This window comes from Hibiscus syriacus, unplaced genomic scaffold, assembly GCF_006381635.1.
Source record: "Hibiscus syriacus cultivar Baekdansim isolate YM2019G1 unplaced genomic scaffold, ASM638163v2 tig00010533_pilon, whole genome shotgun sequence".
Lineage (NCBI taxonomy): Eukaryota > Viridiplantae > Streptophyta > Magnoliopsida > Malvales > Malvaceae > Hibiscus > Hibiscus syriacus.
The window spans coordinates 1,518,954-1,662,789 of NW_024062223.1; the positions used below are offsets into that span (position 1 = coordinate 1,518,954).

A 143,836-nucleotide genomic window follows, 5' to 3' on the forward strand; every position below is an offset into this window, starting at 1 on the left:
AGACATTAATTAATTAATTTTTTAAGGTTTAAATTAACATTAAGCTCAAACTTATGCCACTAAATTATTAATCAAAGTGTTGTTTTGACACTTTCAAAACCTTTGTATAATAATCATCAAGCCCCACTAAAAGCAAACTGCAAATCAACGGTGGAAGTAAGGATGAGAATGATTCGGGTTGGGTCGGATTTTTGGTCCACCCGACCCGACTCGAGAGTAATGAGTCCTCCACCCGAGACTCGATCCGACTCGACTCGAACCCAACTCGATATATAACTTAAAGATCCGACCCGAAATAATAAAAAATATTATTTTTATTCAATAAAAACAGTGACTTAATTGGAAAAAAAACATATAGAAATGTATTATTGTAATTATTCATAAATATATAATGTAAAATTATATATTTTTTCGGGTCGAGTCGGGTATTTTTCACCCTAAACCCGAACATCACATTAAAAAAACCGACCCTATCTAACCCGAATCCAAACTTTAAAAAAATCGATCCGATTAGACCGAATCGAATCGAAACCTGTCGAGTTCAGATCCCATGCCAATCCCTGAAAGACATAAATTATGTCTCCTTTTAAACACGAACTTACCATATCGTCATGTCTTTAATCTTCGTTATAAAATTAATTAAAAATAAAATAAAATAAAATTTTCTCTTTTGCACGGTTCTCTTCCTTTTCTTTTCTGTTCTTTTTTCTTTCATTTCTCAGATCTTTTACTATAGACTTTATATTATCTTGTTTTGTTTGATTAATATGTTATTTTATGTATGAAAATGATAGATGATTTTATATGCTCGATATATTCTTTTTTAATTCTTGTTACGCACATTTTGTTTTTGTTATTTTCTTAAATTTACATCTAATGTTAATCTAAGGTCGTGTTTGTTAAGTTATATTATTGATTTATCTACATTTTAAACAGATATATTGATATTAATAAAATTCACAATCATCAAATATAGGTTGAGATTGAATTATAATAAGACTGACTTATCAACAAATCATCATCATCATCATTATTATTGTTATTATTATTATTATTATGTGTTTTTATATTCATATTGATGAAATTTATAGGTTAAGATTTAGGAATTTACGTTTGTAAGATCAAGTTCGAATCTTACTACCGTCACTCTTAGTAGACAATCTGTAAATTATCATGTAAATCTCAATTGGGTCTTAAATATGTTCTGACCCTAGACTGGAAAGTCACCCCTAACCTAATTTTTTTGTAACCAAAAAAATATATTTGTTTATCTTTCATTCTCTAAGATTATGTGTTTTTAGATTCATAAGAGACATCCGATTAGAAAATATTTGGAATCTAATTTAAAAATTAATTACAAGTCAGATATTTCAACCTAAAAGAAATTCAAATTTTTTTAATCCAAAATAACCTGCTTTACCCATTTTATGCTCATATCAGTATCAATCATATTTTTATGCCAAACTAACTATTAGACTAAAGCATGAAATAAAAATTTAAATGTAAAGCATAGATCAAATTCGGAACACGTGACTCTAACCAAAAGTTAATTTGAAAATTTTGAAAAATGAATAAAAGAATCCATTGTCTCAATAAATATTAGAGGAATTAAAACAATAGTTGTTGGTTGAAGTTTTGGAATGTTAGGGGATTTAATCATCCCAAAAAAACAAAAAAAGTATAATGATTTGTGTAGAGAAGTTGCATGTTGAGGTCCTTTGTCTGTTTGAAACTAGAGTTAGAGAACATAAGGCCCAGAATATTGTTACTCAATTTGTGAATGAATGGAATTATGTTGGAATTATAGTTGTATGGAAAATGACAGGAATTGGATTTTGTGGAAGAAGGAATTGCAGTTTTCTGTGATGTAATTGGTTGATCATTCTATTACTGTTCAGGGCAATTGAGGTGGTAGAAATGTTATTATTTATGTTGTGCATGGTAGCAATAGTGGTTTTATAAGAAGGGAGCTTTGGAATCAGCTTTCTGATGTTAGTTCTTTGGTTGACAGTAGTGCTTGGCTTGTTGGGGGGACTTTAATATTACTATTGATGTTGTTGAAAGCTCTAACTCTGAGGATGGGCATATTACTTATGAGATGGAAGATTTGCAGAGCTGTATGAGAAATATGAGATTAGTGGACCATCCATTTTTTGGACATGTTTATACTTGGTCAAATAATCATGAGGAGGGATTCCTAGCAAGGAAATTGGATAGAGTGATAGTGAATGATCATTGGTGTGAGGTACTTTCAAATTCTCATGTGTAGTTTCAAGCTCCTGGTGTATCTGACCACTGCATAGCAGTTTCTTGGTATTCTCACGAGTGTCTTGTCTCAAGGTTGAAACTTTTAAGTACTTCAACTTTTGGGCTTTGCATCCTGATTTTAAGGAGGTATGTGCAGGGAAACCCTATGCAGGCTTTGTTTTGTAAATTGAAAAGGTTAAAACCCGTGTTGAAAGCTTTAAATAGAAGATGTTATTCTAATATTTATGAGAAAGTTGCTGAAAAGAGAGAACAACTAGAAAGGCAACAAGTTGTGACTCTGACTGGAGATGATTTAAGGGATGTGGTTGTTGAAAAGAAGTTGCAGCTAGAGCTCATTGAGTTAGAAAAGGCAGAGAGGATGTTTTATCAGCAAAAAGAAAAAGTGGATTGGCTGCAAGATGGTGATCAATGTACTAATTTTTTTTTATTCTCAAGTTTTAGTTAAAGGGAAGAAAAATACTATTAGAATATTGATTGATGAGAGGGGAAATAAATTGGAAACCTTTGATTCTATGTCTGAGGAGTTGGTGAGCTTTTTCACAAAGCAGATTGGAACTGTTAATGAGAATGTGCAGGGATGTACTGAGGAGTTCTTGAGGAATTTGCTGGGATATTCTTTTCCTGAAGGTGTTAATGCTAATTTGATTAGAGCTATTACAAATGATGAAATTAAACCTGCCATTTGGAATCAAGGCAGAGATAAAAGCCCCTGGCCCTGATGGTTATACATCTGGTTTCTTTCAATCTACATGGGATATTGTTGGAGCAGATTTTTTAGCTGCTGTTAAATACTTCTTTGATTCTTCTGAAATGTTGTCTGTTTTTAATTCTACTGCAGTTGCTTTAGTTCCTAAGCAGCCTAATTCTTGCAAGGCTATGGATTTCAAGCCTATATCATGTTGCTTTGTCTTTTACAAGACAATTACTAAGATTTTAGCGGGTAAACTGGTAAAGTACTTCCTAAGATGATATCCCCAAATCAATAAGCTTTTGTAAAGGGAAAAAACATTGAATGTGATACTCTCTTGGCACAAGAAATTATTAGAGGGTATGGTAGGGGTTCTATATCTCCTAGATGTGCTATTAAAGTTGATCTATAGAAAACCTTTGATTCTTTAAACTGAATTTTTTTGCTTGTTGTTTTGAATGGACTAGGATTGCCTGAGCAATTAAGGAATTGGATAAAGGCTTGTGTTATGAATTCTAGATTTTCCATTGTGTTAAATGGTAACCTAGTTGGCTTTTTCAGAGGTAGAAGAGGGGTCAGGCAGGGGGATCCTCTCTCCCCTTACATGTTTGTAATTGCTATGAATGTCCTCTCCAAAATGTTAGATATTGCTTCTTCTGGAAAGATTTTCCAGGTTCACCCTAAGTGTAAAAAAGTGAAGTTAACCCACTTGTGTTTTGCAGATGATCTATTGATTTTTTACAAGGGTTCTCTGGATTCTATTATAGGTGTGAAATGTATCTTGGAAAAGTTTTATGAGCTGTCTTAATTAAGGCTTAATGTTTCAAAGACTGAAATTTTTATTGCTGGTATGGTAGATAGTAAGAGGTCTTTGGTGCATGAGGCCACTGGTTTCAAAAATAGGTAATCTTCCTGTGAGATATTTAGGGATGCCTCTTGTCCCTAGGAAATTAACAGAAAAGGATTGTGCAAGTCTGGTGGAGAAAATTAAGATTAAGTTGGGACTTTGGTCGAATAGGTGGTTAAGTTATGCAGACAGGTTGCAATTGGTTAAAGTTGTTTTATTCAACATTGCAAACTTCCGGTGCAGACAACAAATATTGCCTACGGCTATGATTAAAAGGGTGGACCAGCTTTGTGCTAGATTTTTCTAGAAAGGTGGAGATGTGCCAACTGCCAGCTAAGGGAGCTCGAGTGAGTTGGAAGAGTATTTGTACTCCTAAATCTGAAGGGGGACTGGGTCTAAAAAACTTAAAATGCGGGAACAAATCTTGTGTGTTGTTGCTGGTGAAGGAATTACTCGTTGTAGAGGGTTCACTTTGGGTTGCTTGGGTAAGAACATATGTTTTTAAAGGTATTGATTTCTAGTCAATTGAATGCAAATCCTCTTTTAGCTGGAGTATGCGAAAAATTATGAAAATGAATGAGGAAGTTCAACCTTTGTTCTCTGGGATCACGGATTGGGATAAAGTAAATACTTGTTGGCTGTGGCAGGAGATCAGGGGGAGAAAAGAGAAGATTTTATGGAAAAAGCTTGTCTGGTATCCTATGCACATTCCAAATCATTCTCTTATTGCTTAGAGGGCTATTCTTGATAGGTTGCCAACTGCTGATAGATTGATTCGAATGAGAATTGAGGTTGATGATAAGTGTAGATTGTGTGGAGATGTGGCTGAGACTCGCAACCATATTTTCTTTGAATGCTCTTTCTTGAAAGTTATTTGGGAGGTGGTCACTCGGTTATGCAACGTTTGTAGGAATGCAGGAAGTTGGGGTGAGGAGTTGGATTGGGCGATTTCTCGGTTCAAAGGTAAATCATTTCTTGTGTTTATACTTAGGAGAGCTTGGTGTGCATACGTATATTGTATATAGGAGGAAAGAAATCACAGGCAGTTTAGGACTTTGGTCGAATAGGTGGTTAAGTTATGCAGACAGGTTGCAATTGGTTAAAGTTGTTTTATTCAACATTGCAAACTTCTGGTGCTAGATTTTTCTGGAAGGGTGGAGATGTGCCAACTGCCAACTAAGGGAGCTCGAGTGAGTTGGAAGAGTATTTGCACTCCTAAATCTGAAGGGGGACTGGATCTAAAAAACTTAAAATGCTGGAACAAAGCTTGTGTGTTGTTGCTGGTGAAGGAATTACTCGTTGTAGAGGGTTCACTTTGGGTTGCTTGGGTAAGAACATATGTTTTTAAAGGTATTGATTTCTAGTTAATTGAATGCAAATCCTCTTTTAGCTGGAGTATGTGAAAAATTATGAAAATGAATGAGGAAGTTCAACCTTTGTTCTCTGGGATCACAGATTGGGATAAAGTAAATACTTGTTGGTTGTGGCAGGAGATCAGGGGGAGAAAAGAGAAGATTTTATGGCAAAAGCTTGTCTGGTATCCTATGCACATTCCAAATCATTCTCTTATTGCTTAGAGGACTATTCTTGATAGGTTGCCAACTGCTGATAGATTGATTCGAATGAGAATTGAGGTTGATGATAAGTGTAGATTGTGTGGAGATGTGGTTGAGACTCGCAACTATATTTTCTTTGAATGCTCTTTCCTGAAAGCTGTTTGGGAGGTGGTCACTCGGTTATGCAAGGTTGGTAGGAATGCAGGAAGTTGGGATGAGGAGTTGGATTGGGCGATTTCTAGGTTCAAAGGTAAATCCTTTGTTGTGTTTATACTTAGGGTAGCTTGGTGTGCATACGTATATTCTATATAGGAAGAAAGAAATCACAGGCAGTTTAGGGGCATTAGTAGAGATATTGAGAGTATGGTGAATTATATTAATGGAATTAGGGTGAAGGTGCTTAGGATGGTCATTAAGAATAGTGATATTAACAAGAACCTTTGTATAGCTTGGGGATTAATACCTCTTAGGGAGGTTGTTTTGTTCTTCTTTGACTGTATTGGTTGTAGCAGTGAGTTTTCTACTTATTGGATAATAATATGAGAAATTTATCCAAAAAAATTGTCTCAATAAATAATCTCAGGAAATTATTCTATTTCCACCCGTCCCTCATAACATTGTATTATCCTCAGCCCCTTGCCCAAAATCTCAGCGCCGTCCATCCTCCGAAGTTTATGTTGGAATCAGAATTCAGCCGAAACATTGCAAACTACATAAGATCAACCAAGATTCTAAGGAAAGAGATCACAAATGAAGAACCCTTTCGTTTATTTTCTTTTTCCTTTTAACAAATCACACGCCCTTCCGAAAGGACGACAAATCACTATATGATGAAGTCAATTTGTGTTAGTTATTCAAACAGGAGAAAAATAAGAGGAAAAGAGAGAGATTGCAATAGACTAGAGTTCACTATGGGCAATCTTTAAGCTCAAGGGCGGCGATTTCTTTGACGACCTGAGCCTTATCTGCCTCAAACTGTTCATCCTCTGCATGACATCAAACAGGGAACTATGAATGATGTGCTAAACCTACACATTTTCAAGGAAAAATAATGTCACCATGTGTTTTTTCTTCTCTTTTCGCACCTTTATTAGTCTTCAAATCCTCAAACAATCGTATAAGCTTGCTTTTATTTGCAACAAGTATGCTAACGATGTCAGGAGGCTTATTCTGTTTTGCAGCAAACAACTGTCGAAACATAGGCCAAAAAATGCAAGTAAGAAGAGGATATTGTGTGCAATTTAGCGAATCAAATTATCGAGTTCGAACATCAGAGGAGAATAATTTTAACATGGCACCTTGAAAACATGAAAAGCTTCTATTTGAATGCTCTTGCTTGTGTGAACACCATTTTCTTTCCACCAGCACCAGCACATGCTCCACTTACCAGCACCAGCACATGTGGCTGCACACCACCAAATGCCAGCCCATACCTCACTCATGTTGCTGCCTATGCTTCACCCATCACTCCACCATCAGGAAATTATTATTATATGATTTTGTAATGGGTATAAAACCCAATCGAATTCTATGTAAAAAGGACAGATTTTTTTAGCGATAAAACACAGTAAATAGAACTGAAATCTTCAAAGGAAATTAAAGAGGTATTCTCATTTTTTTTCTTCTTTCTTATTTTTGGTTTATCTTGTTAAATTCTTGAGATGTAATTAGAAAACCTAATGTAGTTTATAGTTTGATTCTGCTTGTTTACATAAATTTCATGGCTTTCTAAAAAATAAAAAAAAGAATAAGAAAAAGGTTGAAGAGGGAGTCTGCGAGAGAGGTAGAGAGGAAGAAAAAAGATGGTTAGGTTTTTACCAATCATTAGCTAAAAGTAATATATATATAGGAGAAAATATGGACAAATCACGTGGAGACCCTTTAAATTTCTGCCATGTTTCTAAATTTGTGCGTAAAATCACGCTTAGGCTCCTGTACTTTTAAGCGTTTTTATAAACTGGTAACTAAAGTACTTGTGTAAAATTACGTTAAATCCTTAATACATTGCCGTGTCTCACATTTTAGTCCCCGGATCTCTTTATTTTATTTATTTAATTTTTGGCACTTTAGTTTTGTTATTTTTAATTTGATCACTAAATATGCTATATTTTCTTTTTTTATTTATTTCTGATTTTGGGTATTTTACTTTCTTTTCTTTTTATTTTTGTCACTAACTTATTAACACTCTAACATTTAAATATAATGCGATTTATTTCCTTTATTTATTTTTCATCATTCGTAAATTTTTAAGTACTTTATTTTTTTTAATATTTTATTTCAGTCATTTTCCAATTTTTTTTAAATTTTTCTGTATTTACTTTTAAATATATTAACTTATATTTTATTTTTAAAAAATTATGAAATAAGATCTTTTGTGAGGGGAATCTATGAAAAAGTATCCTAACTATAAAGGAAGCACATTTTCAAGGATTGTTCGTACAAAATGACACATTTTCTCTTATGAAAATAATTATGATATTTTTATTCTATAAAATATATTCTGAGCTATTTAATCTTTTGATCAACCGTATTTCTTATTTAATTCATTTTTGAAATTGACATTTATTTAAATAAATTAGAATAAATAAAATGATCATGATTTAAATATATTTTCGAAGTTTGTAATTCCCAATATTTAAACAACATATAATCATTTAGGTACCAAAATTTGGGCGTTGTGGAGGTGTTCACCCTTCCCCATACGTAACCGACTCCCGAACTTTTAAAAATGAATATTTGGTAAAACGCGGACCATTTTTGTCATTTAAGGTTTCCAATCTACCTAACTTAAAGGTTGGTGGCGACTCCAAAATCAAATTATTTTCAAAATCGAATTTCATCGTTTTTCCCCAAAACTAAATTTTTTTAAAGTCTAACGGATCCACACAGAAAACGTTATGACAGCTTGGCGACTCCGCTGGGGACAGTTAGAGAGTCAAGCCATAAACGATTATACGTTGATTTTATTTTTGGGAATTACAAACTTAAATTGTATTTGATTTATGATCCTTTTTATTTATTTTGAATTTCAACATTACATGCATTATTTTTATCTTTAACTAATTGATTTTTGATTTTAAGTGATCTTCAGATTTGAACAGTTTTTTTTGGGACTTGTGAAAGAATTGTTTTTGGTCATATTTTAAAGGTTTGTGAGTTTCTCTTCACACACGACACGTGCATTTACATACCATAAGCTCACTTACGAGCTTTGTCCCTTTTAAGTTGAGGTGAAAGCTTAGCCTACGTGAGATAATTTGTTTCTCCGCACGGGTTTTAGCAAGTATCCTTTGGGGTTCATATATCTTATGTTTACGTGAGATAAAATGTTTCTCCGCATGGACATAAGGGAATGTATCCTCTCGAATTGAACTCGATCCGCTTGAGCCTGTAATGGGTCAGGATTGAGGGTTTGGCAGCCTAAGGAGGCACCAACAAGAACAATTCGAGTACTTTTTTCTCATAGTGCCGAAACCATGCATATAGTGAGCCCTACGAACTCATCCCGATAAAATTCATTCAGAACCTCTGTCTATCAGTAGGTACCCAAAATAAGTATACGCAAAGGACAAACGACGCTAAACCTTCTTTTTTACTTTACTTTTAATATTTTATTTTCTGAATAAAGCATGTGAACTAGAAGAGCATGTGGGTAGGTGTTGCAATTACCTTTCAATAATATTTGTTTGATATTTGAATTCTTTTATACTGACACATTTTTGTGTTTAATGGTTTATTATTTGGCATTTTTGTTTTTTGCATGATCATCATAAATAAAAGAAAGGTGTTGATTAACCAAGTAATCATCATAGTAGAAGAGCGACCATTAAAATGGAAAAGAGTTTTCATAACAAGGAAGAACTCAATTCGGTTGTCCGAGTTTGGTATGAAGAAACACAAAGGGCGAAAGGAGACAGTTTGCCTGGAGATTATGTATCACATATGTCCACAGATGTAAATGTCACTCTCAAGCAGAATGATCTACAAGAACTGATAGAGATTTGGGAGAGTTGGAAAGTAGCTACCAAAGAGAAGTTCCACAAGAAATATGGTGACATAGCCTATCTACTCTATGTAAAGATAAATGAACCGTTACTTAAAGCTCTGGTCCGATTCTGGAACCTTGCATGCAGCTGCTTCACTTTCAACAGACAAGATTTGACGCTGACAATAGAAGAGTATACAACTCTATTTAACTTCGAGAGCCTCCAGGTGGATAGGATTTATTCTAGACCTCCAAAAGTCCAATCCTTTAAAAGTAAACTTGTAAAGATTACTGGTAGATGCGAAAATTGGATAGTAGAGCACATCCAACAGAAAGTAGAAAGTGAATGTTTTCCGTGGCATTGTCTCAAGAAGGTGATACTCGAGCACATGGATGAAGATAAGAGATTAGACACGTTTGCTCTAGCTGTATATGGTCTAGTGATATTCCCGAAGACCTTGTTCCACGTGGAGGCTGCTGTTACATATTTCTTTGACAGATTGGAGAAAGGTATAAATCCGGCACCAGCTATTTTGGCAGAGACCTTCCGATCTTTAAACAATTATCGTAGACTGGAGGGGGGTCGATTTATAGGATGTGCCCAGCTACTCACTGTCTGGATTCGTAGCCACTTCTGGAAGGAAGAGAAAATATCTTATCACCGTTTCTCCACCATGTATTCGCCTTTGAAAGAATTTCTTAGCAAGGAGTGGCCAGAGGGGTTACCAAGGAGAAGATGGATATCAGCTTTCAGTAATCTACAAGATCGAGACATCGCTTGGTGTGTTCCTTGGCTAGGATATACTAGCATTTTATTCAGATGTGGAGATCTTGACCACGTTCCGTTGCTAGGATTATGGGGAGGAGTCAACTATGCCCCGTTGATGGTTCTCAGACAGTATAGGGTACGCCAATTTGTCCCAGTTACGAGTGGTTTAAATAAGTCTGAGATCACATACCATGGAGACCACTACAAGAAGAGAGCACGTGATTTATCGCTTGCCTGGAAAAGAACCTTTCGAACAAAAGTTGTGGCCGGGGATGTTATGTACACTCCAGACTATGAGGCTTGGAGGTTTGCAAGAAGAAACGAAAATGTCCCTTTTTTCAGATCAAGGAGAAGTTGTTCCTTGGGAAGAACATATCAAGGTGGTACCCTCACAATCAGAGATTCTCACTGCTGAATTTGAAGCTAAAAAGAAGAATTGGGTCAGGGCAATGGAAGAGTTCAAACAAGAGAATTTCATGTTAGATCTTGATAGAGGTCTTCATGCCAAACAATGTGAGTTGTTGAAGAAAGATAAAGAGAAAGTTAATCTTAAACTGGCTGACCTGAAAAGAGATTATCGCAACTTACAAAAGGAAAAGAAAATATCTGGATCTAGCAAGACATCACAACAGTGGGCTAAAGAGTTGGCAATTGAGAAGCGACGTGTTCAAAGTCTAGAGGCCGAGAACAAACGCCAACTTAGGATAATTGAAGCCGAAAAGAAATTACGGGACAAATACAAAACTGAAAAAAGAGAAGCGACTAAGCAACTTAAGATTGAAAGTTGTAGAGCTTAGAAAGAAACTAGCTTGAAGGAGTGGGAAGCAGAAAAACATCGAGTTCGTGGTTTGGAAACTGAAATGAATAGTATGCTGGAAGAACTCGAGGCTAGAGATCAGAGGATCCAAGAATTAAAGAAAGCAAGAGAGCAAAAAAAAAGAGGAAGTATGGACTGAAAGACAGGGGTGGAACCAAATTCTCGAAAGAAAGCAGGCCAAAATTGGGTCATGGTTGCAAAGATTCCAAACAAAGAACAGGCGAGTGGAACAATTAACCAAGGAAATGGAAGATCTACAAACCAGTTTTGAAGGAGAATTGAATCGGTCTCGGGATATGAATAGTGAACTTAAAGATCATATTACGCACCTCGAGGAGTCCTTACTTCAAGTTCAAGTATCACCCGGGTCGATGGACTTAAGGCTTTCTCGTGAGGAGAATAAACTTTTACGAGAACAAGTCAGAAGACTAGAGAGTGAGCTTCAGCGCTGTCGAGTATACATCACCAACCTGGAAAGAGAAATCACTCGTATCAATGATGGGTGGAAGGATACGTATGAGCACCACCGGATGTTGGTTGAGGAACGGGAGCGCATGATGGGTGAAGCAATAGCACAAATGAGCGAGGTGGCTCACTACACACAAGAGCTCGCCAACAGAGCTGAAGTCATCCTACTTCGCACCAGTTTATCTTCCGAATATGGAGAGAAAATTGCTGAGATCATGACTGAGGTCATGGAACTAAGTGAAAGAGCCAAACCGTATTTGTAGATTGATCTCTTTTGTAATGATGAAAACTCTTTTGGAAGAATGAAACTTTTTCTAAGAATTGTTACTTTTGGAAATCGATACCTTTTGCATTTGCATTTTGCATTTTTCATTTTTACATTCGCATATTAATTTTCTAAACATCTCATGTGCATAAAAAAACAACCATAAAGATATTAATTTATGAATATTTATTTTGAAGAAAAATACCCTGGAAACCGATAAAAACCAGTCCGAAGCTACACATCCGCATAATACCAGAAGCAAGACTAAGAAAATGGATGCTAAACTCGAGCAAATACAAAAGGAACTTCAAGAAAAGCTCTTGAAGATGCAACAAGACTGGAGGCTAAGATGGAGCAGTCACAAAAATTTGCCATTGACCGTATAATACAAAGCCAATCTAACATGGTGAATGACATCGTGGCCAAATTATCTGGGCTAAGCGGCATGGAAGGGAAAGAACAAAATACTGCAGTAGCCGAGACTTCTGAATATGCACCAGTACAGTCTGGTCCTAGATTGATTATTCCATCTGAAAAGCTCACTGGGCATCCAACAGGTTCCTCTGCTGCTAAAATTCAAATGGCTGTCACAAACCCTCAGAACAACCCGAACGAGTACAATGTACCAGATCTTGATGAGATCGAGAAAATGAAGAATCAAGTGCCTGAGCATCTAAAAGATTGGTGCAAGGATTTCTTTAAGGAGATGGGTGGGCAAGGCTCCCAGGAAGGGATAGACGCGGTAGAGCTAAGTTTGGTACCCGACTTGGTTTTATCACTTAAGTTTAAAATGCCTGAGTTCGAGAAGTATGAAGGAAAGACATTTCCTAGTGCACATCTAACAATGTTCTGTAGAAGGATGACCGGCTTTGTTAGAGACGATAGTCTCCTGATACATTGCTTCCAAGCAAGTCTGACAGGATCTGCCGCAAGATGGTACAACCAACTGACCCGGGCTAAAATAAGGTCTTAGAAAGATCTAGCCAATGTCTTCAAAGAGCAATATCAACATGTTACCGACATGATGCTAGATAGAGTTACTCTCCAAAATATGGAGATGAAAAACAACGAGAGCTTCCGCCAATATGCGCAACGTTGGAGGGATATTGCTGCCCAGGTCCACCCCCATTGGTTGAAAGAGAGTTCATAACCATGTTCATTGATACACTAAAATCCCCTTATATTGATCATATGCTGGGGGTAGCCACGAAAAGTTTCTCGGACATAGTTATGTGTGGGGAAATGATCGAGAGGGCATTGAAGAAAGGTCAAATTATTGGTGGCCAAAACTCATTAAAGAAACCCTTTGTAAAGAAGAAGGAATGAGAGGTAAACAATGTGAACTTCTCAATAAATAAACTGAAAGCTGGAAATTCTGCAACCAAGCGTGAAAACAATAATGAAAGAATAACTTTCACACTTATCCCGATGACATACAGTGAACTTTTCCAAGGGCTAGTCAAGTCACATGTGGTGTCACCAAGATATGTGGATCCGCTGGAACCGCCTTTCCCTAAGTGGTATAACGAGAATGAAACATGTGAATATCACGCCAATACCCAGGGACACACAATCGAGAAATGCATTGCTTTCAAAAGGTTGGTCAAAGATTTGATCAAGAGAACGATCGTGTCCTTTCATGACTCAGAGGCACCATGCGTTGCCGTAAACCCACTCCCAAATCACCAAAATCAGGGAGTTAATGCTATCAATGAAGGTCGTAGGGTCAAAGAAAACATTGAATAAGTAAAGACACCGTTAAAATGGGTGTATGAATAGATGATCATGAGAGGATTATTGAGTCCAAAGAAAGGATCAGTGGGGCAGAAATCAAAATTTCACTGTGAATACCATTGTGATGATGGCCATCAGATCCAAGATTGCCATGAATTCAAAAATATAATACAGAAGCTGATGAATGGGAAGGAAATGCAATTCTTTGAAGAAGAACCGACAAAGAATGAAGGAGACGTTCATGCTTCTGAGGACAATTCAGAAAAGATTGACACAAAGATGAAAAAGCCGGTTTTGGTTATATCTAAGCCAAGCTACGAGGTGAACAAAGGGAAGTCGGTACCGAAAGTAGTGATAAAAACACCAGTGCCATTTGCCTACAAAGACAACAGAAGTGTTCCATGGAGTTACACATGTCAAATTACCACTCCCAAGCACAAGGAATGCGAAGTTGATGAGGTTGGAGGTTTCACTAAAAGTGGCAGATGTTATGCTCGCCGAACAGAAAAGGCTAGAGCTGTTGTAATCAATGAGAATGAAGAAAAGATGAATGAACCTGTTAAAATTGATGAGGCCCAAGAGTTTCTAAAATTTTTGAAGCATAGTGAATATAACATTGTGGAACAACTCCATAAGACTCCTGCACGTATCTCAATATTGTCTCTTCTTCTGCACTCAGAGGTACACCGAAATACGTTATTAAAGGTATTGAATGAGACCTTCGTAGCCAAGGACATACTAGTGGAATGCTTAGATAGGTTGGTGGGCAATATCAATGCCGACAATTTTATCTATTTTAATGAGGATGAAATACCCGAGGATGGTAAGGGTAGATGTAAGGCACTGCATATAACCGTTCACTGTAAAGGGGTTATCATATCTGAAGTCTTAATAGACAATGGATCAACATTGAATGTCATGCCCTGGGCAACTTTGAATCGACTTCCAGTAGATACCTCACGCATGAAAGTTTGTGGCAATATTGTTCGAGCATTTGATGGCACAGAAAGGAGCATCATGGGAAATATCACAATCCCTTTGAGGGTAGGTCCTGCAACATTCGAGGTAGAATTCGTGGTCATGGACATTCACCCGAATTATAATTGCCTACTTGGAAGACCATGGATACATATGGCTGGAGCGGTTCCCTCTTCACTGCACCAGAAACTCAGATTTATCATGGAAAGGACTTTGATAACCATCAAAGCTGAAGAGGAAATTATAGCCTCTATCACCACTGATATGCCATATGTAGAGGTAAACGAAAATGCACTCGAGTCGTCCTTCCAATCCTTGGAGTTCGTCAACGCCACCTTTGTCCCTGAAGGAAAGAAATTTCCATATCCCCAACTCTCAAAGAATGCTAAGATGCAGTTGAAGGAAACTTTAGCCCGAGGAGCTATAGTTGGGAAAGGATTGGGCAAGGAGCTGCAAGGAATAACCAAGGGATTGAGCCCCATGCCTAAGAGAAATTATTTTGGGATAGGATACAAACCTACTTATCAAGACAGGGTTAAAGATGCCCAGAAGCTCAGGGACAGAAAGAAGGCCAGAGCATATGGCCAAGATGCCTTCGGGGAACCTATCATCATACCACTCATCACTCAGACATTCACATCTGGGGGATTTGTGATAAAGGCACTGGAAGTTCCATGGATTGAGGAAGGAGCTACTGAAGTTGAAACCCTGATGGAAGATCTCAGCATCAACGCTATAACAAATGACACTAGTGGGGAGTGCTCTCTGGCATTGATTCATCCATGCCCTCCTGGATATGTTCTGAACAATTATACTGTTGAGGAGCTCCCTGTATTTTTCAAACAAATCTCAGAGTAATACATGATAACAACCTTGTTACTTTAGCTCGAAAGTAATAGGGATCCTTTGTTAGGGAATACTATCATTAATCCTTATTTTAATAAAATGATGTATTTTCTTTCATTCTTTCCATGGCAAACATTTATTTTGTCTTTATGATAGCCATTAGTCATTGAAAAAAATAAAAATAAATAAATAAATATTCATGTCTCTAGCCCAAACGTATTCATCTCCCTTTGCAGGTCTCCAGATATCAATTGCACAAATAATGACGTTTCGGAACCAATAGTTGATTTTGAAAATGATATGTGTTTAGAGGAATCCGAGGTTTATAAGGATGATGAGGAATGCGAGTTAAATCCTGAACTTGTCAGGTTGATTGGGCAAGAAAGTAAGCAGATTTTACCCCATCAAGAAAAGACTGAGACAATAAATTTGGGGACTGAGGATGATAAGAAGGAGGTCAAGATTGGTACTTCATTCTCAGCAGAAACAAGATCGGATCTTATACATCTCTTGCATGAATTCAAAGATGTGTTTGCATGGTCTTATCAAGACATGTCAAGTTTGGATAATGACATTATGATACACAGGCTTCCAATAAAACCAGAATGCAAGCCAGTTCAACAAAAGCTTCGGAGAATGAGACCAAATATGTTGCTAAAAATAAAAGATGAGGTGAAGAAACAATTTGATGCTGGATTCTTACAAGTGTCCAAATACTCTGAGTGGGTAGCAAATATTGTACCGATTCCAAAGAAGGATGGAAAGGTCCGAATGTGTGTTGACTACCGAGATCTTAATCGTGCAAGTCCCAAAGATAATTTCCCGTTCCCTCACATCGACACATTGATCGATAATACCGCAGGTCACGTTTTCTTCTCATTTATGGATGGCTTCTCAGGATATAACCAAATCAAAATGAATCAGGACGATATGGAAAAAACCACGTTTGTGACCATATGGGGCTAAAGAACGCAGGGGCAACCTATCAACGAGCTATGGTTACTTTGTTCCACGATATGATGCACAAAGAGATAGAAGTCTATGTGGATGATATGATTACCAAATCACAAACTAAAGAAGAACATGTTCAAGTCCTCAAGAAGTTGTTCCTGAGATTAAGGAAATATTAGTTAAAACTTAATCCATCCAAGTGCACCTTTGGGTCCACTTCAGGGAAGTTGCTCGGGTTCGTGGTCAGTGAGAAAGGGATAAAAATAGATCCCGATAAAGTCAAGGCAATCCTAGAATTACCGCCCCCTAAAACACCAAAGGAGGTACGGGGATTCTTAGGGAGGTTAAATTATATCGCCAGGTTCATATCTCAGTTAACGGAGAAATGTGATCCAATATTTCGTTTGTTGAAAAAAAAGAATCCAGGAACCTGGGACGATAAATTCCAGGAAGGTTTTGACAAAATCAAACATTATTTATCCAATGCTCCGGTCCTAGTTCCGCCCATTCCTGATAGACCATTATTTATGTACTTGACCATTTTTGGAAATTCAATGGGGTGTGTTCTAGCACAGCATGATGAACAAGGAAAGAAAGAACGAGCCATTTACTATTTAAGTAAAAAGTTCACTGACTGCGAGACCCGATATTCTCACATCGAGAAGCTGTGTTGTGCCCTGGTTTGGACTACGAAAAGACTAAGGCAATATTTATTGTACCACACCACGCGGTTAATATCAAGATTGGATCCTTTGAAGTACATGATGAAATCAACAATCTTGAATGGGAGGATGGCGAGATGGCAAATGTTATTAGCAGAATTCGACCTGGTATATGTGAGCCAGAAAGCTGTGAAAGGTAGTGTCATTACAGATTTTTTGGCAAATAGGTCACTAGAAGACTATGAACCAGTAAAATTTGAATTCCCAAACGAGGACTTAATGACCATATATACAATAGAAGAAGAGGAAGCTCCAAAAGATGAAATATGGAAGATGAATTTCGATGGTGCATCAAATGCTGTTGGGTATGGAATTGGGGCAGTATTGGTGTCACCCGAAGGAAATCACTATCCTTTCACCAATCGTCTCACTTTTGAATGTAAAAACAACATGGTTGAGTATGAAGCTTGTATCATGGGGATCCGAGCTGCAATTGAACGTAAAATCAAAATCCTAGAAGTATTCAGAGATTCAGCCTTAGTTATCTATCAACTTCGTGGAGAATAGATGACTAGAGATTCCAAATTGGTAGAGTACAAGAATCTAGTCATGGATCTGATAAAAAGATTTGAGGAGATTACTTTTAGTTATCTCCCGAGATAAGAAAACCAGATGGCGGATGCTTTAGCCACACTAGCGTCAATGTTCAAAGTCAATGACCAAGCTCGCATGATGCCCATTCGAATGAGTATAAGAGAAATACCGGCTCACTGTTGTAATATTGAAGAAGAGGATGAGGAGGATGGTTTCCTTTGGTACTATGATATTCTTCAATATGTGAAATATCGAACTTATCCTGCTGAAGCTACTGAAAACGACAAACGAACCCTAAGAAGATTGACTATGGGGTATGTCCTTGATGGAGATGTTTTGTATAAAAAAGGAAAAGATCAGATACTGCTAAGATGTGTAGACAAAGTTGAAGCCAATAAGATACTTGAAGAAGTCCACGAAGGAATTTGTGGGACACATGCAAATGGTTTCACAATGGCCAAACAAATTATGAGGTTTGGTTATTACTGGTCAACAATGGAGGGGGATTGCATCAGCTTTGCACGCAAATGCCATAAATGTCAAATTCATGGTGATAAAATACACGTTCCTCCTTCACAACTTCATGTAATGACCGCACCGTGGCCATTTTCAATGTGGGGCGTAGATGTTATTGGGGCAATCTCACCAAAGGCTTCAAACGGGCATCGTTTCATCCTAGTAGCTATTGACTATTTCACCAAGTGGGTTGAAGCTGTCTCATATGCCAGTATCACGAAAGGAGTAGTGTGCAGATTCCTAAGAAAGGAAATTATTTGTAGATATGGAACCCCAGAAAGAATCATCACAGATAATGCTCTGAATCTGAACAACGACCTGATGAAGGAAATATGTGTGAAATTTAAGATCAAACATCATAATTCAGCTCCTTATCGCCCAAAAATGAATGGTGCAGTAGAAGCAGCAAACAAAAACATCAAAAAGATTATCACCTGAACGACCGAAACATATAGGGACTGGCATGAAAAACTACCTTTCGCCTTACTCGCTTACCGTACATCAGTCCGAACATCAACGGGGGCAATACCATTCTCACTTGTCTATGGGATGGAGGCAGTTTTGCCAGTGGAAGTAGAAATCCCTTCTCTGAGAGTAATGATGGAGCTCAAGTTAGGAGAGGCTGAGTGGGTTCAGAACAGATTTGATCAGTTGAATTTAATCGAGGAGAAAAGATTGAGAGCTATTTGTCATGGCCAAATGTATCAGAAGAGGATGATACGAGCTCATGACAAGAAAGTTCGACCTCGAGAATTTTATGAAGGAGATTTGGTCCTGAAAAAAATCTTACCCATGCAAAAAGACTTTCGAGGGAAAGTGGATGCCAAATTGGGAAGGCCCCTATATCGTAAATAAGACATTTTCGGGAGGAGCTTTGATTTTGACTGAAATGGATGGAGATGAGTTGTCTAATCCCGTAAATTCTGATTCAGTCAAGAGATACTACACCTGAAACAAAGAAAAGGGAACATGGAATCAAGACAAAAACCCAAGATGTATGTCTTAAAGCCAAATGAGGGATTCGAGTTAAAAATCTATAAGAGATGGCTCGAATATTTAGGGTTAGGCTCATAATATTGACAGTTAGGGGAGACGTTCTCATACTCAGACATCTTTTAGTACGATCTGAATCCTCTAAACACATGTCAACTCTCAGGAGAGACTTGAGACAAAATGATAGAAAGACTCGCGCACTTGATATCGGGTGTACCTAATCTCTGTTCCTTTTGAAATGTTTGCCTTTCTTTCGTTAAAAAAAATCGTCCAAAAATTGTACCTTTTTTTTGCCACTCTTTAATCAATTGGATGATTTTTGTTGTTTTCTTTGTGTAAGCATCATACATATAAAATTTTGATTAATAATGGTATTGTATAAAAAAGAAGGATTATTATGCATTACTCAGAGTAAAGTGCGAGGGAACGGGAATTTCAAAACATGTGTCCAACGGGAAGCCTACGTAAGCAGGATAACTTTAATCAGCAGTTTACGCAAGTAAAAGAGAGCATCGCATTTGGGTTCCACTATTCCAAGAAAAATCAAAAGAGATCATAAATCAGAGCTTGTACCAGATGTAACCTTACCCATTCAATTTGACCTTTCGTCAATTAAGGGGGTTAGTAATGCAGTCGCATTTGGAATCCCAGACAATGGCAGTAGAAAAACCCTGACGGTTTTAATCAAGTGTAGACCACTAAAAGCCGATAAAATTCCACACTTCGAAATTTGATGCATCAAATAATTGAACATTCATGCATTACATTCACATTAGATCATCTTTAGGACACACCGCATATGACATGCATGTCACATGATATTTTTTGAATGAAATCATCTCCAGATTGACCCGATTTCCTCAACGCGAAGGAAAAGTGTCATAATTTATCGAAAATGACCCGATCTCTTCAACACGGATGAGCAGTGACGTCTTCAACATCAAATTGATCCGATCTCCTCAACACGAAGGAGCAGTGTCATCCTCAGATAATCAGACTTCCTCATCACGAAGGAACCGTATTATCCCCAAATTGATCCGATTTCCTCAACGCGAAGGAACAATGTCACAATTTATCGAAAATGACCTGATCTCTTCAACACGGATGAGCAGTGTCGTCTTCAATATCAAATTGAACTGATCTCCTCAACACGAAGGAACAGTGTCATCCTCAGACAATCAGACTTCCTCATCACGAAGGAACCGTATTATCCCCAAATTGACCTGATTTCCTCAACACGAAGGAACAATGTCATAATTTATCGAAAACGACCCGATCTCTTCAACACGGATGAGCAGTGTCGTCTTCAACATCAAATTGACATGATCTCCTCAACACGAAGGAGCAGTGTCATCCTCAGACAATCAGACTTCCTCATCACGAAGGAACCGTATTGTCCCCCAAATTGACCCTTAGATAGCCAGACTTCCTCATCACGAAGGAATCATGTTACCTCCAAATTTACCTAAAAACGATCAGAACTCTTCATCGCGGATGAGCATTGTCGTCTTCAGCAACAAATTACCTCCAAAAGAACTTCATCAACAAACAACGATTATTCGAAGAAAATAGGGCTGGTCAAAGAGAGAGAAGAACTTGTCCGAAGAAAAACAAGAATTTCAAAAAAGAAAAGAACGGAGGGCTAGAGAATTTAAGTGGTTCAGGCAAAAAATGGTGCTTCAAATCTTTGCTTCATTCCTGTTTCACATCAACGAGCAAAGAGGGGTAGCTGTGAACACCATTTTCTGTCCACCAGCACCAGCACATGCTCCAGCAGCAGCACATGCTCCACTTACCAGCACCAGCACATGTGACTGCACACCACCAAATGCCAGCCCATACCTCACTCATGTTGCTGCCCATGCTTCACCCATCACTCCACCATCAGGAAATTATTATTATATGATTTTGTAATGGGTATAAAACCCAATCGAATTTTATGTAAAAGGGACGGATTTTTTTAGCGATAAAACACAGTAAATAGAACTGAAATCTTCAAAGGAAATTAAAGAGGTATTTTCGTTTTTTTTTCTTTCTTATTTTTGGTTTATCTTGTTAAATTCTTGAGATGTAATTAGAAAATCTAATGTAGTTTATGGTTTGATTCTGCTTGTTTACATAAATTTCATGGCTTTCTAAAAAATAAAAAAAAAGAATAAGAAAAAGGTTGAAGAGGGAGTCTGCGAGAGAGGTAGAGAGGAAGAAGAGAGGAAGAAAAAAGATGGTTAGGTTTTTACCAATCATTAGATAAAAGTAATATATATATAGGAGAAAATATGGACAAATCACGTAGAGACCCTTTAAATGTATGCCATGTTTTCAAATTTGTGCGTAAAATCACGCTTAGGCTCCTGTACTTTTAAGCGTTTTTATAAACTGGTAACTAAAGTACTTGTGTAAAATTACGTTAAATCCTTAATACATTGCCGTGTCTCACATTTTAGTCCCCGTATCTCTTTATTTTATTTATTTAATTTTTGGCACTTTAGTTTTGTTATTTTTAGTTTGATCACTAAATATGCTATATTTTCTTTTTTTATTTATTTCTGATTTTGGGCATTTTACTTTCTTTTTTATTTTATTTTTGTCACTAACTTATTAACACTCTAACATTTAAATATAATGCGATTTATTTCCTTTATTTATTTTTCATCATTCGTAAATTTTTAAGTACTTTATTTTTTTTAATATTTTATTTCAGTCATTTTCCAATTTTTTTAAATTTTTCTGTATTTACTTTTAAATATCTTAACTTATATTTTATTTTTAAAAAATTATGAAATAAGGTCTTTTGTGAGGGGAATCTATGAAAAAGTATCCTAACTATAAAGGACGCGCATTTTCAAGGATTGTTCGTACAAAATGACACATTTTCTCTTATGAAAATAATTATGATATTTTTATTCTATAAAATATATTCTGAGCTATTTAATCTTTTGATCAACCGTATTTCTTATTTAAGTCGTTTTTGAAATTGACATTTATTTAAATAAATTAGAATAAATAAAATGATCATGATTTAAATATATTTTCGAAGTTTGTAATTCCCAATATTTAAACAACATATAATCATTTAGGTACTAAAATTTGGGCGTTGTGGAGGTGTTCACCCTTCCCCATACGTAACCGACTCCCGAACTTTTAAAAATGAATATTTGGTAAAACGCAGACCATTTTTGTCGTTTAAGGTTTCCAATCTACCTAACTTAAAGGTTGGTGGCGACTCCAAAATCAAATTATTTTCAAAATCGAATTTCATCATTTTTTCCCAAAACTAAATTTTTTTAAAGTCTAACGGATCCACACGGAAAACGTTATGACAGCTTGATTCCTGCAATTAAAGGGATCTATCAGTTAGTGCTTGAAGTTTGCTCCATATGATAACACCAAATTTAGAAACGTAATAGTTGGTCTTTAACGTTTGAGTATAGAAAATCTCAAGTAATTGCATCTACAGAGATTATCATATTCATATCTACATTTAAGATGGAGTTTATTACCAGCATAAAATAACATTAAACCATGATAAACACGATGTCGGATAGACAAAACATGAAAGCAAGAAATTGGAGGAAATGAAGTACCCTTAGAAGATTCATAAGAATCCTTAAGTTATCCCTTGAGCTCACATATTTCGTCATGACAGCTGAATTTGAGCGGTCCAACAGAATATCTCCCAGCAACTATAACATTAAGAAGAGAAAACATTAAAAATAATAGAAAAGGTCTCCCTAGCAACGTAAAGTGAAACTGCAATTGCTACCGACACAAAAATAACATGATCTCCATACTACTAAGATTCTGACAGTTTAAAAGCAGAAATTCAATTGCATTAAAATGACTGTCCCTTGTTCCCATATGCAATGGGGGTAATGGGGGTAAGGGGAGGTAAGATAGTAGGCTGCTCCCAACATTAGGTTAGGAGCAATTTCCGTAGAAGACCTCCAAATTATGAAATGCCATCCATAAGACTCGATCCCACGACCTCAAGGTTAAGAATCTTGTGCTCTACCAACTGAGCTGGATGGTTATTTCAGAAATTCAATTGCATTGAGTTGTCAAATAGTAAGCAACAGATTTTGACACCCATCAATTGACTAACTATAGATGTTTCAGACCCCAGGCAGGTAAGAGAATCTTTCCACTCCTCAAACATCCTATTTTCAGTTTAAAATTAGAAAATGAACCCATAACAAATACTGACGTGAATTCAAGCAAGCTTTTGTTTTGATTGAAAAAGAAATGCTAAAATAGTTGCCTTTTCTTTGTAAGGGTCGTACCTTGATAGCTTGTCGTCTCGTAATGTAGTTGCTAGATTCCAGCAACTTTGAGTTATATTCTGCAAAAAACTAAAATAAGAAAAGCATTTAATTTCATTGAGCTCTAAGTCTCTAACCAGTAAAAATTTTCAACACCACCACCACCAGCATGGAGAAGAAAAAGCACTGTGAAGAATAACTCAACAGAATCTTAACGTAGTTAATTCTAGCATCATTAAAATGTATAACCATGTGAAGAAAATATCTAGTCAAATATGAAAGAGCAAATAAAGTGATTCTAATGGAAGCACTTTTGAAGCTGGAAATAATGGAGAGCGAAAAATGTATTATGAACAGATGAGATTTTCTAAGTACCCTGCTCATATTTAACATCAAAAGACCACAGTTTAATAGATGAAAGTAATTGAGGAGCAATACTTACCCAGTCATAGTTCTTGGAAAGAAATTCAGCTACAGTGGATTTATGCATTGTCAAGAGCTCCTATAAGAAAACATGATATGGCATGGCATCAAAAGTCAGATGCACAATACAAAACCCTTAAAGAAAAAAAGGAAGGATGATGAGGAAGTTCATAGAGGATGACTCAACATCAAACAAAAACCTTGATTGATGTATTGAAATCAAAAAGCATCTTCGTTTCATCAAAAATAAAATAGAAAGGCAAACAAGCTCTACTTAAAAAATTACAACAAACAAAACAACAGGTGTTTCTTAAATTAGATTTCAATAACAAATGCAGGGTCAAAAGTGCAATAGTAAGAGCCAGGCAGAAAATGGGAAAAAAACAAAATCATTGGAGTTAGACTAGCAATACATGACCTTAAAAGTTGCAGCAGAATCAGCAGCAATGTCAAAATTTGGAAGTTGTATATAGTCAAAAAACTTCTTCATGTGCTCTGACTCCAAAACATACCTGTACCAAACAAAACATGTTAACATATCTGAAAATCTTCAATTAATTTGAAACTTTTTATTGCAAATTTTAGGAGATAAGGTTCTCTTTCTATTATAAAAGAAAATATCTTAAAGGTAAATATTGGAGAAGATTGTCTTGAGTGCAACAGTGATGGGAAAATAGCTGATTAGAAAGAAGAATTAGAAAAAGAATCGGATATTCATTTAAATTCACTTAAAGGAAGAGAAACCAAGTTATAAAGGAATAAATTAACTAGGTTGAATATGCTCACCTTGCAACAATTTGATGCCTTATGCATTCTCTCAACATTGCACCATAATGTAAAGCCATGTCTGTGTTCTCATAACTGAATAAACAACATTTAAGAATCAGAACCTGGTGATGAAATTATGGATACGACATAAACCACAATTTGACAATCTAACCAAAGAGTTGCATAAACCAGATATCATCCATAAATTAGGATTATAGCTCCATTGTAAACAAGGCAAATGCTTAGCACACGTGTGAGTCGATCAATAAGAAGAAACCAGTAAAAGAAGTGCTTCCACAATCTCTAGAAAGAATAAAACAAAAAACTGAAAACTAACAGTAACTTATCATCTTAGATCTAGCATTAAGTCATCCAAACTCCAAACTAGATAACACAGATACAAAAATCCAAGAAACAAATAAATTCAAATTGAAGACCAACCTATTCATAAGAAAGTGATAAACCTTTTACCACTTACCCTGCTAAAAAAATATCCAAAAGATCTAAGTTCGCCTCCAAGTAATCAGAAGCAATCAACTGCGAATGCACTTGTTGCCTTTGCAAATTGGCAACAACTTGAGTGGCATCTTTCCTCGCCTGCAAAGGAACCCACTTGTCAAATTATTATACAAGCAACAACAGGATACACTTATAGGTGCTGCAACAACAACTTTTGCAAAGGAAAATTCCACATCTAAACATTCTCTAGTAAGTCAAGCCATTTACCTCCAAGTTCAACTTAGGAAGACAAGTGATCAAGAGCCGCAGCGTGTTCTCACTGAAGAACTCTTCAGTCAGTTGTGCACAAGCTTCAGAGACTGGCTCAGATTCACTATTTCCATAGAGAATGGATTTCAACTCCCTTAAATTTTTAAATAATTCTGCCATCTGCATAAAAAGAACAAAGATCAAAACGCGCGGATTTCGTTTAAATCAAACAACTCCTCAGGCACAACAAAATTCAAACATATTTTAATTCCAATTGCAACTAAATCACATGCCGACGAATCCAGATCAAAGGTTAAGGTATATTTCAGTGACGAACCTTCTCTTCCCGCTTGGAATCACGGCCATCGGTGGAGCGGGATGCGTAGCCGAGGAGACCACGCGTTTGCCGCACGATATCGGCTGGAGTTCGCGGCTTGGATTTGAAAAGTCCCTTCATCCTGATAGACGGTGAATTGTCGGAGTGGTTCGATGTAGAAGTAGAAGTGGTACCACGATCACGTTGTGCTGCCGGTTGCCTGAGCCTCTGTGCGACGGAGGCACTGCTCGTCGCACCTCTCGGCTTACTCACACAAATTCCTATCGTTTCACACCAAAAAAAATTCCACAAAATTTCACTAATCTTTGTCTTCCAGTTGTTTTGAAATATCTTTTAACAATTGGTGTGAGTATAGGTCGATTTGGCTTATTTTCATAAATTTCCTGCGATTTGATTGTTTCAATTGCTTTCTATTTATCCCGCGGCGTCGGATTTCCCTTTAACATGGATTACTGAACTGTTCGGTCGTTTCCTTACTATTTTATCCAGCTCAGTTATACTCTCCTGCAAACTGAAGGCAAAATTAGTGAAAAAATGGTAAAAATAAAGAAAAAGATTCGGGAAACATGGATCCTAAATAAATGGAATACTCTTTTTGTTTACAAGGGAAAGGCAAACAGTGCCTAGGTTACTTCTTTCTTACACACGATTAATCTCACAACTTCAGGTGGTTCTAAAAGTTTATGCATTCTTTGAGGAAGTGACTGAGCATACTTTTCAAGCTCGTCTACTACAGAATTGTTGTACCTCTTTACGTTTTTGATCTCCATAGTCCAATCTCTATCAATGTATTCATCAATGTGTTGTATGATTACCTTCTTCCTTGTACGGGTTTTTATCATATATCAACTTTCTAGCTTTTGTGCTGTCAACTTCTACTTGAACCATCCTCGTGCTTATGTTTCATGCTAACTGGAGCCCTTCATAGACTCCCCACAATTCAGCTTCAAGAGTTGAGCAACATCCTATCTTTTTGGCAAAGCCTCTTAGCCATTTTCCCATATGATATAACTCCCCCACACGTTGATTCGCCCGTGCCTTTATTCCTTGCTCTGTCCGTGTTCACTTTAACCCAGAGTACCTCAGCTGATTGTCATTTTTCCTCATTATTCTGTAGATTCTAATTTTCTTTGCACTTCATAGGGTTTTTGCAATTGTTGATTTCATTTGCTATTTTTTAGCTCTTTCCAGGATGGCCTCGTGTTCTATAAATTCTGGGTCGAATATTCTTGTGTTCCTCCTCTCCCACAAGGTCCAAAGCAGCACGCTAAAGAGAGTAGGCCAATCATTCTCTTCACTTTCAACTTTGTACTTGTTGCTCAGATTATCTTTGATCCACAGTTGCACTTCGTTACTCAAAAACTCCTCCAGATTGTTAGTTTTGATCAACCGTCCCCAAATGATAATGGTTAATGGACATCCACGAAATATTCAGTCTATGTCTTCCACGAGTTGCCACATGTTAAGCAGCTACTGTCGTTGGTCATGTCTTCTAGCTCGTTCGGTGTTGGTGAGAAGTATACCATTGCAAACTATCCATGGGAATACTTTTATCCTCGGTAAACTTTGGTGCTTATTGAGAATCCCTCATATCTCCTGGTTTTGATCAGAAGAGTTATCAGTTATTGCTTGGTAGGTCGTTCTCACCGTGAATAATATGTTATCCGTTCTTTCTCATCCTAAGGTATCTCTATGTTGAGTCAATCGAACTAATGAAATAACTAAGAAGGGATGAATTGGAAATTAAAAAAATGATTGAAACTTATTGCATGAAATTGAAAATTTTAACACAAACAATTTTAGAGAATTTCAAACAAATTAAAATTATGTTATTAAATTAAAATTCAATTGATTTTAATTAAATTGAATAAATCAATATCTTATTTAACTATCTTTCTATTCTATTATAAAATTATTTTAAAATTGGGTTAAATTATATTAGATTATAGTTAAATTATATTAGATTATAGTCAAATTTCAGAATTTCACTTTATTTGTACGGTGTCGGATGGAAAAACTCGCCCAATTGTCACTAGGGATGACAAACGGCGGGTCGGATGCGGATATCTCCTCCTATATTCTTATACCCACCTAATATTTTCAAATTCACCATCCGTCCACCACTCATGATAGGTAAAATTTTTCAAATTTATACCCGCCCACGCGGGTACATTCTCAAATACATCCCCACACTTACTACCCAACTAGAGACGTACCCAGTTAGACCCGCCTGAGAGTAACCTTAAATTATATATAAACAATAAACATAAAACAAACACGTCCATTAAGAAACATAATAAAATAAACTAATGATAATAAGTTATATCTTATACAATATTAAGATTTATAAATTGGTCTTCATAATGGTCCAAAATTTAATAGGTATTTAGTGGGCGGATAGATGCGAGGCGGGTAAGGTTTCAAATCTATCACTCGCCCACTACCCGTAATGGGTACCACTTTCTAAATCCACATCCATCTGCTCCCCACTAAAATTATACCCATCTCCACTTCAATTAGAGCGGGTACTGTACAGAATTCACAAAATTATAACCGTTTAACATCCTAATTGTCACCCCAAATTAGAAAATGAAAAGAAAAACAGCAAAATCAAATGCTTAATCTGAAATCTGGGAACCAGAAACATCGCAAAACACATAAACATAGATTACTTAAAATTTTATTCCCCACTTAGTTAAGTAAACGTCGGGGTTGGACATAAACCAACATAATGACATACATAAACACATATCATATATATTATACGTCAACTCTAACCCTTGACAAGATCAAAGGAGGTAAGATTCTTGTAATTCTGCCATGGTTTCTCCCACACGACGGCCTCGTACGTCTTCTCCGCCGCTCCATCCTTGGCCTTCAGAACCAGGCGGTAGTTCGTCCCGGAAACGACCTGAGTCTCTCCTTTGAGCACCTTCTCCAACTTCAAACTCGCCTTTGATTCATTGTTATACTGGCCGACGGCGAACTCCGCGATCTCAGACACGTGCGGATCCGTGATGTTCTGGATCGGCGACCATCCTCCGGTGAAGTTCGCCTTTCTGGCGTCGGAGAATATGAGAGGGAAGAAGACGAGGGAAAGGAAGAAAATCAAGGAACGTGAATTTTGCTGCATTGCGTTGATTTTGGGGGTTTCGGATATGAAATTGGAGTGGTGTATTTATAGAGAGGTTAATGAATCTCGTGAATGGGAAACGTAGCACGCGGGTTTTCATTTTGCGAGGTGTAACGCCTTGAAGTGGATTGAAATTACGGTGGTGCCACGTGTTCGGGTTATTTTGAAACGCGGCGAAGCTGAACAAAAGTGGAACCGGCCGGCATGAATTAAGCGCATCCGTTGGATTAGGATCGGAGGGTGAAGTCCGTAGACCAGCGCTGAGCTGTGTTAGAGGATTTTAGGGACTGCAATTTGTATGTATAAAAAAACATTAATTTCTTTAAATAATCAAAATTCCTAAATTTCTTAATTTTAACTCGCAGTGGTCGCCCTTATCAATCATGATCATTGATGTCGATATAGTTATCGTCAACCTCTTAATGTTATCGTAATTACCATCGATTGAACATCAAAATTGTATGAAATCGCAATTTTTATTCTTAGGTTTGCGGTGTATAAAAGATTGATCGATCAATCACGATTTTATAGGAATTTTAATCGCCGGGGTCATTAGGTCAGGTAGAATTTATCAACGGCAAAAGACGACGACTGACATGAGTTTAAAGGTTGAAATAAATGATTTCAAAGTTTTGACATTATTTAAAAAATTTATTTTTTAAAATATATAATTTTTATTTTTTAAAATTTTAAATAAAATTTTGAAAATTATCAGATTATGACACTTGTCGTTTAATGGAAAAATTAAAACCGCTGACGGCTCGGACACTTAAAATGGTAATGTTTGTAACTTTTTTTTGGATAAATTTAATTTTTATTACCTAAGATGCAGAGTTCTGCTACAAAAAATATCTCATAAATGGGATAAATTACAACCTACTTACAACAAAATCGATGGTTAAACTCCCCAACGATTATAAAGGTAAATGTTCATACTGTCTAATCTATTTATATTCTTGCTTCTTAATTGAATACCTACAATCTCCTTAATAGAGTTCACAATTTCTTTCACACTTTTTGTGCTTCATCAATATAATCTTCTATTTCTTTCCTCCCACATGGAATAAATAAAAGCACACCAAGCAAGTTTCAAGATACTAGTTAGAAGGGACTTACCTTTCCAAGTACTGTAGGCCCAGTCTAACATGCTCGCCCATGGTAAATGAGGAGTGCCTAAACCAGAGAGATTAAGAATATTATTCCATATGGAAATTGCAGAGTATAGTCACTGAACAGGTGATCCCTAGTCTCCGTAGCCTCCTTGCATATTATACATGATCCATCAGTAACAATTCCCATTCTAAGGAGCCTCTCTTTAGTTGGGAGTCTATCTAGAAGCATCATCCATGTAATCATGATGTGTTTGAGAATGTATAGAGGAAACCATATCAATTTGTGCCATGAGACTTGATCTCCTTTTACCCGTAGCTCTCTCCATAAATCTTTTGTCTTAGAAGATCTTGTAGATAAAGCAGGAGCAGCGACTGCCATAAGTTTCAATAAGCGCCTGAAACACCAGCTAGAATTTGTTTTAAGCACTAGGATGAGTTTAAAAAAATACTTTAAGCACCTATTTTTTAAAAAGCAATAGAGTTTGGACACTTATTTTGTATTTAAGCCTAATTTTAAATCAATACAAATTTTTAAATTTTCAGGATAAATTACATGCTTACTCACTGAATTTTACTCACTCTCCTATTTTACTCATTGTACTTTATTTTTTTCAATTTATTCACTAAACTTTAGACATTGATTTTTTTGTTTCTCAGTCGTTAATTTTCTAACGAGGTTATGACATGACAGTTAACATCAAAGCGACATAGTTTTTGATCTTATAAAAAATTAAATTTATACCAAAACAACATAGTTTTGGTATAAATAAAAATTAATTTTAATTTTTTCTTTTCATTTTTTGTTTTTCCTTCTTTCTTCTTCCTCTCATTTTCCGGCCACCATACCGATCGTCGTCCTAACCATTGCCGACCATCGTCTCCAGAGATCAATGATTCTAAAAAAAATTACCGAACATATCTCACTATTTTAAATGCGTATTTAATGTTTCTTTAACCAAAAACATTCCAAACCCCAATAGATACTAACCCTAAATAAATTATTAACCCCAAAAATAGCAAGCCGCAATGGATTCTCCTCATAAATAAGAAACTAAATCAAGAATCCAACAATTTTGCAAACCCACTCAAAAAATAGCAACACCTATTGGTTGCACACCTGCGAAAAAAAGAAAAAAGCAATCAATCCATAGAGGAGAGGGAGAGACGGTGATGTTTTGAAAGAGGGGGAGTGTCAGATTCGCCATCGCATGGAGGGTTTCATGGTTTTATTAGAATCAATGGGTGGTATTTTGGTTAAGAAACGAAGGCAAAAGTTATAATTCCGTATTATGCAAATGGTAAAGCAAACTGTCGTTATGAAGGTCGAAATGGTGGTTCGCGTAGTGGTCGAATTCTAGGTTCATTGAAGCTGAAGAGATATGAAAAGAGGATGGGAGGAAGAAGAAAGAAAGAGAAAATGAAGAAGAAAATATATTTTATTTAGATTAAAACTACGTCGTTTTGGTATAAATTTGATTTTCTATAAGATCCAAAACTACGTCGTTTTGATGTTAATTGTCATGACATAACGCTGTTACAAGATTAACGATAGAGTGATTAAAAAATTTAATGTCTAAAATTCAGTGAATAAATTAAAAAAATTTAAAATATGATAAATGAAATAAGAGAAAATAAAATTTAGTGAGTATGTATGTAATTTATTATTATTTTTTAATCATGTGTTATCCAAGCACGTGAAATCGGGTGATGATAGTGAATGTAGATTGCTGGCTGTTGTTGCCCACTAATAATCCGTTACGACAAAAAAGTGAGAGCGGTCGGTAGTGGGCCGAAATGAAAATTAGGTGAGCCGATGATGCTTTATTTAATACTTTTATTATTATATTTATTTACATTAAATTAAAATTTATCATTTAATTTCGTAGTTATTTCATAAGCTATAGTTAATTACTGATCCATTTTTTACACGAATAAAATTGCATTTAAATGGAATTAGAGAGTAACGAACAAATTATATTGAAAAGGTAAATTTATAAAATTTTAAAAAATGAAATATATTATATTAGTTAAAAATATTTAAATAAAATAAGAATTTAAAGATTTTGAAGAAGTGATTATCTCGTACTGGTCCATCATTGAAATTATAGTAATTTTAAATGAGATATTTTAAACATTAGGTCATGTTAACATCACGTCGGGTCAATTTTCAAGTTATATCAAATATTAGATCAATTATTTTCGGTTAAAATCAATATCAGAACGATAAATTTTCATATAGATTGTTTTCTAAAACAATCGATTTACTACTCATTTTTTTAGTTTTTGATGTTTGTCCTATTAGGGTTTTTTTTCTTGCTTTTTCTTTCATGGTTGATTTATAATTTTCATCTATAGTTGTTTCGATATCGAGTTATTTTGAGTCTAAACTATTTTAATTCATGTTAAATCATATCTGATTTAAATTTAATTCGATCTATGACAAAATACAATGGATATTATGTCAGATTAATATTAGGTCGAATCAATTTTTATACCGTGTCAAATATCAAATAATTTATTTTTTTCAGTTCAAATCAATTATTTTTTGGTTACAAATTAATAAGGAAAGACTGCTCAAGTAGTTGATGGGATCATGTGCTCCTTGGCCATCACGTCAAGGAGAATGCTTTGAATTCCGAGCGGTGCCTGAGGCAGAACGAAAGACTCTGTAGGACTCGACCGACCATAGCGAGCGATAGCATCAGCCAATTGGTTCCGGTCGCGGTTCACATGATTAACTTAACAGACCAGTCGCGTTCAAGGAGATCTCGGACTCAACGGACAATGGCGGATTCGTGGGAGAGACTTGGGTTGTTAAGGATATCAACAACAACCTTGTTGTCCATGTCGACTTCAATTCGGTTGAAACCACGACTCCATACAAGACCAAGTCCATCGAACAGTGTCCAAAGTTCGACATGGAGAGGTGAGTAACGACCTATGGATCGACAGTAGCCAACAACCCACTCTCATCTGTTATCCCGAAAGAAACCTTCACCTGTGGCCTCTGAGGTAGCATGGTTGACCGTCACATCTGTGTTGAGTTTGAGAAAATCGGCCTTGGGCGGGCACCACCTTGGTTCGTGAACACGAGCGAAGCTTGTTGATGGGCATTGGCTTGAGACGTGTGAATCGTTTTTCCCACGACCAGGCCGAGTGAATTATAGTCGTGGACAACCAAATTTGGCCCTTGAAAACAAAATTATTCATTTGCTTCCAGAAACGCCAAATAATAATCCCGAACAAATGTCTCAAATGGAAGTCTTTGTCAGAGAAACCTAAAACGGGAGAAAGATTAGAGCTTAACCAATCTAGAAGGGAAAAGGATATGAAACTCCATGAATGATGTTGCGGTATAAGCTGAGGGCGATTTGACATAACTAACACCGTTTGAGTCTAATTTGCCTGAACTAACTTCGTTTGAGCCTAATATGTATGAACTAACACCGTTTGACCAATATTTCCCGAAGTAACACTCTTTCGGCTGAGGTGGCACAAAGGTGCATCCCTGGGGACGCGCTTTACCTGGTTTTTAGCTAATTGGGATGCCATGCGGGTAAGGCGCATCCATGGGGACGCGCTTTCACGGTGTTTCAGGTGAGTCGGATGCTACACTGGTTTTTTTAATAAAGATTTAATGTTTATTGTTATTATAAATTAGTAATTTATTATGTAAAGTGTTTCGGTTATGATTTAAGAATTATCAAATATATTTTTAAATATGTATTAAAGGTGGAGTGAATTTAGGTTAAAGTGTTATACGTTTCAGGGACTTTGGCATTCACCCCGTTCTACGCGGCATTAATCGGATGGAACTATACGATGTCCGACTCTCGGACAATGGAACAATAAATGAAAACCAGCTCTGATCGTATTGTAGTTCTAGGAAAAATGTATGAAATTATAATATTACACGTATGGTTATTTATCTATTATTTTTTTTCTATTTTGATTATCGATCTTTTAATTTTATCAATTAAATTACTTAATTATTTAAATGTTATCAATCAAGTCATTTGTTGTCAATATTTAACGAAAAATATTGATGCATTAGTTAATAAAATTAGTATAATTACACATTTAATATTCAATACTTACATATTTTATCAATTTAGTATTAATTTTAATTTAATTTAATAAATTTAATCCTTCAATCAGAACATGATATTTGTCATTATATACATAAATTTTTTTTTCTTACTTTTAATTTGTTTAATTTAATTTTTTTTTCTCTAATTAGAAGGTGAAATTATTATAATATTTTAAAATTAATAATAAATTTTTTATAATAAATAATATTAATTATATTCAATAATTATAATTAATCATTTTAAAAAATTACCAATAAAAAATAATTTATATAATATTAACCAAATATTATAAAATAATTTTTAAATACTAATTTTAAAAAAATATAATTTATTTAGGTGTACATGCATTGAGAAATTATAGAAACTGTAATTACATTTAAATATTAGAAACAAAAAAAATCATTGAAATAGAAAATCCAATTACATAAGGGTTAATGGTTATGTGATGATAACAGAGCTGAACATTTTTTTCTATTATGCCCGATGTTTCTGCAATGCCTACATCTTTTTTGTTCTGTTGACATCTCCCGAATATTCATATCACAATGTATTCTAGTGGATTTTGGACGACCTGAGTCCCTCAATAGCAACGGATCTGGTACAATTGTAAGCCAAGTTTGAATCCCATATGGGTCTCTTTCGTTACCTATGGGCGGAAACTCAAATTCATATACCTTGAATACTTGTGAAAGTTGATATACGAGATCAACATAATTTTTGTAGTCCAAATGCGAATGTGAGCAAGCTGCAATGACATGAGAGCATGGATATTTGAGTGCTTAAAAGAAACCACAATCACACCACCTCTCTTGTAGATTAACTCTGAAAGAGTTAGCTTCAATCCCTTGAAGAGGACGTGGCATTTCAATTACACGAAATAATTCACGGGTGCGAGAAAAATTTGTAACCAACATCCCATTTGATGCAACCACTTTTTTCTGTAAATCAGCTGCTAGTCTTGAGTGGTAAATATGGTCGTTCTGCATCCAAGTAAGAGCTTGTCCACCGAGCTTTGCAAACAGTTGACCCAAATGAAAATAAGTCGTTTTGACCAACGCTGTGACTGGTAAATGACGCTTCCCTTTAAGGTTGAATTGATTGCTTCAGCCAAGTTGGTTGTCATATGACCATAGCGATACCCCCCGTCATACGCATTTGTCCACATTTCTTTGTTGATGTCCATAATGTACTCGCACCCCTTCTTATTTTTGCCAAACAATTCTTGTAGCATAGACTCAAACCTTTGAGGTAAGAGTTCGTAACCTAAGCCATTAGGAATATGTAATAGTTAATATGAAGTACAAATAAGTAATACAAAAATGATTGAAAAATTGGAAAAAAGTAACAAACCCATGCGCACGACTAACTGACGTTCATCATTCTTCTTGTATTTTCCATAATAGTTCGTAGCAATATGACGGACACAATAACGATGTTGAATATGTGGAGGTTTCCACATTGAATCCAAAGAGTCAATTGATGCTTTTATCCCGGCTCTTCGATATGAAATAATGCATACGCGTTCCCTTGTGACAACATGTAAACGTAAATTTTTAAGGAAAAAATCCCAAGACTCAGTGTCTTCTCCTTGAACGAGGGCAAACGCAACAGGAAGAATATTGCGGTTAACATCTTGGACCACAACCAATAATAAAACTTACTTATATTTCTCATAAAAGAAAGTACCATCAATTTGGACAACTGGTTTACAGTACTTCACTGCATTAATACACTAAGGGTAAGTCCAAATGACACGATAGAATTGGCAGCGATCGCGAACCACTCGATCATTCACGTAATGATGTTAAGTTTCGAACTCAATAATTATCCCGGGATTAAGTCTTTGCATAACATGAAACCAACATGACAACTCGTTGTAAGAGGAATCTCATTCGCCATAAAGTTTGACAATGCCATTCTGTTTTGCCAACCAAACTTTTTTATAGGAGACAGTGTATCCATATTGTGACTGTATAGTAGAAATCAACACTGCAACAACTATATGAGAGCTTTGCTTCACAATGGGAATGATTTATTGGCAAATATTGTTGGAGTCCAAGTTGGGATGATCCTGATTTATACCTCTTGCACAACACATATGATAACCGTTGTATTTGGTTAGTTCCCATAAGTTGTTCTTCCTCTTCTTCTTTGATACACGGACTATCCACTTACATCCGTTTCACGTTGGACACAGTAGCAGACATATTTCTCCGTGGTAGATCGATCAACTCGGGAGTGAATTGAGTTACGAATATTGTAACTCTTTATTGCCATCATTACTTTCTCTTTCGATGCGAACTCCATTCTAATATGTAAATCACCGTCATTGATTGATGACTGAAGTCCATAGTTTCCAACATTATGGAGATTCATAAATTCAGGCTCGTATATTTGCATCATAATCAACCCCATACATATGTGTAGGAAGTTCGCCTGATGTTGTATTTATGGGAACGTCATCCTTATCATCATCAGACTGTACGTTAAACTGTAGTGAGTCAGGTTCAACGAATAATTTCGTTTCAGCACCATCTGCACTTGGCTCCCAAAGAGGTTTTTCTGCTGGATATGAGGGTTCCTCAGATAATCCAATGTTGAGGTCAAAGAAGTTTTCACTTGTGTGTCCTCCCCTTGAACTTGAGGTTATTGTATCATATAGGTTGTGAACAGATTGCCGTCTCGATGGCATTTCCATGTGTAAGTCGAAAACAGTGGCAGATGAATGTCTACCCCTTGAAGTAGAAGAAATGTTGCCATATGGATTATTGGTGAAGCCACATGGGTTGAGATCATAAGCAGTTGCTAATGAATGTCTTCCTATTGAATTTGATGGCATGACATCTGGCATTGGATTTACCATTAATGATGTGAAATCATTACAGATCAGTTGCGTCGGGCTATCGACTTGATCAGCTTGATATGTAATGCCAAAGTGAGAGGAATATGAGAGACCATGAGAAGCACGAACCTCAATAAAAGTGGCATACATTTCAATAAGAGATTGTGAACTTCCCATATGAGCATCAACCATCATAGAAACATCATCATCATTGGAAAGCTGAAATGATGTGTATGTGAGTGGAAAAATTCAGTAGGAAATCTATACTAAAGTGAAGATAGTCTTCTTCGGCCTGCTACACGAATCTTTAACGAAATTTTTGTGATTAACTCCTCAAGAGTGATGTTTCTCTTCAAGGTTAAGGGGATATAATGATCTTATTCAAAAACAACCCCTCTTCAGCTTCCTTAATTTCTCCATCATATAAAAACAATAGCAGAAAGACGACTCATTTTTAGAGAATAGAGGATTGAGATTTTTGAGAAATTTAGAGTTTGAGATTTTGAAAGCTTGGGAGTTGAAGTGTGTTTTGAAAGTTTATAATACATTGCATATAATAATGTCTATAACTGGGGTACTATTCACGTGAAAACGCGTTTCAGAGGGTGCGTCTTCCATTATTTTTTCAGAGAATATGTTATCATTGCCCTATTATGTCACTCATGTCCCCCGGGGGAATTATTTATGTCAGTACCTATCATGTTTGAATGAACACATCAAAGTGATGAAAGTGCATTTTAGGGGGGGCGCCTTCCATTATTTTGTCAGAGAATATGTTATAATTGCCCTATTATGTGAGTCATGTCCCTCGTGGCACTATTCCTGTCAGTACATATCATGTTTGAGATGACGCAACAAAGTGATGAAAGCGTGTTTCAGGGGGCGCGCCTTCCATTATTTTGTCAGAGAATATATTATCATTGCACTATTATGTCACTCATGTCTCCCGGGGGCACTATTCATGTCAGTACCTATCATGTTTGAGGGGACGCAACAAAGTGATGAAAGTGTGTTTCAGGGGGCGCGCCTTCCATTATTTTGTCAGAGAATATGTTATCATTGCTCTATTTTGTCACTTATGTCCCTCGGGGAAACTATTCATGTCAGTACATATCATGTTTGAGGGGACACATCAAAGTGGTGAAAGCGCGTTTCAGGGGGCACACATTCCATTATTTTGTCAGAGAATATGTTATCATTGCCCTATTATGTGAGTCATGTCCCCCGGGGCACTATTCATATAAGTACCTATCATGTTTGAGGGGACGCAACAAAGTGGTGAAAGCACGTTTCAGGGGCGCGCCTTTCATTATTTTGTCAGAGAATATGTTATAATTGCCTTATTATGTGACTCATGTCCCTGGAGACACAACAAAGTGGTGAAATTGAGTAAATTATAACCTAAATTTAAGTTCTTTTTGGAAGTTGAGCAAGTTAAGGATAAAATCATACATATGAATAAATTTAAGTTCATAACTTAAATTAAAATGTTATGTGAAGTTTGAATAAATTGGATAAAATTTTATGAATAAATTGAATAAATGTGAAGTGATAAAGTCAACATTTTTGTTGTGAGAGTGAAATTGTATGGAATAAGCATCGAAATGTTTTTACGAATTATTTTTCATTGTGAGCCTTTATTAATGGGATTATAACACGTAGATTTTAATGTATATGTTTTATAATGATGCTCATTAAGTACTGTGGAATTATTTTTTAAATAATTTTTACAAGACATTGTAATTTAATTTCATTTTAAATACTGTGAACTATAATTGAAATATAACTTTGAATTTCGAATACAATTTTAAATTTCAATTGGAATATTAAGTTGAATTTGGATTTGTATTTTAAAAACATTTAACAAACATTTAATGTTAAATTTGAATAAAAAATAATATTTAAAATATTGTTGTAACAACCATTAAACATTTAAATAACATTACAAAATTACATAAATTTATGAAATATAACTATTTAAATAACATTAAAATACAACTGGATCACCGATGTCGTCTTCTCGAATGAATTTCACATGGTGGTGGTTGTCTATTTCGCTGAGGATTTCTTCATATAACTTGTTTTTCAATCTCCTTATCTTCACTATCATCATCATCATCGGCATTTTCTTCATTTGACATAGATAACACTGAAGGGCCTGTTAAAATAACGACCTTGGAGGAGTGTTACTAACAATCCCACCGCTCATAGAGAATTGAGAAAACTGTGAAAACATTGGCATCGATGTCTGTGATCCAGATGGAGATTGAGGTGTCTGTGGAGAAGCACCACCAACCAAATAAGATGCATGTGAATCATATGTTGGATCATTAAACATAGCCATATATGCACCTCCATAGGGTGTCATAAAACCCTGCGGACTAGGCATGTAACCTGGCGGGCTAGGAATGTAACCCTGTGGGCTAGGAATGTAACCCTGTGGGCTAGGAATATAACCCTGCGGAGATTGCATGTGAACATGTAGGCTTGGCATATACCTTTGCAGAGATGACATCTGAACTGGAGGGCTGGACATATACCCTGTGGCATCATCATCGGTGGATATGGATGTTGTGGTGGGACTGATGCCAAACCGGTAGCGTATTCTCTCTGTCCACGAGTCGGGGGACGATGATATTGAGACGGTGGACGTCTATCTCGGCGCCTATGAATGCTAACCCCTCGTTCTTCCGCCGAAAGTAGAAACAACTTTCCGTTTGCATTAAACCACTCCATATAGTTATCTGTAACTATATGACCAGTTTCAGCGTAAAATTGTCGAGGGGGCAACTGTGCATACCGGTTCTCCCAAATCACAATCCAATCTCTGTGTCTCACCAGCCAGTTGACCTTTTTCTTTCCTTGTCTGTCTATGTTATGCATGTCGACTAAATTCCTAGGTGCTCCAAGAATATATTGCGTACAACAAAACTGACGGAACAGACGGTCAACCGGATGCCACTCAACAATAGCATAACATATAAGAGGTACAACTGACATCCAAACATCTAATGACCCACTCAGGTAGGGTGAGATGCAAGCCTTTACTTCATCGCTCGCATAAGGTATCCACTGAAACTGAAATATAAATATACAATTCAAATAAATATAATATTCTAATTATATCTAACATTTTAAATTAAATTATTCATATTTAAACAGATTTAAAAATATACCTCAGACCTAGCTTTTTTATCAATAAGTAAATGAATTTCCTCTAGTTCAGTAGGGATATCTCTATGATTTTTTCTTTTCATCGATCACCTATAAAATATAATATAAACTAAATAACACCTTATTTAATTAAAAATATTTAAATCAAAATTTAGTTCAGAAATTTCCTCAATAATAAGGGGAATGTGCATGACTCATTAACAATCGGACATAAGAGATGCATACGAAACCACACCCATGATTGGAGAAGCAGGAGACATCCACTGATAGCAGTTTTTTTATAATTCGTTGCACGACACATTTCTCTAAAGAGAAATGCCAAAACTGCAGCGCCCCAACTATATCTTCCAGCTTCATCAAAATCAATCAGATGACGCAACCACATATAATGCACCTAGTTGCGAGATTTGTCGGGCATCAATATTCATCCAATGATTCATAGAATATAAGTCCGAGCACATGCCTTTGCTTCATCCTCAGAAGCATTTTCATTCAAAACTTCAAAATTAACTTTCAGCCATGATAAAGCTATTCTACCTCCATTAAACTCTGGCGGAGCAGCTCCAAGATACTTCATGCACATTGACTGTCAATTACCATCGGCCACACCACACATAATATTTTCGTCGACGGGAAGCCCCATATGCATAGAGACATCCTCCAATATAATTGTAGACTCTCCACATGGAAAATGAAATGTGTGTCTTGGGCCTCCACCTCTCAATCAATGCAGAAATTAGGACATGTTCGAGTTTGCAACCGCCAATAATTATTGCAATATACCCGAACCAGGCAGAAGATAGATACGGCAAAATACGTGTTGGTGTCGGTATACGTGGGTTTTTAATAAATGTCTATAAAATATGATCATTTCCTAATTAATAAGCATTCCAAAAATTTAAAATTAATATAAATTCATGATAAATTTAAATTAAAAATAATAATAAATATTAACATAAATTTTAAAAAAATATTATCATATCACTAAAATGTCTAGAGATATGGTTTGCATCTAATCGCAACAATATTTCACTTTTCATTATAACTGTAGACAAAAAATATAATTAGTACAAATAATGATTAATTAATAAATTTAAATAAATAATAATTATATAAATATTATTTTAATAAAAAAATAATATTTATATAATTATATTAATAAAAATATAACAACTATTTAAAAAAATACTAACTTAAAAATAAATTTCTTACTATTAATAAGAAATTTAAAATTCAAATGAAAGGAGAATTTGAGTTATATAAGAGATGAATAAATGTTTTAGTGTGAAGAATGAGGGGGTTGAAGGGGTTTACATAGGGGAGGAGGAGGGTGGTAGGTGAGAAAAAAACGGGTGGGCATTAATAATATTTAATGGAAGACGCGTCCCTGAGGATGCGTCTTACCCATGTGGCATCCCAGTTAACTAAACCCCGAGAAAGCGCGTCTCTATAGATGCACCTTACTCGCGTGGCATCCCAGTCAGCTAAAACACAGGTAAAACGTATCCCCAAAGATGTGTCTTTGTGCCACCTCAGCCGAAAGGGTGTTACTTCGAAAAATATTAATCACACGTTGTTAATTCGAGCATATTAAGTTCAAACAGTGTTAGTTAGATCAAATCGCCTAAGCTGAGACCAAACCATTCGAGCAGAGGGGCAGTCTCTAAGCACATGTAGAAACGTCTAGTCTCCAATACCACAGACTGGACAGGATGGGATTGTTCTGATGTGGCGTGTAGTGCGCTCAGTATTGGTCATTAACCTGTTCCGAATAATTAGCCATCTGAATTGTCTAATTCGCTGGGGTCTATCAAAATGCCAAGCCATGTTTCAAACCTTATCCTCCGTGTTCCAAGGCAACGATCGTCGTTGAAATTATGGTTGGTTGTTTTGATCGAGCACTGCCTAGTGGGCTCCCAACGCCAAATTGGGCGGTCACTACCAGCAAGAGAGTAATGCGTAGGAATAGCGAGGACCCGGCGAGAAAGATCCTCCCCAAGTTATTGGAGAAGACAGTCGACATCCCAATTACTGTCAGAAGAGGTGAAGGCATTGACAGGGCTATTAATGTCATGGATTTGGCTATGGTCAATTTGGTCAGCGAGAGGAAGATAATCAGGAATCCATACATCAGTATTTGGGATGTCGACCGTCTTTGTCAATTACTGATCATCTTCCTCTCGCTGATCATATTTCAAATCTGGATTTTGCTGACCAAATTAATCACATTTTTTTCAAATCTGGATTTGGTCAGCGAGAGAAAGATGATTTAAAAAAAAATGGTCAATTTTAATTTATTTAAAATTATCTTAAATCAATCACATTTGAAATATGATAATATCAATCATCAACCTATTAAATTTTATGGATTTGGTTGTGGTCAATTTGGTCAATTTTTAGGTACGATTTTGAAAAAAATTAAAAGTTTATATATTAAAATAGACAAACTTATGATTTAAAGTATTAAATGTGTAATTTTCCCATAAAAATGTCACTGGTTTTTTTTATATACCTAATGGAAATGGTCGGATTGTTTTTGAAAAAATATTTAAACTTTAATATAATAAAATTTTAAATTTAACAAAATCAGATTTGAATTTATAAAGAAATTCTTTTGTTTATATCCGAGATAATTACACATATATATAACAGTAATATATCTATATATTATTAATTCAATTTGATAAAAATACATGTAAAAAATTGACATATAATCAAACAAAGTGTTTGAATTATGAGATTAAATTAAAATTTATATTGTTTTATGTTATTAATTTGAATAAATTATAACTTTATTCAACGGCTTTTAATTTTTAAACATGTTTAAAATATTAAAAATTATATTAATTCAGGTTGAATTAAATTTTTAATTACATTTATTGATAAATTTAGATCAATAAATGTAAAGATCCAATATGGAACGATCATCTCAACTCAATTTATTCTATTAAATGTAGGGTTTAAACTTTTGACTGATTAAAAAAATCTAGGATCACATTTCACCATACTAATTAATTATTAATAATTAAATTAAATTTTAATCAAATTTAAGGTTAATTCAAATCCGTAAAAATACCCACTCTATTACCATTGCAAACAACATGAGGATCATGGACTCTTAATATTTAGAGTTCTTATTAGACCCTTAAATAAAGAGTAAAACTTTTGATCCAAAAAACATTAGTGCCCTTAGTTTAAAGGTAAAGAAGAGATGTATCTTATTATCTATCTAAATTATGTATTATACCTCGTAAGACTATTAGTTTTGGTCTGTTTTAATATTTAGATTTTTAATTATTTTAAAATTATATTTAAAGTTTAATTTTTGTTTTATTCTAGTACTCATTAAAAATTTAACATGTTTGATGCCCAAACTATCAATTTTAGTCTATTTTAGTATTTAAACTTTCATTTTTTTTAAAATTAACGTTAAAGTTTGAACGAAGTACTAAAATGAAATAAAACTAAATTGTATGTATGATTTTAAAAATGAAAGTTTATGTGTTAAAATATATCAAAATTGATAGTTTAAGTACTAAAAGCGTAATTTGCCCTAATTATTATTATTATTATAAAGTAAAGTATACAAATGACCTTTCGATTATTGGATATTGTTTTATTGAGTCTCCCGACTATAAAATATTATTTTGTAAAATCCTCAACTATGAAAAGATATAAAATAGTCAGCCGACTATTTATATTATTTCAATTATTTTCACGTTAAAAAATTGAAAATCGTCTAAATTAACATATTGATTAAATTGTAATAATCGTTTAAAATTTTAAAATTAAACTTTATCACATTACAATCAATATTTTAATTTTTAACTCAAAATATTATTACTTTAAAAAAAATTTAAAACATATAAATAATTTTATAATTATTATATAATTTTTAATAATCGAAATACTCAATAAAATAACGTATTATTTAACGGGAACATTTATAAGGTAAGGGATAACAATGAGACACGTGTTCGCATATAAAGCAGATTGCCCATTGTTGTCATTTCCTTCTCTAACCACTTGTCCAACCACCGTCGCCCCACTATATTCGCTCTCGACGTTAATCGATTCTTTCTTTTTCCCTCGAACAAACCCCAAAAATCTCAAAGAAAACACCTCTAAACCCTAAACCCAGAAATTGACTAAGCTTCCCATGGATGTAATCACTGATATCTTCAATCGTCTCCCGGTGAAGTCCCTGGTGCGTTTCAAGGCCTTGTCGAAGGCATGCAGCTCTTTAATCGACGACCCTGATTTCATCAAGGACCATCTGAGCCGTTCCATCAAGACCAGATCGAATCTCAACATCATCCTCAAAGGTTTGCATCTCTATTCCGTGGAATTCGATTACCTGGATAACGCCGTTCCGCTGGATTACCCTTTGAGTAGCGGAGCTAGGACTGAAGTGTTTGGTTCGTGTAACGGAATCCTCACATTCAGTCTCAGCGATAAAAATCTCGCCTACTATAATCCGTCCACGCGGCAGTTTCGTCGACTGCCCGTTTCGGAAATCGATCCTCCGTCAGGTGAATCGTGTAAATCTGGGTATATTTTTTATGGGTTCGGGCTAGATGTTAAAACTAACGATTACAAGGTCCTGAGAATGGCGACGTTCAATAAAACTGACGATGAAGAGAACGAAAGTTATTATTTCGATTACGAGGTTAAGGTTTATAGTTTAAAGAATAACTCTTGGAGTAAAATCACTAAGCTTCCTTTTTATCTTCGGTTTATGTTCCAATTTTTCTACCATCTCTTGCATAGACGAGGCTATGGTGTGCTGGCCGGTGGGGTTTTACATTGGGTGATGCCTCCAAGGATCGAATTCGGAATGAGGAATACGATTGTTGGTTTCGATCTCGGAACAGAAGAGTTCATCGAAGTGCCTCAACCTAATTGCGCTGATAAGAGCTATCTGTTGGATGTGGGTGTCTTGGAGGGACGCCTATGTGCCGTTTGTAATTATGACCAAGAGAAGATTGATGTTTGGCTTATGAAAGAATATGGGGTGAAAGAATCTTGGACTCTGCTGCTTTCTGTTCAAAGAAGTAGAACCATTAACACCCTAGCGTTTCTTAAACCGTTAGCTTATTCCAAGGATCTTGATAAGGTTCTGTTCGAGATTAATAGCCAAAAGCTTGTCTGGTATGATCTACAAAAGAAGAAGATGCGAAGTGTGAAGATCGGTGGTAGTCCGGGTTCATTTGGTGCTGAGGTTTATATAGGAAGCCTCATTCAAATCGATGACCCAAAAAGGATGCAAATTGAGAAGCAAAACGAACTAGAGAAACGGAAGAACGAAAGTTGTAAGAAGAGGTAAAAAAATGGTGGAACTCCAACTTGTTTGAAGCACTTCTTAAGATTGTCTTTTGCAACCGAGCCTTAGCTCAATTGACACTTTTGCTGTTTGAGTAACTTGGAAAATATGGATTCGAGTGCATTGAACCGCTCAATGCCCTATGAGGTAATGTCTAATAAAGGTCCTGTGTTTTGTTTTTTCAGGGATGATTTCCTTTCAAAAGGATTCAAATTGGTCTTATAATCAAAATGAGGAAAATATGCAGTATGAGCAAAGTTCGGACGAAGTTAAATGGCGTCTTATCTATGAAGGTAACCAATTCAGTTTGCTTTATTTAATGTTTTCATTGAGGTTGAGTTTTATATTTTTGTGTTATTTTCTGAGCTTAGTCTTTTGTCGGTTGACTTTTTTTTTTTGGATTAGAAATTGACTTAAATTTGTTATAATCATGTTCTTAGTTTAAAAAAGCGCCGCTTAAGCGCGATTAAAGCGCTAAGCGACGCGAGCGAGGCCCCTGGCGCTTCAGCATAGCAAAAGCACTACGAATTCATTAAGCGGTAGTAATCGGCGCTTTTGCAGCGCTTTTAGCAAAGCGCTAATCGGCGCTTAATCGCGAGTTTAGAAGATACGATTCTGGGCTTTAGCAGATACGATTTTTGGGCTTATTTAGGGTTTAGCAGGCTATTAAATTATCAATTTTGGTTTTTTTTTCTTGTAGCTTCACACTAAGAAACGAAATAGATTGGCACAATCTAGATTGAATGACATGGTGTTTGTGAAATTCAATCATGCCTTGGAGCGCCGAGCTAAAAGTAAGGAGACCGATCCCATTCTTTTGCAAGATATTGATGAGAGCAATGAGTGGTTGATGGGAAGAATGGAAGAAGATGAAGATGATGATGAGGCGGTGTTTGTTGGTGAGGATTTGACATAGAGTGATGTTGCTAACGCTTCCGGTGCATATGAGCCTAGTTATCTAACTAGAGCATCAAAAGTAGTGAATGATGGAGCCGGACCATCGAGAAAGGTAAATCTCCTTCTCATAATCCTATCTCTAGTAGACCATCTCGTAGATGCTTAGTTGATGAAGATGAGATGGAAGAAGATATTGGAGTGTATAGTGATGAAGGAGATGGTGTTGTCCGAGTTGATGACGATGACGATTTAGAGGATTTTTAGTTATAAGGAATTGAGGGTTTAGAAAAATACTTTTGTTCATCTCACTTTAGACTACTTTTAGTGTAGACCATCTTTTGAGATTAGTATGCTCGTATAGTCGTATGGTTAATCGTATATAAGTATTTAAGTGTTTATAACTTATAAGTTATAAGTAAATTGAGAATTATATTTTGGTGTTTAAGTACTTATAAGTTTTGAATATATGTATTGACACTTTGATATTTAAGTATTTATAAGATAATTTATAAATATTTTGTATTTTTTTGTGAATTTCGGCCTTTCTGGCGCTTCTTGTGCATAAAGCGAGCTCTTTCGCTTAACGCTTAGAGCTTCGGCGTCTAGGACCCTAGGCGCTTTAGGGCGCTTTACGCTTTTTAAAACCAAGACCATGTTTTAGACAACCCTTGAAGCTTTGTATCTTATCCTTTTCTCACTGCGGATCTCCCTAAAGTTGACTTGGGAAGTCAAATACAATTGACATATGAACTGGGCTTTGCTATTTGGCAGAAAAAAGTTGGACAATTCTCAAACTTTTGAATGATAATATGTTTACAAGTTTTTTTTTTTTAGTTTATAGAATGCTCAACTTGGGTCCATGTATTAATCTTGGTAGCTTTTATTGTGTGATACGTTTAGAAGTCTCAACGATGTCTTGATTTGCTATTTTGATTCCTGCATCTGGACTTGATGGGGTTTATATTTAGAGCCGAAGCAGATCAAAAAGTGTACCAATCAGATCCATTTTTCAAACAGCTGAGAAAGAGACCATTCCTTCGGCACAATCAGAAGTCTTCTTCACTCTTGACAACCCCAGATTGTCAATGAACCAGTTTAAACCCATATATTTCCATCACGATATTGTTTTATGTTCTGTAGATATTAAAGCATGTTTTGTTGTACAGAATACTTGCAATCAATACCTTCGTTTGAGTTTTGAAGAGTTTGTTTTTTTCCCAATTGGGTTTAGGCATTTTGGTAAAGTATTTGGTAATGAATAGGGTTTGAATGCGACACGTGTGCTTGTAAACCATTCAAGTTTGACTTGGAAAGTATTCGAATTTGATTAGGTGATTCTCTGAGCTAAGGTTGAGCTCGAGAGATCGAACATACTGAATATCAAGCCACTTGTTATATTGTAAATGTATTCATTTTACTAAAGAAGTTGTGGAACAAGGTTGAGTTCGAATTTGAGTTCAATTGCTTGTATTTTGAGCAAGTTTGAGCTTAAATAACGAATTTGGCTTCAAATCGAGCTTAAGTTGATTGATTAAAACTATTTGTCTTGCTCTTGAATGCCGATGGCTAGAAACCAGACTTATGCATCATCTCAACTTCCTCAATTTGCAGCCCTTTGGTTTCAGGAACAAACCAGTAAATGAAAATGAGTCCGATGATACAATAGCCAGCAAAGAGAAGGAATGTGCCGGAGGAACCAGAGTCTTTGTTAGTGTTAAAAATGTGAGGCTAACAATGAGATTACTGGTCCAATTACACACTGCAGCAATGCCTTCACCCAGTCCTCTGTATTTCAATGGATAAATCTCAGAGTTGACGATCCACGGGACAGCTCCCATACCAGGGGAGAATGAAATGATGTACAGTCCTAGGAAGACGACGGCTAAAACCCCGAATTTGCTCGGGCAACCTTCTTTGAACCAAGTACGATTTTGTCTGTGGCATGAGTTTTCCAAGTCTCTCGTTTTTGCTAAGCATGCTCCTGGAGAATACTGAACAGAAAGAAGAACAAATCGATCTGATTAAATCTTAGAAGATTATTATCACTACGGTTGGATTCATCATTCATGTAGTTAGCGAAGAACTTAATTTGCTCGATTGGAACAAAACCCACAGTCGGCTTTCAAGCAAGACATGCAATTCCATGATGTTGGGGGCGGAAATGTAACTCGGACATACCGTTTGCAGCGAAGTGAGTCGACTTGAATTGGCTAATTTTGGGAGCATGGCTGGCAGCTTGGAAGAACACAACTGATAAAATCACAAGGCAAGTAATTATACCAAACATGGAGATAATCATCATTCTCGTCCTACCATATCTGTCGACAAAAGTCATGCTAACAATTGAACTGAGCGCGTTGAGACCGGATGTGATCAAAGAAAGCGCCAATGCTGTCTTGTTCAAAGCGAATCCAGCTAACTGAACTATTGTTGGACTGTAGTACATAACCGTGTTTGATGCCTGAAAACTGTTGGGCAACTTGAACTGTTACCCCGGCATATAGGCCCCTTCGGACTACAACGTTGCCTAATGCACCTTTCAACTTTGCTATCAAGTTGTCTCCGATGGCTTGCTCGTCAGCTTTTTCGGCTTCGATGGAGTTTTTCAAGGCAGTTAGTTCAGCTTCGACTTCATTTGCTGGATAAATCTTCTCAAGGATGGACCTTGCCTCTTCTACTCTATTCTGCAGAACATTTTAGTGTAATAATCAAGTCGTTGATACAATAAATGTTATTGAACTTTGTCACTTATTTGAATAAGACACTAATCCGTCTGTATAGCCACCTAGGAGACTCGGGAAGCGACAACATCAAGAAGAACTGAACCACAGCGGGCAGTCCGGCAACTCCGAGCATCCAATGCCAAGTTACAGGAGGCTGAAACACAACGATGAAAAAATTGATTGTAGTTACAAATATTTGCCCTTAAAAGTCTCAAGCAGTGATTATCATTACTTACATGTGTAAAAGCCAAATTGATTAGGTAAGAAAGGAATTGTCCCCCTGTAATAAGCAAACTATTGGTGCTAACAGTGCACCACGGATTCTAGCTGGTGAAGCTTCAGATATATAAAGAGGTGCAGTCATTGAGGCCATTCCAACTCCAAAACCAACAAAAATTCTTCCAACAATGATCATTCATGGAGCTGGGGCCAAAGCCATGACTACGGCACCTACGAAGAAGAGAACATCGGCGACCAAAATCGATAGCTTTCGCCCGATCGTTCATCCATCCTCCTATTGCAGCATCGAAAATGGAACCTGCTACAGCCATACTCACTATGACTTCCTGGAGGAAAAAACATCACTTCGTCATATTAATGAAACAAAGAAACCGTAATCAAAGCAATGCATCACACAGAAAAAAGGGTAAAAAATTCAAAACTTGTAGCCTTGTTTTCTTTTCAACTTCTTGGAAATCCTCACGGATATAAAGCAGTGTACCAGAGAGAACCCCTGCAGTAAACCCAATAAATACAATGGTTTTTAATTCCATATTCGATATTCTTAAGAAATGACAGGAAGGCGACGACTCATGCAATGGCGGTGGAGGGACTTGGAAGTGGCGAGGACCAGATTTGGGATTCGCCACTGAGGATTCTTAATCTCGCTACGTCAAATCGTCATTTCCTTGAACCATCGCGATTGCTCTCCCTCCGATTTTGTACACCGAGTTGGGGCTTACGCATAATTTCAGTCGGGAAACCCCAATTTCCTCCTTTGAATTTGCCCTTCGTTGCTGAATGATGTTTTCACTGAAGGGATTGCAGGCCGATTGGATTTCGTATGGATGAGAGACGTTTAAGCTTTTGTTGCTCTTCGTTTTCTTTTATTTTGAGATACACAAATCTGATGGATGTAAAAGTTTTACATGAATGAATGCATAATTATGCCATTAAGTAAAAAATAAATTAGCTGATCCTATTCTCATATGTAATGAGGTGAGGTAGTAGGTTGTCCCCAACGTCAGGTTGAGAGTAGTTTCCGTGGAAGACCTCCGACAGTCAGAATTATGAATTGCCCACCGTGAGATACGATCCCACGACAACAAGATTAAGAGCCTTAAGTGTGTTATTGAAACTATTTTAATGTAATATTATTAATAGAAACAAATAGATTACTTCACGATTTATAAGTTAATATATGTTTATAATTTTATATATATTTTACGAATATAATTATTTAAATTTAAAATTTTAGAAGAATATAATATTTACTTTAAATCGCTCAAATATGTAAGTATTTTTATTTCAACGTTACATATGATTTTTTTTACTTAAGCATAAAGATTTACGATGTTTTAAACCAAAGAAAATTACGATGTTGAACTGTATTTATGTGTTAAGAGTATTTCGAGAAGTACAAGATCATTTTCATTTTTAATAAAATAAATAATACAAGAGGACTAATTGTGTATAAAACGAAAAAAGACAGGGACTATATGCAATTAGACCATGAAAAGCTAAAATGGACCTTAAAAATGTGTTTGGTTGGGGGTATATTAGTAATAGTAGATTTATTGGAGTATATTACTGGGAATGTCATTACCTCAATTTCTTTAGGTATTGTTGGATTATCGGCGTTTTGAACTAAAATGCCCTTAATTTTTTTTTAAATATCATTATTCTGTCATTGAATAATAAAAATTCTACTAAGGTTAAATTATAAATTTATCCTAAACTATTTTAGATTTAAAAAATATATATATAATTAAAATTTTATATAAAATTCGGGGGTTAAAATAAAAGTTTATCCTTTCATTAAAACTTTTTATATTTTTAATTTTGTAAAAAATTATATAAATTTTATGAATTTAAATTTTTTAAAGAAAATATATAAATATTTTTCATCTTGTTAAAAAACAAATATATAGTAAAGACAATTTGATCAAATATATATTCTAATAATCTTTTATTCCTTTAACCAAACACGATAATCTTACATTCCTACTAAACCAACCAAACATAAAATACAATATTCTCATTAATTTTATTCCCTGATAATCTTTTATTCTATTGATAATCTTACATTGTGAACTAAACACACGTAAGTGTAAATTGGGGCAGAAAAAAGAACCATTGCCACTTTCCTTTCATTTCTACCAGTCTCTTGACTCTTTGGAATCGGAGCCGAAATAAAAAAAGTAAACGATGGTTTCACACGACTTAATCGCCGACATCCTCAGCCGATTACCCGTTAAGCATCTTCTACGCTTACGATCTGTCTCGAAGCTATGGCGATTTTTGATTGACGATCCCGATTTCATCAACCTCCACCTCAGCCGCTCCCTCCGGACCCGCACTAACCACACACTGATCCTCAAAAACACCGATCTCCACGCCGCCGATCTCTCTTCCCTCGGCCCTTTCGCCAAGCTCGAACACCCTCTGATGAGCTACAACCACGGCGTCGAGATCTTGGGTTCTTGCAACGGTTTGCTTTGCATACGCAACATAGTCGAAGACATGGCGATTTGGAACCCTTGCACTAGAAAGTACCAAGTCTTACCTTACCTCCGATCTTGCAAGGGCTACGTTTGCGGGTTCGGGCACGACCCGATTAAAGATGATTACAAAGTGGTGAAAATCATTCAGCTCGAGAGGGCTGATGGTGATAAGCCTTTAGAAACAGAGGTTAAAGTTTGCAGCTTGAAGAGAAACAGGTGGAGAAAAATTCAGGGCATCCCTTGTGTTTCTTCGTTTCCAACTACTAATGGGATCTTTGCTGGTGGTGCTTTGCACTGGGTTTTGACTCGAAAGGTTGATCTTTTGGTGACAAATATGATCATTGCTTTGAATTTAGCTGCTGAAAGTTACAGTGAAGTGCCTCAACCTGAGTATGATGATGACATATTTCAATTGAATGTTGGGGTTTTGGGGGGATGTTTATGTGTGGTAGCTAATCATGGTGATGCTCGAGTTGATGTTTGGGTGATGAAGGAATATGGGGTTAAGAAGTCTTGGACTATACTGTTTTCTATTTCTAGAGAAGATGTGATTGGTCCTCTGAGTTTTTTGAAGCCTCTGGCTTACTCTAGGAGCGGTAATCAAGTTTTGTTGGAACATGATAACATAAATCTGTTTTGGTATGATTTGGTGAAGCTGAAAGCTGATGATGTTTGGGTCCCTGGTATGCCCCTTTCTTATGAAACTGAGGTTTGCTTGCAAAGCCTTGTTTCGCTTAACGTCGACAAAAGGCAGCAGAACGGAGAGGACGATGGGGATATCAAGAAGATGTAAGCAACTCTAATGTATCTTACTGTTTTACTAGATGCTGTTTTGTGAAAACTATGAACCTTGTTGGTTTGAATCTAAAACAAATGCCATTGGCACTAGCATGCTAAAGTATAGACAAATAGTGCCTCATTATGCAAGTAGTTGTACATAATGACATTATGGTTTCTACGAGGCCTTAAGAAGGCGGCAAGACTTTATCTTTGGCATGGACATGCTAAAGTATGGAAAAATTGAGCCTCATTATGCTAGTTGTTGTATGTTAATGAATAATGACATTATAATTATTTTGGTGCAACTTAGTCTGATGGATCTTTTCTGGGGTTCTCAGGGAGGATTTCCTATCTGAAGGGTTCAAATTAGTGTTATAGTGAAGTGAAAAAAAGAAGGTAAAAGGTAAGCTGTAGGAGAAAAGGTACAATGATTTGACACTGTCGTTTGAAGTTAATTCTTGACTGTTGTATGTTTGCTTTATATTTGTCAAGATTGTTTATTAAAGATAAGTTACGAGCATGAGTTCCTGCAGGATTTTGTCTCAGCTTCCCGGTTGAAGTTGTCATAAGAATGCATTTGAGTAAGTTATACTTATGCATCAACTTGAAACATAGATGTCCCATACAAACCAGTTAGTTTATAATTTTTAATTTTCTTCAATCGAGCTGATTTTATCTTGTGCATTTTTTTTTCAACAAAATCTTTGAAGACTAGCTGATGTAAAGGGTTTTTGTGATTCAATATTTTATCCCTACTTTCGTTCTGACTGTTGATGTGCTTGCAAGCAAGCATGAAACGCTCCTCTTGTGTAACTATCAACAATACGAGTATGGTATCAGGATAACGTCCTGAACCTAGTTGACTTGTTAAATTTGATTTGTTTATAATTTTGTATCTGTGCTGAACCCTATCATGAGTTCAAGGGTTCTTTTGTTCTGCGTGATGTGTCTCATAGTTGCGTAGAGTTCCTGGATGTTTTCGTAGCTGAATTAATATGATAATGGTTTAAGCATTCTCTTTGAACCTCATCCACTCTAACTAGCTCTAAATATCAATCAGGATGTTGCGCAGGTCTTTCGGAGTGGAATGTACTGAAGTGTCCGTTGGTCTTGTACTGTCTCCCAAGATGATTAAAAAAACACTGATGAATGTGCACTTGGTCGCGTCTCAGCATGCCTCCTTGTAGATTCAAATGCTTTTGGAAGAGAAGAGATTCGAATTCCAATGCTCTTAGCCTCTCTTCGTCTCCCAGGTTTCTGCAACATAGTTGTGTTGCTGGTTCTTTTCGGTGAAGTACTGTTGTTTAAAACAGAAGAATTGATGTTTGAGAAACTATAGACCTTGATTAATATATATATATATATGCATACACATGTATATGTATAAAGATGGTTGTTTGATATATATTTTTTATTAGTCTGTGTTGATTATAAGGTCGTATCTTTTTGAAAGATTCTCAGTTATTTGATAATAAACGATCCAAAACGAAATTTCCAAAACTCTTGCGGGTCTAGTTTTAAAATCCGAGATCTCTTTAGACAAAATTTGACAGACAGTTTGAGTAATCTTCATAAAAAAAAAACAGTCAGTTTGAGTAATTGAGGAATGGGATCGGGCAAAGTAGGCAGTAACCGAGTTCGTCCCATCTTCCGAGAATGATAATATAAAGTACGATAAATTATGCATTTAATATCTAAATTATTAGTTTTGATCTGTTTTAGCATTTAGTTTTTTAATTTTTTCAAAATCATACGTAATGTTTAATTTTTGCTTCATTTTATTATTCTTCCGTTGAAAACTTAACACGTTTAGTATGTAAATTATCAGTTTTGATTCATTTTAGTACTTAAATTTTCATTTTTTTTTCTTAAAGTCTAACGTTAAATTTTGAATAGGATACTAGAATAAAATAAAAATTTAAATTTTAAATATAATTTTGAAAAAAATTAAAAGTTCAGGTATTAAAATTAATAATATAGGTACTAAAAACATAATTTGCCCTAAAAAGTAATTCCTATATTCAATTCACGCGGTTTTGGGTATATAGGAAACTGCAACGAAGCCAGTAAGTAATTACTTGCATACATAAAAGGACAAACCATCTATTTGATCACTTATATTTCTCGTATTTTATATTTTAAACTTTTGAGTAACTTTGAATTACGATAATCAAATTATAAACACATGTATATGATGCGTTAAAAAATGATATTATTAACAAAGAGGTTTGTCCAATAGGTACACGTGACATGCTTCATATTAGACTCAATATGACATTTCATGCAAAATTAATTAGAGATTTGATTGATTTCATGTAAATTAATAAGAGATTTGATTGATATGATAATAATATTTTGAAGATTTAATTCTAATGTTATAAAATTTTAAGGTTATTTAAAATTTTAAATAATAATCTAAGGATTTATAATGAAATTAACCCAAACATATACGCTTGTATATATATGAAACACTATTATGTAAACTCATAAACTTACTAAAATTAACACAATCAATAAAATGAACAATTAATAAAAAAAAATTAAATTTCAAGAAAAAAAATTGTTATTTCAAAAAATTATAAGGTGAGCCTCGCCCTAGAGGCCATGTACATCCAACGGTGGTCGGAGTGATCTGATGATTTTTGGAGTATCACTAGTTATTGTGCATACAAAAAAGTTTGGGGAAGACGCCTCACGGTTAACACAATTTCTTAAAGTCGTAAGATGATCTAAAGGTGCGTTTAGTTCACGGAATGAAAGATTACCGGTTATAGAATATGATTATCGGCGGGAATAAGTTACTGGGAATGTTGTATTTTGTGTTTGGTTCGTTTAGCAGCAATGTAAGATTACAATGTTTGGTAAAAGGAATAAAATATTATTTAAATGTATATTTTACCAAATTGTCCTTATTATATATTTGTTTTTTAACAAGTTGAATTATACTATAATTTTACTATAATTAATTTATACATTTTATTTAAAAATTTTAAATTCATAAAATTTATATATTTATTTTTACAAAATAGAAAAGATAAATAGGTTTAATGAAATGGTAAAATTTAATTTTAACCCCTGAACTACACATACAATTCTAATTATAGGTTTTTTTGTAAATCTAAAATAGTTTAAGGATAAATTTATAATATAACATCGTAGGCTTTTTTTATTCAACGACAGAAAAATGATATTTTTGAAAAAAAAAATTAAGGGTATTTTAGTCCAAAACGCTGGTAATCCAACAATACCTAAGGGAATGGGTAATCACGTTTCCGATAATATACCCCAAAAATATCACTGTTGGAAATAAAGAATTACCGGGAGTTGAGAATGTTTGCCAACCAAACGGTAACAAACACTATAATTAAAGAAGTAATTTTCTTTACCCTATAAATGACCAATTTTTCAGTACATTATTAAAAAGAAATTTGCCCTCCTAAATAATAAAAAATGGTAATAACCTCTGTATATTATGAATTATCTACAAGTTATAAATAGATTAATAATATATCAATTTTGTAAAAGAAAAATTATTTTAAAAGTTATTATTTGTTCGTTAATCCTTCGGTTCAATTAAAAAATAACACTTGATATTTTCTGAAATAAATATCATTTACTTAAGGTATAATAATATGATCAGTTTTTAAATATTCATTATTTTCAAGGGTAAATTACGCATTTAGTACCTAAACTATTAGTTTAGGTCTATCTTAGTACTTAAACTTTAATTTTTTCAAAATCAAACTTAACATTTAGTTTTTATTTCACTTTAGTACTGCACCGTTAAAAACTTAATATGTTTAGTACTTAAACTATTAGTTTTGTCCCGCTTTAGTACCTAATTTTTTTTTAAATTACGTTAAATTTTGAACGGGTACTAAAAATAAAAACTAAAATTTAGGTATGATTATGAAAAAATTGAAAGTTTATGTACTAAAATAGATCAAAACTAATACTTTAGGTACTAAACATGTAATTTACCCTATTTTTAATTTTCCTTAATTTTAAATAATTGTTTTTTGAAAAACTTTAGTATAAATTGTCGATTTGATATCTCATATATCCTATATTTTTATTTTGGTTATTTGACTATTCTTTTTCTAAAAAAACATACCTAATATTATAATTTTAAATTTATCCATATTGAAAAATTAATTCGACTTATGTTTTTTATCACATCATTCTTCTCATAATTAACCGTACACATGCTATTTTTAATAATTTTATTTCAATTTTTTTAATAAAAAGTAAATTTATCAACTTCTAAAAATTATTAATAATTAATAAATATTTCATATACGGAATTATTTATGCAAATCATTATCTATTCGAGATTAATAAAAAATAAAAATGAGTATATGTTTAGGGGAAAATATCGGAATTAATTTTATTCATTCTCATTGGACCATACACTCACACTACTTAGCAACCAGGTCCACAACCGTACCATGAACGTGGTGCGACCGCAGGCATCGGATAACTCCCAGTAATACCATTTTGGTAATTTCCTATAAAATAAAACAAAGAGTAAATTACAACCTTTCTCGTTTAATTATATTGTCTCTCTCCTATTTCATTCACTATACTTTTAATTTTTTTAATTTTTTTTATTGAATTTTCAAATTATTCTTGTTTTTATGACTTTGATTTATTTTATTATTATTATTATATGACATGATATTTATTATTATTATTTAATATAAAATAAAAATAGAAGGTGTTCGAATGCCACAGTCGTAGATGGTGGTCGGTTCCAAATTTCATGGGTCGTTTCGTCTCGACATATTAAGTCCAAATCCAATCTCTATTTTGTGGAAACTTGCTCTGAAGTCCACGAATTAGAGATTGAAAATGAGAAAGTCAAAACATTTTGATCGATATTTATGGGTTTTGAGACATTTTTCACTGAAACAATCATCAGATTCGGACTCAGGGGTCAAGATAAATCAACCCATAAAATTTGAGACAGAACAACCATTATCTATGACGGTTGGCGGTAGTCAACAGTAAAATCTAACTACGTTATATTTTTATTTTATATTTTTAATTATTTTATATTAAATAATAAAAAAATGTCATATATACAAAAATAATAACAGAAGCAATTCAAAAGTTTAGTGAGTAAATTAAAAAAGTTGTAAGTATATTGAGTTAAATAGGAGAGAGAAAATAATTTAAGGAGGAAGGTTATAGTTTATCCTGAAACAAAAAATTGAATTTAAATTAAAAATAATAACGATAGCGTAAAGTTACAGCTCTGCAGCTTAGGCGATGACGGCTGGATGTAAGCAAAGTGTTATAGGCGAGACGAGGGAGACGACCATCGGCATTCAATTCCTTTCCCTTTTAATCTCCTCCTTTCACTCTCTTCACAAAGCCATTAGGGGTTTTTCAATTTTTCATTTTTCTATCACTTTTGGTTAGAACTGTTTTTATTTAATTTTAATTTTAATTTTAATTTTCTACTTTATGTGTTATCCCCCACCGTAGCCGGCTGGGGGCTTCCACCGTCCAATGTCTATATTCCAATCCACCGCTGTTGATGAACTCCCATGGCTACGATCACCACCGCCTTTCTTCTAAACGTAAGTTCGACGACTACGCCTTTGCTTTCGATGACGACCAGGAAGACGATGGCGAGGTTACTTTAGTCCCCGTCAGGATGCGAAAAAACGATCTTACCCATCAAGGCGCACACCCAATCACGGCCGTTCATCACTCGTCTAAATCGCCGGCTCCTTCCTCTTCCTCCGCCTCCGTCGTTGATTCCCTACCTTCTTCCTCCTCCGATGTTGCCTCCTCGTCTTCCGCCGCTTGCTCCTCCTCTCGCCTCCAATTCTTCGTCCGGATGATCTCAGAGGGTAAAACCATCGTTGTCCAGGCTAATCCGGAGGACACGGTGAAATCCCTTCACCAGAGGATTCAGGTTATGACAGGAATTCCTGTAATCGAGCAGCGGTTAATTTATGGCGGGAAACAGCTCCAGTGGGAACAATCCCTAGCTGATTGCGCCATCCAAAACGACGCCGGACTACAACTGGTCGGTCGTATGCGGTCGACTGATCACCCGCAAACCTGGCAGGTCATGGACGATATGATCTCACTGATTTGCCGCCTTTGCCGAGGAGAAGTAGTCCCTTCCTCGACGAAACGTATCAAAGACTGCTTGATCAACTTCTTTACTATCACTCCAGAGGACAATAACGACTCGGCTCCTGCTCACTTGCAGATATTTATGGCTTCTTCGGCTCCTGCTGCATTGGTAATGCTTTATGTCTCCAATTAATAGTAATAAGCAGTGTGCTGATGCTTCAATAAGACATTTCTTAACTTCATGTAGGAGTGCATTGTCAAAGCATTTGCATTCTTATTGTGCACCCATAGTGTTAGAGTTCTGCAAGTTACTAAGGAAGTTCGTTGATGAGGATAATTTGTATGAGTCGTGCCGGGGTGCACTTGGGGTGTTGTTGGAAAGTGTTGGTACTTCCAGGGGTTTAATGCTGCCTGAAATTAAAGGGTTGATTGCCTTGGAGGACATAATCCCCTTTGTTAATGAGTTGGCTGGTAAGCTATCTAGGGACTTGGAATCTAGTGTGCATTCTAGTGGGGGACCAATGTCGAGTGACGTGAGGGATTTCACAGTGTTCTTGAACTCTTTGCGGTCAACCATTCTTGAGCGAGTGGGGTACCGGATTCCCATATCAGTTGAGTGGCAAAAGGAGGATCTCAGTAATCCTCCCTATGGGGAGGCAATGGAATTTCTTCATGCTGTATATAGTGATTTGTTGGCTAAAATGGAAAGATGTCTTATCAGAGTGGGGGAAAGCCTTGCTGCAAGTGGAAGCAGTGAAGGTGAATTTCTTCATACAGAGTGGTGGTCTCAGTATCTTGCCATTTTAAAGGAACTGAATGGCATCTCAAAACTTTATCCAGGTGCTGAAGAGCAGTTTTGGATGATTTTGAGGAATAGTAAATCTTTGTTGTGTGCCTTAATTATTAGGTTTGCTAAGCGAAATGATGATAACCTGTGGCTACTTGAGCACAAGGATGTCACCGATTTTGAATCCAGGAGGCATTTGGCCATGATGATGTTTCCTGAAGTAAAAGAAGATTATGAGGAATTGCATGAGATGCTCATTGACAGGTCTCAGTTATTATCAGAATCATTTGAGTACATTGCTCGTGCTGACCCTGAATCACTGCATGCTGGTCTATTCATGGAATTTAAAAATGAAGAAGCTACTGGCCCTGGTGTACTGAGGGAGTGGTTTTTCTTGGTATGCCAGGCTATATTTAATCCAGAGAATGCCCTTTTTGTTCCTTGCCCAAATGATTATAGAAGATTTTTTCCTAATCCTGGTAAGATTCCCCTAAATTTTTTTTACTTGCGATTCTGCCTCAAGTTAATTTATTTCTTTGTCCTTGTTGTGCAAGAGAGATGTGGTTTAAGTGGGGAAACAATGGTGAAAGATGAAATAATCTTCCAAAGCTTATTGTGAAAGATGAAATAATTACAAGTAAGAATTAATATGTCAAAAATGCAGTTGTTAGATTTGTTTAAAATTTGTGTTTTTTTAGCCGTTTGATGTAAACAGTGTTGTCAAGGGCGTAAGGTGCACTCTAGGCTCTAGAACCCTTTTATCGCCTTAGGTGCAAGGTGCAAAAATAGCACTAGCCTAAGTGAAGTTGATGTGGTTTAAGGGGGGAAACAATGGGGAATCAATAGAATTAGGTCTGAGCAAACGAGTAAGAAAGAAGACGGAACTTTAGAAAACATAGGTTTATAATAACTCCTAGTTTCTTTCTATAAATTCTGGAAAATATTTTACAGCTTATTTGTACCAAGGTTACCAATAAAGTTATAGTCCTAGCCTTAGATTGAAACTCTAAGCTATCTTATAATCTTAACCATCCACAACTTCTTATAAATTATAAGTTATACATGTTCCATGAGACTTTATCTCAATATGCTCTTTGCCTCTAAATTTCCACTTAAGTCCTTCACTTACAATGCCCTTTTATTATGAACGATAAAACATAGCTTCCCATCCTTGAGCTTGCATTGTTTAATTTCTTGTTTATGATTACTTGAACGACTTCATAAGAAAATATTGTGATATTCGTAATCTAAGACTACTGATGTTAAGGTTTAAATTTCAATTTTTTAATGACACTAAATTGGTTTTAGAAATCAACCAGAGAAATCCTGATCTGATCTGGAGATATTTTTGTTAAACTAATCATCAAATCAGTTATTGTTTATTGATTCAAAATCCCAAACACAAAGATTCAGTTCTATGGATTTCATTTATTTAGCAAGCTGTTATTGAGTGGCAATATTTTTTTTCCTTTCCCTTTTTTTTCTTTTTAAGTATAATCAAATCAATGTTTCCATGGCCATTGCAGCAATCCAATTTGCTTGTATTTCAAGTATATATCAAATCAATGGGGGATTTTCAAGCTGTGTCTGGGTTTTTTGAACCTTTGCAGAAAGGTTATCTGATCCTTCTTTTCTGCCATCATTTTGTTTTTTTATAACTTCACAGAAATGTTGCTGCCATTTTTTAACCTTACAGGTTTTGCTTTGTTTATTTTAACTTTTCATCTCAACTAATATAAAAGTGTCGGCCACTTTTAGTTTTCCCTTAAATTCTTTTTTTTTTAATTTTTTGAGTATTTAAATAATACACATCAACAATGACGTGGCACAATGGCTTTATTAATGGAGGGACCTGATTGATTTACTTTGGGAGCTTGGAATTAAATTGAAACTTTTAAAGTTTGGGAATCAATTTAGAATGAAGGCCATGGTTTGAGAATATTTTGTGCAATTAACTCTTATAAACATGAATTCAGGTAGTAGAATTGGAATCTCTCAAGGACTGCCTTTTTATCTAGTACTGGTTGTACTTGGAGTGCAGGCTTCAATGTGATTGAAAGCATCTTACATGTTACACCATCTCAGTTTGAAACCTAGTTCTGCTTGTTGCCTCTTTCTTGTTTGAGAATATTTATATAACAAGATTCCGTTTGAAATGTTCATGTATAATCAGCATCATTATTATTATAAAAGCCTTGTGATACGGATCCACCACCCTTGCAGACCTATGCAATGAGAAAGTGGAAAGCACATTATAAGGAGCAGAAATTGTATTATACCTTACGAGTTATGTGGATTTCCTTCTTTTTGTACTCATGCTGGGGTATATGTTGCTTATGTGTTTTCTTCTTTATGCAGCATCGAGGGTGGATCCTTTGCACCTCGAGTATTTCAGATTTGCTGGCCGTGTGATTGCATTAGCATTGATGCATAAAGTGCAAGTAGGTGTTGTCTTTGATCGTGTATTTTTCCGACAACTGGCTGGAATGCAAATATCAGTGGAAGATATACGAGAGGCAGATCCATGCTTGTATAGCAGCTGCAAGCAGATTCTAGAGATGGATGCTGATTTTATCGATTTGGATGCTTTAGGACTGACATTTGTCAGAGAAGTTGAGGAGTTGGGATCCAGGAGAGTTGTTGAGCTCTGTGATGGTGGGAAAAACCTTGTTGTAAATAGCAAGAATAGGCAGGAATATGTTAATCTTCTTATTCAGGACTGCTTTGTAACATCTATTTCTAAACAGGTAGACAAATTTTCCCAAGGCTTTGGCCATATTCTTTCTAACTCAAGTCTCCAGAAGTTCTTTTTCCAAAGTTTAGAGCTCGAGGACCTTGATTGGATGCTATATGGAAGCGAAAGTCCCATCTGTATTGAAGACTGGAAGGCACATACCGAGTACAACGGCTACACAGAAAATGATCCTCAAATAACCTGGTTTTGGGAGGTATGGGACACAGGATATTATTTAAATCATGCTAAGGTCTTGATATTCTTTTTTTTAATAAAAAATAAATGAGAAGAGAATCCATTTCTTTCTATTTGTTTTTCATGCTCCTTACCACATATTCATAGTCTGGTTTAATATATCTTAGATCATACAGGATTGTATTTAAATCATGTCTTTGATATATATATATATATATATATATATATATATATATATATATATATATATATATATATATATATATATATATATATATATGCTCCTTATCACATATTTGTAGTCTTGTTTTAAAAACAGGGATTCTGTGGAACAAGGGTGAATATATTTTAAATTAAAGACACTTTGTCGGTACTATTACTAGTTACAAAATTGCATCCCCACCCATCACTTCTGCAGTGCCTTTTTGATGGCTTGATTTGTAGCAAATCACAATCTGGGTTTGCTTACTGCCAGTAGATTCTTATATCTTGTATATAAAACTCTGAACTGATTTAGAATTGTGATTGCAAAACTGCAATGTTCTTAATGTTTATGAGCCAAACCTCAAGAAGTAGACGGCGTATGATTCATGTGCCATGAAAAGTGTTCCCGACGATGATGAAATTATTGTTTGGTTGTTGTTTTAGTATTTGCTTTTGTCTGCTTGGAGAATGCATAATTAGTTGTATCAGATTATTTGGGCTATAGTCCACCTATATGCCTTTAGGATTTCCACCTGATAATTCACTTTCTCGTTTTTCAACAATATGGCAGATTATTAGCGAAATGTCAGCAGAGCAAAGAAAGGTACTTCTTTTCTTCTGGACCTCATTGAAGCATCTTCCGGTCGAAGGATTCCGTGGTTTAGCCTCTCAGCTCTATGTTTATAAGTCCTCGGAGCTCCACGAGCGTCTCCCTTCTTCTCATACCTGCTTTTACCGGTTGTGTTTCCCGCCGTATCCCTCCAGGGCTGAATTGCAAAAGCGACTTCATGTTATTACTCAGGAACATGTCGGCTGCAGCTTCGGTAACTGGTAGTAAAAACATGAACTGCATTGGCATTTGGGGGTGTAAAAAAGGGGTTTTGACATGCAGAAAATTTGGTTCTAAGCTTTGTACAGGTTCATAGGATAATTGTCATCTGCTTTGTCATTAGACTATGTAAGAAGGTGTAGTAGTTAAATTGTCATTCCTTCATGAGATGTCATTGCTTCTCGTCTGTCTTTGGAACGACTGTTTTGTGTAGGTTTATAGAATTGCATGAATAAGGCAGGGGGCAAAGATTGGAAGGATCGCTTGCTTCCATGGACTTTTTTGGTATCAGCTTTCATGTAATTACACTGTTATGCAATGACATCTAGACTCTGTAGAAATCCTCTAGTTAGTGTTCTTTGCATGTGTCAACACTTCGTCTCTAATTGCAAAAATTTATAATGTTATTTTGGATAAATAAATTTGTATTATCCGAGAAAAGTAGATAAACTGCTACGGTCAATAGACACCCCAAGACATCTTACATCACAATACCCCATCTATCACAGAGTATCCTATTTACAATATGCCTCCCGTCCACATTCCTATGGCCAATCTTAATTCTAAGAATTTCACAAATAACATCGAAACAGCCTGCTGGCCCCTGGCTATCCTTGAACACCCTCTCGCATTTCTTTCCTCCTATATATAGTAAATCAAAGCATTACGAGCGACCTTAAGAATACAAGAAATCAAAAATTTACCCTTGAGATAAGTCGAAGCCCAGACGAGTTCAACCACCCAACTCATCAACGTTGCTCTACGAAGATTGCACAGCTCCAACGTAACCTCCCATATATTCCTTAAGAAACAACACTAAACAAATGATTTCTGGTTTCAGGACGCTCACAAAGTACACACTTTCCATCAATCTCAATTCCCATTTGCAGCAGCCTATCTTTGATGGGAAGTCTCTCAAGAATGGCCATCCACCTAATGATGGTACGCTTAGGAATACGGAGAGGAAACCAAAGCGTTTTATGCCATGCCACCTGATGGACAACCAAATCCGCTAATAATCATGTAAAGTTGGAAGATTCAGTTCGAACTTAAAAATCATTCCATTAATTATTTTTAAAAATGAGTTATTTAAATCATGTTTTATAACTCAAATTTTATTAAAATTTTCAAGTTGAGTTAGTTATGAAATTACAAATCGAGTCTAAGTTGAATCCAATAAAAAATGATTTTTAAGTTGAATTGAGTTGTTTCATCCCTACTTGTTGATTCAAATAGACAATAATTAAATTATAGTATATCCTTATTATGCAAATATAGATAACAAATATGTTTTTAAATTGACATATTCAAAGAGTAATTATCCTATTAATATTCAAATTAAAATTATCTTTTAATTTACAATAGTAAAAATGAACATGAATTTAATTCCATCAATTAAATTCACTTTTTTTTTCAATAATCTTCCACAGGAATGAAATTGATGATTTTATCAAAAACATTTTAACTTTGTGTGATGATAACTTTTACGTTTGATAGTTGCATAAGATATGTATGTGTCATCTTTTGAACCTTCCATTGTGACAATATATTTACTTTACTAATTAAAAGTAGATATCCTTGAACTATTCTGTCATTTGTGTAAACGATGACATACTTCACACAACTACTCTTCTGACAATACTTTAGTTCTCATGAGTATATCCTTAAAGCCATGGACATCTGCTTGGTTCTGCAAGAGTTTGAAAAAACTATGCCCAATAGTCTCTTTGAAACGGTTCCACTTCACTCTCACATAGGTAACGTTGTTCGGCTCATCGCAACACACAACAATCATTAAAAGCCTTGCTTAGTCTATACCATTTTATTGAAATGTTCATCGTTTTCTATTCATGAAACTCATTCCTTTGTTAGGGTCATAGCACCATCATATATAGTGCACAGATTACATCACTAGACAGCAAATAACAAACTATGACTCAGCACAACGACTTTAACATTCCTTCAAAAGACTAACAAACCAATGACACCTCATACGTTTCATCATCCATGCATGCATGCAATACATGCATTGCATACTTCAACATTCTGGTTGCTTCTCTTTTCCTTTACGATCTTCAGGCCAATATTCTGGTAATCCCTTTGAACCTTCTTCAGCTTCAGCAACAAGGATTCTTTGTCGAAATAACTCATGATAGGACCTCGACAATGGTTTGGTAAGACCATCGGCCGTTTGATGCGATGTTGGAACATAGTTCACTTGTAACTCCTTATTAGCTACCTTTTCGCGAACAAAAGACATGTCTAGCTCTACATGTTTAGAGCGAGCATGAAAAACAGGATTGACGCCCATGGCCACTGCGCTATTGTTATCGCTCCAAACCACTGGTATCGTGTCAACAGACTCTTCAAGATTAGTGAGCAGAGATTTAATCCACGCAATTTCAGACACTGCATCCGCAACATTTCTATACTCGGCTTCAGTAGTTGAGCGAGCCACCGTTCTTTGTTTCTTTGAACTCCATGAAACTAGGTTGCATCCTAAGAACACACAACATCCTGATACAGACCGACGATAGTCTGCATTGCTGGCCCAATCTACATCAGCAAAGGCAGCAATGCAATGAAAATCGACAGATCCGGCTCCAAACACAAATCCAAAATTAACAGTCCCATGTAGATGCCGAAGAATTCGCTTAACAGCTGACCAATGCCCTTCACAAGGTAGATGCATATATTGCGCCACGGTTGACACTGAAAGCAATGTCAGGACAAGTGTGGCTGAGATATAACAACGCCCCTACAACACTCCGATACAGCTGAGTGTCCTCAAGAACTTTGCCAGAGTCACGGGTAAGCTTTGGCGATACAACCATTGGAGTTGGCATCACTCATCCGAACTTTTTCCAAAAGCTCTTGGATAAATCTTCGCTGTCATATGACAAGCATCTCAGGGCTGCATTGAATTTCATTGCTGAGAAAATAGCTGAGTTCACCCAGATCTTTCAATGAGAATTTACAGCTCAAGAATTGAACAACCTCTTCTATGGCCGAACTAGAGTCACCTGTGATTACTATATCGTCTACGTACATAAGGGCTATTGTCCGTATACCATCAGCCTGTTGAACAAATAGCGAAGCATTTACTGAAGTTCCTCGAAATCCCAACTCAATAAGGAATTGCCATAGCTTCGAATACCACATGCGAGAGGCTTGCCTTAGGCCATACAATGTCTTGTTTAGTTTACAGACTAGAGTTGAGCCATCACTGGCAACCTTTTCAAAGCCAGGAGGTTGTAACATAAGCACCTCTTCGCTCATATCACCGTTAAGAAATGTGTTGTTTATGTCCACTTAACGTAATTGCCAACCATTTGACATTGTGACAAAATAACGTTGACTGTAGTAGCCTTGATCACGGGGCTGAAGGTATCGACGAAGTCACATCCTGGAACCTGTTAAAACCCCTTCGCAACTAAGCGCGCTTTATGTCAAGCAACAGAACCATCAGCATTACGCTTTACTTTGAAGATCCATTTACACCCGATAGCCATTCTTCCCACAGGCAACGACTCTAGTGACCAAGTATTATTTTGAATTTGAGCATCATACTCTGTTAGTACAGCCGCCTTCCACTTAGGGTGAGATAACGCTTGAGTAATTGACACATGTTCATCACAAACAGTTTCAGTAGCAACGCAAGCTGCAAACGATTTTGGTTTGAATATCCCATGCTTACTGCGAGTAACCATGGGATGTCGATTTAAATGAGTAGATTCAGGAGCAAGCACAGCTTCACTAGCACCATTTGCCAAGTCACCTTCACTAGAGCCAGCTAACGTTTGAGACATACAGAGCTGATCAGTGTCAATTGCCCTCAAACTACTGGACTTAGTATCACCCATATTCGAACCTGAAGCATGACTACTAACTTTATTATTGAAATATTGAGGTGAACCAGGAGAAGCTTGCAAGGGAATGAAAGGAGTATGTGGAGCTGCACTCTCCCCACGCTGAATACATCACATACGATCAGCACCAGGAACAAAAAAATGGATCCAGGAGCTTGTTGAACCGATACAGATTCAACTGTCAGAGGAACCCAAATTCTCATTGAAGATTACATGACAAGAAACATACACTGTCCCATCCGAAGCTAAGCAAGAATACACTCGATGTTGAAGGTTGTATCCGAGAAATACGCACGGTTGTGAGCGAAACGCCAACTTATGTGACTGAAATGGTCGAAGGTGAGGGTAGCAACGACACCCAAAAATTATGAGATGGTTATAATCTGGTTGACGCCCAAACAAATGTTCGAATGGCGTTAAGCCACTAAAGACCTTAGTAGGTAATCGATTGATCAGGTACACCGTTCTCACCGCAGCATAGGACTAATATTTTAGCGGTAAAGATACCCGAGCAAGCAATATCAATGTCGTTTCGATAACATGATAATGCTTCCTCTCAACGACCCCGTTTTGCCGTAAGGTATGGGGACACATCACTCGATGTTGAATACCACATCGAAGAAGAACAACTGACAGTGAGAAATTCTCCGCCCCAATCACTTTACCTCAATCTCAGCGACGAACTACATGTGAACCATTTGTTGAAATAACCGAAAAATGTTCACTATCTGGCCTTTAGATTTCAGCAAGTATAGTCATGTGTGTCGTATGAGCATCAACAAATGAGGTAAAGGCATTTAAATCGACATGAGCTGAACCTCACAAGTCATTGTATATAAGATCAAATGGTTTGTGATATTCAATATGACATCAACATGTTTAATAATAGTAAAAGAAACTCTGGAAAGGCATAATCATAAATTATAATATGCAATAAGCTTCACAAGCTATGCAAACTGGCCGCGGCAACAACAAGGTATAACATAAATTGAATATGTTCGTCATTTTAAATCAAAATTTTTCTTAAAATTATTAGAAAAATAGCGTTAATTCGAGAATAATATAGAAAAATAATTATAAAATATTATTATAAAATAAAAGGGATATAATAAGCTTACTCTGTCTTGAGACTGTTATTCGAAATAACAATATGAGACGAAATCAAACATGAGAAAATCAAACAAAGAAGTTAAATTTCTTGAAATAAATCAAAATTAAATAGAAAGAAAAATACTCTTTTTATTTTGATTAGTTGATCGGAAACAATTGATGTATGTCGCTACACAGATTTTTTAATATAGATTTTCTTGATATATGGTTTCTCTTTTACTTTTCTGGGAATTCTTTTGACCCCCCAAAATAACATCTTTCAATCCTATTTTGTCATCTTTTCTTATTGCCTTTGGTGTTTGTTGATGATTTAGGTTCCTGGAAAATGGGTTTTAACGAGGAAGAGAGAGATATTAGGGAAGTTTCCGAGTCGAAAACGGCTTCGAATGAAGGTAATTACCTCGAAGAACATCACCCTAAAATCTATACAATTGCAACCGAGATTTCTCTTTGTCTAACTGAAGTTGATGATGATGGTGAAGGGAGGAAGCTCGAGTTAGGCCCTCGGCGCACCCTTAAAGAACAACTCGAAAAGGATAAGGTTTGTTTACTGTCTCTTTGTTCATATTTCAGTTTCCTTTCTTTGAAACATTGTTAATGTCTGATGTTGTCTGGTTTCTGGCGTAATTTGAGGATTTTCAGGAAGATGAGAGCTTGATGAGGTGGAAAGAACAACTTCTTAGCACTCTGGATTTCATGTCCATTGGAGGTTTGAGTTCTCTTATACAGCTTCTGTCTTGTCTTTCATTTCTTTCCTTGATCCGACATGGATCCCGACGCCACATACGAGCGAGTAGCGCACTGAGGATCTAGGTATTCATCGGTGAGCGTCGGGTCTTTTCCGTGTTTGTCGCGTGACGAGATCCTCTGGTTTTAGTCTGCCTTGGTTCTAGGCACAACACAGCTAAGAACAGAATGCAGGATCAATTTGTGTACCCTGACATTATCTTCTATTGTCTTGTGATGGTACAGAAAATCTGGAACCTGAGGTTAAGATCCTGAGCCTTGCGATCAAATCGCCCGGTCAACCGCATATACTACTATCGATACCGGAGAAGGAAAGCCCCAAAGGTTCATGGTTCACCTTAAAAGAAGGTAACAAGTACAGCCTGCAATTCACATTCCTAGTGAGCAACAATCTCGTATCCGGTCTCAAGTACACTAACACCGTATGGAAAACCGGTGTTAAAGGTTTGTCTGAAACACTCTCTCTCTTGCTCATTTGAATGATTAAGTTCTTCACAAACAACGAATTCTCGTAACAGTCGATAGCTCGAAAGAGATGATGGGTACCTTCAGCCCCAAGGCAGAGCCTTACACACATGACATATGTGAAGAAACAACTCCCAGTGGCATGTTTGCCAGAGGAAACTACTCTGCCAGGAGTAAGGTAGTAATTAAACCAACGCTAAGTTAAATATAACAATTAGGTCTAATTATGCATCCAGTCCCTATACTCTTATGATTCTTTAAATTTAATCCCCATGTTTGCAGTTCACCGATGATGACAACAAGTGCTACTTGGAGATCAACTACAGTTTCGACATACGTAAAGAATGGCAGTGAGTACGAGTTGCAGTTAGAAATTGACTCAGTAGGAATGAAGCATGTCTCGACCTTCGTTCTGAGTTGACTCACTACAGTGCTAATGTTTGTATTATGTTGGTTAAAGCTTTATATAACTGTAATTGGAGTTGAACCAGACATTGAAAAGTTGAAACTTTAATGGTGGGTTCGTTCCGTAATTGCATTCTTTTTTGCTTTGTTTCTCTTCTTTTTCTTTTCAAAATGGTTTCATTTGGATGAAATTAGAACATATTATGGTAAAATATATATAATTTAAAATGAAATTATTTGAATTTATTTTTAAAAAATTATAATTATTTGTCTCTGATAATTATAATTATTTAGTATCTAAACTATCAGTTTGGTATATTTTAGAACGTAAATTTTTAATTTTTTAAAATACACTTAAAGTTTAATTTTTATTTCATTTTAGTATCTATTCAAATTTAAGTGAAGTTTTGAAAAAATTTAAAAGTCCAGGTATTAAAACGGGCTAAATTGATAGTTTAGATGCTAAATACGTTAACTTTTTAATAGCAGGAACTAAAATGAAATAAAAACTAAACATTAAATATAAGTTTGAAAAAAATAAAAGTTTAGATACTAAAACGAACAAACAAAATAATAATTTAAGTATTTCCCCATATAAAATTATACGCTATTAGTAAATCAAATGTAATTTTTTAACGAAAAGATTTGTATTTTAAAAGATTTATATTAAAGTGATGACTATGTCCAAAAATTTAATTCTACATGACCTGAATTTGATCCAAACTGGATTACTTTTTATGAATATAATTTTATAGAATAATAAATATAATTATAATAATATTGTTATTACCTTTTTATATTTTTACATAACCTTTAAATGAAATAAAAAAATTATTTCGGAATAAACACAAAATTAAATGATTTGTTTACTCTATGTATGTTCATTTATTAACTAAATTTTACAAAATAAATTTACACAGTTTTTGTTCGCTCCGAAAAAGACTAATAAATGATTAAATTCTAATTAGTGTTAAAAGTTCATAAAAGAAACACAAATTAAGTGTTAATCGTCGTTAAATCCACTTATTTTATTTGGGTTGGGATTTTAGAGGTGCCCAAATCCAATCCCTAAACGAACAGATGAAGCCCAATTTAGAACAGATCTAAGCTTCAAACACCTTCCGCCTAATATGTATTTTAGGGTTATGGACAGGATAATCTAAGGTTCGCTGATCGCCGGATCTCACCACCTTTGAAGTTCCTTACCCGAAACTCGGTTACTCTTTCCTCCAGTCGTTGTGTCCTTGACTTGTCGCCGACCTGAAACAATTCGCAACGAATGATTTAAGTCGAGCGTTTTTGGCCTTTGAGTAGAAAATCTCTTTCAGGTTCGTCGTTAAACTCATTTATTATTATTTTGTATGGTATATTATTTCTGTGATGTTGATATTATATTTGTTTGAGAAACATTGATATCCATCTTCCCTTTAACGTGTTTATTGTTTGGACGGTTGAGAATTGCACTCGTTTCAATAAATTACGAATTAGAGAAGAAAAAAAGTTAAGGAACTTTTGAATTTCTTTGTTATGCTGCTATGTTTTTTTTGTTTGGTACTCAATAAAAACCCTAGATAGTTGGCTGTGAATATTCCTTTTTTTCTTCCTCGGTATCCAAATGAATAGTTTTGTTTTAGCATTTATTTTATGTAAACAATTGCTGTAGAAGATTGTATGAGAATTTATTTTAATTCATGTAAGCTACTCTGTTTTAAGAGCAGAAATAGAGAGTGAAGGAGGAGGAAAGATGAAAGCAAAAAGGGAATACAGTGATAGTGTAGACGGGGAACGGGACTTGAAACGACAGAGGGTCGTGGATTCACCATCTTCACCTGCTGAAGGGCCACTTGTTCCTTATAATGATGATGATGATGAAAGGAGGGCATTGAATCCCACTGGTGACGGAGAAGAAGATGGTGAAAGAGTTGAAAGTGAAGAAGAAGATGATGATGATCCGTATGGGCAAGGATCAATTCTTGGGGGGCCAAATCGCCAGGTTGAAGTGCGTAGAGACTGCCCTTACCTTGATACTGTTAATCGCCAGGTAAAAACTTAATTGTAATTGCTAAAATTTGAATGACTGTAATTTTCCAATTACTTATTGTATTCTGTTTTACAGGTGCTGGATTTTGATTTTGAGAAGTTTTGTTCGGTCTCTTTGTCGAATTTGAATGTGTATGCATGCCTGGTCTGTGGGAAGTATTTCCAAGGAAGAGGGAAGAAATCCCATGCTTATACTCATAGTCTTGAAGCTGGACATCATGTCTACATCAATCTTCGAACAGAGAAGGTGTACTGTCTCCCTGATGGGTATGAAATTAATGACCCGTCATTGGACGATATACGCTATGTTCTAAACCCAAGGTATGTTCATATTTCACTTGATTGCATTGGGCATTATATAACTTTTGGATATCTAGCTTGTATGCAGAATGTGCCTGTACTTTTCTTTGGATTATCCATCTTGCAAAAAGTTTCTTTTACCCCCTTTAGAGCTTTTAGCTCAAAAGTTAAAAGGATTTTTCATATTTACATGTACTTTTTACTAGTTGGTATTTGCAAATTGTTTGTTTTCTGTTTTTCGTTTTCCTTTGGTAAAAAAAAGTCTAGACTTTCAAGCGCTTACACTTTTTTCCTTCTTTTGGTTGGCTCCATATTTGCAGGTTTTCGAGAGAACAACTTCAGCAACTTGACAAGAACAAGCAATGGTCTAGGGCACTTGATGGTTCTGATTACCTCCCAGGGATGGTAATAACCTCTCTTCTCAAATTGAAGGGCGCACATTCAAGGTAAGTTTTAAAAAAATCCCATTTGTGCTAATATGATCTCTTTTTTGTGCTGATCTTCAGGTGGGGCTGAATAATATTCAAAAGACAGATTTTGTCAATGTCACCATTCAATCTTTAATGAGAGTTACTCCCTTACGAAACTTCTTCCTTATCCCTGAGAATTACCAGCACTCCAGATCTCAACTTGTTCATCGATTTGGAGAACTCACTAGAAAGATTTGGCACGCTCGAAACTTTAAAGGACAGGTTAGATCATACTTTTATTATTGCAAAATTATTGTTCTGGAACACATTGGATTTATGTTTTTTCCAAATCACTTGTTTCAACAGGTGAGCCCTCATGAGTTTCTACAGGCAGTTATGAAAGCCAGTAAAAAACGGTTTCGAATAGGTGTGCAGAGTGAACCAGTTGAATTCATGTCCTGGCTTCTTAACACACTGCATGCAGATCTTAGAACTTCAAAGAAAAGTAGCAGCATCATCCATAAGTGCTTTCAGGTTCTAATTAAAACCTGGCACTTGTTATTTCATGTTTTAGCAGAAGTTTTTTGTGCTTATTTTACACGTTGATATTAATAGGGGGAACTGGAGGTTGTGAAAGAAACTCAGAGCAAATCTATCAGTGAGAAAAAAGAAAGTGGCGAGGACCAGAATGGAGCTTTAAAGATTACGGATGGTGCAATTGAGAATAATAATAATGTTGCGACTGAAACTTACAGAATGCCCTTTCTGATGCTCGGATTGGATTTGCCAGAACCACCTCTTTTCAAAGATGTGATGGAGAAAAATATAATACCTCAGGTATTTTTCGTGCTTTGTGGGTATTTCCCCCCTTCCATTCTGGCATCCGACTGGGAAAGTAATTTGTGATGCTTTTAGTGCATCTAAAATTCTAAATTAATTTCTTTTATGAATATTGTTTTAGGTTCCTTTGTTTAACATACTGAAGAAGTTTGATGGTGAGATGGTAACGACTACTGTTCGGCCTCCAGCAAGGATGAGATACCGAGTCACCAAATTGCCACAATACTTGATACTTCACATGCGCCGATTTACTAAGAATAATTTCTTCAGAGAAAAGAACCCAACATTGGGTGAGTTTTTCGTTCTTAGGACTTGGATGTGTGAAAGAGTTAGATTAACCAATCTCTGGTTTGGACCGGACCAGTTTTTTGTTACTTTGTACCACCTTAATGTTTCTATTTTGCAGTGAACTTTCCCGTGAAAAACCTAGAGTTGAAGGACTACATTCCTCTACCTGCACCAACCAAAGAGAATGAAAAGATACGTACCAAGTATGATTTAACTGCTAACATCGTTCATGACGGTAAGCCTGATGAAGGGTTCTACAGGGTCTTTGTACAGCGGAAATCAGAAGAACTATGGTAACTTCCTATCTTCTGTTTTTCATTTTTGTGACTGAAATGCTACAAACACTGAATGATGCATTCCGAAATCTACATTTCACAGGTATGAGATGCAAGATTTGCATGTTTCTGAAACACTCCCTCAGATGGTCGCATTATCTGAAGCCTATATGCAGATATTCGAACAGCAACAGTAGGATGGGATATTCGATCAGCTGATGGTGATGATGTACAAGGTTACAAATCCCTTTCTATTTTTGTATTTTGGTGAAAACTAAGAAATTGCTGAATGCTGATCCCAGTTTTCAATCTAGCTTTAATAATGATTAAACCCAAGCGTGCAAGGAATTCCATTTTGCCTAATCTGTGGCAATGCTAACTTTAACACGATAAAAATTAAATGTTTAAAGGGTAGGTACTCAGCAAGATCATTATAAATGTTCTCTTAATCCCCTATTAAATGGGATTATTAACCATTTTAGTTTGATAATCAAGTTTAATATCAGAGAAAGAGATGAACAACTTCATCAATCTCTGGCTCTACATCTTTACTCTATGTTACTGTTACTCCATAGGTAAAACCAAGATCATGCCTAAAGGAACTCCGAGGCTTCTTTGTTTTCTACCAGTTGTTTGCCTACTTTACATTCCACTCGAAATCTCCTCCTTATATCTCAGATTCATCACTGCTTTCTTCATCACTTGGCTTGCTAGCTTCATGCTCGTGCTTTTCACCTTTGGCAGAGGCCCTTTGTCGTCCCCGCCTCTCTCTTTGCCTGTCTTTCTTGCTATTGCTTGTTTGCCGATCAAAATCGACAAAATCTGTCTTCAAATGCACGAAATGGCCATCATAACAATCACAAACTATGCAATCAAGATTCTGCTTTTTGCCTCCTTGTTTCGCATATATGACTACAGAGACCGTACCCACCCCATAATCGTGATGGGTCTATATTCTTTTCACATGTATGTTTTACTAGTGGCAGTCCTAGCTCTGGTGGCAACCATGGCTCGAGCCCTGTTGGACCTGGAGCTCGAGAAGTTCAATGAACCGTACCTTTCCACCTCAATGCAAGATTTCTGGGGCAGGAGATGGAACATTATGGCAACGAGTATTCTACAAGCAACCGTGTATGAAGCTGTCCGTAACATGGCTGCAAGTATCTTCAGTCGTAGATGGGCTCCAGTTTCCCGCTGTTTTTGGGACATTTTTCGTGTCGGGCATCTTGCATGAGCTGATGTTTTACTACATGGTACGTTAACAGCCGACGTGGGAAATGACGTGGTTCTTTCTTGTCCATGGAGCATGCTTGGCAGCGGATTGTGCTAAAGAAGGCGTTCGGGAAGTGGTTATTGCCCAGGGTTGTTTCTACACTGTTGACGCTCGGATTCCTCGTGATTGCTGCCTCCTGGCTCTTCTACCCGCCGGTTTTACGGTGCAAGGTCGGTAAGAGGGCGCCTGAGTATGCTGTTCTAGGCACATTTGTTAAGAATGTTACTGCATTAAACTTGAGCACCTTCCAGTTTCAAAGATTGTAGTGCGTTTCCTATGAAATAGAATAACCAAAGCTTTCCCAAAAGAACTTGTAATGGAAACAACAAATAAATCGAGTCCCTCAACTCGAATTTACATTAAGTTATGATTTTATAAACTCGACGACTTGAAAAAAAAAATTAAGTTCAAATCGAGTTATAAAATACAAATCAAATAATTCAAAAATTTTAGTAATTAGTAGATTAGTTTTCAAGTTTGAGTCGAACTGTATAATATATGTTTATTACATATAGAAAATAATGAAGAAATTTATATGTATTGTATACGATTATAAAAAAATAATTTAAATTGGAATTAAATAATATCATAATATTATAAATATTTACAATTAAATTTAATTATAAACTCAAAAATTCGACTTGACTCGACTCAAAAAAATTCAAGTTAATTTCGAGTTGTAAAATAGGATTCGTCAATTTGAATAAATCAACATTTTTAGACTCGTCTCAATCGAATGCTCACCCGACCACCCCTAGAAACAAGTGATCAAATCGGATGAACTAAAAAAGAAGCGACCACCCGTGTAGTTTAACCTCTATTTCTGCCGACAGAGAATTACAAAAACGACCCTTGTTTAGTTGGTTTCGCTGCCCAAATGAGTGAAGATCCCCCTTAACAACCCTTCATGTTTGCTATTGTGTAGAGCCGGGAAAGCTTTAATATTCCTTCTTTACTGGCGAGGCAATGCTTTAAGTAATAATCCATCTCTGTAAGTGGAAAGGGAAAACAGTACTATGGCTTCCATAATGTTGGCGATGCTTTGATTGTGTTCAACAAGATGATCGGAAAGTACCCAAAGTCTTCAATTGTGGAATTCACTAAATTATTAGCTGCCGTTGTTAGGATGAAACATCATGCCATTGTGATTTCCATGTGTAGCCGGGTGGAATCGGTAGGAGTTTCCCATAATGTTTATTCTTTGAGCATCTTGATTAATTGTTTTCGTCAATTAAGTCGGGTTGATTTTGGGTGTTCTGTTTTGGGGAAAATGCTCAAATCAGGTGTTGGACCTAGCCTTGTAACTATGTCCACTCTGATTAATGGACTTTGTAGGCAAAGTAAGATTTCTCAGGCTGTGAGCTTGTTTGATGAAGTGGTCGAGAAAGGGTATCGACCTAATTTAATTGTTTACAATACACTTCTTAATGGTTTGTGTAAGATCGGTAGTACAGATCAAGCTGTTAGGTTGCTAAGGATGATGGAAGGGAGGGGTTTCGAACCCGATATTGTAGCATATAGCACAGTCGTCGACTGTCCTTGCAAGACCGGGTTGATAAAGCAGGCTCTAGATCTCTTTTCCGAACTGAAGGTTAAGAGCATTAGACCAGGTACTATTACTTACAGTTGCTTAATTCATGGTATGTGTAATTCAGGCCAGCAGAAGGAGGCAACAAGGCTTTTGAATGAAATGGTGGATAACAATATTTCCCTCGACGTATCAAGCATAGTATATTGATCGATGATAGTGCAAGGAGGGACTGATTTCTAAAGCAGTAGATACTGTTGACACAATGAGGAAGCAAGGCATTGCGCCTGATGTTTTCACGTATAATTTATTGACCGATGCATATTGCAAGGAACAAATGGTTTACAAAGCTGAGGATATTATTGACAGAATGATAAAACTATTATTGACAGAATGATAAAACTAGTCATTGAGCCTGATGTTTTTACCTATAATGCATCAATGAATGGCCATTGCTTGGGAAACAAGGTGGATAAAGCTAGAAAAGTATTTCAGTTGATGATTGAGAAGGGTTGTGCGGATAATATATGTAGTTACAACACAATGATCAATGGATACTGCAAAGTGAAAAGGTTAGACGAAGCATTGAAACTCTTCCGTAAAATATCTCGAAAAGGATCAATCTCGGATATTGCAACATACAATACTCTTATGCAAGGTATGTTTCAGTTAGGGAGAGTTTCAACTGCATGTGGATTTTTGAGGAAAATGCTTGCTTCTGGACAAGTTCCAGATATGGTGACATGTTCGATTTTGTTGGATGGTTTATGCAAAACAGGTAAACTTGAAGAGGCATTGAAACTTTTTCAAGCGATGCGGAACAATGGATCGTGTAAAGCTGAGCATATTGATGTTGCCAAGTGTTGACGAAAACGGGTAAAGAAAACGAAAGAACACGAGAATTTTTACGAGGTTCGGCAATGTGCTTACGTCCTCGGTGCCTAGGCGGCGCTAGAAGTTTTATTCAACGATAATCTTAGGTCTAGGTTACATCTCTATTTATAATAGAAAACCCTGGTACATAATTACAAAATCAACCCTGTACCGTACCGCGGGGGGCTACGCCCCCGCACCCCCAACCCACATAATTCGTAACCCCACAACGAGACTTTCTTTGTAAGGACAGTTGATGTTCACTCACTCCGCTCCATCTCCTGTCCTCTTTACTGGTATATTTATGAGCCATACCTAACACCAAGCAATTATTTCATAAACTCCCATTCAATGGTTTAAAACCAACTGTTCACACATATACCATAATGATTGGTGGATTGTCTAAAGAAAGACTGCGAGATGAAGCATACCGATTGTTTAGGAGAATGGAAAATGATGATTGTTTGCCAAATAGATGTTGTTATAATGTGATGATTCAGGGGCTTTTCCAAAACAAGTTATACATTGAAGGCAACACAATTTCTTGCAGAAATGGTCGGTAAGGGCTTCTCTGCAGATATTTATACTGCCACTTTATTTGTGGATATGGTCTTAAGATCTGATAAATCAATCTTGATGAAAGTTAAACATTTAGTGTAAAGATCGTTTCGTGTAATTGTGAGTCATAAGCGACTGTACCGTGATAAACTACAAGCATTGTTTGATGTCTATTTTTACACCAAGATACCTCATTAATCATTGTAAAAGGTTTCAAAGAATAGATGTTTCGAATCGTTTAAGGTTATTTTTTGTTGTGTTGGTTGGATTTTGAAGCAATCTTCTATGTTATGTCTGCTTAAATGTGTTGTACTTGTTTTAAATCCTCATTTGAGGACTTTATATTATTCAAAAATTAAACTTTGATCGAGGGTGGAAAAAAATCTCATCCTTCATCTTTTGGTTGTTCAAGCCATGGGATCTCTAATTTAGCCCCTTCATTGTTTATCTTCAAATTTCATCCAAGATAAAGATCAGAAATAATAGTACAGTGCTCTCCTTGAAATCACAACCGTTTAACATGTCCTAGTATTTAGTACTTAGTTTCTGAACAGAAACAACAAGCCTATTGTCAACAAAGTCGTTGTAGTATAGTGGTAAATATTCCCACCTGTCACGCCCCCAGGTTTGATCTCCGGTAACGGCGATAGATGATTTTTTTCCTCCTTTTGTCTTTACAGAGAAAAAAAAGCTTAAAAATAAAAATCAAAACACCGAATTTTTAGTGGAATTCTTCTTTTTTTTCTTTTCTTTACCTGGCACTTATTGCAAACACTTGATCTAAACTATCATTCTTCTTCACTTAATTGAATACTGTAGTGAGCTGGTACACATTTTTTTCCTTCTTCAACACAAAATAGTGTTCATCCAGTAATCCTTCAGGAACGTTTTTCCTTTATCAGATATGTCCTTCTGATTTATCGGACCCTTTTTGTGTGAAAGTAAGACGATTAAAAACTTCGGGCTTTCGAGTACAATCCAAAGTCTCTATCGGATAAGAAGGCACTCTATTTCATATTATTAAGGAAAAAAATTGTAAAATTTTTACTCTCAGATAATTTTCTTTTCATCAACCTCTGGCTCTGCATTATCATATCTCTATACTATTGTTAATCAGTTGGCTTGCTAGCGTCAAGCTCTTGCTTTTGCCTTTGGCAAAGGCCCTTTATCGCCCACATCTCTCTCTTTACCTCGTTTTCTTGCTCTTGCTTGTTTTCCCATCAAAATTCAACAAAACCAATAAAATCACATATTAATGCTCATAATGACCATCAAATACTTGTGAACTATGCAATAAAGATCCTGCTTTTTGCCTTATTGCTTCTTATATGCGACTACAAGTCTATATGCAGATATTCGAACAACAGTAAGAGGGGATATTCTATCAACTGATATAGATGCTGTACATGATTGCAAATCCCTTTGTATTTCTGTGTTTTCACTTTCCACTGTCGTGTGGGATTCAATCAAGCTTTAGTTGTGGTTAAACCCAAGTGTGCAAGGAATTCCATATATTTGCCTAATCTGTGCCATTGCCAACTTTAACACTCAGAAAAATAAATGTTTAAAGGGTAAATATTCAGAAAGACCGTTATAAATGATCTCTTAATCCTACTAAATGGGATTATGAACCATTTTAGTTTGATAATCAAGCATAATATCAGAGAAAAAGATGAACAACTTTATCAACCTCTGGCTCTGCACCATCTTTACTATATGCTACTGTTACTCCGTAGGTAAAACCAAGATCATCCCTAAAGGAACTCCGAGGCTTCTTTGTTTTCTACCAGTTGTTTGCCTATTTCTTTACATTCCACTCGAAATCTCCTCCTTACATCTCGGATTCATCGCTGCTTTCTTCATCACTTGGCTTGCTAGCTTCAAGCTCTTGCTTTTTGCCTTTGGCAAAGGCCCTTTGTCGTCCCCATCTCTCTTTACCTGTCTTTCTTGCTATTGCTTGTTTTCCCATCAAAATCCGACATAACCCGCCTTTAAATTTATGAAAAACGGCTATCAAAATGATCACAAACTATGCTGTCAAGATTCTGCTTTTTGTCTTGTTGCTGAGTATATATGACTACAGAGACCGTATCCACTCCACAATCATGTTTGCTCTATATTCTTTTCACATGTATGTTCTCCTTGAGACAGTCCTAGCTCTGGTGGCAACCATGGCTGTAGCCCTGTTGAATATCGAGCTAGAGAAACAGTTCAACAAACCGTACCTTTCCACCTCAATGCAAGATTTCTGGGGCAGGAGATGGAACATTATGGCAACGAGTATTCTACAAGCAACTGTGTATGAACCTGTCTGTGACATGGCTGCACGTTTCATTGATTGTAGATGGGCTCCACTTCCGGCGGTTTTTGAAACTTTCTTCATGTCGGGTATCATGTATGAGCTGATTTTTTACTACCTGGTACGTGAACGGCCAACGTGGGAAATCACATGGTCCTATCTTATCCATGGAGCATGGTTGGCTGCGGAGGTTGTGCTGAAGAAGGCGTTCAGGAAGTGGTTATTGCCCAGGGTTGTGTCTACATTGTTGACGCTCAGATTCCTCGTGATTACTGCCTCCTGGCTCTTCTACCCGCCGGTTTTACGGTGCAAGGTCGATAAGAGGTTGCCTGAAGAGTATGCTGTTCTAGGCACGTTTCTTAAGAATGTTACTGCATTAACCTTCAGCACTTTCCAGTTTCAAAGATTGTAGTGCGTTTCCTATGAAATAGAATAACCAAAGATATCCCAACAGATCTTGTAATGGAAACAACAAACAAATCGTTAAATTTTGTTTAAATCTGTTTACTTATGAACTATATGACATTATTCAAAGAATATGAATTGCAGATGAACTGATGAAGTACTGCAGATGCAATACCACAACTTACAATAGTATTTTCAAAGAGAAACAACTATCTCTGTTTACCTTTCTTGCTATTGCTTGTTTGCCCATCAAAATCCAACAAAACCCACCTTTAAATGCACAAAATGGCCAGCAAGCAATCACAAACTATGCAATCAAGATTCTACATTTTGCCTTGTTGCTTCGTATGTATGACTACAACGACCATATCCACCCCACAATCACGTTGGTTATATATTCTTTTCACATGTATGTTCTCCTGGAGATGGTCCTAGCATTGATGGCAACCATGGCTCGAGCCATGTTGGGTCTCAAGCTGGAGAAAGAGTTCAACGAACTGTAACTTTCTTCCTCACTGCAAGATTTCTGGGGCAGGAGACGGAACATTATAGTGACGAATATTCTATGACTGACAGTGTACAAGCCTGTATGGGAAACGGCTGCACATTTCATCTGTCGTAAATGAGCTCCAATTCCCACGGTTTTCGGGACTTTTTTTTGTGCCGGGCATGATGCACGAGCTGTTTTTCTATTACTTGGAAGGGGCATGGCCAACGCAGAAAATCATGTGGTTCTTTCTTCTCCATGGAGCATGTTCGACAGAGGAGATTGCTGTGAAGAAGTTGGTCGGGGAAGTGGCGGTTCCCCTGGTGGTTTCAATGCCAGTTGGATTTGTTCTGTTTACGTGCTTCTGGCTCTTCTTCCCGCTGCTTCTACGGTGCAGGGCTGATGAGAGGATGCTTGAAGAGTGCACGATTCTAAGCAAGTTAATTAAGAATGTTGCTGCTGTTTCCGGTTTCAAAGATTCTAGGGAAAAATCATTGCGAGTTTTCAGAGAAAATTGACCGTTCATTACAATCAGCATTTGGTAGATGCCGTTTGATGGTAATATATTATTGCAGAACTATAATATATTGTACAAAGACAATGAATGGCAGATGATGTATTGAAGGTGCATTATATACGCAATTTACACACAAGTATTTTCAAAGGGAAACAAGTAGCTGCCCAAAAACACCAGCAAGCATGGCAACTAACTAGCAAAGAATTGATTTTCTACACACACATTGCTTGAATGAATGAATCTAAATGTTTCATTTCCTAGCCTTCAATCAACTGTTGTCAAGGCTGTCGACCCGAGCATAGATCCTTGTTGAGTTTCCGGCTATCAGTGCTCTTCCCGAAAATGCTTTGAAGCCTACATGATTGCTTTAGTATCAGTTTGTAGGTGGATGGATTATCCCATGCTACAAAGGAAAATCTATCACCGTATCCCTCCACTCCTTCGACTAGTAATTGCCAAATTAAGGCCCCAGCCCCGGCTTGTCTCTTCTTTGCCGACTCGTAGATTTTATCGTACACGGTCTTTAAAAGGATATCCTTTTCAGCTATTCCTTGGTTGTTTGCATTCACCAAAGATCCAACTTCTGTGAAGAGAACCGGTTTTTTAAGAACCTGATCCCCATCACTTATATGAGAATCCACCCACCGGGAAAGAAAAAGAGCCTTTGCTCCCATATCATGATGGGGTATCCTACAACAACAAAACAAAAACATCATAAGTCATACAGATATAAATGATGCCATCACCATCGTCTACCCTGCCAACTATGCATATGAGATGTAGAAATAGTTCAAATGCAAGAGCCATGCTCTGATCAACTTCTACAGACATGATTTTTTCTCCATAGGGTTGAAATTTGGTTATAAGGCATGATAAAATTTTCCATTGGCCTAAGTAGACCGAATCAGATAATGGATAGCAATTGCGGCTGGTAACTTAAAAGACAACATTTTCAGACAACTGTGACATGATATTCATAAGACTCTTTATCATATCGTACTGAAAGTAAAATTTAACAACCAGCTGTCAGGGTATGCATGAACTGAAGCAAAGTCAATGTTCTTAATTGCCGAGTTCCATATAAAGTCCGATCCAAGTGAGGCTGCCCACTCCCCGGGATTTACTTCCAGTCCCTTAGTTGTATTGAGGCCATAAAAGCCCTCAAGTCCAACAGTAACTAAATGTTTTTGATCCAGACTCTTGACGAACGCAGCCATCTCGGTAAGCCAAGCCTGTATTCCATGGTAATATTATTAAATAAAGCTGAAATTAAAAGAGACTGCTGCAAATCAAACCCAAATATAAAAACTTAGAATATGGAATTTCCAGACTAAGAAAGCAATAATAAGAAAGTGCAGAAAATTCTCAAACTCTATAGATATCAAATATTGAACATGGCTAGAAATAGTAACACACTACTAATATTTAGAGATAAGAAAGGAAAATGAAGAAATCTCTAAAGTCTTAATTATTCATCAGGCCTTCAGGCCAGAAGATTAGAAACACATGGTAACACAATAACAAGACAGCATGTTCTATAGTTCACCTGAAGACTGTGAGCAGAGGAATTGGATGCACACCGAGGTTCATTCATCAGCTCCCAAGCAAATATTGATGGTTCGTCAACATACTTAACACCACTGAAGGAATTCTTTCTAGTCAAAATAGCCTGTAAAACGCACATCACAAATCCAAGGTTGATTTGATTGATTGTTGCAGCCAAACAAGAAGCACACATGTTGTAAAGTCGATAACTTTCTTATCATCCAATCAAATATTTCAGTTGACCTAAAGTAGTGGACATTCATAGAACAATGCTTACAGGTCATTTTCTTTCTAAATGCTTTCACTGCTGACAATGCTCATACCATTATCATCGTACTCGACCTATCAGATAGAAAGTTATAAATGCCAAGGACTCAAGCTACCCTTCAATTCCGTATGGTACATCATACATGTATCTTATAAGTAAAGAGCTTTGAAGAATATAGCCGTAGCAAAGTACCTTGACATAAGCCTTGTAGTAATCTTTAATCGTTGGGTCTGAAAAAAATGAATCAGTTGAAGAAGAAACATTATTTCCAGCTTCTTGTGCCCATCTCACATACTGAGCTTTCCCACCAAAGTTATTTAAATTATTCACCAAACTAAGTATCAACCTAATCCCATGCTTCCTTGCTTCAACAATCACATAATCCAATCCCTACCACAATTCAATCCAATATAACAAAAATCAAACAAAACAAACAAAAGGGTATTCTATAAACAAGCTAAGGGGATCATAAACACACCCGAAAGACTCTTTCGTTAAAGACACCGGGAGATATCTGCAATGCATTGGGCCCATGCCCGTCGTTGAAAGCCCAAGTTCTGCAAACAGTCAACCCCATTTCTGCCCCTCTCTTGAGCATCTTCGACACCCTCGACCTCGACGGACCAGCCCACACGCTCTCCTGCATTAGCCAATAAGAGTTCCAGCCGTTGACGTAGAACGCTGACTGGTTCTCCGCGGTCGCGACGTCGTTGACGATGATGAAATGGGTGGAGTTTGCAGATACAAAACCCATCTGGGATTGCCATAGAATTGGGAGAGTGATGGGATTGTCGCCAAAGTTGAAGTAGAGAAAGATTGAAAGTAAAAGTATGCCCAGTAAAGGGTAAAGCTTTTTCTCTCTCCATTGTGCTTCCATTGTTGCTCTGTCGATCGCAAACGGTTGGTAGCTGATCTGTAATTGTGGCTCATTTTAGTTCCAATTAGCCTTTTTTTTTTAAAAAAAATCAAATCTTTTTTATTTTGTAATATTCCCAGTTATTCTCATTGGCCGATGGTGCATTATATATGATTATTTGTCTGGTGCACGGAAAGATTGGTGGATCTTCAGTTATCGTGTGACGTGGAATCTTAGTTGAAACCGACGCGTGTATGCTGTGATTAGGTTTTTTATTCAAGTATCACCTATTAGCACTCACATACAATTAATTCTTAAATTAATATTTTTTTATAATGTAGATAAAGTTATATTATGTAGGATGGGCATGAGATCCAAACTCGACCCGGTCCGATCTGATCGGATTGGGTATGGTTTTTTAATGTGGTATTCGGGTCGGGTTGGATTCAGTTTTAGGGTGAAAAATATTCGACCCGAAAAAATATATAATTTTACCTTATATATTTAGGAATAATAACAATAATATCCCTTTATATATTAATTTTTTCAATTAAGTCACTGTTTTTATTGAATAAAAATAATATTTTTTATTATTTTAGGTTGGGTCGGATTGGGTTTTTAAACTATATATCAGGTCGGGTGGACCGAAAACCCGACTCATGCTCATCCCTAGGATTATGCAAGAAACATCTTCTATTGATATGATAAAAAGAAAATTATACATGCAGTGTCTTTCATTGACATGGCATGAAAGTGTCTTTCACTGGTATGGCATGAAATGTGTTCTATAAGAAATGGTTCTTTTTTTTGTTAATTTTGATTGGATTAGACTGAAATGAGAGAAAAAATAAATTGATGGATCAAAGTACGTGAATTTTATCTAAAAAGAAAAATGTGCGTGATACGTATCAAAGATACATAATTATATAAATACAAGCACGAGTTGGATCAAACAACGACGATGCACGTATATTAACCTTATGTTTAATCACTCAGTAGATGCATATTTAAAATTTTATATTTAAACACTTGAAAACTCACTTATCTAGATAATGCGATATTTTAAAACCATCATAAACTTCTCAAATCTCATATTGTTGATATTCGTATAATTATGTATCTTCGATACGCAGGGACGAAATTAGAAAATTTATTTTGAGATTTTAAATTGAAAAAAATTATGTGAGGTGAAAAATACACCCTACAATACACTTTTTCAAACTAAATTAAAAAAATATCCTCCATGAGTATTAACATTGAAAATAATATTTCGAATGGGGTCTATTTGAGTAAAAACGTCCTGCTATTATCGTTTGGAAAACGCGACAAGATTCTCTCCTCTTTATATATCTCCCAAAGCCAGAATTTGATTTGTTTTGTTTCGCTTCACCGATCGAAATTTCCATTTCACAAATCTCTCAAAAGATTTCAACTTCGACAAACGGAAGAGCAGCGCGTGTAATCTGGTTGTTGTTCTAGTTTTGTTTTTGCAACGTTTCGCTTAAAACCCTAGAGTTCTATCGGGAGGCGAAGGAGGGAGGGAACGAAGATGTCTTTCGATCTGATGCTGAAGCCGACATGCAGCGGCTGCGGGTCTTCCCAAGATTTGTACGGCAGCAACTGCAAGCACATGACCCTGTGCGTCTCTTGTGGCAAAACCATGGCCGAGAACCAAGGCAAATGCTTCGAATGTGGCGCCATTGTCACACGCTTGATTCGAGTTCATTTTCCAATCCCACATCTCTTTACTCTATTGATGTTCCGATAATGGTTTTATAGTGACTGGGTCAATTCTTAAACGTGATTTTTTGGATTTATGTTGATGGAATTTTAGGAATACAATGTTAGAGCAAGTCCTGCCACCGAGAAGACCTACTTTATTGGTAGGTTCATGACTGGGTTGCCCAATTTTTCAAAGAAGAAAAATGCTGAGAATAGATGGTCTATGCAAAAAGATGGATTACAAGGACGCCAACTTACCGATGCTATGCGGGTATTAGATTTATCCTTTTTCAGCTGTTGCTGGCATGCTCCCTAGCGTTCACTTTAAAACGGGATAGCTAAATTATTTAGTGCCTGCATACTCCAATTCTTTAAAAGCACAAAAAGGTTGAGAACATCGGTGAGTGTGTGTTTAAAGAAAGTTTTATGGAATTCTGTTTGGATTTAAGAGGCAGACCCATAATTTTTTAATGTTGACAACTTGGCGTGTATTATAATTGTTGTAAAAATTGGAGCAAAATGTAGACTGAAGCATTATTTTGCTGTGTTACCCAACCAAACTTGAAAATTAGAAAGAATATAGCAAGTAAATATTTTTCATATTCGGAGGAGGAAAGCTTTTCCTTTTACTTGGATTGGTTTAATGGTGACTATACTTTGGTGCTGACTCTCATTATTGTCGGCTCGTATTTTTTTAGGAGAAATATAAGAACAAGCCTTGGTTATTGGAGGATGAAACAGGTCAGGCTCAGTATCAAGGTCAACGTGAAGGTTCACAGTCTGCAACTTATTACCTGCTTATGATGCAAGGAAAGGAATTTGTAGCTATTCCAGCTGGTTCTTGGTAGGAGTGATCTATTCTATTGTTTGTTTTGACTGATCATCACTGTTTCCACCACTCATTGCACTGCCGTGTTCTGTTATTTGTAGTAAAAATATCAGTATATTTGAATATTGTTAGATAGATGCTTTTTCTGAAAATTGTGGTACTCTTTGACAGGTACAATTTTAACAAGGTTGCACAATATAAACAACTTACACTGGAAGAAGCGGAAGAAAAAATGAAGAACAGGAGGAAGACTGCAGATGGATATGAGAGATGGATGATGAAAGCTGCAAATAATGGTGCTGCTGCATTTGGTGAAGTGGAAAAGATTGATGAAAAAGAGAGTACTGCTGGTGGGGGGAAGGGACGCAAAAAGTCTGCTGGTGAGGAGGAGGAAGGCCATGTATCAGATAAAGGAGAAGAGGACGAAGAAGAGGAAGCAGCCAGGAAGAATAGGCTTGGACTCAACAAAAAAAGTGGTGATGATGATGAAGAAGGTCCAAGGGGAGGTGATCTTGATATGGATGATGACGATATTGAGAAGGGTGAGTTTTTATAATGTTTTATCTTAGTTGGTATCTATTTCTTCTTTGTTATCATTTTGCTTTATAGGGTATTTGGTTTGTTATCATAATGTTGGTATCTTCGGAATGTGGTTTTCCCTCAAATGCATATTTGTACTGTCAGGTTTAAGGCTTTGCTTTATGTACTTTATGGATGGGGTTCATCTGAACATATTTTCTTCCCAAAATATAATTTAAATAACATTACTGTCTGAAGGTATATGCTAATGCTTTTCTTGATGTTGCGCAAATGCATGCACATAAAAACACATCTAACACTGAAGGTCTCTAGATTGTCCCTTTTTACTAGAATTGGTGTTTCACTTGTGATTTATTAACATGCATTTTGTTTAGGTGATGATTGGGAGCATGAAGAAATATTCACTGATGATGATGAAGCTGTTGGTAATGATCCTGAGGAAAGGGATTTGGCTCCTGAAGTTCCTGCTCCTCCGGAAATCAAGGAGGTATTTTTGTCACGTTTACATACTTGCAAGCTAAGAATAGCATTGTGTTTTTAGGATATTGTTTGTCTAATAGAAGAATAGTTTTAAACCTCATAAGTTCACTAAGATAATAAACTTAACTTTAGACCCTAGCAACATTTTAGTTTGTACTGGATGGGACATCGTTCCACCTAATTTTTATTAAAAATTTTCTCCATTCAAAAACTGCTGCATAGATCTTTTTCGTAACAGTGGGTTAACAGGAGTGCAGTATTTTAATAATCAGAAGTAATTGAGAGACCATCTTATAGAAACCTAAAAGAAGCTCCTTTTTGCAGAAGAATGCAATAAAGATAAATATAAATTTCCAGTTTCTAGAAATTGTATAATATAAATTTTATTACAATTTTCTAGGCTTGAGAGTTAGCTTATCTTTGGTGATCGACTGATCTTACTTTCACGAGTTTTCTGCAAATAAGAATCATTTGGATTGTTTAGTGCTGTATCCAGAGAAAAGTTCTGCTACTATCTAGTTGCATTTGCGTCTTCCCACCAAAACAATTTCTTCTATTGACGGGGTGGTATTTTGTCTTTTATCAGACGACACCATGACTAGATTTTGACCTCTGAATACTGGGTAAACTTTTGTATGTTTTCTTGCAGGATGAAGATGAGGAGGATGAAGAGCAGGAAGGAGGAGGACTGAGTAAGTCTGGGAAAGAGTTGAAGAAACTATTAGGCAAAGCTAGCGGGCTTAACGAATCAGATGCAGAAGATGATGATGACGACGACGACGACGATGATGATGATGTAAGCTTCTAGGATACCTAATAAGCTTATTGTAATACATTTCCACCTAACAAAAGCTAACAAGATTTATTGATCTTGCCTTTATTTTATATCATCATTCTGCTTGATCATTTTCTGTAGTTATCATATATGTGTGATATCCTCTTTGGTAAGACAGAACTAACTAGTCTCCGCTTGACTTTACATGAATCTTCTGTGGTATCTATTCCAATTATGCTTATGCCGAGATTTTTTAATTGTTTTTCAGGTGGAAGATACGAACTTTAATCCTGTACCAGCTCCTAAACAGAAGGATGCACCTAAAGAAGAATCTGCTAACAGTCCAGTGAAACCTGCACCTGCAGCTTCTGCTCGGGGAACCCCAGCTGCATCAAAGTCATCAAAGGGAAAGAGAAAAGCCAGTGGTGATGATACAAAAGGATCTAATGGTACCCCTGTGAAGAAGGTTAAATCAGAACCTGTATGTTACCAAAGCTCCTAATCTTGCCTTTGCACATGTTGATATTTTTAAGAAAAATGTTTTAATTGTCAGTTTATTGTGAACTTTATTGAGGAGCAGGACTCGAAAGCTTCTGTGAAAGAGGAGAATAGAACTGCTTCCAAAGGCAGTGTTCCTTCCAAAGGTACATCATCTTCTGCGAAAGCTGGATCAACATCAGCTGCCGGTGGATCATCTTCAAAAGCAGGTTCAGCATCAGCTGCTGGACCTGTAACTGAAGAAGAAATCAGAGCGGTGTTATTACAAAAGGCACCTGTAACAACATCCGATCTTGTGGCTAAATTTAAAGCTAGGCTAAAAACTCCGGAGGTATATCTATTGCTGTGTTTTCGGAATCTATTGTCACCCGATCTTTTAAGTTTTAATATATTCAGTTATAATAGGCATTAGAAATGAAACAGTTTTAGCATCATAGAAACAGTTTTAGCATTATAGAAAGGGGTCTTGCATAACCAAGAAGGCAAGATAAACCCATTGGATAAACAGATCAATCTAGAAAACAGCTCGAGATATATGTAGTTCGTTTTACGCATTCGTTACTTAAGTAGATAAATCTCTTTGATGCAGGACAAGAAGGCTTTTGCAGACATTCTCCGGCGAATTTCTAAGATACAAAAGACGAACGGGCCGAATAACTATGTCGTGTTGAGAGAAAAGTAATCGTTCAATTGCCATGTTTAAACGTTGTGCCGAAATAAATTTTTTCTTATGCTTTGTACTTCAATTAAGAGGGAAAAACGTATCTACCTCTTTCTGGAATTGGATTTTTGCAAGTGGCAAAGATAGCCAGAAACAAGAGGTGATAAAGAAGGGTATCTGGTCTATCGTCTTTGTAAGCAAAGCTTCTTTCTGTGTGAAATTTAAGTCTGGTACCTGGAGACATTGTATACCTACATGGATTTTGCTGGAGTTTTCCATTTTCGAATGGCTAAACAATCCTACACAGCTCTAAGTCTCAAGCTACATTCTGTCCTGTTATTTTCAACATTCATAATAGATTATTTTGGGGTAAATTATTAATTTTGATCTGTTTTAGTATCTAAACTTTTAATTTTTGCATAACTATACTGAAATTTTAGTTTTTGTTTCATTTTAGTACTATTCGTTAAAAATTTTAATTTTTGTTTAATTTTTAGTATCAAAGTTCAAAATTTAACGTTAAATTTTGAACAAATTGAAAGATTAGGTATCAAAAATAGATTAAAATTGATAGTTTAGATACAAAATGTGTATACTAAAATGAAATGAAAATTAAATGTATTTTAAAAAAAATTAGAAATTTATATACTAAAATAGATCAAAATTGATAGTTTAATTCTAAATACGAAATTTGCCCTAGATTTTTAATGTTTGCTTAATGTTTATAAACATAAATTCTTAACATGCGAATATGAATTGAAATCATCGACAACCCACATCATTTAATCATCGAAGCTGTTAGATTGGTTTGAAATAAAATTTATCTTATTCATTTGATTTTATGTAACATTTGATACAATTATTTCAACTTGGTACTTGGATATTTTTTGTTTAATTTGATACCTGAACATTATATTTTATTTTAATTTAATAGTTTGTCTTTTCGTTTAATTTGATATTTAAACTAGTACTTGAACATTTTTATTTAATTTGGTACAATTCGATACTCTTAACGTTACATTTTATTTGTTGGATCTCTCCTTATTGGAGAGGTTCTAGAAAATTCTAGAGCTTTCTGGAGAAGTGTAGAATTTTCTAGAACATTCCAAAGAACTCTAGAGAAGTGTAAAACTCTCTCGAAGCTTATGGAAGAGTGTAGAATCCTCTGGAATATTCTGGAGATGTATGGAACCTTATGGAAGAGTATGGAAGAATATGGAATGAAATGGAAGAGTGTAGAGCTTCCTAGAGTGTGTAGAGCATTCAAGATAATTAATATTCACCCTTTGATGTAAGTAATCTCCACCATTCATTGTAGAGGTAGAATAATATAAATAGGGGTCAGAGACTTCATTCCTAACAATAACAAATTCATAGCATGACTGCATGAACATAGTTTGGTCAAATTAAGCTTTGCCTCTGAACTTTTGGGGTTATATACTTAAAAGGTCCCTGTTTTCTTGAAGTTAGACAATTTAGTCCCTCCCATAGTTTTGATTATGTCCCAGATATTACTTTCATTGATTTAGAAAAATAACAAGGTCTAATATTAGTTTTAATCCTAAAAAAATATTTAAATTTTTATTGTTATTTAAGTGGTAAGCGGTTTAAATTGTTTAATCATGTCTCGAGTTTGAATCTTTATGTATGTACAAAATTCTCGTTGGGAGATTCACCCACTAAAATTAAGTGTAAGACACGGGTCAATTTGAATTAGTTGAAGCGAAACCTTAGAATCGAGAGAACAACCGAAAAAATATTTACAAAATTTTATAATATGATTTTGATAATAACAATTAATAATATTATTAATTTAAACATATTTATAATAAATATAAAAATATCAACAAAACGTTAATAAAATAAAGTCCTAGTTAATAGCGGATTTCGGACTCCTACTTAAAGTTTGAACAATCCTCTCTATACATTAGAAATACCTCATCAACCCTTCAAAATCTAAATTCATATTCATCTGTCAGATAGAAAACCTTTCTCTTTTTTTTGGCCGATCTTCATAATTTGAAACCATGAAGAAACTCTATTGTAGAGGCACCGTTCAACCATCTCCATCGATCACCGCCGATCAACTGTGTTTCCCTCTACCAACCATCACAACCCTTGCCACTGCACTTTCCCTGGAGGAAAAACAAGTCTTCGCCTATTTCATCTCTCCTTCAATCAGCGATTTCGTCAGCAACTTCTCATTCCACCGTAAGAACAAAACCCTAAAAATACAAGTTAAAAGAAGCAGCGACCGCGATCATCCCCACTTATCACATGCGATTGTTTTAGGTGCTATGAGTTACTGGGTCAAGTGGGATTCACCGCCCAACCGGCAGCTGATACACGAGATTATTGATGTTTTTGAAGACATGGTGGCTCTAAGCAAGAAGATCGAGAGCAAGAGGAAATGTGGTTCTGCTAATAATACGGTTGAACCGAGCAACGGTTGAGACACAGTTTATCCATCTCCATCCACCATCGCCGATCAACTGTGTTTCCTTCCGGCAACCATCGTAAACCTTGCCTTGCCACTTTCCCCGGATGAAAAACAAGTCTTGGCCTATCTCATGTCTCACTCCATAAACAAATTTGGCAACTTATCAAGCCTACGTAAGAACGACACCCCAAAAATACAAGCTAAAAGAAGCAGTGACAGCGACAGCCGTCATCCCCCGCTTTTCACCTGCTATTGTCTCAGCTGCTATATGAGTTACTGGGCCAAGTGGGACTCATCGCCCAACCGACAGATGATAAATGACATTCTCAATGCTTTTGAAGACGAGGTGGCTCAAAGCAAGAAGACCAAGAGCAAGAAAGAGAGGAAGAGGAAGAAGAAAGATGGTTCTTCTGATGATAGGTTTGTTGGTTTGAAGGAACCCAAGGAAGATTCTGGTGAGTTGCATCATTTGAACCGAGCAACGGAGGCGGCGACGGTGGTTGTGGAGATGGTGGTGGACAAGAGACTGAGAAAGGGCCCGTAAGGAGGTTGGTGTACATCATCGGAAAAATGATTTGGAACATTTTGAGGCAATGGATGTAGGCGAGAATCGAGGGAAAGAGGTGAAGCTTAAGGGATTTTCCATGCAATACACAAAGTGGAAAGTTTTTTATCTTAAAATTATCATGTTTTTGTATCTTCTTTGAAGCAAATCCTTTAATTAAACATTCTATCATTTTCAATGTAGTTTTCTTTATTCCACAAGTTTATTATATTTTAACTTTGATATTGAATTCAATTTTTTATTTATAATATTAATGTTATGCAGAGTTTCAAATTTATAACTCGAATGATATATATATCATAAATATATAATAAATATTAAGGAATTGAGTTGTTTAATTTTTTATTTAAATTCAATTACAAATATTATTTATAATATTTTATATGATAAATATATATATATATATATATTTTGAGATTTGAGAGGTGATCGTAATCCACACAAAAGAAAAGGACACATTCATTATTAAGGGATATTATTTACACAAACGCCGCTAAAGTACTATTTTTTTTGACAAAACGCTACTATAGTCGAAACCTATTGCGGTGTTTTTATACAAACGCCGCTAAAGTACTACTCTTTTGCGGTGTTTGTTGGAAAAGCGCTACTATAGTCGAAACCTATGGCGGACTTTTAATACAAACGCTGCTAAAGTACTACTCTCTTACGTTTTTTTGAATAAAAACGCCATTAAAGTTACTATTTTGTGGCGTTTGGAATATAAACGCCGATATATGTTTAAATTTAGTGGTGTTTGCTCTCAAAACGCCGTTGTAGAACATTTTTGCTTGTAGTGTCATTTCGCATCCCAACTCCACTCTCCTTGCAAATTTCCACCCAAAATTCTCTATTTTCTCTCTTTCTTTAATAGAATTATCATGTGAATACCGTTAAAAATTCGAGACGACGTTTGTTTGATTTATTAAGCAGTTTATCAAATATAATACAAATGATTCCATGTACTGATATTGAGCCACTGAAAAAACTAAAGCAATTCGAATTCCAAACCTATCATCACTTGCTTTCACTTGATCAAAATAAACAACAACATATCTGCATCAAAATAAAAGTTGAGGGATTAAATTTCAAATACACGAAGAGTATAGGGACTTGTTCTGAAATTGCAAAGCTAATTTTACCTTAGACTTTGATCCCCATGGAGTTGGGCATTTACTGTGATGCCGATCCGAGTCATTCATGGTTTTAACTTCTTGAGCCACGGTTGTAGAATTGGAAGCTGGGGGTGCATGCTTCTGCTCTTTCACTTTGTTAAATATCACAGTGAACCCTGCACCCGATGTGGGATCTGCTTCATCCCATTCTCCAAATTTTGGAACTGATGCCGTTCTATGATGCTGTTCACGACAGAGTTTGTTCATTCAACAGATTTTCGATTCCCCTTTCAATTTTTCAATTTTTTATATATCTTTATATATTTTATATCGATAATATATTTTTATCTTTCTTAAAATTTTATATCGAAAAATGAGATAAACTTTACAGCTATAGCATAGTAATAATTATTGATATTTCTCATATCTTCCTTCGAACAAAGTTTTTTGGGCTCCTTTTTTATAGTTTAATCATCTACGGTAATACTAATAACCTCATTGTGAACTTTTTGGGACCCTTGATATTCCGGGGCCCTATTCCGTCGCGCACATTGCGCATGCCTAGCCCCACCTCTGTTTCAGAATGTAAGTGATCTGCTGATTATGTTTTAATGTTGGAATACTTACTTTGTATTCATAGTTCCTCTGTGATTGTCCTGAGACAGCTGCAGAGAAGCTACCTTCCCCGGACGGACCGATCTTTGGTCCCGAGCTTGTACGTCGATGATGATTTGAATGTGTAAGCGTACGAACCGATCCGGAGCTGTTTTCTTCGACGGATTCCGGTCCCTTCTTCCTTTGCCTTCTTGCATTCTTTTTATGTTCAGACTTACTAGACTCGACAGCATGCTGGCAATCCTGGTTGATTTCCAGGCCTCTTCTCATGTACATGAACGCCTCCGGATTCTCCTCAGGGTCGTTCGGGTTCATTATTTTGCCGGCATTCGGACGGTGCTTGTCGACCGAATCAGACTTACGAGTTGCTTTCATGAAGGCCTTCGGATTCTCCTCGGGGTCATTCGGGTTCATTATTTTGCCATCTTTCTCTTTTCGAGCATTTTCGAAGTATGCCGTGTACGATAGATCGTCGTTGTCCCAGTCACCGAATTTCGGAACATGCGAGCCCTGTTAACAAGCATAAAAATCAAGTGTTCAAACATGAATCAACATCGAAAATACATGTTTTGTAATGATAAATTAAGCCATTTTTCAGACAATGATCTTTCCATATGAACTCACCAGCTGTGCTTCAGGCATGTCTTCTTGTTCCTTGGGGAAAGACATGTCCTTCATATGATCTCAAATGGTCATAATAACGATTTAGTTTAGGGTTTAACTCACTGCCTCTCCAATAAATAAAAGTAAACATCTTCAACTGTACAAGCTAAAGATTGTAACTTGCAACCTTTTCAACTGTATATCTTTACAACTTATAGACAAGATGAGAAAAACATGAATCCAATAAAATCATGAAAGTTAGATTATTTATGGTATAGGGTTAACTCCCCCATACATCCTTATTCTATGGTCCGGATTTTAAATTGGTCTCTAAACTTTGAAAACGTTCAAAATTCTCCATCGAAGTATTAATATCGTATCAATTAAGTACTTTCGCTAATCTAGTAATTGGACGTTAAGCGCCGACTCAGGTATGACACTTAACAAATGTAAAACATGTTTAGAAAAACTTAGTTGATGTGATTATGGGTGTTCAAATGGTTAATTCGGTTAACTGATCGAATCAAATTATCTAAATTTCATTAACCGGATTTTTTTTCATTTGAACCGTTAAGCAAACCGAATTTAAAAAAAAATTAACCGAACCGAACTAAATTTGATTAATTGGTCGATTAACTGGATTAACCAAAATTTATAAATAATATATTATATATTAAATATTTAATATTTTTAGTTTATTTGGTTAATTCAGTTGATTAATTTGGTTCAAACCAAAGTTTAAACACCCCTAAAGCTAAATAATATATATATATATATATATATATATATATATATTAAATATTTAATAATTTCGGTTAATTCAGTTAATTTACCAAATTTGGACCGAATTAACCCAAAACGAAGTTTGAAAAAAAAACCATTAACCGTTAACCGACCGAAATTTCGGTTCAGTCAGTTAATTCGGTTTTAACCAAATTCTGAACACCCCTAGATGCGATATTTATACTTTGAGGAGTCAATTAAAATATTTTTGAAGCTTAAAGACCAATGTATAATCTTGATAATAGTTAATAACATTCGGTGCGATTAAACCTACAATATCTCCCCATGCTAATTATGAAATGTGAATATTATCCCAATACTTTCCAAAAATTATGGTCTAAATACAATTACATCCCCAATATTAGACTCTCTGCTTTAATTTCTAAAGATGGGATTGTCGTACTATTTTTTAAAAATTAAAACAATAATCAAATTAGATAACACTACTAAACTTCATCTTTAAATACAAACCTAAAAATCCACAGTTCAACAATTTGAATGTTAATATTCATCTTTGGATCAACAGTTGAAGTTCGTGTGTTTATTATCAACTACTTTTTTTTATATAATATAAGGATCAAATTTTAATAAGTTAAAATAAATGGAGTAATTTTGATAAAAGTAAAGGATGATCTACACCCACACCTAGAGGAGCCTATGCCTTGATGGATGTTGGAAGAGTTGGTTGTTTCTGATAAGCATTTATTAAACAAGCAGGAGACAAAGAAGTAACGAAAATTAGACACATCCAAACATCATTAATTAGAAATCTGCTTCATAAAATCAAGGTTAATTATGAAATAAATAAAAAAATGATTAAATTAATTATATATATATACTTACAGCCATGGATGATGGGAGTAGAGTAGAAGATCGTTGTTTTCAGATTGTTGAGAGAAAACCATTGAAGGAGACGATGAGTTTTGGGTATAAAAAATGGCATTTTTAACGGAAAATTGGTAAGCTTTGACCTTCGGAAACTCCGAGGAGTAAAATGACTTGTCTGATTCAGACAATGATTCGATAGTATCAAAGTAGAGGAGTTATACATTACCACAACCTCAATATACGATTAAAAAAATACGTTATCAGTTGTTATTATTTTTTGAATAAAATCGATAAAAAATTACTTAAAACATTATTATTTTTTACCTAAAACATTAATGTTTTTCAACATTTCCAGTAAAGTGCTCAATAATAACAAAACCAGTAGAAAAAACAATAAAACCGGTAGCGCTTTACCAGATATGTTAACAAAACCGGTAAAGCGCCCAATAATAACAAAACAAGTAGAAATAATAATGTTTTCGATAATTTTTTTACCGACTTTGTTAAAAAAAATAATAACAAAACCGGTAACGCATTTCCTTAATTGTATATTAAGACTGCGGCACGTGAGACTTTCCCATCAAAGTAGTTAACAAAAATATAGAATTTGTGTTTTCAGAATAGTATGGAAGAAAAAATATTTTTTTTGGTTGGATTTTCATTTTCTAAGGTTTCGTATTGACTAATTCAGATCGGTTTTGGTTGTATACTTGACTTTGGTGGGTGAATCTCCCGACGGAGATTTTCTGTATTCACAAGGACTCAAACTCGAGACATGCTTAAACAAAATCAAATTGCTTACCACTTGAACCAACCCCATTGATAAAAATATTATATATATATATATATATATAATATTTTAAATAAATAAATAAACTCATATTATATATAAGTTTCATTTTGTTATTTTCTATCAATTTTGATCTATAAAAGATTTAATCTAATTAATTTAATTTTAAATTTAATTTAATTTAGTTTGATCATAATATTAAATCTAATGTTTTTTTCTTAATATTAACTTGAATTCAAAACAAAATTAATATAGAATTAATCTAAACTGAAAATAATTTTATATATAATAGAACCTAAGATAAAAAATTTATTTTAAAATTTAATATACCTAAATTTAAAATATGTACAAACCAAACAACCTTAGTGTTAAATAAATTATCATTATTCTTTAAGATTTTAACTTTAAACGCTGAAAATATAAAAAAAATATGAACGTTTAATATCAACTAACTTAAAATTATATTTATACCCATTATATATTTTTTTCGTACTTATTTTAAATTAATAATAATAATAATAAGTTAGAATATGATAATCTTTTGATTGACCTGTGTACTTTATTGACTTCAAAAAATTGTGGTTGGCCGGAGGATGGAAGCTACGATGTAATACACGTGGAGCACTACAAGGACATAGGGTAAAGATTATTTATTTTGCTTTTGGCGTGGTCTACGTGGAATTTCCTTTTGGACCGACAAGTCCACACTCTTTTACATTTGTACTGAGACAACTCGGTAGCGTCTTTCTTGGCACATTCTTCAACCCTATTTTAATTGTAGGAGAGATAATCACATAGTGTTGTTAATTTAATTTAGATTTTATAGATATATTTTCAAAATTATAAATAGACAAATAAAATAAATGTATTTTGCGATGTAAAATCATTGTCATTGTCTAGGACTAAAGTGAACAAAATAAATGAACTTAATAAATAGGTTTACATGCCCTTAAAAAATAAGAGAAAATTACACAAATGGTCCCCAACTATAAGATAATGTTTTATTGAGTCATTTGATTGCTAAAAGCTACAAAATAAACCCTCAACTATAGGAAATTACTTTGTTGAGTCCCTCGACTATTAAAAGTTACAAAATAGCCACTCAACTATTCATTATGTTCCAAACTTGTCCTTTCTCGTTAAAAGTTTAACAGTCGTATGAGTTGGACATTAACATGTTGACTGAGATATAATAGTCATTTGATATTATGAGATTAGATGTTATCATATCTCATACAACAGGTTAACGTACAACTCAGATTGTCATCAGAATTTTAACGAAAAATGATGAGTTTGGAACATAATTAATAGTCGGGTGACCATTTTTATATCTTTTAATAGTCGAGGAACTCAACAAAGCAACTTCCTATAGTTGGGGACCACTTTGTAACTTTTAATAGTCAAATGACTAAATAAAACATTGTCCTAAAGTCAGGGGACCATTTGTGTACTTTACCCAAAAAATAATTTTAGGTGCACATGGTCTAAAAAAATAATTGAATCCAAAAAATTGAGAAACGTGACTAAATTGTTTAGCTTCAAAACTAATAGAAGCTTAAAAAACAATTAAACCCTTTTTTGGGTGACCACCTCTCATGTTAAACGTTAATATCTTCGTCCCTGACTGGGAAAAACTAGGATAATTCCATGAGGGGTCAGATTAATTTCTTTTGAAATTATCATGATCTCAAACATATTTAAATAATAAGGACTAAAGTTGAATTTTTAAATTGATAGGATCCTTATAAGTATTTAAACAAAAATATGAAAGGTTAGGTCTTAATTGATGGTTCTCAAAATTAATATATATATATATATATATATATATATATATAATTATGAGAAATTTGAATTTGACATATTAAAAATAGACAATATCATTAAAATTTAATAAAACTATTTATTTTTTAATACATAAAAATAGATGATGTTTAGAATTTGACCCGATGTTTTAAATATGTTTTGTTTCATACCTAAGACAATATTTATTTATTTTTTTATAGGAATTGCATGCCTCGTTAAAAACCTCCTTCATGATTAAATGAGCTTATAGAGAAGCTCCTTAATCAGCGGAAGGAGAAAAAGAGTGCCTTAGGATTTTATTAACCATAGAAAGAACACGATACAACCAGGGAGCCACCCCCAATATAAACAAAAAACCAAAAACAACCACAAACAATCCTACCAGAACCAGCCTAATCCAACAAAGCAATAACAACAGCCTAAAAAATAGGCTGGCCAAACTAAAAACCTAAACGTGGCCCGATAGACTCCCAATCAAACAAAACAACCATAATAAAAGTCAAGGGTGACAGCTGACTAAAACCATATAAGCCAACTTCTAACTCAAAGGCCACGGAGCTTTCACATGATAAGAATACAAAAAAAAAAACACGCCCATAGCCGCCTTTCCACCACATCAACTCGTCTTGTTGGCTAAAGAGCATCCGAACTTCCATCTCCAAACAAAAAGCATGGTGCAGATCACCTGAAACTTCTACTCCTTCCCCCGCCATAGTCTTCTGACAACAGATACACTACTGCACCATTAGATTCGCAACCCAAATCTTTCCCAAAAGGCAAGGAATTGATCGTATCCTTCTGTTGAGACTGCCCCAATGCTGGAAAATCAGATTCATATGTGAATCTGCCATCAATAACAGACACCTCTTCCTCCCAATGCACCTTACTCTGATGGCTCTTGCTTCGGGAACCCCTATACTTTCTTTTAGAAACTGTAAAATTCCCTTGAAAAAATTGTTTAGATCTAAATTTGTTGCCATAACCCACCTTAGGACTCATGAACTGCCTTGCGTTACCCTTTGGATTTATGTATGCGCAATTGTAAGAACAACCCTCATGTATCCCTTCCTCCACCTCCCTTGACTCAACCAACCATCCAACATGGGGAAATCATTAAAATAATCCTTTGAGCCTACAAAAGCACATGCAGTCTCACTATTTTTCCTGAAGGCAACTTCTTTTTCTCTCTCCACGTGAACCAACAGATCCACTTTATCCTTTAGGCTCGCATCTTCCAATTCCCTTGACACTAAGAGACCATCTAGGATGGGAGAATTAATTAAAAAATCCTTACTCTCCACAAAACCACGTGCAGGCAAACAAGTGTCCTTAAAGACATCCACTGCTTCTCTCTCCGCATGCACTAGCAATGTCTCGTGTTCCTCCACTCCCTCCATTTGCGAAAGAACCATCCTCTGACCCACAACGGCACTCCTCGGACCCATCATCAATGCCTCACCTATGTTCCTGTCCTCCACACCCTCACCCGACAGGAGGCTGCCTCTAGCACTAGTCCCCAAACAACAGAAATTTTTTTCTTCATTCTCAGAACACCTCACGGCCGACTGCACCTCCGAAGAGTGCATGGATCTTCCTGCTTCTTCAGAACCCCCCTTCCAGCTCAGGAAACTTAACTGGGGAGACACCAACGAGCTCCCTCACATTGGATAACGGGGATGTGACTGCCTCTTCAAAAGAAGACGACTCTACCCACTTAATAAAAATTCTGCACCATCCTACCAAGCTGTCTTTGAGAGTTGAGAGTTTATTGTTGTCAACAGAACCAACAATGGGAGCCACCGTATGACTAACATCATTCCTTACACTGTTACCCTCAACTGAATAAGGACCAGAGAACTTCTTCCTCCAGAAAATATCACGAGGATGGTATCTCGCCATGAAGACTCTAATTTTGTTACCTTGAATCCAAGATCTATCAACACAGTTGATAGCCTTCCTCGCGTCCTCTAGTCTGGTGAAACGAACAAAACCAAACCTACTTCCTCCCTTGCTTCTTTTATTAGGGATGAAAGAATCCACCACCTCGCCATATTTATCGAAAAATAACCAAAGACCTTTGTAATGAAAACTCTCTGGAATGTTGAAAATGATCACAGTGACACAGTTTTTCCCAATCGAAACTCTCACCTTACTCGCCATCAAGAGAAATGATAAGGAATGAAAACACTAAGTCAGTATTTATCACTCAGACTTATGGCTACACAATAAATGGATCGAAACGATGTTGACAGCTTAAGGACTTAATTAGAACATTTTGAATTTTGGGAGCAATTTAGAATGTCATAGTTCAGGGATGCATGCTATAATTGATCCCATTTTGGACTTCATAAATAAAAGGTCAAATTTTGGTTTTAATCCCTCTATTGTGCTTAGATTTAAGACCTAGTTCCCATACTTTAATTTATCCTTTTATTATCATAACATCCTTTGTTTAAATATTTCACAACATAAACTATTCCTACATGCAATTGATTAAAGATTTTTTTTTAATAATATTAACGATTAATAGTTAAAATCATAGTAGAATGTAATTTATGTATTTCTTTTGATAAAAAAAAGTTTAGATATCTAAAGTAAAAGATTATTTGTTTTTTTCATTTAAGCCATTAATTGATAATATTATAAAAATATAAAGAAAAAATTATATATAGATTAAATCTAAGAGTTTAACAATGACATGTTGAGTTTAGTATGTACTAATGTAATGTAACTTTTTTCCAATAACCTTTGAATTTAATATATTTTTTTTATTTTCAGTCTTTTTGATGATTTGGAGCTATCATATTATCTCGTGTGGAGTAGACTTAAATTTTCATATCATCAAAATGATCAACAATTCAAATTTACCAATTGAGGTGGAGAAAAGAGTTTAAGGACCAAATTGAGATAAATCATAAAGTTGAGAGATTAAAAATTGATTTATCCCATTGAATATAATAGTATGTCTTCCTGTATGTAGTCTGTTGAGCCAAACCAATAGAGAGAGAAATCCCGCCCAACCTGTTCTCTGTTCACCCTCACAAAATCTCTGCTTAAACACACATTCCCTCTTCCCTTCCAATCACTCACACTGCATCATTAAGACATTAGCGATTTTCCTTTGCTTTTCTTTATTCTTACGGACGCAAAAAGCTCACCAGCTAAACCAGAAAAGCAAGAACTAATCGATATTATATATTTTTCGCTCCGTAATCACTTATAAATTCAACTACGCGTTAAAAAAGAGGATTGTTGGAGGTAAACATGGGAGAGAGTTCAATGGGCGGAGCACTTGTCCCCACCGCCACTAAATCTGAACAGCCGCCTCCATCGCCGGTGAGCACCGCGACTTTTCCGCCGCCTCCGCCTACGATTCATCATCTTCCTCCTACGAATCCGGTGCAGCCGTCCTCGGCGGAGGAAGAGGCTTCGGAAATTGATCTGGACAAGGATATGCTATGCCCTATTTGCATGCAGATAATCAAAGACGCTTTCATGACGGCTTGTGGTCATAGCTTTTGTTATATGTGCATTCTGACTCATCTTAGGAATAAGAGCGATTGTCCTTGTTGTTCTCATTATCTCACCAATAACCGTATCTTCCCTAGTTTTCTGCTTAATAAGGTCTGTTTTCCAATATACTCCTCCAGGTAAAAGAGGGACGATGACCAAGAGCTGCATGGAGCACGTTCCCAGATGGAAAGTACCTGGCAGCAAGGAATCGGAGACCAAACTGTGTGGTTGACGTAAGCAGCGCCAAACCTGTTTGCCCAGCTTGGCAAGGTTAAACAAGTGCAGGTCATGAAAACCGAGGCCCCCAGCTCGTTTGGGCAGGCTCATTGTTTCCCACGCAACTAGCGGCCAACCTCTATCCGATCCCCAGTCCACTAATAAAAACGTAGAACGGCTGAGATATCATGGATGATCTACCAGGGAATAAAAAACAGCCCATGACATATGTAGAATTAATATTTACATTTATTCTAAATACGTTGTAAATAATAATTCAAATATTGAAATTCAAATATTATCTGAATCCACAATGTCTCTGTCTATAAAATGTCAAATATAACATCCAACATTTTATGAACTTGATTACTCATTATCATATATATACAATAGTATAATTATTTTTATTTTAATTACAGATAATTGTATATGATGCCCTTAAACTATGATATGATGTCCCTCATATAAGTATAAATTAAACTCAAATTGTCTCGACTCGAAATAATATTATGATTATTTTTTATATTAAAAGATAATTATCTTTTCGTTCTTTCCATGAACGTGCTGTCGAGGCTTTTGGATAAGGTTGCTGCTTGTGGTGTATTTCAATATCACCCTAAGTGTGTCTAATACACTTACCATATATGTGTTTTGCAGATGATTTGCTTGTTTTCACTAAGGGCACCTATGAGTCAATTCTTGGTGTTTGGAGGGTGTTAGAGGTTTTTTGTGGCTTTTCTGGTCTTCACATGAATCCTGCAAAATCATAGATTTTTTCGTTTGGGATGGACGCTTCTACTTTGCGTGAGGTGTTTGATTCGACGGGTATTCGGGCTGGTCGACAGCACCTGGACTTGGAAATGCTTGCTACGACATAGGAGCAAGGCTGGCAGCATTCATGGGTTTCTTGGTCCTTCATGTCTTTCGGTGGGTCAGATTTGGAGGGAGATATGGGTTCGGAAAGAGAAGGTTATTTGGGAGCGTTTGGTGTGGCACCCTACCCATGTTCCCAAACACTCCACTATAACTTGGATGGCGGCTCTTGATCGTTTGCCAACTAAGGATAGGTTGATTGCGTTTGGGCTGCAAGTCGATGACTTGTATGTCATCTATAGGTGTGAGAAGGAGACTCGTGACCACTTATTCTTTCAGTGTGTCTTTTCAAAACAAATATGGGAGGAGATTATACGTTTGCGTCATATGAGGAGGTCGGTCATGACTGGGATTGGGAACTTGCGTGGGCTTCCAAAAAAGCGGGGTAAGTCCCTTTTGTCTGGTGTTAAAATTGGCTTGGAATGGTGCTATCCGACTCAAATAAATATAGATTTTTACTCAAATATCAATCAGGTTCGGTGCATGTGGTAGCCACGAACCCAGTTGAGAACCGCACCACAGAATCCAGGCGGTGCGTAGGGTCCTCGTGCTTTGGTTTGGTGCCTTTATACCACCATTGATTGATATGAGATAATGAGAACTGATTTAGGGCATATTAGGGAGTCTTGTCATGAAACAAAGTTTATCAAAAGCCAATAATGGAATAAACGATAAGTTATAAGGCGACCGCCGATGGAGATTAGAGTTTGAGAATTAAAGTGGCTCTAAAAATAATTTTAAATTTATTTTTTATATGTATTAATAAAGAATTCGATCGAGAAAAGTAAAATTTTGTGCGTAAACAAAATGAAAAAAATATTTTTTTCTTTTACCATACCTTTTTAAAATTAAGATATTCAATGTTAATAACACTCTCTGTGTTTCATTAAATATGTTTATTATTAATATTTTTATTCTATTTCTTTTTAATTTTGATTAATTATTATTTAAATTTTATTATTGATAAAGACGTGAAAAAGTATATTTTAAAAAAATTTAATCAAGTAGTTTTTAATAATATATTTTATTTTATTATTTAAAATGCTCATGGTCAAAATTTAAAAAATTTAACTTTTAAAAAATCAATAAGATATTTTTGATAGAATGGAAGGAATAGTATTTATTTCCCACATGATAAAGACGTTCCTAAAATATAATTAGTTATAAAATGTGTTTTACTATTTAAATTAATTTTAAAATTTAAATAAAATTTAAATAATAAGATATATAATATTTAAAACCCTATTAATTTAAATTTTATAATTGATTTAACTCAATCAAATACTCAAATGATATATTTTTACTCGACAAACTATAAGTAAATCACTTTGCATTTCATATGATTATGTGACTAAAAAAGTGGGTAAATTATACGTTTAGTATCTAAATTATCAGTTTTTATCTATTTTAGTACTTAAATTTTTTATTTTTTAAAATTGAAGTTTAATTTTCGTTTCATTTTAGTACTCATTCAAAATTTAAATTAGGTTTTGAAAAATATTAAAAATTTAGATATTAAAATGGATAAAAATTGATAATTTAGGTACTAATTGCATTAAAATTTTAATTACAATACTAAATAAAACAAAAACTAAACATTTAGTTAATAATAATTTAAGTATTCAATGCACATAGTTTACCCAAAAAAGTTGATTATCTTTCTAAAGATATCTTAGCTTCAATAAATCCAGACTTAGAGAACGCTTTAACTAGTTAATTAATTGACTGATGAGAGCTGGCTCATGATTAGGGATGCGCATGGCTCGGGTTTGAGCTAACCCGATCCGATCCAAAAATTTTACATCCTTTACCTGACTCGACCAGACCTGACCCAAAAAATATATACCCTCCACCCGACATGACTTTTTGAGATAAAATCCGAACCCTACCCGACCCGAGATAATAAAAATATTATTTTTATTCAATAAAAATAGTGATTTAATTGAAAAAATAATATTTAGAGTGATATTATTGTAATTATTCCTAAATATATGAGGTAAAATTATATTTTTTTCGGGTCGGGTTGGGTATTTTTCATCATAAACCCGACCCGAACTCGAATAAAAAAACTCGACCTGATCAGGTTGGGTCGGGTCGGAACCCGTCGGGTTCAGGTCCTATGCCCATCCCTACTCATGACACGAATCAATCGAGAAAAGAGAAAGGTTAAGAAAATGACGTTATCGGTTTAAAAACTTCAAATTTTTATTTATTAGAAAAATAACTTTAATCAATATTAATTAAAAAAAATATTCTAAAACTACCCATATAGGATTATCTTACGTTTTACAAAAACGCATTTAAAAGGATTTCGTTATTTTAGAACTCAAGATCCAATATTAAATTTGAGAAAAAAAAATCTCGAGTTCTGCATAACGCAATATCAACGAAAAATTGAATTTATCATCGAGTTATATAAGAAAATTTCTCTTTCTAAAAAAACGAGTTCCTTTAACATCTGGCATGTATAACACATCTAAAAAATGCACTTTAATTAAATTTGACAAAAATAATACTATAATAATAAATATGTAAATTAATACACTTTAATTCCATGTGTTGAAAGGTCATATGGTGTTAATTTATATAAACATAATGAAGTGTTTAAACTATGTTTATTAGCAATATGTGATAAAAGTTTACATGAGTTCTCTTCTGCCTTTTCCTCATGTAATTTTTAATTTTTAATTTTTACTTAACTCATTACATTTATTATTAAATTATATATGAATTAAAATTAAATATTTTGATAAATTTATTTTTAATAAAAAATTTGCCAAATTTTATGTTAATAAAAATTAACTTTTAATAAAAAAAATTGACAAATTATTTCATGCAATTTTGTATCTTTAATGTTAATAAAAATTAACTTTTAATAAAAATAAATTTATCAAAAATATTTAATTTCAGTTCAAATATATTTTAATAAAAAATAACTTTTAATATAAATTTATTTATTAAAATATTTAATTTTAGTTCATATATAAAATAATAATAAATTTAATGGGTAAATGTAACCCCATAAACCCAGCCTAAACGTTACAATTAAATCTTGGAGACCACATTCATATTTAGATTTACATAAACAATAAAACTTTTAGATTCAAGACATGCATCGTCAGAAATCCAAAATAAATTCAAGTTCAAAAGCATTAGTTCATATAAAAAACAAATATACGAATTTTAGCATTGAAAACATATAAAACATGGAATCTCAAAATCCCATAAAAATATATGTAATCAACGAAAAAAATAAATAACATAAGGTCTAAAAAATGTCCATACAATGATTGAAAGGAAAACAAACTACTGAACAATCCTACAAGTACCGATCGTAATCATATAAATTGAAAGGATCTGAAAAGACAAACTAAAAGAGTGAGCTAAACAGCTCAGTGTGTCCTCTTCAGTAAAGCATATATCATTATATATAATAACACAAATAATGCGCAAATAATAATATCGGAATTTATTCATCAGAATGTAGCATCATTAACATTCAATTATATCTTTCGTCGCGGGTAAGCAGGATGGAGACGTTCCCTCCGAAAAGGATCCCAGCCAGAATAAAAAATCAATATGAGGACTTAGCCCTCCAAAAAGGATCCCAAATAGAAACAGAACGAGGATATAATACCATATAGAAATAGAACAGGGAATTAATCCCATGCATGGTCAAAATGGGGAATTATTCTCATGTAGAAACAAAACTGAGAATTAATCCCATGGAGAATCAAGAATGCATCAATGTGCAGATCATGAGTGATGCAACATTGTTCAGAATCATAAATGTCACAAATAATTGTATTCAAATTTTGAACATGTTTTAGGCAATAGTATTAAACATATAACACAATATATCAAAGAGTCGAAAAGGTAAAGATGACACACATATCATAGCTAAATAACACCGCCTAATCCTTGTGTTTTCCATAGTTGGCCACGCTATGTCCTATAGAGTGGATACCTAAAAATAATACCCCTAAATGAATACATATGCCAACAATTAAACAAAAAATCTATAAAATCACTAAACATAACTTATATGTATCTCGAGACGAGGGAGAGAAATTGAATTGAATAGAACATGACTGATCATGGTCTACAAGAAAGTGATCTGGAGACACGAGAGTGCCTTTAGAATATAACACTAAAAAGTGAGTCCAAAATCTCACAATTTACTTAACATAATTATGACTTTAAGCGATATATGACTAAAACAGGTTTTTCGGGTCATAATTTGGCAAAACGGACTTAGGACGTCGAAAACATAAAGATAAGGGGCTACAGAAAAAGTCAACAGTTAACGAGTCGGGTCAGTCAATGGATCAATCGGTCTATCTAGCTTATTCCAGAAGTAATTGGTTCATCTAGTTTTAAACTTCCAAAAATACTCCCACATACACACGGAAGTGCTTGGGACACTGTCCGCCGATGGTTTTTACATAAGAATTTTTCCTATCATAAGCAGCCTTAAGCTTGTCTCGAATCAGTCTCATTGTACCCTCGACCTCCTGAATGAGATCGGGTCCTACAACCCTTCTATTAGATAACTCAATCCAACATAACGGGGTACAACACCTACGGTCATACAAAGCCTCATACGATGCCGTATGAATTATGGCCTGAGATATGTTGTTGTAGCCAAACTCAGCTAAAGGCAAGTGAACCTCCCAACTGACTTGGAAATCTATAACACATCCTCTCAGCATATTCTCCAAAATCTGAATAACCCTCTCAGACTGACTATTAGACTGTGGGAGATAACTTGTACTAAAAATCAATCAGGTACCCACAGCCTCATGAAGCGCTTTTCAGAATCGCGACATAAATATCAGATCTCGATATGAAATAATAGACAAGGGAACAAATTTTGTGAGACGATCAACGATAACTCATACTAAATCCTTCTTTGATTGTGTCAACGAGAATCCACTGACAAAATCCATAGTTACTCACTCTCATTTCTACTCGGGAATCTGAACGAGTCGAAGTAAACCAGATGGAAACTGATGCTCAACCTTTACTTGTTGACAGGTCAGACATTTAGCCACATTCTCAGTGACATCTCTTTCCAAATTGGACCAGTAGTACATTTCTAAAAAATTTCGATACATTTTAACACCACACCAGATTCATAGAATATAGATTATTATGAGCGTCTCGTAAAGTGTTATATAACTCAAGATCATTATAAACACAGTAACGTCCTCTGAAATATAATACATCATCCTCATCGAAGGTGTACTCAGAATCAGAACCCTGTTAAGCTCATTTTGTACTGAGAACAATGATGCATCAAGGGGTTACTTCGACTTAATCTTAGACACCAAGGTAGGCTTAACCTGGAGTTCAGCTAACAAGGTACCATCACCATATAAACTCAAACTCGTAAACATCGTCCTTAAATCATTAGTAAATCTACGACTTAAAGTATTAACAACTACATTATCTTTTTCAGGGTGATACTCAATCTCAAAATCATAGTATTTCAAAAACTCTAACTAGTGATGTTGTCTTAAATTATGATTCTTCTAAGTCAATAGATACTTTAGACTTTTATGATAGGTAAAGATGTAACACTTCTCCCCATAAAGATAGTGCCTCTAGATTTTTAGTGCAAAAACCACTACAACTAACTCGAGATCATGAGTAGGACAGTTACACTCATATGGTTTCAACTGATTAGACATAAAAGCTACTACTCTACCATCTTGCATCAGAACAAAACCCAAACCAGTATGTGAAGCATTATTGTAAATTGTATAATTATTCCCATAGTTAGATTGGGTCAAAACCAGTGCTTAAGTTAGAACAAATTTCAACTGGTCAAAACCCGACTGTGGAGCTTCACCCAGGAAAAAGGCATATTCTTCCTCAAAAGTTTCGTCAAATGAGCTACAATCATAGAAAACCCTTAACAAACCTTCGAGAATAACCTGCCAAAACTAGAAAACTACGAACTCAACCACATTCGTAGGTTATTTCCAGTCTAGAATAGCCTCCATCTTTTCCGGATCAACAAAAATACCCTTAGCATAAATAATATGACCCAAGAACATTATCTCACTAAGCCAAAATTCACACTTACTGAACTTCGCATAGAGTTGTTTTTCCTTCAAGGTCTGCAAAACAACTCTCAAATGCTCATCGTGCTCAGACTCGAACTTCGAATAAATCAGGATATCATCAATAAAAACAATGAAAATCGATCCAGATATTGTTAGAATACCCGCTTTATCATATCCATAAAAGCAATAGAGGTATTAGTCAACCCGAATGACATCACTGAAAACTTATAATGACCATAACGAGTCCGAAAATTTGTTTTAAGTACATCATAATCTTTCACCTTATGCTGATAATAGCCATACCAAAGATCAATCTTGGAGAAAATAATTGCACCAGATAATTGATCAAACAAATCATCGATGCGCGATGCACAAACGCAACATGTTATCCTACTTTTAACAAAGAACAGAAGAGCTCCCTATGGAAATGTACTTGACTGAATAAACCCTCGATCCAACACCTCCTGTAACTGAACCTTCAGCTCCCTCAATTTCTTAGGTGACATGCGATAAGGAGCCATGAACACTAGTACAATACCCGAGAATTTAATTCTGATTTCTAATTCTCTCTCACGGGATACACCTGGTAAATCTTTCAAAAATACCTCCAAAAATTCTTTCACATTATCTGTTTAATTCTAGAAGTATGCTTTCTTGAATCCATAATATATATAAAGTATGCTACAACACCTTTTTGAATCATTTTCTCAGCTGTCAAGGCTAAGATAATATTAGACAGATAACCCCAATGCACATTGATCAAAACAATTTCATTATCATCAGAAGCCTTCAAAATTATTCTCTTGCATTCATAATTCAGATTAACTCGATGTTTCTTCAACCAATCGGTACCTAGAATAAAATTGATCTCATCTATCGAGAGTTCCATAAGATTCGCTGGAAAGGTCTCTCCACAGAACTCAATATGACATTTTTGATAAATTTTATCAACCACAACGAACCGACCAACAAAAGATTGAACATTAACAGGACATGTAACATGCTCAACTGAAATGTCAAGATTATGGACTACAAAACTCGCAACAAACGAATGGGTAGACCCGTTATCAAGCAAAGCAAAATAATGAACTGAATGAATGGTAAAAGTACATGCAATATCATATAGCTCGTTACGATCCTCGCGACTTCTTGTGGCATAAATAAGAGCATAATGTCTAGACTCATTCCTCACAAAACCTCTAACCATGGTAAATCGCTCATTACCCCAATAACCTGGTGCATGGCTAGATGAGGCAGGTTGACTCTGACAAAGACCCTTCGAAGACTAAGATGATCTATGAAAACGTGTAGAAGTTTGATAAGTCAGAGCAGGTTGTAGGCAATATTTCAAAAAGTGCTTAGTGAAACCACACATGAAATATGCTCTCAACTTCTTGAATCACTCCCTATCATGTGGCCTATTACAAAAACTACAAGTAGGAACAACCCACTGTGAAGAAAAAACACCCCTACTCTTTGACCGACTAGAAGAAGCAACATGTCTAAAATTAGAATAAAACCTCGAAGTGTCATCTTTCAGGCGTCAAAACCTGATTGCTTCATTTTTCTAATATACTGCTCCCTACTTAGATCTTTCATCTCCTTGGTAGTCTTAGCTCAGTCTACGAGCTTAACAAACTTTATCTCGTGGTCGGTATCATTCATTCTATGGATCTTTACACGCAAACCTTTCTCGAAAAGTAGGCATTTATCTTCCTCAATGGTGATAAGTCTAGTAGCATACTTACTCAGATGCAAAAACTCCAGCTCATAATCCTAAAATGTCATATCACCATGTTTCAGATCCATAAACTCTTTCTTTCATTCTTTCAGATAACGATTACCCACAAATCAGCTCCGTAAAGCACTCTGGAAAAACTCAATAGTCAACTTATCTCTCGGAGTAATCATCTTCACATAATTCCACCAATTTATGGCATAATTTTTTAACAATGAAACAACAACCTAAAGTCTCCGATCAATTGGATAATCCATCTCATCTAGAAGACGTTTAGTATCCTCAATCCAGTACTCCCCAACAGACGATGATGCTTGGGTAAGCCCTCTGAAATACTCTACCTCATTACGCAACATTGTCGATGAGACAGTAATGGCAGTGTCCTCTGGATGAACCTCAGTAAATCTCTGAAGTAAACACAATATTGCTCGACCCATAACAACATCCTCTAAATCATTTGTAGATCTATCTCCAAAGGCATGTGTATGTTTTGTACGCTTAGTAGGCTCAGTCGGATCAGAAGAATCAGATGCTCTAGTATGCCCATCAGACGACCCGACATGCACGACTTCGAGCGCTATTATATCTACGGAGAGGTACAGAATAGTACATACTCCTACAAGGTTGAATAGTATCAACTAATTCTAAAATAAAAGGATATCTGATACTAGAGTATGAAAATATAATATTCAAATTTGAAAGCAGACAAGTTTTAAATCATTTAGCAAAAATTTACAAACAAAACGGATTTTAGAAAATATTTCTCATATCCAAAATTTTCGATGCAATGAAACAGTTCTTTTACATAATAATATAAAATTTGATGAGTAACACAGTCCGAGAGTTAAACATATGCTTCGATACCACTAAATGTAACCCCTAGACTTGGCCTGAACGTTACGACCGAATCTTAGAGACCAAATTCATATTCAGATTTACAAAAACAATAAAACTTTTAGAGTCAATACATGCATCGATAACATATAAAACATGGAATCCCAAAACCCCATATATATATATAATCAATAGAAAATAAATAACGTAAAGTCTTAAAAAATATCCATACGATGACTGAAAGGAAAATGGGCTTCTGAATAATCCTCTTAGTACCAATCGTAGTCGTATAGGTCGAAATGATATGAAAAAACAGAAGCAAAAAGAGTTAGCTAAAAAGTTCAGTGTGTCATTTGCAGTAAAACATATATCATTATATATAATAACACAAATAATGCATAAACAGTAATATCAGAAGTTATTCATTAGAATATAGGATCATTAATATATAATTATATCTTTTGTCGCGAGTAAACATGATGAGGAAGTTCCCTCCGAAGAGGATCCTAGTCAGAAACAGAAATCGGTATGGGGAATTAGCCTCAAAAGAAGATCCCAAACAGAAACAGAACGGGGAATTAATCACATGCAGAATCATAATAGGGAATTAATCCAATGCAAAAACGGAACGAGAATTAATCTCATGCAGAATCAAGAATACATCAATGTGCAAATCATGATTGATGCAACATTATTTAGAATCATAAATGTCACATATAATTGTAATCAAATTTCGAACATGCTTTAGGTAGTAATATTAAACATAACATCATAATATGTCAAAGAGCCGAATAGGTAAAAGGGATACACCTATCGTAGCTAAATAACACAGGTTAATCCTTACGTTTCTCACGGTAGTCACACTAGGTCTTGTGGAGTGAGGACCTAAAAATAATACCTCTAAATGAATACGGATGCCAACATCTAAACATAAATAAACTATAAAATCACATAACAGAACTTACGCGTATCTCGAGACAAGTGAGCGAAATCAAACTTGGTAGTATGATAGTGATCTGGGTCTACAGGAGAGCAGTTCGAAGACACGAGAGTACATAAAAAATAACACTAAAAAGTGAGTCCAAAATTTCATAATTTACTTAATATAATTATGACTTTAAGCGATAAATGATTTAAAACATAGTTTTCGGGTCAGAATTTGACAAAACATACTGAAGACGTCAAAATACATAAAGATAGGAGTCTTCAGAAAAAGTCAATGGGTCAAAGTCAATGTCAACAGTTAATGGGCAACGATCATAAGTCAATGATCAACGGGTCGGATCTATCAACGAGTCAAGTCGGTTAACGTGTCCAGTCGGTTCGATCCACAAGTAATTGATTCACCTATTTTGAACTACCAAAACACTCCCACATGCGCACGACAGGGTGTGGGACACCTTTTGATGACGATTTCACATGAAAAAATCCAAAAAAATATTTTGGTTGTTATTTGCGAAAAAGAACGTTGGAAATTGAGTTTTTAACGAAACTCAAAACTTCTTCCCCTCGAGAAGGCTAAAATCGGTGGTGAAAGAAAAACTAAAACCACCGAACGAACGAAGAGGACAAGGCGAGCACAATGACGCCGACAGTGAAAACCATAACGACCAAAAGTCCCAAAATGCACACCCACGATAAAGAAAAACAAAGAGAAATAAAAAGTTGGGAGGGGCTTGCACGAATGAGAAAAGAGGGAAAAAAAGGAAATGGGTAGTTTAGCCTAATTTAACTTTTGGATAAACTATATTACAAGGCCTTTAGCTCTTGAGAATTCTCATATAAGCATACCAAATTTAAAATGTTTCAATAAAGTCCCAAAAAAAATGATATGTTACATAATAAATAACTAAAAGTTATATGAGAAAAATGTAGAAAAACTCATGTTAGCTTTTATCCCACATTACTTATAAATATAACTTAAACACTCTACTATACATATATAAACTAACATCATTATGATTTTTAACTCGTTGAGTTAAATGTATTAAATTATATCTTTTGTCCATATAGTATTATTTTTGTCAAATTTAATTAAAGCATACTTTTTAGATGTGTTAAGTTGTCAATATAACTCGCTCTTTATATAAAGTGATTTTGTTTTAATATAATTGATAGATTTAATTTTTTATTTACTTTATGTTTTGCATAACGTGAGATTTTTTCTTAAATTTAATATTAAATCTCATGTTCGGTTGGAAGCAAAATCCTTTAGTCGCGCTTGTTTTCTTAATAAATAATTTTTTAAGTTTTTTTTAAACTAATAAAAATAACACTCCAAATATATTATTTTTCTTTTTAGGGGGGTAATTAACGAGTTGAGCAGCTCAAATTCGACTCGTTCAAAATTTAGTAAACGCTCAACTCGAGTTGGTTCGAATCGAACTCGATTCGAGATCTTAACGAGTTGAGTGGAACAAACTCTAACTCGGCTCGATAAGTTCATGAGCAGCTCGTTAATTTTTTTAAAATATATTTTTAATAATTACTTCAAAATTATTTCATTCAAAAAATAAATCTAAATAATAATTATTAATTTATTAATAAATAATAAAAATAATAGGTTAACTAATATATTATTTTTTAATAAATAATAAAATATTATTAATTAATAATATTATTTTAATACAAAAAATAAACACAACCCTAATATACTCATGTAGTATTATTAAATTTTATTTTTAGTTAAAAAAAATAAGATAAATTTTTTAGTGAGTTTAATGAGTAACGAGTCGAGCTTAACCATTAATGAGTCGAGTTAAACAGTAAATTTTTTAACGAGTATAAGTTGAACACAATTTTAATAAATTTAATGAGTAACGAATCGATTCGAACAACAAAATTTTTTAACATACACGAGTTAAACGTTACTCAAGTCGCGATCGACGTGTTCTAGATAATCACCCATATTTCTTTTTATCTGTCAATTGAATTTCCAGGATGTAGAGATAAATTGCAGGTCGTTGTTCTTTCCATTTCCATTTCCATTTCCATTTCCATTTCATTTTCTTCTTCTTTCTTGTTTAATCTATCAACTTCTTATCATCAACTGTTGATGGAAGTGACGTAAAGTGATTCAGAATAAATAAATAAATTATATACTCTCTTTCCTTTCCATCTTTCCCACTGGGCCACATTCACTGCTTTTCAACTTCAAACAAATAACCAGTGACGATGACGTCTCCCTAACATTTTCTTATTTGCTTTTTATTCTCTCCTTTTCTCTCTCTATCTGTCTCTTCAAACCCTATACCTGGGACCCTGCCCTTTACCCTAACCCTAAATCCTGACACCAAACCCTTAACGGCTTTTTTACCCACCGTTTATTTTTATTTTTACTTTTCTAACACCGTTCGACCAATATTTCCAAAACTAGCACCTTTTCTGCTGAGTTGGCAAAGGCGCGTCCCCGGGGACGCGCTTTACCCGTGTTTTCGCTGAGTTGGATGCCACGTGTGAAAGGCGCGTCCCCGGGGACGCGCCTTTGCCATATCAGCAGACACGTGTGGAAGGCGCATCCCCGGGGACGCGCCTTCCATTAAATGTCATAAATGCCCCCATCCGTTTTTCCTAACTACCCTCCTCCTCCCCTATATAAACCCCCTCAACCCTCACTCATTCTTCACACCAAAATCATCTTCTCCTCTCTTATATAACTCAAATTCTTCAACTATTTGAGTTTTAAATTTGTTATTAGTGGTAAGAAATTTATTTTTATGTTAGTATTTTTTAAATAGTTATTATTTTTTATTAATATATTTATGTAAATATTATTTTTTATTAAAATAATATTATATAATATTATTTATTTAGAATTATTAATTTTTTTGCTAATTATATTGTTTTGTCTACAGTTATAATGGAAAACGAAATGCTGTTGCGATTGGATATTGATCATATCTCCAGACATTTTAGCGATATGGTAATATTTTTTATAATTAATGTTAATATTTAAATTTATTTTTATTTTAAAGTTATTATGAATTTATATTAATTTTTACTTTTTATAATATATATTATTTAGGATGCTGATCGTATTTAGAAACTTTTATTAAAAATCCACGTATACCGACACCGGAACGTATTTTGCCATATTTGGCTTCTGCTGGGTTCGGGTATATTGCAACAATTATAGGCGGTTGCAAACTCGAACCTGTCCTAATTTCTGCACTGATTGAGAGGTGGAGGCCCGAGACACACACTTTTCACCTTCCATGTGGAGAGGCAACAATTACATTGGAGGATGTCTCTATGCATCTGGGGCTTCCCGTCGACGGAAATATGATGTGTGGTATGGCGGATGGTGATTGGCAATCAATGTGCATTGATTATCTTGGAGCTGCTCCGCCAGAGTTTAATGGAGGTAGAATAGCTTTATCTTGGTTGAAAGCTAATTTTGAGGTTTTAAATGAAAATGCTTCAGAGGATCAAGCAAAGGCATGTGCTCGGGCATATATTCTACGAATAATTGGAGGAATATTGATGCCCGACAAATCTCGCAACCAGGTGCATTGTATGTGGTTGCGGCATCTGATCGATTTTGATGAAGCTGGAAGATATAGTTGGGGTGCTGCAGTTTTGGCATTTCTCTTTAGAGAAATGTGTCGGGCGACGAATTATAAGAAAACTGCTATCGGTGGATGTCTTCTGCTTCTACAATCATGGGCGTGGTTCCGCATGCCTTTCTTATGCCCGATCGTGAATGAACCATACGTATTCCCCTTATTGTTGAGGTAATTTTCGAACTAAATTTTGATTTAAATATTTTCAATTAAATAGGGTGATATTTAGTTTATATTATATTTCATAGGTGGTCGATGAAAAGAAAGGACCATAAAAGTATACCTACTGTTTTAGAGGAAATTCGTTTACTTATTAATACGAAAGCTGGGTCTGAGGTATGTTTTTAAATTTGTTTAATTATTAAAATTTTAATTTAAAATGTTAGATATAATTAGAATATTTTATTTATTTGAATTGTATATTTATATTTCAGTTTCAGTGGATACCTTATGCGAGCGATGAAGTGAAAGCTTGCATCCCACCCCACCTTAGAGGGTCATTAGAGGTATGGATATCGGTTATACCTCTTATATGTTATGCTATTATTGAGTGGCATCCAGTTGATCGCGTGCTCCGTCAGTATGGTTGTACGCAATATATTCCTGGAGCTCCTAGAAATTTAGACGACGTGCATGACATAGATAGACGGGGAAAGAAAGATGTTAACTGGGTGGTGAGACACAGAGATTGGATTGCGCTTTGGGAGAACCGATATACATTGTTGGCCCCTCGACAATATTACGCTGAAACTGGTCATATGGTTACGGATAACTATATGGACTGGTTTAATGAAAATGGGAAGTCGTTTCTACTTTCGGCGGAAGCACGAGGGGTTAACATTCCTAGGCGCCGAGAAAGACGTCAACCGTCTCAATATCATCGTCCCCCGACGCGTGGACGGAGAGAAGGCGCTACCGGTTCTGCATCAGTCCCACCACAACATCCTTATTCGTCGATGCCGCAGGGGTACATGCCCAGCCCTCCACTTCATATGCCAAGCCCACCAGTTTATATGCCATCTCCGCAGGGTTACATTCCGAGCCCGCAGGGTTACATTCCTAGCCCGCCAGGTTACATGCCTAGCCCGCCAGGTTACATGCCTAGCCCGCAGGGTTTTATACCATATGGAGGTGCATATACGACTATGTTTAATGATCCAGCATATGCTTCATATGCATCTTATTTGGCTGGTGGTGCTTCTCCGCAGACACCTCAATCTTCATCTGGATCACATACATCGATGCCAATGTTTCCACAGTTTCCACAGTTCCCGGGGAGCGGTGGGATTGTTACTAGCACTCCTCCAGGGTCGTTATTTTATACAGGCCCTTCAGCCCCTTCAGCGTCATATGCACCAAATGAAGAAAATGCTGCTGATGATGATAGTGAAGATGAGGAGACTGAAGAACAAGTTCCACGAAGAAATCCTCCACGAAATAGGCAACCACCGCCATGTGGAACTCATTCGAGACGACGACATCGGTGATCCAGTTATATTTAATGTTATTTAAATAATTAAATTTCAGAATTTTATGTAATTTGGTTATGTTATTTAAATGTTTCATGGTTGTTACATACATATTTTTTTATGTTATTTTTTATTCACATTTAACATTAAATGTTTGATAAATGTTTTTAAAATACAACTTATATTATTCGAAATTTAAAATAAAAATAAAAATAATATTATTCAAATTTAAATTTAAAATATAAATTATAGTATTCGAAATTTAACATTAAATTTCAACTTAATATTCCAATTGTATTCGAAATTAAAAGTTATATTCCAATTATAGTTCACAATACTTAAATTGAAATTAAAGGACTCCATACATATGATTTTATCATTAACATATATATTAAAACGTATACATTAAAATCAACTTATGTTGAGTTCATCGATCGACGGAATCAACCAAGAGGGGGGTGAATTGGCAATTTATTCAATGTCACATTTCAATGCTCATTCCATACAATTTCAATGTCACAATCAACTTATCACTTCACATTAAAATCAACTCGGTGGACAGGCTCTTACTTGGATGCAAAACGGACATATTTACCACCCAAGACTAGTAGCCGATTTACAGAAAAAAATGGCTACATCAAATGAGATGTTAGTTACAAATTTTTCTCGCACCCGTGAATTGTTTCGTGTAACCGAAATGCCACGTCCGCTGCAAGGGATTGAAGCTAACTCTTTCAGAGTTAATCTGCAAGAGAGGTGGTGCGATTGTGGTTTCTTTCAAGCACTCAAATATCCATGCTCTCATGTCATTGCTGCTTGCTCACATTCGCATTTGGACTACAAAAATTATGTTGATCCCGTATACCAACTTTCACAAGTTTTCAAGGTATATGAATTTGAGTTTCCGCCCATAGGAAACGAAAGAGACCCAAATGAGATTCAAACTTGGCTTACAATTGTCCCAGATCCATTGCTATTGAGGGACTCAGGTCGTCCAAAATCTACTAGAATACATTGTGATATGGATATTCGGGAGAAGTCAACAGAACAAAAACGATGTGGGCATTGTAGAAACATCGGGCACAATAGAAAAAAATGTCCAGCTCTGTTATCATCATATAACTGTTAACTCTTATGTAATTAAAGTTTTTAAATGAATGTTTTTATTTCTAATAATTTAATGTTATTGCATTAAAATATAATAATAATTCCACCTTTTAAGTAGAGAAAAATATTAAATTAAACAAATTAAAAGTTATTAAAAAATTTATGTATACAATGACACATTTCATGTTCTGATTGGAGGATTAAATTTATTAAATTAAATTTTCAATAAGACTAATTTTATAAAATATGTAATCTTGAAGATTAAATATGTAATTATACTAATTTATTAACTTATGCATCAATATTTTCGTTAAATATTGATATGAGATGACTAGATTGATAACATTTAAATAATTAACTGGTAAAATTAATAGATCGATAATCAAAATCAAAAATACTCGAAACTTGATAATTCTTACATTATAATCGAAACATTTTACATAATATATTATTAATTTATAATAATAATAAAAATAAACTATTTATTATAAAATAAAATACGTGTCTGCTGAGTTGGTAAAGGCGCGTCCCCGGGGACGCGCCTTTCACACGTGGCATCCAACTCAGCGAAAAAACCGGGTAAAGCGCGCCCCCGGGGACGCGCCTTTGCCAACTCAGCAGAAAGGGTGCTAGTTTTGAAAAAATTGGTCGAACGGTGTTAGAAAAGTAAAAATAAAAACAAACGGTGTCAGTGGGGGTAAAAAAGCCACCCTTAACTCGGATGTTGTAATAAAAGGGCACAAACCATAGGTTAAACCTCCCCTTTCTTTTTGGGTTTATTGGCTTTTACAGCAAAGATACCACTAATGTCATGGACACAAACCCTATAAACTGTTTTCCTTTGCCATTGCCTTGGTTTTCTTATTATTATTCGAATGGAACTGATGTTTTGTGTAATGAATTCATTATGTTCATCGATTTGTTTATTGTTTCTATTTGGGGTTTAGTCATTTAGGGTTAATGTTCATCGATCGCTAGTTGAACGTGAAAGAATTTTCTGCAACCCGACAGGACAATTGTGCTTTGTTGTGTACCTAAATTTCCCTTGAAGAACAATTATACTTGAAAGAGGAGAGTGCTGGTGCACGTAGTTGTGTAAAGGATTAAGGGAAGTGTCCTTTACGTATTTGCATTATTCTATGCTTTCGGAAAGAGTCACTAAAACAAGATTTTAGCGGGTACAATGGAACCCTAGCTAGTAGCCATATGGCAGAGACAAAAGACCAATTCTGAGAGAGAAAGCAGCGGTACACAACTCAGTTAGATGAGCATATAGCATAATAACAAATTAAGGTTATGTAGAGTTACAAGGGCTAATGCAAAGGGGCAAAGCCTGAGCGTGTTACAATTTGGGAGGAGCAAAATTTGATTCTATTAGATTTTTATTGATTTGACATTAAAAATTTTGATTTCATTTAATTAAATTCATAATTTTATATATTTGTTTCGATATAAAAAATTAAAATAAAATTTGAGATATAATATATTATTCAAGTAATTCAAAAATTTTAAAAATTAATTGATTGATTTTATGTTCTAATTGATTTATTAACTTTGCGTGATATATAAATAGCACATATGCAAAAAAAATAAAAAAATAAAATATATATTCATATAGTATCTGATTATAAAAATTAATTTAAATTAGATTTAATCATTTTTTTGATATAATCACCAGAATCCGATCTATTAATTAATTAATTCAGATAAGATACTACTGAGATAAGAATAATCTGTAATCCAGTTTACTCCATTCACAATCGTCAAAATTCAAACCCCTAACCTTACTTAAATAATTTAATATTTTATCTTATTAGATTATCAGATCGTTGGTAAATTAGAATTAGTTATTATTATAACATAATATTACAAATAAATTAAATTTAAACAAAAATTTTATAATTTAGCAAGAGTTAGACGGACTCATAGGGAGAGAATTGTTGAAGCTTGATTGGAGCCGTATCTCATGAACACCATGGTGTGTACCACATAATGGATGAAAGCTTTAATGGGGGGAGGGAGGGAGGGAGGGAGAGAGAGAGAGAGAGAGAGAGATTCGGACTGTCGCATTTGGTTGATCAGCTTTTGTAGTTGAAGCCAACTTTTTTTCTTCTATGTTAAATAATTGCGGATTAGATGCTATGACTGAGACTAACGACGAGTGTTGTGAGATTTTTAAATAAATTCAGATTTTATAATGACAGTTTCAGTTGGTTGATTGATGATTTCGTGCCCCCGTAAACCTTTTTCCTCGATTTGATCGTTTCTTTTCTTCCATTGTTGTATTTATTCTGTTTCCTTCTCCTAATACATGGAGTAAAATATAAGAAACCGATTTTATAAACGTCTAATCTCTCTTTGTTGTTTGCCAGTAATGGCAGTGTGTACCAGTTAGCAGTGCAAGTTCCATCGGGAAGGTAAAGTTTTGCATCCACACAAGCAGTCATCTGCATAATGGTAGTATGAAAATTTTGAATGCCATCTGTTCTCTATTTTCTCTCTCCATCTTGTCTTCCAAACAAGTGAAAAAGAAGCTCCAGAGAATTAATCCTCTTCTCGTAGTGACATGGAAGATAATTAAACAATCAAACTCCCATTTTCCCAAAGGAAATATGAGTAGGCTTTGCCAGAAATTAACTTACTGCTTGCTGCTGCTACCACTATTTAGGTGCTTTCCTATAAATAACCTGTTTCTTTGTAGCATGAATCTCGGGAGAGTTCTTTAGATATAAACAATCTTTAGGGCAAAGGAGAGAATAAATTGCGTAGGAAAGAGAAACCAAGTGAACAACTAGGAGAAGAAAAGGAAGAAAGACAAGATAGTGAGAGATAATGGAAGGTGGTTCCAATAGCACTTCTTGCATAATGGCTTTTGGAGACAATGGTAATGGATTGTGTCCTATGTCGATGATGCATCATCCCATGACTTCTCATCATCATCATCATAATACAGACTCATCAGGATCCTTATTTCTTCCTCTACCTCTCACTAACAATCAAGACCATAACCACAATAGCAGCAGTGCTTCCTCTTTGATTATAGACGATCATCAAAACAACAACAGCAACACTGGATGTTATTTCATGGAGTTCAACAACGTTGCCAGCTCTTCTATTAAGGCAAAGATCATGGCTCATCCTCACTACCATCGTCTCTTGGTCGCCTATGTTAATTGCCAAAAGGTGGAAGCTGTTTTTATAAACCTATCGTCAATCTAGTTTCTCTAATGGAAGCAGTATTAACTTTAACAAAACCAAGCAGGTAGGAGCGCCGCCTGAAGTGGTTGCGAGGTTGGAAGAAGCATGCGCGTCCGCAGCTATGGGTCCTGCAAGGAGCAGCTGCATAGGCGAGGATCCAGCACTTGACCAGTTCATGGAGGCTTATTGTGAGATGCTGATTAAATACGAGCAAGAGCTCTCTAAACCCTTCAAGGAAGCCGTGCTTTTTCTACAAAGGGTTGAGTGTCAGTTCAAAACCCTCACAGTTTCCTCTCCAATTTCTGGTGATAATGTTCTCTCCCCCTCCTAAATCTGATTATTTCTAATATTTTATTTTAAAGCAACGTGCATGTCTACAAAATTTCATTCATTCCTTTTTGTTGCATCTTCCTCTCTTTGTGGTTTTCTCTTTGACCCTCTTTAAAATTTCTGCTGCATCGTTTCATATCACATATGGAACTGTTCTTAGTCATCATCTTGATGTGCTTCATTGTGAAGTTGTCTGGATTGCTAGATATGGGGCAAACAACAGGTTAAGTTAGGTTATTTACATTGAAGATTGTTAAGTGATGAACAAAACAATGGAAATACATACGCGTTGCAGCTTGCTAGGGCTAGCCTACATGATATTGAGATGCAAAGGTACTGAAGTGCGTAGAAAACTGAAAGGTATTGTTCAAAGATCATGATCATGATGTCAAAGAGAATAATCAAAACTTTTGAGAATTTAGGGCTTGATCAAACTAGGGTTGCAGATGGATTACTGTTTGGGTATTAATTTGGAAAGACGTTGGGCACTGAATTTCCTGAGTTTTCTACGTTGTAGTTGCCATATTCGAGACGATGATATATGGTGCTGATACAATATCTCAGTGTTGTTGAGTGTTCTATATTTTATACAATTTCTTTTCTATTTAATGGATTTGCATTTAGGTTTGATCTAGCATTTGGACTAGTTTGTTTAGCATTCAGAATTTCAGATACTTCATGCATGCCATCTGCAAGTGACTAAGGGTAGGTGCTGTTTTTTCATGTTTTGTTTTCTCCCTTGGTACTTTCATTTTATACATTTTCCAATGGACTTTGTTGAAGGCATTAGTATGAAGTTCCACAAGTAATTATTTAGAGTTATTTCATTCCGGTGATGCCGGCTTCTTCGTATTAGGATGTGCTCTAACTTCTATTATCCTATATAGTATAGGGATTTCAGCTAAAACAAGTATTAATAGTAGTTTTGTTTAGGTGTTTATTTAAAGAAAATGAATGCCTATGATCTCTATAGAAAGCATGGCCAAATTCGCTTTATTAACATCTGATCAGTTGAAGTCTACTCGTTCTTTTTGCCCTTTGTACAGGCCAATGTGTCTTAGAAATTCTTGGACCGTTGTGTTGATCAATTCAAATTGTGTTGCATGTAAAGTTTTTTTCATCTTCATGGCTTAATTTTCCCGTATAATTCGAAAGCAGAGCTGGCTTCATTATCTCCTGAGAATTCTGGAATTTTTTCAGCCTAGTAAATCTTTACATCTGTTTGTAGCAACCTTAATGTGTAGAAATCTATGAACATGATTGGTTTGGCAATATGTTTCCCCGGTTTATTTCGAGCAAGACATTCTTCTTATCCTAGATTGCATACTAATTCTTTTATATTCAGCCTGTGGAGAGGGTATTGACAGAAATGTACCATCTGAGGAAGACGTCGATGTGCACAACAATTCCATCGATCCCCACGCCGAAGACCGAGAACTCAAAGGCCAACTTTTGCGGAAATACAGCGGATATCTAGGCAGTCTGAAACAGGAGTTCATGAAAAAGAGGAAGAAAGGGAAGTTGCCTAAGGAAGCAAGGCAACAGCTGCTGGACTGGTGGAGTCGACATTACAAATGGCCTTACCCATCTGTAAGTACACGTTCGGTTATGTTGTCTCTACCGAACTTCATCCCGTTCTCCGTTAACCGAAAACGCCAATTACAGGAGTCGCAAAAGCTTGCCTTGGCCGAGTCGACCGGTCTGGATCAGAAGCAGATAAACAACTGGTTCATCAACCAAAGGAAAAGGCACTGGAAACCATCGGAAGATATGCAGTTTGTGGTAATGGATGCCACGCATCCGCACTATTATATGGACAATGTGTTGGCCAATCCCTTTTCTATGGATCTCTCCCAGATTCTTCTGTGAAAGATAAAAAATACTTGTGTGCCTGTATCGCTGCTGTTTGAAGGCTAATATTTGCATTTATATGCAAAGAAACTGTGATATAATGAATTTGGAGTACAGTTTTATGTCGTATTATCTTATGCTGATGTGCATGCATACGTCTTGCATGCACTTTGACCCTATTTGTTCTATATAATGTGCATTCGTTAAGATTCGACTCTTAGAATCAATGCGTTTGGTCTCTTTTATATAATTTGGACTTTATTTTTCGTTTTTCTGCATTCTGACTACTTCATTTTCGTCGTCAAATCCGTTCCATGTTCATTTCTGTCATCTGAATGTTTGAAAATATAATAGGTTGAATTTCTGTTTGGGTCCTTGGATTGTTAAAGAGTTGGTTAGATTTATAGTGGACTCATAAATATGATGCATTAGGTCATTATCCATTTACCCCATTTTATATTGTAGTGAATTCCTTCTTTATTAAACTACTTTAGTTCTCCTAGTATAGCTTTTGTCGTCTCTCTCTCTATCGTTTCTTCTTCGTCCACGCTCATCAACTGCGGCCACGGCTGCTAATCAGCTCTGGTCACCATGATTGCTTTCTCACATGAATTGTTTACTTCAAAGTTGCCATTGTCATTCTCTCTTTTCCTATTTTATTATATTTTCTTTTTCTTATATAGAAATTTGTTAATTTTATTAAAAATAAAAAATATTTAGAATTATTATAAATCTAATGAAATTTTATGGGTGTTTGGATCAAGGAATGTGGTATATCCATAGGAATGAAATTCATATTTTCATGTTTGATTTGTTGGAATTTTTGTTCCTGATAATGTTTTATTACTGAGAATAATATTATCTTTATTTTCTTGGGTATTATTAGATTATCAACGTTTTGAATTAAAATGGTTTTAATTTTTTTTAAATATTTTTCTTCTGTCATTGAATAATAAAAATTCGATGAAAGTATAAATTTATTTTTAAACTATTTTAGATTTATACAAAAGGTCTATATTTAAAATTTTATATAAAGTTCAGGTATTAAAATAAAATTTTATCATTTCATTAAACTTTTTTATATTTTTAATTTTATAAAAAATAAATAAATTTTATGAATTTAAATTTTTTTTTAAAAAAATATAATATTTTTCAACTTGTTAAAAATTATATATATATATATATATATAATAAGGACAATTTGATTAAATATACATTCTAATAATTTTTTATTCCTTTAAACAAATAAAATAATCTTACATTCATGCTAAACCAACCAAACACAAAATACAATATTTCCATTAATTCTATTATCTGGTAATCTTATATTCCCATTGGTAATCTTATATTCCTAACCCCTAATCTTACATTTCTTGAACCAAACACACAAATTATGAGTATAGTAAGCCTAAATTAAATTACAATTACGATTTTTTTATAAATATTGACAAAAATTAACCACCTATATCATACGAGAATCAAAGAAGAAAAAGTTTAAAAGATCTAATCAAGATGCTCGAACAAAATAAAGATATGAAAAAATCTAACTAAATAAGCAAACGAATCAAAAAAGGAAAAAAACTATTAAATGACCATTGAAAAATTACAAATCAGAGTCAAACGACGTAAGAAAATTATCAACGAAAGCAAAATAAATATCCAAATTAATCCGAATGTCAAAAGCAGGAAATATCAGCATGATAACAACAAGCGTCATCTTGAACAGTAATAACGATGTCAAATATAACTCTAAAAAAAATATAAATAAAATAATGATCAAACGACCAAAATCTACCAAACAATAAAAAAAACGTGTCACAAAATTAAAAATAATCGTTGTTTTAGTTTCTTAAATCCTGAAATTTTAAATCCCTAGTCACAATATTTTTAATTCTTATTTTCCCTACAATGGTTAACACGGGATATTAGGGTTTTCGACGATAATGGTTGAGGATAGTAAAAGGATGGTTGGAGTGATGTAACACTTGGCGGCGAGGAAAGGATTAAGGATTTTAGAAAATGTTAATTATTTAATATTAATTTTAAGTTTTTTGAAAGAATTATAAATCAAACACTTAAAACGTTAAACATTTTTCTTGACAAAAAAATTTAAAACCTAAAACAAAAAAAAGATAAATTTTAAATATTTACTTTTTATTTAATTATATAAATTTTAAATATTTACTTTTTATTTAATTAAACCTATTTGTAAATTTAAGTTCTCTTTTTCTTAGAGTTTCATCCTTCTTATTGAGGTGCACGAACATAAAATTGTTATATTAATATAATATTAAAATTATATTTAAAATTGTAATTTTATCACGGCACTCTATTTATTCTTCTAAATCATTGTTAATGTTTTTAATTTTAAGTATATTATTCTAATAATATATATACATATAAATTTATTTTTGCATATGTTAATAATAATTTTTAAAATAGGTAAAAAGAAACGCGAGGTCTTGAACTTAAAAAAAAAAAAAAGTGGCACTCACCTTATTTTTTGGAATAATGTGACCCTCCAACTCGAAAAAAAAGAACTCAACGTCGCCCTGTAACCAATGTTTTCACTCATTTACCAATTGTTTCGTTAGTTCCTCTGTTTAATGTTATTATAAATTGGATAAATTACATCATACATCATTCATTTATTTTTTCTCTTTTATTTTGATCACTAAACTTTAAAAGTTTTCAATTTAATCACCCAACTTTTGAATTGCAAATATTTTAATCACCATAACTTATTTTATTATTATTTATTTATGATGGAGTATTTATTATTATTTTATTATTATATAATTAAAATAATATTAATTAAATTAAAATTTCAAAATTGTGATTAAATTAATTACCATAATAATTTTGAATCAAATGGAATTTGAACTTCTATGAAAAGCTCATCTTGTTATTCATCATTCTTGGGAAAATCCAGTTCCAAGCCAAGCTCCGTTGTGTCGACCGCCACTAATTGACGTTGATTCTCGCTCATTGACGATAGAGAAGAGAAAGTTTGGCCTTTTCTGATTCTTTTCTTAACCCCAAACTCAAATCTAATCTCAGTTTCCTCTAAAAGGACTCTGACCGAAGTAGATCTAAAGTTGAAATTGAAGGGGAAAACAATCGGTTTAATAAAATAAGAACAATAATTGCCACATCATACATAAATATTAGTAAAATAAGTCATGAATCGGTTTAATAAAATACGAGTAATTTAAAAGTTGAGTGATTAAATTGAAAACTTTTAAAGTTTAGTGACTAAAATGGGAAAGAGAAGATAGTTGAGTAATGAATGGACTAATTTTCTCATTTATAACACCATTAAACAAATGGTCAAAGAGTCACATTGAGTTATTTTTTTTTTGAATCGGAGGGTCACATTAAGAGAAAATAGGAATTAAATGAGTCATTGGTCAACGACGATAAATATTGGTTGAACAACCAGATTAGGTTTTTTCTGAGCTGGAGAGCCACATTGATCCAAAAAAAAAAAAAATAGGATGAGTGACACATTGATACCCCTAAAGTTCATGACTACGCTTGCCTCTTTGCCTTTAAAATATTATTAGTATATTACTTATATTAATAATATATTGAATATAAAATTTAAGTGATGTAATATAAATTACTTTATAATATTTTATTTAAATATTTTAATTTGATATTGAAAATTAAATTTATAAAAAAAATTAAAAAAAATATTTAAAAAAAATATTTTGCCGATCAAAGATTATTATCTCATATTTTTGTCAAATAAGTTAAATGATTTACTATAATATTCTTAAATATTATCTAAAATATATCACACGATAATATATTTTTGGGTAAAGTACACAAATAGTTTCCCAATTATAGACTTGACTATTAAAAGTTACATAATGGTCCTCCAATTACAGGATGTTGCTTTATTAAGTCATTTGACTATTAAAAGTTACAAAATAATAACTTGACTATTCATTGTGATCCAAACTCGTTCTTTCAATTAAAAAATTGGCAGTTGTATAAGCTAAACGTTAACATGATGACTGAGATATGATAGTCGTTTGAGATTCTAAGATTAGATTTTATCATATCACAATCAACATGTTAACGTTCAACTCATAATACAATCAATTTTTTAACGGAAAAGGAGTTTGGAACACAATGAATAGTTAGGTGACCATTTTGTAACTTTTAATAGTCGGTGAACTCAACAAAGCAACAAAATCTAGTCAGAGGACTATTTTGTAACTTTTAATAGTCGAATGATTTCTTTATAGGAACCATTTGTATACTTTATTCTATGTTTTTTAATAGCACTAGGCTTAGGGCTACTATTGCAAATTCGAATATAAAGCCGGTACCGGAGCCTTTTGACGCCAGACAGAATAACGATTATCCTGTAGGCTAGTTCCAACAGATGATTTACAAGAGAAAATTCGCCCAAAAACCAGAGAAAAAAGTCTTTAGAGTTTAATAAAATATTATAAAATTAAAAACCGTGCAAAATCAGTCCACAAGCCGGACTGTTATAGCAAAAAATCTTGTTTATCGGAATTTTACAAAAAATAGCAAAATCCTGAAAATCACTCTAAATTGAAATTCAAAATAAAATAAGCAATATGCAAAAAATATTGCCGAAATCGGATTTAAAATGACTTTCTAATTGACAATCGAAATATTACCATAAATAGTAAAAAAATTTCTAAATCTAGTGATTCGGAGAGGAAAACGACAGAATTTGAGGTCGAAAAAAAGGGCACAGCTCCATGTGGACAGCGTTCGCGTCAAAAAAAGCTTTTCGGATTGGGATCTTATGCGCGATTCTGACATCTGTAGCCAAAGTTATGCCCAAAAGACTGATACACACTTAAAACGGTCCCAATGAGGAACATATCACAATCAATTCCCACCTTTGCGCTGATCTGCCAACTCATGATATCTCAACACCATCAAAGTGCAATCTTACAGTTCATCATCTGTCTCGGTCACCTTTCAAATCATTCATTCCCTAGCACAAACATGGCAAACTGTTTCACTCTTCTCCTTCTCTTCCACCTTCTCGTGAAGAGTTTGACTGCATCTATTGTAGAAGAAAGATCGATATATTTGATTTTAATGGAAGAATCAGCGGCATTTCATGGAAGAAAATTCGATCCCAACAGGTTACAAAACATCTTAGTATAATCTTGGAACACTGATGTTCAAAATTGTAGTTTAACACTTTTTTTGTATCGAAAGATTAGTGAAGCTTCCATGGATCATGCAAAGACGTTGGTCGATTCTCATGATCAAGTTCTTCATAGAACTCTAGATAGGGGAAGCTATAACAAGTTGTACAGCTTCAAACGTTGTTCTTAATGGCTTTGCTGTCCACACAACACCATCCCAGGTTGTTTCCTAGTACTTTGTTTTAGTGTTTTACTCATTGTTTTCGTTCTCTCATACTGTAATTGCCATGAAAATTTGCAGGCCAAGAAACTACAACATGCTCCGGGAGTTGAGTTGGTTGAAGGAGATAGAAGGACCAAAGTGATGACTACTTACAGTCCTCAGTTCTTAAGGTTACCGCAAACCGTGTGGACTCAAGAAGGCGGCAACCGAAACGGAGGAGATGGGATAGTAATCGGTTTCGTCGACACGGGGATTAACTCTTTTCACCCAAGCTTTGCTTATGACATACTCAATCCATTAACGTCCAATATCTCTCATTTTTCTGGTGCGTGTGAGACTGGTCCTCAATTCCCCATCGTTTTCATGCAATGATAAGATAGTTTCCGCCAGGTTTTTCATAGCCGTCGCTTCAGCGCTCGCTCCACTTAATGCTACGATCGATATTCCTTCACTGGCGGATGCAGTAGGCCATGGAAGGTAAGTGTATGAAACAAATAAGGTAACATGTTAACTTTATGATTTATGTATTGTCTTTGTAACGCTGGAGACAATGTGTTCTTCGGATCAGCCACGTAGCATCTACTGCAGCCGGAAACTTCGGGGTCCCTGTGGTGGTTAAAAGCTTCTATTATGGACGAGCCAGTGGGATGGCACCACGAGCAAGGTCCGTTTTTCTGAACTCATTACCATGAGATGATTCTAGTAATGATATTGAATATCGAGTTCTTTTCCTCTTTCGGAAACAGAGTTTCTGTTTATAAGGCTGTCTATCCGACGGTAGGAACACTTGCGGATGTAGTTGCAGCCATTGGTCAAGTAGGACTGAATCTACATCAGTTTCTAATATAACAATGCATTACTTCCATGCAAGTTCCTAATATAATTTGTGACGAGAACACCACAGGCAGTAGCAGATGGAGTGGATATCTTGAATCTGTAGATTGGACCGGATGAACCACCACAAGATTCAGTCACATTCTTGAGCTTTTTCGACTTAGCCATGTTATCCGAACGAAGAGCTGGGGTTTTTGTGGTACAGGCTGCTGGAAATTCAGGTCCTGATCCTTCAACGGTATTGTCTTACAGCCCTTGGAATGTCGGTGCAGCCGCTTTCAGGACGGACCGACGATACATCGGTTCTCTTCTCCTAGGAAATGGTCTAACTATTTCTGGTGCGGGTTATCAGGTAATGCATTCTTCTAAAAACCTTAAAACTGACAGTAACATTTACATATATGTTGTCTTTGGTAGCTCCAACTTTTGGAAATGGAACATTACTGTATAAGCTAGTGCTGGCTAAGGATGCAATCAGTTTAAGTGGGACATTCCCTAGGACTCCGCCGTATGTCGACGAGTGCCAATATCTGGAAGCTTTCGACCCTAACATAGTGAGGGGTAGTATTGTTATATGCACTTTCTCGGCCGGTTTCTATAATGATTCATCCACGTTAACCGTCATCATCAACACCGCGAGAGTTCTCAGATTCATGGGATTCATTCTTGTTGCGAATCTGAGTTATGGTGATTTCATCGGCCAACCAATTCCTTATTCTGTTTCTGGCACTTTGATCACAAAAGTCGCAGATGCAAAGGTAAAACGGGTTTATCATTCCACAACAAGCAAATTTTCCCATTGTCAACAACCAGTTCTAACACAATATTATGTTTGTTTGTAGATTCTATCTCAATATTATGAACAGCAAACATTAAGGGATGCAAGAGGCTTTGTGACAGAGTTCAACGCGCGAGCTGCGATACGAGACATGTAGATTTGCTTCGTTTGGTGGCCAAGCACCCATCGTTAGCAGATTCTCAGCAAGGGGATCCGACTTTATCGACATTGATTGGAACCCTGCCGATGTATTTAAACCCGATATTCTCACCCCGGGACATGAAATATGGGCACCCTGGAGCCCCTTCAGCGTCCTCGATCCACTTCTAACCGGTAACGAACTAAAACGATCATATCAACCTTCTTAATAATTGTTTGGAAATAAAGAGTTGATTATGCTTTGAAGCTATTTATATAAGCTATAATTTCGCTCTGATTTCTGGTTCTAGCATGGCTGCACCTCATATTGCCGGAATTGCAGCACTAATTAAGCAGAAGTATCCTTCCTGGATACCTTCGATGATTGCATCGGCAATGTCAACCACGGCCACCAAGTTTGATAAAAATGGTCGGGTTATAATGGCAGAAGGATTCGAAGTTGGGAGCTCGTATGCCGATAATAATTTTGATTTCGGCACCGGCTTTGTTAATCCAAGTCACGTCATGGATCCAGGTTTGGTCTTATCATCGTAAACCTTCCATCATCAAGCTTGACCAATATATATAACTTAGTTCTTCATAATTGCCGTCATGAAGCAGAATTTGAAGATTATATCAGGTTTGTGTTCAATGCCGAACATTGATCGCTTTGCAATCATAGTTGCCACTGGAGCATGGTGCAGTCAGTCGCTTGGCCACCCAGCTAACTTGAACATACCGCCGGTGACGATATCTGCACTAAGAAGATTGCTGACAGTGAGACGGAGTTTCAAGAATGTAGCAACCAAACCGGAGACTTACATAGGCTTAGCAATACCGCCAAACGGAACAACAATTACCTTGCATCCACCTTGGTTTACTATATCCCCAGATGGAACCCAAGATTTGGACATAGAAATAACTGTGACTCAATCGACCAATGTGTTCGGCTTCGGGGAAATTATTTTAACAGGAATTTTAAATCACATCATGAGAATGCCGGTATCAATTAGGCTGATTACGACTGTCTAATCGATACTCAGACAATACTAAACATGAAAACATGACAGCAAGACGAATGTTATGTACTCTGAATGAACTACAGAAAATTTCATTTTTCTTATTGTGGAGATGCAAACCGTGAATGTGCATCATGATGTCCAATAATACAACTATGTATTTGCATGTGTGAAATAATTGCAGAACCTTTTCTTTTTCCATTTCTTGATTTTGATTCTCTTGTGGATCTTTTTCGCTTCAACTTGTCTGCTCTTTTTGTCATCTTGAGCCTAAGGATGTTTGCTCCCAAGGTGTCGGTTCAAACTTCCGGTTTCAGCCCGACACTCAAAATGACAAGTCGACAATCTCATGATCTGGAGTTTTGTACCCAAAGCCCGAGTCATCGCTCGACCGCCTTTTGACAACGCTTGCCCTTTGCACTAACCTCACTAAAGCTTGCACAACCTCGGACATGGGGGGGCGAAACTCCGGTTCCGGCTGCATAGAAGAAAATTTCATAATTGGCAAATTTTCTTTTCTTTTACTCTACAAAACCACTCATGCTAAAATATTCCAGATTGTCCAAAGTATTCGTAAATAGCTTTACCTGAACGCAGAGAGCAATGATATCGGCAAAGCGTGACAGAGATTTCGCACGGTACATGCCATTGAGTGCAGGATCTACCATTTTTGCAAGGGCATCTATATCGTGTAGTTGAGGCGTGGCCCATCGGACGAGTGATTGCTCGTATCTCGCCCTTGAACTAAAAAATGCAAAATACAGTCATACATCATAACAAAACTATGCTTGGGACAGATAGACAAAGCATGTAACAATGCCAACTTCTAGAGATAATAATCTACTGGTTGGAAACCGGAAATGGGTTTTTACCTGTCGAGTGGTTTCCGACCAGTCAGTAGCTCCAACATCACCACCCCAAAACTGTATACATCACTCTTTACAGTATATACTCCGGACAGCGCAAACTCGGGAGCACTATAACCAAATGAACCAACCATCTGTGTTGAAACCTGCACAATATTAAATTGAACCAAAAAAAATAGTTAAGAGCTAGAATTAAACTTCTATTCACAGACAGCGAGAGGGACTTTGTTTCTTACCTGTCGTTCGGTATTCGGTGTAAGAGCAGCCAAACCGCAGTCTGACAAGTGAGGATTGAGCTCTTCATCAAGTAAGATGCTTGCGGACTTGAAATTTCTATGTACAACCGACGGCAAGAAGACTTCGTGCAAGTATCTGACAATAACAGCTTCATCAGAAAGGAAGATATGCAACCAAGCAGACAAGTACACGCAACACGTATGAGATAGACTCGAGAAAACAATACACATATAACATACTCTAATGCTCGGGCAGTGCCGAGTGCCACTCTAACACGTGCATTCCAGCTTAGATTCCTACTACCATCGTCAGAAAAGTGCAGCATATCATGAAGACTATTGGTTCCTATATATTCATATACCAGAAGACGCTGTCCATGCTCTGCGCAGAATCCAACCAATGTAACGATATTGGGATTCCTCAACCGGGACATACTGGAAACAGCTTCCAGAAAATTGTCTTCCTCTTGTAATGATAATGCCGCATTGTCAATTTTTTTAATAGCCATTGTCTAGATCGAACAAGATTAAAAGAGTAAGTGATCATTCTGAAAATTTTTGCATTATGTCGCAAGTTATCTGGCATGGGTTCTTTTACTTGAGAGAACTTCAATATTAAACATTTATTCTAGTTACCTTTCCGTTCAGAAACTCGGCCTTGTAAACACGACCCAGTGACCCTTCACCGATGAGATATTCTTGACTAAAACTATTAGTTGCTGTTTGTAAAGAAGCGACCGTATATGATGTAGCAGTGATGGGTGACTTCATTCTATTTAAAGACCCGTTTTTGGATATCCTTTCAACCGCAACTGGTTCTGCAGGTAGGGGTTTCAAATCTACGACGGCAGCGACATTTTTCACCCTCTGCTCTTGCATCTCAGTATGTACTGCAAAAAAAGAAGCTACCCCTTGGTTACTCGAGTCGAATAATTAGAAATAGATTCAATTCCTAATGAATATAGCTCCACTTCACATTTTCAAAGAGGATTATGCAATCAAATGTTGTAACAAAAGAAATCAATTTTCTTAAGTACTGCCAGAAAACAGAAAAACGAAGCCGAAAACCTACCGTTACCGGTGCAACTGAAAGATTTTCCCTTGAAGGTCTTGCACCGTTCACCTTTCCTTTGTTTCTGCGGATGCAGAAAACAAGAGCAAGTACTGCAAGGACAAGCAGTAACAAAGAGCCAAGAACTATGCCTACAATAATTCCAGCTGATAGTCCGTTATCAGAATCTGATGATTGACCATCAGAAGCCGGGGATGAACGAGCTCCAGATTGAGGATTACGTTTATTATGAGATCCACCATATGGTGAAGGAGGTGCAGGCTCGTCGGCAAAGGAGTTGCCATTGTATCTGTCTCGGTTTTTTTTAACAACAAATTTCAAATTTTGCACAAACTAGATTCAGAAAGCAATACTATATTGAGCCTTACATAAAAGTTGGGACTGAGAAAAGCTCGCGAGGAATCCATCCACTGAAATTGTTCTTTGCAACATTTCTGTAAAGAATCGAGGGTGCATAAGAACAGACCGAAAGAGAGTAAAAATCCAAGTGCGGTATGAGAAAAGTAACTTACAGAGTCGTCAAAGGTAAACCCGAAAGAACATTAAGCGAACCGGTCAATTGATTGTTCTGCAAATATCTGCCACAAATTCGGACAATTAATACCACTTGATCAAGAAGCTGCACGAATATCACTCGTTTTCCCTTTCATTTTTGCTCTTAATGATGTAACACTTGCAGTGTAGAAAGATTGCTCAATGAGCTAAATGACATAGGAAGATCCCCACTAAAATTGTTGAAGGAAAGATCCCTGCATTAACAAGGTATCCGAATTTACACCCGTCGGAAAAATATGCGGAATACTAATGCAACAAAGAATAACTTCGATACAATAATCATATAAAGTTAAGTTCACTTACAAGGTCCCAGGTCTGGAAAGATTAGCAAAAACGTCTTCGACAGACAGGGAAAGCGAATTACGGCTTACATTCCTATAACCAAAGATTTAGAATTAGGTAATGAAAGAAAGTTCCGATTTTCTACTCTATTATGTGGTGAGTAAACAAAACATCATAGCATTCGAGACATGTTACTTACAGGTAAGTAACACTAATCATACTAGAAATGGAATACGGAAGATTCCCACTGAAGTTGTTACCTGCAAGATTCCTGCGTCATCATGCAATAAATAAGCTCCTAAGATCAAGCAATTAAAAGAATGAAAACAACCATGAATCAGAGTCGTTACAGGCTCGTAAGATTCGGCGGCAACTGGTATGGGATCGTATCATGCATGTTGTTGTTACTCAAATCACTAACATAATACCAAAAATAGCCAATGAACTAATTAGCTGATCTATAAAGAGTTACAATCTGAATGAGAGATTAATGGAGATCGATGTCGGAGCAATGGAGTAATCTTACAGTGTTTTCAATGACATAAGATTGGTGAGTAAGTATCCCATGGTTCCAGAAAGTCCTAACCCAGAAATATCACTGTTATAAACAACAAGAAACACTCGTTAACCGAAACATAAACGGATCAAAACCACAAATTTCCAAAAAGATAAGTAGCTATATTCGAACATATATAAAATATCATACATGGAAACGACGGCCGAGCCCTCACAGGTAACCCCTTTCCATGATTCTCCACATGGATCACCACCACTAGTTTTCCAATTTGTTAACTTTGACGGACTGTTCAATGAAGTGTACATAACCTGAAGCGATTGAACTGTCCAAAAGAATCAAAGGAAACAACTTCATAAGACACATCCAGGTTCCAAACATTAATAAATCAAATAAATATTAGATTGAATTAATTGGTTAAACCCTCCATTCAATGATCCCCTAGGAATAGAAGCAAATAGATTTTCCCTTAATTTTACTGACATTTATTTTCTGGAGAAACAAACAACACAGCATAAAAGATTCAAACTTTCCGAGCAAAAGAAAATGCAGAATAGTCAAAGATCATATCATCACTAATCAAACAACCCTAAACCACATCAAACAACCAAATCAGCAATGCTAAACAATTAGAAAAGAAAAAAAACCCTAAAAGGAAATCAAAATGGAAAACAAGAAATACCATCTGCAGGATCTGTGGTGCATTGAGCTGGAGTAGAACCAAAGATCAAACCGAGTAAGACTAACTCATTGAGCAGCAAACGAGCCATAGAAAGAGACAAAGGCATGTTACAGTAACCCATTGCTAGCTCTTTTTGTTACTACTTTTTTGGAGTTCTTTTAGTCTTGTAGTAGTCGTTGTTGCAGGTGATTTTGGGATCAGCTGAGGTGAAGCACATGATAGACAACCATAGAAATAGGCACTCAAAGCACAACTGGAGAAGATGAAGAACAAGGAAGAAAATAGGGGAGCAGCAATAGTCGTTAGGAGACTCAGTGATTCAAGACATCGCCATTAAAGCAAAAGAAAGAAAGAGAAAGAGATCCGAATGGCAGCAGCCTAGTAATGAAGAGACTGTGTGTGTGTGATTTTATTACAAGGGTGTCGGTCAAAAATGGCACAAGAAGAGTGGGCAGTAAAATTTGGAGGAAAAATCAATACTTTCTAAATATAATATAATAATAATAAACAAACACATACAAAAATGGTTGGGTTCAGACCTCAGACAGAGTATGCAAGAAAGGTATCGACATTTTTCCCATTTGTCCCAGGTTCCTTTCACTGTCAAATTCTACCTTCGATCCTCTGCTTTTTGTTCTTTAACTTTAAAAGACCGGCTTTCAACACGGTTCAATGTTGGGAATTGGAATCAAGGAAAATCCTTTTCTTTTTTTCAAACTGCTTTCATATATGACGTTTTAACCCAAAAATCACTTAGGTGGCGTTTGGTTCACTGTAATGTTTATAAGGGAATTGTAACCTGTGAAGGAATTGAAATCTTTCAGGAATTGAAATCCAATTTCATATACTGTTTGGTTGGCAGGAAATTGAATTAGAATCCAATTTCATATTCAGTTTGGTTCGCATACATATTAGATGTATTTGATTTCAGTAATGTAAAATGACAGAATTACCCTTCTTCTTTTTTTATTTTATTTTAGCTTGTTTTACAACTTACATGTAGTAATATATTATAAAAAATTAAAAAATATTAAATTTTCATTTTATTGATTGATTATTCATTTCAATAAATTATAAAAATCATGTTAATAAACATCATAAGTTAAAATCATCGCAATTAAAATATATTAATAAGTTACTAAAAGTTAGAATAATATTTCGATACATTCCAATCGGAGTATATTAATTAGTTACCAAAAAATATTTTTATTCAATATATGAATTAGAAACCCGACCCGACACGACTCAAAATAATAAAAAATTATTTTTATTCAATAAAAACATTGACTTAATTGAAAAAAAAATTATATATAGAGGGGTATTATTGTAATTATTCCTAAATATATAAGGTAAAATTATATTTTTTTTCGGGTCGGTCCGATTTTTTTCACCCTAAACCCGACCCGACTCGACCCGAATATCACACTTAAAAAACCTGACTCGACCTGAACAAAATAAAGTTTCACCCGACCCGAACCGAATATATGAATTATAAATCCGACCCGACCCGAAATAATAAAAAATTATTTTTATTCAATAAAAGCAATGACTTAATTGAAAATATATATATAGAGAGGGGTATTATTGTAATTATTCCTAAATATATAAGGTAAAGTTATATATATTTTCTGGTCGGATATTTTTCACCCTAAACTCGAGCTCGACCCGACCCGAATATCACACTTAAAAAAACCGACCCGACCAAAATAAAGTTTCACCCGACCCGACCCGACCCGAATATATGAATTAGAAACCCGACCCGACTCGAAATAATAAACAAATATTTTTTATTCAATATATGAATAAGTTACCAAAAGATTGATGTGGGTAGTATGGTCAAATTTCAATTCCCTCCAACAAGGGAATTGAATTCCATCCATTTTTGGATGGAATTCACTTTTCCTCATTTGATGGAAAGTTGAAGCCATAAGGGATTCCAATTCCCTTGGAAAACTTGAACCAAACATGAGAAAGTGGTGGAATTGGATTCCAATTCCCCTAAATTCCAATGAATTCCATCCAACCAAACGCCACCTTAAAGAATCAATAATTATAATTACCTGTCAGGCTCTTATTGATTAAACTTTACCTATTTAACACTCATTTAGTGACATGAACGTAAGGTATAATTCATTTGAGTTTTCGCCCGAACTGAGCCACACGATTAAAGTGCGGATATCCATTTGCATCTTTCCTAGGTTTTTCGTTCGAGCTGGTGTCACGTGACAAAAACGCGGGTTACCATTCACACACATTCCTGGGGAACCTGACATACGACGGAAGGCGCGGATGGTAATTCACCTTGAATTATTGGGTAATTCATTTTTACTCGAGGTTCAGAGGCTCACCCTTCCCTCTCCCCTTCCCCTATAAATACCCCCGAATGTAAATATCAAACCACACCAAAATTACTTTCACATTATTCCTTCTATTAATTCTTTCTATTAAGTTAAGTAGATTTGTTATAGTTCTTAAAAGTAAAATTATTTTATATTTAATTATTTGACCAAATTTTGTGTTATTTGAGCATCACTAAATAATGAGCTAAAGTGAAAATTAAGTAAAATCATTACAAACTAAATAATAAAAAAAATAAAAATAATTAAATACAAACATTAAATACAAACGATACAATTCAAACAATTAAATAATAAAAATATTAACAAACAAAATAAATGAAAAGTCCATAATTAAATAAAAACATTACATTTGCTAATAAATAAAGGAAATTAAATAAAAACATTAGAAACTAAGAAAGTCTATCAATGTCTGCGTCTTGAATGTGTTTCAAAGGGCGGTGGTTGTCTATTTCGATAAGGGTTTCTTCTTATAAGTTGTTTTTCCTCCTCACTCTCATCGTCGTCGTCATCAGTAGTAGCAGCTACATTTTGCTTATGATGGACAAATGACGATGTAACACTTCCATAGAATAAAGACCCTAGAGGTGTATGACTAACCATCCTACCGCTCATAGAAAACTGTGAAAACTGCGAAAACATCGACGACTGCGAAAATTATGCCTAAGGTGTTTGAGTTTGTGGTAAAGCATCACCCACCAAATAAGTAGCTTATGAAGCCCATGCTGGATCTAAAAGCATGGAACTATAATATCCGCCAGGATGTGTCATAAAATCCTGCGACAGTGGCATCTGAAACATTTACGGTACTATCTAAAACAGTTGCATCCCCGTCTAAAACGGCTACAGAATGTAAATCGATGTAGACGATGGCTGCTGTGATGGTTCTGGCGCTACAGTTAAGGATGAACCGGAAGCGCCAGCTCTCTATCCACGATAATGTTGTAACGATGGACGCTTTTCTCGACACTGATGAATGATGTCACCTCGTGATTTCTCGAAAAGTAGGAACAACTTCCTATTTGTGTTAAACCACTGATAATAGTCATCCGCAACTACATACAATGAACTTGGTTGCGAGATTTATTGGACATTAAGATCCCTCTTATGAGTTGTAATATGCAAGCCCGAAATTAGGCAGAATACCTCCAAGATATTCCTTGCACAAGGAATGCCAATCACCATCCACCACAACAGAAATGACATCCCCATCTACCGAAAACTCCAAATGTAAAGAAACATCCTCCAGCGTAATAGTGCACTCCCTACACGGTATATGAAATGTGTGTGTCTCTGGTCTTTACCTCTCAACCAGTGCAGAAATAAGGTTGGATTCAAGGTTACAATGCCCTTCATATCTAGCTATGCAATAGAATCCAGCCTCGACTAAATATGGCCAGACACAATTCAATATCTCTAACTTAAGTTACGAATAAATGGATATAATATACAGTCATTCTCCTAATTAAATAAATATTATACAAATTAAAATATAAACTAATACTAAAAAAATAAAGAAATAAAACATTCACAATAATTAACATAACACAACTTAAAATTGTTGTCGTGTTGACAAAATGACTCGAAATACGATTTCTATTTAAATTTAGCAATCCGTCTTCCATTTTATAACTATAAAATATAAAAAAATCAATACAGTAAATATAATAAAATAATAAATTATTTAATGATTATAATATAATAAAAAACTTACATTCTAAAAACAATAACAAAATCCGCTTGAAGTTTGTTAGAAAAAATGATATATGGAAGAAGGAGAATAGTTTTTTGGTGTGGTTTGAGAGTTATATGAGGGGATATTTATTGGGGGAGGAGTAGGTGGTAATTATGGGGGAGCGACAGACGGTTGGAGATATTTATGGAACATGCCTTCCGCCGCGTGTCAAGTTTTCCACGAAAGCGTAGATGGTAAATCATGTTTTTGCTGCGTGACGCTAACTCGGATGAAAACCCAGAGAAAGCACGTTTGATGATCCGCACCTTCCATCAATAAAATTTAATCAATGAATATATGATAGGTAATTATTTTTGTTACTTGGTGAAATTCCAATTGTTTTATTCGCGAAACTCGTCATGAGTGTCATATGCTGGACCCATTTACCTTCATTTTCATAGCAGGTAGCTATGGAATCCAATAAAAGTTACCTTCCAATTTAATTTTAATTTTCATAAAATAATAGTATGATAAGATACAACCATAAACTTCAAACATAAGATGACAAGAAATATACGAGAACGAAGCGACCTCAATAGTTAAAAGGATAATTGGTATTCTTAGAGGTTTCGAATTTGAACATCAATAATTATATAGTATGTCAATATTTATCGTCAAATGATTGAAACTCAAAACAGATACTACCACTCCTAGTTTGTATTCAAATTTAAAAAGAAAATGAAGAAATGTGAAGAATGAGATGATGGATGTTGAAAGTGAAAAGTGATTGGTTTGATGTTAGAAATGAACAATGTGAATGTACAGTGATGTTCCAATTTTAGGGCATGGAAAGATACATGAGGCAGGAGGGACCATAACAGGGGGACAATAGGTGAGAAAAAGACCAATGGAAGTAGCCTGCCTCCCACTCCCACCACCACCACCACTACCACCACCGCGGTCACCACTCACCACCACCCAAGCATATTGAGACTTTGCTATTCTCTTGAAAATGACTAAAATGTCTTTTTTGTGAATTCATATAATCTTCTAAGGTTATTCTAAAAGAATCAAATTCGGGTTGAGTTGGGTGTTTTAAAAGATAAAGTCGGATCAGATTCGAGTTTAAAGTGAAAAATACTTGACCCGATAATATTAGTATAATTGAACTTTATATGTTTAGAGATAATTCCTATACTTCTTATTTATCTATATTTTTCAATTAGGTCCCTATTTTACCTAATAAAAATAAAAATTATATATATTTGTGTCAGGTTATGTTGAGTACATATTTTTATTTTAAAAGTTATGTTGAATTTCGAGTTAGATGAATCTTCCCTAAATCAGGATTAAATCAGGTGTCGCGTGAAAAAATAAGATGAAGGTGAAGATTGGAAAAAAAAGAAGATTATACTATTTGAATTGTGTTTTTAAAGAGAGTTATATTATTTTTTTATTTTCCCTTATAACTTGTATGAAAAATATACATCATTAAAATGTAATTTTATCATGTATCATTCAATAAGTTAACGTCTAACTCAAATGACCATCAATTATTTAACGAAAAAGAACGAGTTTGGAACATATGAATACTCAAGTGACATTTTATAACTTTAATAGTTGATTGACTCAACAAAGTAGCGCCCTAGAGTCCGGAGATCATATGTGTACTTTTACATTTATTTATAATATCACGATATCAATTAGTTCTGATTTAAATGTCTGTCTCTAACTAGATAAAATACGCATATATATTTAATATTCTTTTTCGAAATGTCTAGTTAAGATTTATAATAAAATTTAATAAATCAAATACCATGGCATGATAAGTCAGTAATGACCTGAGTATTCGATTCTACGATGACATTTGGGTTCCTCATCTCGGACCCCTTCGTCCTCATGCTCTTGATCCCAGGAACATTGATGAAAATATTAACATCTCTGATCTTGTCATTGTTGATAGTTCGTGGAACTTGGAAGCTCTTGAATGTTTGTTGTCGCCTGCTGTACTTCCTTGCATTATAAGTATTCGTCCTCCATCAATTTCTGATGTGGTTGATTCTTGCATATGGAGGTAGGGTCCGAAGAATCAATTTACTACCAACTCAATTTACTGTTCCCTAATCGATCATGTTTGGGACGAGCGATCTCCGGCTAAACTCTCGAGATAACGTTCTCCCAAGATTAATTGCTCAAATAGGGTGAAATCTACAGTGTTGGCC

At 35.3% G+C, this 143,836-nt stretch overlaps 12 protein-coding genes, 1 long non-coding RNA gene and 6 pseudogenes across 17 annotated transcripts; 12 read left to right on the top strand and 7 right to left on the bottom strand.

Moving 5' to 3' along the window:
- Positions 1-6,094: 6,094 nt before the first annotated feature.
- LOC120204204 lies at positions 6,095-6,695 on the bottom strand. The gene is made up of 3 exons (XR_005523919.1): positions 6,658-6,695; positions 6,445-6,547; positions 6,095-6,345 (listed from the first exon to the last, which is right to left on the bottom strand). It is a non-coding gene; the product is annotated as an uncharacterized LOC120204204 (long non-coding RNA).
- A 13,945-nt stretch (positions 6,696-20,640) lies between these two features.
- LOC120204012 (putative MO25-like protein At5g47540) lies at positions 20,641-25,797 on the bottom strand. Its single transcript, XM_039204122.1, has 10 exons — positions 25,433-25,797; positions 25,114-25,275; positions 24,866-24,984; positions 24,406-24,480; positions 24,038-24,131; positions 23,639-23,698; positions 23,218-23,286; positions 22,522-22,620; positions 22,251-22,268; positions 20,641-20,751 (listed from the first exon to the last, which is right to left on the bottom strand). The coding sequence occupies exons 1-10, from the start codon at positions 25,550-25,552 to the stop codon at positions 20,641-20,643; spliced, it is 927 nt and encodes a 308-aa protein (XP_039060053.1). The 5' UTR covers positions 25,553-25,797.
- Positions 25,798-28,078: 2,281 nt separating this feature from the next.
- On the bottom strand, positions 28,079-28,602 carry LOC120203944 (cysteine proteinase inhibitor 5-like). Its single transcript, XM_039204076.1, has one exon. The coding sequence runs from the start codon at positions 28,563-28,565 to the stop codon at positions 28,206-28,208; it is 360 nt and encodes a 119-aa protein (XP_039060007.1). The 5' UTR covers positions 28,566-28,602; the 3' UTR covers positions 28,079-28,205.
- A 15,244-nt stretch (positions 28,603-43,846) lies between these two features.
- LOC120204205 (F-box protein CPR1-like) lies at positions 43,847-47,137 on the top strand. 4 transcript variants are annotated; one of them, XM_039204324.1, is made up of 3 exons: positions 43,847-45,106; positions 45,293-45,400; positions 46,973-47,137. In XM_039204324.1, exons 1-2 carry the CDS (start codon positions 43,944-43,946, stop codon positions 45,330-45,332), a joined length of 1,203 nt encoding a protein of 400 aa, XP_039060255.1. In that variant the 5' UTR covers positions 43,847-43,943; the 3' UTR covers positions 45,333-45,400; positions 46,973-47,137. The 4 variants fall into 4 exon arrangements, with proteins under 4 accessions (XP_039060255.1, XP_039060257.1, XP_039060254.1 ...); XM_039204326.1 differs by having other exon boundaries at positions 46,984-47,137; XM_039204323.1 differs by having other exon boundaries at positions 46,905-46,994.
- Positions 47,138-47,590: 453 nt separating this feature from the next.
- On the bottom strand, positions 47,591-49,500 carry LOC120204013 (annotated as a pseudogene).
- A 1,574-nt stretch (positions 49,501-51,074) lies between these two features.
- On the top strand, positions 51,075-67,277 carry LOC120204207 (F-box protein CPR1-like). 2 transcript variants are annotated; one of them, XR_005523920.1, is made up of 5 exons: positions 51,075-52,240; positions 52,570-52,653; positions 62,667-62,674; positions 63,944-63,966; positions 67,267-67,277. XR_005523920.1 is itself a non-coding variant. In XM_039204327.1 (2 exons), the coding sequence occupies exons 1-2, from the start codon at positions 51,155-51,157 to the stop codon at positions 52,606-52,608; spliced, it is 1,125 nt and encodes a 374-aa protein (XP_039060258.1). In that variant the 5' UTR covers positions 51,077-51,154; the 3' UTR covers positions 52,609-52,614. The 2 variants fall into 2 exon arrangements, 1 of the variants encoding a protein (XP_039060258.1); XM_039204327.1 differs by lacking the exons at positions 62,667-62,674; positions 63,944-63,966; positions 67,267-67,277 and having other exon boundaries at positions 51,077-52,239; positions 52,569-52,614.
- Positions 57,545-63,417, top strand: LOC120204206 (annotated as a pseudogene).
- Positions 67,278-68,376: 1,099 nt separating the features above from the next.
- LOC120203947 (rho GDP-dissociation inhibitor 1-like) lies at positions 68,377-69,755 on the top strand. Its single transcript, XM_039204079.1, has 5 exons — positions 68,377-68,592; positions 68,694-68,760; positions 69,024-69,242; positions 69,317-69,441; positions 69,546-69,755. Exons 1-5 carry the CDS (start codon positions 68,377-68,379, stop codon positions 69,615-69,617), a joined length of 699 nt encoding a protein of 232 aa, XP_039060010.1. The 3' UTR covers positions 69,618-69,755.
- A 1,073-nt stretch (positions 69,756-70,828) lies between these two features.
- LOC120204208 (U4/U6.U5 tri-snRNP-associated protein 2-like) lies at positions 70,829-74,155 on the top strand. Its single transcript, XM_039204328.1, has 10 exons — positions 70,829-70,996; positions 71,387-71,709; positions 71,785-72,029; positions 72,329-72,413; positions 72,515-72,700; positions 72,785-72,952; positions 73,034-73,255; positions 73,380-73,548; positions 73,665-73,839; positions 73,925-74,155. The coding sequence occupies exons 2-10, from the start codon at positions 71,413-71,415 to the stop codon at positions 74,016-74,018; spliced, it is 1,641 nt and encodes a 546-aa protein (XP_039060259.1). The 5' UTR covers positions 70,829-70,996; positions 71,387-71,412; the 3' UTR covers positions 74,019-74,155.
- On the top strand, positions 74,144-75,360 carry LOC120204014 (annotated as a pseudogene).
- A 760-nt stretch (positions 75,361-76,120) lies between these two features.
- LOC120204210 (pentatricopeptide repeat-containing protein At1g63080, mitochondrial-like) lies at positions 76,121-76,902 on the top strand. Its single transcript, XM_039204329.1, has 2 exons — positions 76,121-76,787; positions 76,874-76,902. The coding sequence occupies exons 1-2, from the start codon at positions 76,155-76,157 to the stop codon at positions 76,889-76,891; spliced, it is 651 nt and encodes a 216-aa protein (XP_039060260.1). The 5' UTR covers positions 76,121-76,154; the 3' UTR covers positions 76,892-76,902.
- A 979-nt stretch (positions 76,903-77,881) lies between these two features.
- On the top strand, positions 77,882-80,764 carry LOC120204015 (annotated as a pseudogene).
- Positions 80,765-80,909: 145 nt separating this feature from the next.
- On the top strand, positions 80,910-81,762 carry LOC120204016 (annotated as a pseudogene).
- Positions 81,763-81,927: 165 nt separating this feature from the next.
- On the bottom strand, positions 81,928-84,484 carry LOC120204211 (mannan endo-1,4-beta-mannosidase 6-like). The gene is made up of 5 exons (XM_039204330.1): positions 84,053-84,484; positions 83,767-83,964; positions 83,308-83,430; positions 82,782-82,993; positions 81,928-82,451 (listed from the first exon to the last, which is right to left on the bottom strand). Exons 1-5 carry the CDS (start codon positions 84,449-84,451, stop codon positions 82,040-82,042), a joined length of 1,344 nt encoding a protein of 447 aa, XP_039060261.1. The 5' UTR covers positions 84,452-84,484; the 3' UTR covers positions 81,928-82,039.
- A 1,325-nt stretch (positions 84,485-85,809) lies between these two features.
- On the top strand, positions 85,810-90,240 carry LOC120204212 (transcription initiation factor IIF subunit alpha-like). Its single transcript, XM_039204331.1, has 9 exons — positions 85,810-86,150; positions 86,265-86,423; positions 86,851-86,996; positions 87,153-87,523; positions 87,896-88,008; positions 88,651-88,797; positions 89,045-89,257; positions 89,357-89,605; positions 89,864-90,240. Exons 1-9 carry the CDS (start codon positions 85,980-85,982, stop codon positions 89,954-89,956), a joined length of 1,662 nt encoding a protein of 553 aa, XP_039060262.1. The 5' UTR covers positions 85,810-85,979; the 3' UTR covers positions 89,957-90,240.
- Positions 90,241-93,972: 3,732 nt separating this feature from the next.
- LOC120204017 (RPM1-interacting protein 4-like) lies at positions 93,973-95,370 on the bottom strand. Its single transcript, XM_039204124.1, has 5 exons — positions 95,292-95,370; positions 95,047-95,177; positions 94,680-94,947; positions 94,080-94,295; positions 93,973-93,993 (listed from the first exon to the last, which is right to left on the bottom strand). Exons 1-5 carry the CDS (start codon positions 95,343-95,345, stop codon positions 93,973-93,975), a joined length of 690 nt encoding a protein of 229 aa, XP_039060055.1. The 5' UTR covers positions 95,346-95,370.
- Positions 95,371-122,675: 27,305 nt separating this feature from the next.
- Positions 122,676-125,267, top strand: LOC120203948 (homeobox protein SBH1-like). The gene is made up of 4 exons (XM_039204080.1): positions 122,676-123,040; positions 123,120-123,360; positions 124,731-124,975; positions 125,051-125,267. The coding sequence occupies exons 1-4, from the start codon at positions 122,690-122,692 to the stop codon at positions 125,252-125,254; spliced, it is 1,041 nt and encodes a 346-aa protein (XP_039060011.1). The 5' UTR covers positions 122,676-122,689; the 3' UTR covers positions 125,255-125,267.
- A 4,967-nt stretch (positions 125,268-130,234) lies between these two features.
- On the top strand, positions 130,235-133,419 carry LOC120204018 (annotated as a pseudogene).
- Positions 133,420-133,451: 32 nt separating this feature from the next.
- On the bottom strand, positions 133,452-137,969 carry LOC120204213 (protein STRUBBELIG-RECEPTOR FAMILY 8-like). Its single transcript, XM_039204333.1, has 16 exons — positions 137,583-137,969; positions 137,093-137,225; positions 136,913-136,984; positions 136,737-136,802; positions 136,586-136,657; positions 136,408-136,479; positions 136,227-136,298; positions 136,062-136,127; positions 135,918-135,983; positions 135,546-135,838; positions 135,114-135,367; positions 134,718-134,989; positions 134,478-134,613; positions 134,248-134,387; positions 133,963-134,119; positions 133,452-133,853 (listed from the first exon to the last, which is right to left on the bottom strand). Exons 1-16 carry the CDS (start codon positions 137,701-137,703, stop codon positions 133,701-133,703), a joined length of 2,145 nt encoding a protein of 714 aa, XP_039060264.1. The 5' UTR covers positions 137,704-137,969; the 3' UTR covers positions 133,452-133,700.
- Positions 137,970-143,836: the final 5,867 nt, after the last annotated feature.

Excerpts from the sequence above, each read along its gene's own strand:
- LOC120204017 (XM_039204124.1), bottom strand. The coding sequence starts at position 95,345 with ATGAAGGACATGTCTTTCCCCAAGGAACAAGAAGACATGCCTGAAGCA. Across the intron at positions 94,948-95,046 it reads CCCGAGGAGAATCCGAAGGC|GTTCATGTACATGAGAAGAG; the intron begins CTTCATGAAAGC and ends GAATCCGGAGGC. Across the intron at positions 93,994-94,079 it reads CATGGGGATCAAAGTCTAAG|ATATGTTGTTGTTTATTTTG; the intron begins GTAAAATTAGCT and ends ATTTTGATGCAG.
- LOC120204207 (XM_039204327.1), top strand. The coding sequence starts at position 51,155 with ATGGTTTCACACGACTTAATCGCCGACATCCTCAGCCGATTACCCGTT. Across the intron at positions 52,240-52,568 it reads GATGGGGATATCAAGAAGAT|GGAGGATTTCCTATCTGAAG; the intron begins GTAAGCAACTCT and ends TGGGGTTCTCAG.
- LOC120204212 (XM_039204331.1), top strand. The coding sequence starts at position 85,980 with ATGTCTTTCGATCTGATGCTGAAGCCGACATGCAGCGGCTGCGGGTCT. Across the intron at positions 86,424-86,850 it reads AACTTACCGATGCTATGCGG|GAGAAATATAAGAACAAGCC; the intron begins GTATTAGATTTA and ends GTATTTTTTTAG. Across the intron at positions 89,258-89,356 it reads AGAAGGTTAAATCAGAACCT|GACTCGAAAGCTTCTGTGAA; the intron begins GTATGTTACCAA and ends ATTGAGGAGCAG.
- LOC120204012 (XM_039204122.1), bottom strand. The coding sequence starts at position 25,552 with ATGAAGGGACTTTTCAAATCCAAGCCGCGAACTCCAGCCGATATCGTG. Across the intron at positions 23,287-23,638 it reads TTTCCAAGAACTATGACTGG|TTTTTTGCAGAATATAACTC; the intron begins GTAAGTATTGCT and ends TTCTTATTTTAG. Across the intron at positions 22,621-23,217 it reads CGAGACGACAAGCTATCAAG|TTGCTGGGAGATATTCTGTT; the intron begins GTACGACCCTTA and ends TTAATGTTATAG.
- LOC120204211 (XM_039204330.1), bottom strand. The coding sequence starts at position 84,451 with ATGGAAGCACAATGGAGAGAGAAAAAGCTTTACCCTTTACTGGGCATA. Across the intron at positions 83,965-84,052 it reads TTAACGAAAGAGTCTTTCGG|GGATTGGATTATGTGATTGT; the intron begins GTGTGTTTATGA and ends GAATTGTGGTAG. Across the intron at positions 83,431-83,766 it reads ACTACAAGGCTTATGTCAAG|GCTATTTTGACTAGAAAGAA; the intron begins GTACTTTGCTAC and ends TGCGTTTTACAG.
- LOC120204210 (XM_039204329.1), top strand. The coding sequence starts at position 76,155 with ATGATCGGAAAGTACCCAAAGTCTTCAATTGTGGAATTCACTAAATTA.
- LOC120203948 (XM_039204080.1), top strand. The coding sequence starts at position 122,690 with ATGGAAGGTGGTTCCAATAGCACTTCTTGCATAATGGCTTTTGGAGAC. Across the intron at positions 123,041-123,119 it reads CCTATGTTAATTGCCAAAAG|GTAGGAGCGCCGCCTGAAGT; the intron begins GTGGAAGCTGTT and ends AAAACCAAGCAG. Across the intron at positions 123,361-124,730 it reads AGTTTCCTCTCCAATTTCTG|CCTGTGGAGAGGGTATTGAC; the intron begins GTGATAATGTTC and ends TTTTATATTCAG.
- LOC120203947 (XM_039204079.1), top strand. The coding sequence starts at position 68,377 with ATGGGTTTTAACGAGGAAGAGAGAGATATTAGGGAAGTTTCCGAGTCG. Across the intron at positions 69,243-69,316 it reads ATGGAAAACCGGTGTTAAAG|TCGATAGCTCGAAAGAGATG; the intron begins GTTTGTCTGAAA and ends TTCTCGTAACAG. Across the intron at positions 69,442-69,545 it reads ACTACTCTGCCAGGAGTAAG|TTCACCGATGATGACAACAA; the intron begins GTAGTAATTAAA and ends CCATGTTTGCAG.
- LOC120204213 (XM_039204333.1), bottom strand. The coding sequence starts at position 137,703 with ATGGGTTACTGTAACATGCCTTTGTCTCTTTCTATGGCTCGTTTGCTG. Across the intron at positions 137,226-137,582 it reads CACCACAGATCCTGCAGATG|TTCAATCGCTTCAGGTTATG; the intron begins GTATTTCTTGTT and ends TCTTTTGGACAG. Across the intron at positions 135,984-136,061 it reads GGTTTACCTTTGACGACTCT|AAATGTTGCAAAGAACAATT; the intron begins GTAAGTTACTTT and ends GATTCTTTACAG.
- LOC120204205 (XM_039204324.1), top strand. The coding sequence starts at position 43,944 with ATGGATGTAATCACTGATATCTTCAATCGTCTCCCGGTGAAGTCCCTG. Across the intron at positions 45,107-45,292 it reads AACGAAAGTTGTAAGAAGAG|GGATGATTTCCTTTCAAAAG; the intron begins GTAAAAAAATGG and ends TTGTTTTTTCAG.
- LOC120204208 (XM_039204328.1), top strand. The coding sequence starts at position 71,413 with ATGAAAGCAAAAAGGGAATACAGTGATAGTGTAGACGGGGAACGGGAC. Across the intron at positions 72,953-73,033 it reads TCATCCATAAGTGCTTTCAG|GGGGAACTGGAGGTTGTGAA; the intron begins GTTCTAATTAAA and ends TGATATTAATAG. Across the intron at positions 73,840-73,924 it reads CGGAAATCAGAAGAACTATG|GTATGAGATGCAAGATTTGC; the intron begins GTAACTTCCTAT and ends TACATTTCACAG.
- LOC120203944 (XM_039204076.1), bottom strand. The coding sequence starts at position 28,565 with ATGCAGCAAAATTCACGTTCCTTGATTTTCTTCCTTTCCCTCGTCTTC.